This window comes from Brachypodium distachyon, chromosome 4, assembly GCF_000005505.3.
Source record: "Brachypodium distachyon strain Bd21 chromosome 4, Brachypodium_distachyon_v3.0, whole genome shotgun sequence".
Lineage (NCBI taxonomy): Eukaryota > Viridiplantae > Streptophyta > Magnoliopsida > Poales > Poaceae > Brachypodium > Brachypodium distachyon.
This window is the reverse complement of record NC_016134.3, coordinates 35,400,745-35,517,327: the sequence shown is the minus strand read 5'-3', so window position 1 is coordinate 35,517,327 and position 116,583 is coordinate 35,400,745. Positions and strand designations below refer to the sequence as shown.

General features: G+C 44.4%; 9 protein-coding genes and 2 long non-coding RNA genes across 18 annotated transcripts; 5 read left to right on the top strand and 6 right to left on the bottom strand.

Moving 5' to 3' along the window:
* Positions 1-4,124: 4,124 nt before the first annotated feature.
* LOC106866612 (protein FAR-RED ELONGATED HYPOCOTYL 3) lies at positions 4,125-8,313 on the bottom strand. Of its 4 annotated transcripts, XR_002960560.1 has the most exons (7): positions 8,175-8,313; positions 7,678-7,761; positions 7,508-7,573; positions 7,341-7,402; positions 7,135-7,249; positions 4,578-7,049; positions 4,125-4,451 (listed from the first exon to the last, which is right to left on the bottom strand). XR_002960560.1 is itself a non-coding variant. In XM_014902063.2 (6 exons), exons 5-6 carry the CDS (start codon positions 7,180-7,182, stop codon positions 5,949-5,951), a joined length of 1,149 nt encoding a protein of 382 aa, XP_014757549.1. In that variant the 5' UTR covers positions 7,183-7,249; positions 7,341-7,402; positions 7,508-7,573; positions 7,678-7,764; positions 8,175-8,313; the 3' UTR covers positions 4,125-5,948. The 4 variants fall into 4 exon arrangements, 3 of the variants coding, with proteins under 3 accessions (XP_014757549.1, XP_014757548.1, XP_024311138.1); XM_014902063.2 differs by having other exon boundaries at positions 4,125-7,049; positions 7,678-7,764; XM_014902062.2 differs by having other exon boundaries at positions 4,125-7,049.
* Positions 8,314-8,565: 252 nt separating this feature from the next.
* Positions 8,566-13,295, top strand: LOC104584674. Of its 2 annotated transcripts, XR_732556.3 has the most exons (6): positions 8,566-8,748; positions 9,731-9,792; positions 9,887-10,226; positions 11,480-11,646; positions 12,008-12,050; positions 12,954-13,295. It is a non-coding gene; the product is annotated as an uncharacterized LOC104584674 (long non-coding RNA). The 2 variants fall into 2 exon arrangements; XR_002966345.1 differs by lacking the exon at positions 12,954-13,295 and having other exon boundaries at positions 8,568-8,748; positions 12,008-12,605.
* Positions 13,296-15,013: 1,718 nt separating this feature from the next.
* LOC100831286 (cysteine-rich receptor-like protein kinase 10) lies at positions 15,014-19,361 on the bottom strand. The gene is made up of 3 exons (XM_003578050.4): positions 18,616-19,361; positions 15,816-16,240; positions 15,014-15,720 (listed from the first exon to the last, which is right to left on the bottom strand). The coding sequence occupies exons 1-3, from the start codon at positions 19,088-19,090 to the stop codon at positions 15,286-15,288; spliced, it is 1,335 nt and encodes a 444-aa protein (XP_003578098.1). The 5' UTR covers positions 19,091-19,361; the 3' UTR covers positions 15,014-15,285.
* Positions 19,362-22,844: 3,483 nt separating this feature from the next.
* On the top strand, positions 22,845-25,532 carry LOC100830979 (dihydrolipoyllysine-residue acetyltransferase component 4 of pyruvate dehydrogenase complex, chloroplastic). Its single transcript, XM_003578049.4, has 6 exons — positions 22,845-23,815; positions 23,904-24,095; positions 24,193-24,280; positions 24,360-24,430; positions 24,554-24,637; positions 25,233-25,532. The coding sequence occupies exons 1-6, from the start codon at positions 22,970-22,972 to the stop codon at positions 25,335-25,337; spliced, it is 1,386 nt and encodes a 461-aa protein (XP_003578097.1). The 5' UTR covers positions 22,845-22,969; the 3' UTR covers positions 25,338-25,532.
* Positions 25,533-25,671: 139 nt separating this feature from the next.
* On the bottom strand, positions 25,672-26,523 carry LOC100830669 (heavy metal-associated isoprenylated plant protein 9). 2 transcript variants are annotated; one of them, XM_003578048.4, is made up of 3 exons: positions 26,336-26,523; positions 26,187-26,271; positions 25,672-26,062 (listed from the first exon to the last, which is right to left on the bottom strand). In XM_003578048.4, exons 1-3 carry the CDS (start codon positions 26,345-26,347, stop codon positions 25,872-25,874), a joined length of 288 nt encoding a protein of 95 aa, XP_003578096.1. In that variant the 5' UTR covers positions 26,348-26,523; the 3' UTR covers positions 25,672-25,871. The 2 variants fall into 2 exon arrangements, with proteins under 2 accessions (XP_003578096.1, XP_014758450.1); XM_014902964.2 differs by lacking the exon at positions 26,336-26,523 and having other exon boundaries at positions 26,187-26,324.
* Positions 26,524-50,735: 24,212 nt separating this feature from the next.
* On the bottom strand, positions 50,736-62,731 carry LOC100821236 (DNA mismatch repair protein MSH6). The gene is made up of 21 exons (XM_003576466.4): positions 61,586-62,731; positions 61,414-61,510; positions 60,624-60,726; positions 60,468-60,521; positions 60,302-60,376; positions 60,118-60,186; positions 59,699-59,782; positions 59,261-59,458; positions 58,629-59,140; positions 58,413-58,542; positions 57,047-57,138; positions 56,762-56,940; positions 56,366-56,568; positions 56,178-56,279; positions 53,110-53,272; positions 52,367-52,656; positions 52,166-52,303; positions 52,001-52,080; positions 51,781-51,877; positions 51,570-51,699; positions 50,736-51,475 (listed from the first exon to the last, which is right to left on the bottom strand). The coding sequence occupies exons 1-21, from the start codon at positions 62,499-62,501 to the stop codon at positions 51,231-51,233; spliced, it is 3,957 nt and encodes a 1,318-aa protein (XP_003576514.1). The 5' UTR covers positions 62,502-62,731; the 3' UTR covers positions 50,736-51,230.
* A 6,278-nt stretch (positions 62,732-69,009) lies between these two features.
* Positions 69,010-75,323, top strand: LOC100820941. 3 transcript variants are annotated; one of them, XM_014902047.2, is made up of 10 exons: positions 69,010-69,412; positions 70,411-70,566; positions 70,669-70,735; positions 70,807-70,890; positions 70,992-71,113; positions 71,434-71,510; positions 71,795-73,926; positions 74,025-74,067; positions 74,141-74,208; positions 74,815-75,323. In XM_014902047.2, the coding sequence occupies exons 1-10, from the start codon at positions 69,261-69,263 to the stop codon at positions 74,827-74,829; spliced, it is 2,916 nt and encodes a 971-aa protein (XP_014757533.1). In that variant the 5' UTR covers positions 69,010-69,260; the 3' UTR covers positions 74,830-75,323. The 3 variants fall into 3 exon arrangements, with proteins under 3 accessions (XP_014757533.1, XP_024310567.1, XP_010238153.1); XM_024454799.1 differs by having other exon boundaries at positions 74,707-74,818; XM_010239851.3 differs by having other exon boundaries at positions 69,011-69,412; positions 74,812-75,323.
* Positions 75,324-77,245: 1,922 nt separating this feature from the next.
* Positions 77,246-83,612, bottom strand: LOC100830156 (probable ubiquitin receptor RAD23). Its single transcript, XM_003578046.4, has 11 exons — positions 83,419-83,612; positions 80,694-80,855; positions 80,327-80,380; positions 79,607-79,695; positions 79,188-79,250; positions 78,869-79,046; positions 78,431-78,568; positions 78,230-78,346; positions 78,026-78,138; positions 77,876-77,954; positions 77,246-77,759 (listed from the first exon to the last, which is right to left on the bottom strand). The coding sequence occupies exons 1-11, from the start codon at positions 83,482-83,484 to the stop codon at positions 77,631-77,633; spliced, it is 1,188 nt and encodes a 395-aa protein (XP_003578094.1). The 5' UTR covers positions 83,485-83,612; the 3' UTR covers positions 77,246-77,630.
* Positions 80,984-83,412, bottom strand: LOC112268742. Its single transcript, XR_002960145.1, has 2 exons — positions 82,091-83,412; positions 80,984-81,991 (listed from the first exon to the last, which is right to left on the bottom strand). It is a non-coding gene; the product is annotated as an uncharacterized LOC112268742 (long non-coding RNA).
* A 5,552-nt stretch (positions 83,613-89,164) lies between the features above and the next one.
* Positions 89,165-91,934, top strand: LOC100829850 (cytokinin hydroxylase). The gene is made up of 5 exons (XM_003578045.4): positions 89,165-89,558; positions 89,709-89,938; positions 90,029-90,270; positions 90,743-91,148; positions 91,234-91,934. The coding sequence occupies exons 1-5, from the start codon at positions 89,273-89,275 to the stop codon at positions 91,675-91,677; spliced, it is 1,608 nt and encodes a 535-aa protein (XP_003578093.1). The 5' UTR covers positions 89,165-89,272; the 3' UTR covers positions 91,678-91,934.
* Positions 91,935-112,526: 20,592 nt separating this feature from the next.
* On the top strand, positions 112,527-115,476 carry LOC100829542 (uncharacterized protein At1g66480). Its single transcript, XM_003578044.4, has 2 exons — positions 112,527-113,485; positions 115,101-115,476. Exons 1-2 carry the CDS (start codon positions 112,841-112,843, stop codon positions 115,143-115,145), a joined length of 690 nt encoding a protein of 229 aa, XP_003578092.1. The 5' UTR covers positions 112,527-112,840; the 3' UTR covers positions 115,146-115,476.
* The last annotated feature ends 1,107 nt before the right edge of the window (positions 115,477-116,583 follow it).

The following is a 116,583-nucleotide window of genomic DNA, read 5'->3' as shown; positions in this document are numbered from 1 at the left end:
CGTTGTTTTCTCCTCATCTTCGACTGCCATCTTGATCTGATGGTAGCCGGAGAAGGCGTCTAGGAAGCGCAAAGGCTCGCAACCTGCTGTAAAATCTACTATTTGATCGATACGGGGTACATGGAAGGGGTCCTTAGGACATGCACGGTTAAGATCAGTAAAATCTACACACATGCGCAATTTATTTCCAGCTTTAGGGACTACAACAGGGTTTGCTAACCAAGTAGGGTACAACACTTCTCTGATCGCCGCGGCATTCTTGAGCTTTTGCACTTCCTACTGGATGAAGTCCTTGCGTTCTTGTGCTTGCCGGCAAACCTTCTGCTTGACGGGCCACGCGTCCGGCAGCACCGCCAGCCGATGCTCGATCACCTCCCTAGGGACTCCGGGAAGATCTGACGGCTCCGAAGCGAACACGTCAGAGTTCTCCCGGAGGAAGGCGACGACGGTGCTTTCTTATTTGTCGCCGAGGCTCGCACCGATGGAGACGGTGCATGCCTCGTTGCCGGCATGTAGGGGCACCTTCTTGACCTTGGTGCCCTCCTCCTTCAGCTTCGTGCCCTTGCTTACGCGCGGGCTGGAGCTGGAGCTGCCCTCGGCATCCTGTTCGGGAGCAGCTCGCGCCTTCTTCTGTGCGGGTTGTTCACCTGCAAGTGGATCCTCGCTCCCGGCAACGTCGTAGTCGCCGGGATCCGCCACTGCGGAGGTCTTCACGACCTCGCCCACGCATCCTTCAGGTCGCACTTGATGGAGAGAACGCCGTATGTTGACGGCATCTTCATCACGCCGTAGGTGCAATGCGTTGACGCCATGAACTTGATCAGCGTTGGCCGACCAATGATCCCGTTGTACGGCAACGGGGTGTGAGCCACATCGAAAATGATGTGCTCAGTCCGGAACGCTTCCCGAGAACCGAAGGTCACCGGGAGCGTGATTCGCCCCATGGGCTGCACCACTCCGGGGTTGATCCCCCGGAACGGGTCAGTAGGCTTCATGTGCTCCAGGGGGAGCTGAAGCCTTTCCACCAGCTTGGAGGATAGCAGGTTGAGGCTTGCCCCGCTGTCCACAAGTACCTTGGTCATCGTCACATTGTTTATGATCGGCGACACTACGAGGGGAAGCACCCCTGAACCCAAGGGACGGATCGGGTGATCGTCTGAGTTGAAGGTGATCGGCACATGCGACCACCTCAACGGCTGCTGCACCTCCACGCTGGGGAGGAGGGCGCAGACCTCACTCGTGAGCCGCTTCACGGCGGCGTGAGACGTGAGAGCATACGCTCCCCCGTGGATGCAGGCGACGTCGCGAGGCTCCTGGAAGCTGGGCTTGTCGGCGTCGTCATCGCTGTGGACATCCCCGCGCTACTCAGTGCGAGGCTTGTCGCGTCCCCGGGGAGGCCGGTCCTTGCCGCCGCGGGCCTGACCGCGACCCCCAGCGGGTTCTCCTTTGCCGCCGCCGGCTGCGCCCCGGCCTGCTCCGCCGCGGGGGTTGTTCGGGCAGTCCCGGGAGAGGTACCCGATGTCCCTGCAGTTGAAGCAAGCCCTGGTAGCGCGGCGCTCCTCGGGGCGCTGCTCGCGCTTCTCCTTGATGGTCTGGAGAGGGCGGCAGTCTTGCGCGTCGTGGGTGGTGTTGGTGTGGATGGGGCAGCGCGCGTCCGATGCTCGCTTGCTGCCCGATGCTCCTGCCGATGCCGCCTTCTTGGCGAGCCTCTGGGGATCCCTAGACTCCGCGGCAAGCACTTGCTTCCCGCCGCATTTGCGGGAGCTCTTCTTTCTGGAGCCCTCTGGTGGGTTTGCCGCTGCTTTGGCGGCAAGCTCGGGCGCCAAGCGCCCTTCCTCGGCCAAAGCACACTTATGCGCGTGAGTGTAGAGATCCCTTGTGGTCCGGATCCGGTGCATGTTGAGCTTCTCATGCATCTTCGGGTCGCGGACGTTGATGGCGTACGTGTTGATGATGGCGGCCGCTTCCGCCTGAGGGATGGAGTAGGAGAGGTTGGAGAACCTGTTGGTGAAGTCCCGCAACGTCTCCCCCGGTTTCTGCACGATCGTGTGCAGTTCCGCCATGGTTCCCGGGCGCTTGTAGCCGCCCTGGAACACGTTCACGAACTGCTCGCATGGGTCAGCCCAGGAGGCTATGGACCCGGCGGACAGGTTGAGCAACCAAGTCCTCGCTGATCCTTTGAGGACCATCGGGAATCAGTTGGCCCTGACCTTGTCGTCGGTGCCAATGGCGTGCATGCCTAACGTGGAGGTCAGGAGAAAATCCTTGGGGTTCATGGTCCCGTCGAACGTCCCGAGCATCAGCGCTTGGAACTTGCGGGGCCACGTCCCCCTGTGCAGCTCGCGAGTAAACGCGGCGCAGCCGTCCTCGGCGCCCATGGGAGCATCCTCCTGCTCCTCTGGGTGCTGGCGTTCTGCCTCACGCCGGCGCCGGTGCTCCAAGCGCGGGCGGAGGTCTTCCTGCTGGCGGGCATTCAGGACGCCTCGCGCGTCACCCCGTGTAATGTTCGATGACGAATCCGAGGACCCCACGGGATCCTCGCCTCCTTGCCCTCCCAGCGGGGGAGGGTGTTCTCCGTGCCCCGAGACGCGGGGCGCGTCTTTGCGTCCCGGGTTCTGCCCCCGGCTTGAACCAGCCGGGGCGCCCTCGCCTTGCGGCTGCTGGGCGGCGAGTGCAAGGAGCGCGTCTAGCTCTACCCTCCATGCTTCGTGCGCCGGCGTGCCTTGTGGTGGCTCGTAGCGCACCATGACACACGCGGCTATGATGGTTTCCGCCAGGGTCTGGGCGGGAGGCTACCGATTCTCCGACCGGCTGCCCTCTGCCCTGTCACCCGATGCCCTCGGGTGAGTGGGGCGAGACTCCGTCGGCGTCGCGCACAACGCGCTGTGCTCATGGCGCAGCTGCCGCTGCGCGTCTTCGGCCCGCGAGTGGACTCGCTGGCTGGCGTGTGCGGCATTGTGGCCGCTCGGGCGGCTGGCTTCGGCGCTGGGAGCCGCAGGCCCCCTCGGCCGGTTGTCTACCGACGGCCGAGGAGGTGGAGGTCGCAGCTGCGACTGCTGCTGCTGGCGTGAAGGGGACCCCTGATCACCTTGTGCTTGTGACGCGCGCAGCGTCATGGGACCGAGTGCGCATGGCGAGAGTGTCGCGCAAGTCGACCCGGGGCTCACCTGCCTTCTTGGGCGGCATGGCGAGCTAGTCGGTAAAGATGTCGCGGTCCAAGAAGCCGGTGTTGACGATGATGACGCCGGCGGTCAACCGAAGCTTTCTGCACGCCCCCCCTACCTGGCGCGTCAGATGTCGGAGCACGGTCTCCGGCACCAGGGATGCTGGGAACCCCCTTTTTGGTTCGGTGGAGGGCGAGGTGATCGCTCCGGCGATCGCCGGTGTGGCGATAGATACGAAGTGTAGACACAAGAGTTTTACCCAGGTTCGGGCCACCCGGAGGTGTAATACCCTACGTCCTGCTTTGAGTTGTATTCACACGTTTGAGTGCGTACAGATCACCCGAGGAGTTCCCGGGTTGGCTACTTAGGTGAACGTTGTGCTATGTTCTACTCACTCGGGTTCTAACTGAGCTGAACCCTTTGACCGGTGGCATTGGCCCTCCTTTTATAGACAAGGGGATACCACAGGTGCCAATGCATGCAGCGTGACACGTTGCCTAGACGCGTGTCACGGCCACAAGGAATACACTTCCGCTCATGCACTGTACACGGTAGAAAAAATGGTTCTCAGGGTAGCCGCTCTAGTCTTGCTAAGCAAGACTAGGCCTGCTGATAAGACTCATGTCGGTGCATTAAATGCACTGCGCTCGCCGTCGTGTCCTGTCTTCACTGTTCTGCGGGTCCCGCCTGCATGCCCGAGCGCGGGTTGCTGGGGTGCACCTTCCCGGCTAGCGCACCGGCTAGTTGTCGGGAGGCGTTCCTTCGGCTTCCTGGACCGGGGTTCCCGGGAGCATTTTATACTCGGCCCTTAGCTTTAGCTTCACTAGGGGTCGTCTCCTCGAGGCAGGTTTCTCGGGAGTCCTTCCTGATGGGGCTTCGTCGCTGGCGACCCACGGGTCCCGTATCAGTGGGACCCCGTGGGCCACTGGTACGACAAAAACAGCGTGAGACACGGTGCAGTTTTGTTCTTCTATATCGTAGTACTAATTTCAATCAAAGTTATAGAATTACGGAGGGTTCAAACAAAACATCAACATGTGTACATATCAATGCCTATTACAAGTATGTTGTATGCACTTCCACCTTTCCTCTGGTTTGTTCTTTTCCTGTTCTTCCTCTTCTTCTTGCCCCCGTTTTCATTTTATTCTTGCTGCCTTTTGCTTCAGGGTTATCCGCGCGGTGCAGTATGATATGTTTGCTGCCTACTGTTTGCTGGCTCAGTTGTCCTTGCACCTTTCTTTGTCAATGAATCTCCATCCCCCGTTGCCCTCTTCAGCTTTCCCGGATCTGCAGCCACCGAGGTGGCAAAAACAAGGTGATATCAGCTGTATGTATTTTTTGGTTTTGTTCTTGTGTTTTCGTTTCTTGTGTTTTTTGGATTTTGTGTATGGTCCTTTATGTTTATCAGCCGACCTCCCTTTTGGTGTACCCACCAAAGGGTCCTTCAGCTGCACACTCTCACTTGTTTCTTGCTGCTGATTTGGCATTGTGTGACTCCCCTCACTATGCATGCTTGTTTCAGTTTCAGTTATCCCCACGAGTTGCATCTTTGAATTTATTTTCTCCATCTTCTTTAGCAGGTATGCATATTTATCCACATTCTTCACAGCTTTTGATGCCCTGTCATCTTTGTCATGATGATGTTGTATCTCATCTGGCTATTATCTCCAGTGAACTCTGCGGGTATGTCATTTGTGATATTTCGTTTAATTTTTTTGTCCTTTGGTCTCCATCTGTCAATGAAATATTTCTCAGGCAGTTCTGTGATGTTCAGATGTACAAGCACTCGGAGGACATGGGCACACAACAAGCCATCCTTCTGGAATTTGCAGCATATGCAGGAAAATTTTGAATTTGGTAAGTTCAGTGTAACTACATATCTTCTTGTTCTGAATTCTCTTGATGCGTGTGTTTCCGACTTATAAACTGAGTAGCTTCTATTAGGTATTGTTTCCTCAACATTGAACCTTGTCAAATAGATCACTTCCTTCTGAAATTTGAAAAATATGGCCCTGTTGTACAGCCTTGCTGCCTGCAGTTCAAAATGATATCCACTAGAAAGTGTTGCTTTTGTTCTTCTCGTCACGGAGTCATGATTCTTCTGATTCTCTTGTATTGCTTCTCCGATTCTATCGTATTCATCTAGGAAGCTGCTAACCGAGTATGTGCATGACACATTGTCTTTGAATACTGCATTAGTTCCCTCACTTCGCGCCGTTGTTTGCACAAATGGGTAGAAGCATTGTTTGAAATATACCGGAACAAATCTCCATCTGTTTGCCCACATTATTTTGAACTAAGCAATATCTTCCAACTTGTATCTGTGAATCATTTGAGGCCAAGGCCTCTCGAATTCCGGGATAGTTAGCGCGCTGTGCACTACATCCATGAAATCATCATGCAAAGTTGGATTAGTTGCAAATGTTCTCACTGCCTTCTCATGGGCTTTCTTCATTATGTGGAATAGACAATTTCTGTGATTTGTATTGGGGAGAACTTCCTTTATTGCCATCCTCATAGCTGCATCTTGGTCTGTTATTATACTTACTGGCTCTTTTCCATCCATACACTCAAGCAAGGTTTTGAACAACCATACGAATGTGTCTGCTGTCTCATTTTGGAGGAACTCACAGCCAAACAAACAGTTGTCCCCATGCGATGTGATTCCAACAATAGGTGCGAAAGGAAGATTGTACTTGTTAGTTCTATATGTTGTGTCGAAACTAACCAAATCTCCACAGTCCTTATACAACCTCCTGCTGTATCCATCTGACCAGAATATATTCAAAACTCTGCCCTCTTCATCCGAGTCAATTTTGTAAAAGAAAGTTGCATCTTTTCTTTCTTTTTCAAGAAGTACTCCAGCACTTTCATCATGTCACTTCTGCCTGATTCTGTTCTTATTGATGTCCTTATATTACTCACATCCTTCTTCGTGTATGGAAGTGATGACAGGCCCCCTCTCATGTAAGCCAATATTGCCATTATTTTCCTGGTTGGTAGTTTGCATGCGCTACATGTTCTGATCATCAACTTTTCTTCTAGCGTCATGTTCTTGTGCGATCTCAAAAACCTTGCCTCACCAGGGGGGTGCAGCTCATGATTATGAGTTAAGTCTAGTCTTGTTATCTTCCATACATCATCTATGTATGCTACAACCATTGTTGCGGGGCATGCAGTTAGCACCACCGTGTTTGTTCTCCTCATCAGTACATTTCTTTCGTCATTTGTTCCTTCCTTTGTTTTCCTCACCCTTCTCTTTGCTGGTTTATTTTTTCCCAGGCCTTCTCCCCTTTGTGCTGCCTCTTTGTTTGCTTCCATGTCCTCTTCAGTTGGCTTTCCAGCCTTGTTGCACGTAATTGTGACTCTTGTCACCTTGCCCATATGCGTTTTATTCCTTGAATGGTATTTGTGTGCAATAGCTGTCGAGAAACCAACTTTCATTGCATAGTTGTTGTAAAACTTGTGCCCCTCTTCCTCTGTTTTGAAAACCATCCCTAGCTCAGGCATGTGCATATGTTCTATCTCCTGGGCAGCCCCTCCCTGTCCTAGCTGCTGTGAGCTCTGTATGAACTCAATGACTTCTTCCTGTGTCAGCGGTTCTTTGTTTCCTTCAGGGTCTGTTTCTGGATTTCTTTCGTTATTGTTCTCTGCATTTTCAGTGTCCATGCTCGGAATATCTCCTGCTTCTGCTTCTAATTCATCTGGGTTCAAAATATTCTCAGGCTCATCGCTCTGCATCCAGTCACCGTGATCTTCCACATGCTTTTCCGCCAAAGTTTCTGGCACGCTAATCTGATTTTGCATGTTATACATATTCTCAAGCTCTTCCTGCTCCAGATGATTTATATTGATGTTTCTATCACTTGTGATGTAGAATGAATGCTGCAAGAGGAATAATATATGAGTTCTGAAAAAAAATTGGATATTTAATTTTCGACACAGCTTTTATTTTTTTGAGTTCTCTTACATCGTCAATATATTCTGAAAAATTGTGATCAGCCAATAGCCATGTCATCGTATTGACCAGTCAGCAACCTTGTGAATGCACCCATTCGTTCATTTTCAGCAGCACCAGCGTCGCCCTGCAATTTTTTTGTTGTAACTATCTTTAACAGAACTAGCTTTATTTTGAAATAACGAAGGGAAATTAATATTAACGATAGGAATACTTACATATTCCTCTGACTCATCTCTTGCATAATTTGTGTATATGTCTTCTCTTGTGACAGTGTCATCTGCATTAACTACCTTGTTACTAATCTTTTTTTGTTTCATTTGTAACAAGGGAACAAAGGTTGCTTATATCTATTCATATTTTTGCAATTAGATGTTGCACAAACCTGCAGGTGAGCCTCCTGATTTGACATTATGTGACCTCCCCCCGTTGTCCCCCAATGAATGATCCCCTTATGTTTTAATGCAACAGCAATTCAAATGTCAGATATCACTCTTAATTTCATGATCTATGTGCTTGAACATGATCTGTTTTTTGTCGTTTCTGATTTCTGACCTGACGCTGCCCACGGTGACTTTCTGGATTTTTCTGTGCTTCATTCATATTATCCAGCGCCGAATTCCTCTCTGGATTTATAACCTGCTGCATCGAAGAACTATTTGTTATCCATCCTGTCGATGCCATTTGGAAGTCTCCATTTGCAAGGTCCACCTCATATTGATCTATCTCGTCAGTGTACCTCAAATGAATTGGAAGGAATATATCATGGATTTCTTTTTTGTTCAATATCTTTTTTTTGCCATACATGCAACTGCCAACAATAGGTGGGGCTATAACATGTATAATCAACTTATATATCAGATGTGTGGTATCAGATTTCTTTTCTTGATGTAGCCATCCTAGGTGGAATAATATTCTCTACAAACCCCTCTTTTTATCTTAGTTAATTTCTCCAGATTTCACACACACACCCGAACACTAAACGATCTACCAGAGTGTATTTTCTATTTTGGATCCCGCCCCTTTTTGATTGTGTTCGTTGATAAACATACCTGGACGATCGAAGGTTAGTTTCCATCTGACTTCGGTAGATCAAACCAGGGGCCTTGCTTTTTGTGCCGCCGCCAGGAGCTTGTACAGGGGGTTGGTCGGGATCCCCTTTTCTTCCCCTGTGTTCTTTTTCTCTGTGTGTATCGTGTTTAGGTGAGGTGTTTAGCTTGCACACGGTAGGCTTTGTGGTCTGGGCTCTGGGGCTTTCATTTTTCTTTTTAGATGGGCCTTTTTGATCCATTGTTGGGCAGCCACTATTTCCCCCTATATTTTCCCTTGGCCCAGCTCTTTTGTTTCTGAGCAACAGCCCAAGAAAGCATTTTTTTTTCCTCTCTCTGCCCCCCCACGCGAATCCCCTTCTGCATGTGTCCCTTCACATTCACTTCCACCCACTCTCTCTCTCTCTCTCTCTCTTAATATCGCCGGATGTGAAGCACCCGTACTCACCCATCACCTTTTATCTGTGCCCTCAGAGCTGCGAAGCCACCCGACGGCTGGATCCCCTTCCCGCGCCCCCGCTTATTTTTTTTGTGGCGATTTGAAGCTTCAATCTCTGCTCGAGAGCTCCCATCGGGGGTAAGTTTTGCGGCATCATATGTTTTATTTCGATTTTGATCCCTTTGTCTGCTCTAGCCAACCATCTTCTATTTATGTTAGATACTCTCATTTTCTTTTATCCAGGGTCATTATCCCAGGCTCCCAAATCGAAATGTGTTTGCAATAGATTCCCTTATCTTTTTTGTAGTTTTGTTCTGATCTTTTAGCGTACCTCTCCCTTTTATATTTTCTTAGTTTAATGTTTGCTTCAAGGTCAAGTTCAGACAAGATGCACTAGGTTATTAGAGTTCAGGTTTTAGTCAATCCACCCTATAATTTTTCTTCCATTTGGTTTGAACATTTTAGGTCTTTTTTTTACTACCTCTATCCTTGTGTGTGTTATCCCTGGTGTGTGCCGCCTCAGCAGAACACACCATAAAATGCCTATTTTTGTTTCTTGTTCATATGACCTCTGGTATATCTTGCATGCACCCATGGACTGTTTTTGATGTGTTAAATATCTTCACTATTAAATCAATGGACAGAAACAAGTTCAGCATTTGCAAGTTTTTCAAGAAATAGTAGATGTTTGTCTGGAATAAGAATGCAACTGTTTTCAAGAAGTAGTCAATTTTCGCACATTTTGTAATTCGTAATTTTGGTTTGTTCCACTGAAATTCTCCCCTGAAATCGCACTTTTTTTTGTTATTTTTGCATTAAGGCTTTAGTGGTTGCTATCAAACACGGTCTTTTTGATTTATCTGTTTTTTGGTTACGCTGTCAAATGGAAACACAGCTTCACTGATGTCTTTTGTGACTAAAACACGCACGATTTATGTTTTTTAACTGTTTCATCCAATCTGTTCTTCTACTCAAATCATCAAAACTATAACAGGGGGTGGGGGCTAATGACAGCATAACTGGGTTAAAAAATGTGTTTAGATGCTATACAACCCACTCTTGTTGTATAATGAACAGGGGATACATTCTCATGTCAGTCAATGTTCCCTTTTTTTTGCAGGTTCCACCAGTTTTTTTTAAGGATATCCGCTGCAATGAATGTACACATAATTTTTGAACAAGGTCCACCTTATCAAGCCAAACCTATGCGCAATTTAATACAGCATTTTTTATGGTAACTCCTGTTTTTATTCCCTTTTTATTTGTTTTTGGCCAGGGCTCCTTGTGATGTATCTGGGAAGCCAAGTGGACCATGTAACATCAACCCAAGAGTAAAGAGCTTTTTTTTTCGAAAAGATAAGTCCATAACTGTGTCAGTAATTGGGTCCATAGTAATTTCACCCATCAATACTTATCTCGTATACAAGTAATAGCAAACACTTTTATTTTCTGATGGGCATTTTTTTTGTGAATTTGCAGACCATTCCTTGCTACGTCCGCGAGGAGTTCAACAAGATGACATCCAACATCGTAACCTTAATAAGTAATTATTGGTTTGATTACACCGTTCGTATCTCGTCCACCGTTTATCCAAGACCAACGTGAAGAAGTGCTTGGTTAGTACTGTCACCCCCTGCGTCCCTCCCCCCAATGTGTTGTGTTATCTTTTTGTCTATGTCCTTTTGCCTCTTTATTACTCTCAAAGATTCTTCGCCGTAGGCTTTATTTTTTTAAAATCTTACCTATGACGTAGTTTAGCTATGTTGTTCCTGTTTAACACAGGAGCTTTTGCATTATTCCACCAACCAGCTTTGCATATCTTTTGGGTGTAATTATAGCTTTTAGTCATTGCAGTCACGAGTTTTTGCACTCCCAAGCAGCTAGAATTGCATGATATGGGATGGTGCAATTTCTAACCCCAAGCTATTGCAATTTTTGTAATATCTGTATTTCGTTTCAACAGCTATTTTGTATGGTTTTTTCTTTCCAATTACGTTGGTTTGGACGGTGCATTTCCAGAACAAACTTACTGCAATCCCTAAGCTTATGCTAACCTGTCAAAATGTTGTATGTCTGTACTGTTGGCTGTTTGATAGAGATTAGCTTTTTGCTAATCTGCTAAGACAACCTTTATTTTAGTGTCATCATTTTTTTATTATGTGCAATTATAGCTTGTAGTTAGTGCAAATCGGGCTCTTTTGCACCACGCAGCCAGCTGAATCGCATGATTTTGGGTTTTTGAGTCCCCTTTGAGCTAGTGCATCTATAGCCTTTTTGTAGTTACTGCTATCAGCCTCTTTGCACCATGCGGTCACTAGAATTGCACGTAGTGCAATTTAATAAGTAAGATTTTTTGATCTCCCAATTTAATGTTGCAATTCTAGCTTCCATTCATTGCAATCTCGTAGTTTTTGAGCTAGGTTATTTACCTATTTTATTTGGAATTTTATTTTTGGGTGCATCTAGCCTTTTTGTAGTTACTGCTATCAGGCTCTTTGCACCATGCAGTCACTAGAATTGCACATTTTTAGATTGTGCAATTCTAGCTTGCACTTAGTGCAATTTAATAAGTAAGATAACCTTTTTTGAATTTCCCTAGATAACCCTTGGTTGTCTGCAATTATAGCTTCTAGTTATTGCAATCAAGAGCTTTTGCAAGATCCAGCCACCACAATTGCATGATCTGAGATGGTTAATTTTTTCCTTAATTATTATAGCTTGTAGTTAGTTGAAACTTTAGTAGTACATGCAACCTGTTCAAATGCCATTTTTCTTATGTTTGGCTATTTTATGTCATTTCTGGAGCTTTCCTTAGTGTCGCAACCCTCGACAACATGGTCTAGTAATGGGTTTTTTATTTAATTTTCAGAAATTTTCAGAACCAATCACCGCTCTTATATGTGACGGAGCCAGAGTGAAGAAGCATTTCAGTTTCGCATTGACACTGATGGTCGTATGGTGACAGTAGGGTCTACTAACTGGAAACATTTCACTTCCAAAGTTAATTTCAAGATAAAGAGCTCATTTTGATAAGCTGTAAGTTGTGTGATCTGAATGTTCCTTGCCTGCTGGCTGGAGAGTCCGGTCTTTTTGTTCATATGGGTACCCACTGCTTATGGTCTTGCTTTTATTGCTGTAGTAAAAACTGGTACTCTAAATTAACTGAGCATGTAAGCTTCTGGGTTTTTGCTCCCTAACGTTGAATGCTGTGTTTTTGCTAGTTGATTCTTTAACGTGTGTATATGAATGATGGTGTAGCTCTTATTTTTCTTCGGGGGGAATTACCGCTGAAATTGAATCCAGCATATAAAGATTGGCATATGTTTTACATTTCTTTACTGATGCATATAAGCTTTGCATATGTGTACATTCTCTTACCGATGCATGTTGTGTGCAGGTGGCCTTTTCTTTGTCAAAGATTAGGTTGTCCTGAACCTAAGGTACATTCTGGAACTGAAATTGAATCCAGCATCTAAGCTTTTGCATATGTCCTTTTTCAGCACAAAACTGAACTTTGGTATTGCCGCCAAAGCATATTTTCATGTTTTTAGGGCACAGAATGTGCACATTTTCATTGCTTGCTCAAAAGGCCGTCCAGAACAGATTTGACTGGTTTTAGCCACAAAACCAGGCAACTGATTCAGGCGCCTGTTTTGATGGCAAAAGGCAGGCGACTGCTATTTCAAACAAAAGCAGGCGACTGTTCAATAGACAGTCCCATCTATAGAGACATTTTTTGAGGCATTTAATAAATTGTCACAAGACTCATGTAGAGACATGGTTTTGAGATACCTTACGGTATGGTTAAAGACACTATTTGAGACACATTTTATGTTGTGTATAGACATTCTCAGTAAATTTGAGACATGTAGCAGACTACTCATAATAATTTCATTAGAAGTATAAGCAAGAATGGTATCAGGTTGAGATGGTTAGGTGAGTGTGTAGTTTTCCTTAAGGTCTTGAGTTCGAGGATTGGTTTAAACATGATTTTTTCAATGTATATTTTCTAGCACATGGGGATAGAGACACAATTTAATGTCTTTACAAAATGTCGCATTGAATGTAGAGACAATATAGTGTCTCTATGAAATGTCTAAAAAGTATAGAGACACGGTGCAATGTCTTTACGAAATGTCATATTGAACGTAGAGACGGTATAGTGTCTCTATACAATGTCTAAAACAATAGAGACGTTTTATTAGTCTCTCATCACACATAGCGACACTGTCCGTGATAGCAGTTTTGTGGCATTGTACCAAGTGTGCCTAAAGTTATGTAGAGACAATTATAGTGTCTTTACGAACCAAAAATAATGTCTCTACGGGCTATTTCTCTTGTAGTGCCAGCGACACGTCCGTCATGATCATGACTGCATTGCTCAACCTCTCGCTGCCATCCGTCTCCCCCGCAAGATGACCAAGAAAATAAAAATTCCCCTATACATTTAACTAGATGATACCCGCACGTTGTTGCGGGAATGTTCCGTTAACATGAGTGAAATTGATTAGCAACGTAAGAGTATTTAAAATTAAAAACATATAACAAAATTGTATGACATATTTTTTATTATTTCATAGCGTAAATGATGTATAAAAAGTCAAAAGTTATCCCAAAAAATATGTGATTGAATTGATGAGGTGACATGGTTTGAATTGATAGATCAATGCAAAAATTAAAACGAATACATGTATGCCTTGAAAGAACATGCATGACTTGACGGGAAAAAACAACGTGCATGACTTGATGAGGTGACGTGCATGACAAAATGATGTATGAAAAGAGAACTTTTCCAAAGGAACATATGATTTAATTGATGATATGACATGGTTTGAATTTATAGATTAATACAAAAATGTAAATGAATACATGCATGTGTTAAAAAAGGGCATGCATGATTTGATGAGGTGGCATGATTTGTATGGCATTATGGTGGGCCTAATGAGATGGCATGTTTGCAAGTTGAGAGAAATAGCTAGTGGGGATCTTCTATTTAGGTAGAGGACATGCATGATTTGATGAGGTGGCATGATTTTAATGGCATTATGGTGGACCTAATGAGGTGGCATATGCTTGCATGTTGAGAGGAATAGCTAGCGGAGATCTCCTATTTAGATATAGAAGATTCATGACGGATTCATGATGCATAGGCCAAAGAGTTCCCCCATTTCGAAAAAATATCATGAGAGATTCAGTGGAGCCATGCACCCATCGATTGTGGCAACGTTTTCACCTCATGTTTGTTCATGGTTCGTGCCAACGAGCTGATGAATCAGTGGATGAACACGACATCCACTATATATAGCAAGAGAGGAGGAGAGGCCATATCTTCTCCAATTTGAGCGTGTGTATTGTTTTCTGACCACGCGCGTGCGTTCCTGGTGATGACATCAGGGCATCCCAACAAAAGCTGGTACCTGATTCTACTCTCTCCTGAATCAATCCTTGATATCTTTTCAAAACGTACATTTTCAGTCGTGATCACTCACGTGACATATTTTTCTCTATCCACTTCTCTCTACATGTTCTTTGTTTTTGAGGAAAATCTCCTCCCATGTTTGGTCCTCTTGCCAAACCTATTACTTTGAAGAAAACTGTCTCATAAGTCAGAGCGACAAGAGTGTGCAAGCATTCTGGAAATGATGTTCTTGATGATGGCCTTATGAGGCAAAGTGGCATTTGAGTGTATTTCTGATGTGATGTGCGTCAGTTTGATTTTTTTTCTTGTGTGTATGATTTGTTGTTTTTCTTTTGAGAGATCACGGGAGGGATGAAAATCCCAACTGAATATATCCCAAAAAGAAACCCGAGGGGCAATGCACCTTGCCGGAATAAGGACCACATGAAAAGTACAAAAACCCAGTACATTGTTACAACACAAAAAAAAGAGAAAAACTCTTAAACATCTGCCACTGGGAGACTCCAATCGCAGCACGGGTCATGTTGTAGCCAACGACACCAGGCGACGAGCAGAGAAAGGAGACTGTCAATGGCCGCACAAACGCTTGAAGACAGCATAGAAACGAACTTTGAACCACACATTGAGCCGTTCCGAACAACTGCAACGGCCAGTAGGCAAAAATGATTTGTTGTTGTTGTCGTTGTGGTTATTGTTCGTCTGCCAGCGTCGTCGTTCAGACTTTTCCTTACTCTGTTGTTGAAGACAGCATGTACCCTATGGGGGCCAATGCCCCCACTCAATTTGATGTATCATTACAAATTTTAGATTTTCATCATTGATGCCCCCTCTGATTTAAGTTATATCTTCTTGAGAATGTTTATGTGCCCACTCTCAAGTTTTCTCCTGACTCTGCCCATGACGTCTTCAGCATCATGAAAATACTCGTGCACTCGGCAAAGTATGTGGAATCACGCATTATGTGCCATGTTTGTGCAACACAACTAGCAAAAAAGTTAATTTCAGTGAATGGCCAGGATTAATCGCTCTCCCATTTTCTATGCACATTACATTCTCTGTCATTCTGCAACAAATCGATCGGCCGATAGCTTTAGTGCTTTCACCCTGGTTTTGAACTAGCAGCACTCTAAAATAATCCAATAGACCCTTCCTACGGACTACAAAAACAATACTGCTATCTACTCATCTTGGATCACACACCAAAAGGGACAAAGAAGGAAGAGAATGGACATATATATATGTACAGTGAGCTTAATTCAGCTGCTGTTGGGCGGCAACTCCCGCTCTTCGCGATGCGAGGGGAGTCCCTGGCTCCGCAAGGTGTGCGTGCTCGACGTCGTCATCGCGTTCGAAGCCGAAGCCGATGCCGACGCGTGCGACGTCACGGAGGTCGAGGGGGTCGTGCCGGACGACGACCCATCGGAGTACTGCGAGCTGCGCAGGCTGTGGCCGTGGGCCCTCCTCCTGTACCTCGAGCCGGGCGCCCCCGGCCGCGTTGGCTCCTCCAGCGTGCTCTGCTTCTTGGAGAGGATGATGACCACGCGCTTCATGTCCGGCCGCAGCCGCGGGTCGGCCTGCACGCACAGCAGCCCGATGCGGATGCACAGCAGCACTTGCTCCGGCACCGCCGACGGCTTCACGGCCGGGTCCAGCAGCTCCAGGCTCCGCTCCTTCTTGTGCAGCTTCCACGCCTACACGCGCGCGCGCAGCAATACAACGAATGATTAATCCAGATCCTTTAGCGGCACGTCGATCTATATAGGCATCGGAGACATAGAGCACGTACGTAATCGAGGAGGTTGTCGGAGTCGGAGCCGGGGGGCGGGATGAAGGAGGAGTTCTTGCGGCCGGAGACGATCTCGAGGACGAGGACGCCGAAGCTGAAGACGTCGGCCTTGGCGGAGAGGTGGCCGTGCATGAGGTACTCGGGGGCCATGTAGCCGTTGGTGCCCGCGACTCGGGTCTGCACGTGGGAGCGGCCGTCGCCGGCCTCCGGGTAGAGGCGGGCCATGCCGAAGTCGGCGATCTTGGCAACCCACCGGTCGTCCAGGAGGATGTTGCTCGCCTTGATGTCGCGGTGGATGATGGGCGTGTGCGCGTCCTCGTGCAGGTACAGCAAGCCGCGCGCCACGCCCACCACCACCTCGTGCCGCCGCGGCCATGTCAGCTCCGCGCGCCGTGGCCTGTCGCCGTCGCTGCTGCTGCTGCCGGCTGCATCATTCGATGAAGAGAGATAAGAACACTTGCGTACAGTGCGGCGAATGCTCGGCTCAATCAAAACTCGTTCACTTCAGGTTTGCAAAAATCAGAGTTCTGTTTTTCAGCACATGCAATGCAATGCAAGAATCAGAAATCGCCGTAGCAGACTGAGCCATCCAAGGTAGGGAGTACTAGTTTCTTTCGGCCTGTTTTTCCTTGTTCCCACTTCGAAGCACAAGCACGGCAGCATCGGCAGCTAGCCAGCTAGCACCGCCGTGTGCCTTCCGGCTCTCTACAAGACTACGACACATCGGATCAGACAGCGACGTGACTGCTTCGTAACCTCATGGACCAGGCCAGCCAAAAGGGGAACGAATCAAACAAAAGGAGCTGGAAGAAACGTGCCCGCTTTTCTTATTAACTCGCGTCTCCGTTCTACACTAGTGCTAGCCAGGCAAGCACGCTAACAGCATCAAGTAATCCAGGTCGCATGCGTGGTAGTACTACTCCAATTCCAATCCTGGTGTGCAGTTGTACACTGCACCTGAGCTGAGACCCACGTAAGGAGGAAAACCAAGGCATTCAATGCTAAACGAGTGGAGGACTTTGACTCGATCAGAAAAGTTTTGCAGGAAAAGGTGGACCTGGTCAAAGAAACAAAAAATAAACATGTTAAAAGCAAAACTTCGTTATTGTTCGGTACCAGTTGACGTACAGATAAGATCGATTGTGACACCCCCCCCCCCCCCCCCCCCCCCGGTTTCATCCACAGCATGCAAATCACAAAATTCACAGCCGAAGCGCACACACGCACGCAGTGAAAACTACCTCCTCCTCCTCCCGATCGAACGCATGGTTGGGGGGTGTCAGAAGTGAACTCTATGCATCAAGTCAGCTATAGCTAAAAGCGACCGATTGGAAGAGAACGATTGGTCATGGATTCTGTTTTCGTGGACAGAGTCGGTTCAAATCGTCTCTCGCCCTCGGTTGGGTTAACGAATCTTCCACACGGCCAAGTTAACCATGCACGGGCGAGACTTTCGCGCATTGCGATTTCAGGAAAGGCCCTTCTCGTAAATGCGGTTGCTGATTACAGCAACGAGCATAGACCATGCACGGTCATGCTGGGTTTGCGATCACACGGTTGTTGACTGCAGCTGTCGTGCGTGCTACCCAAAGGGGTAGCAGCGACAACAACACCGTGTACTCCTACAGCAGTGGACCGTTATTACTACTCTCGTCGACCGTATCGACGTCATGGATGACCAACGAGCTGCTGCTAGGAGGAGTAGTCTGTGTGAAAGTTTTGTCTGAAGACTCGTTATTCGCTTATTCGTGTGTCAGGATCCTTCGAGGATGGATCTAAGAGCAACTCCACCGGAGATCCATTTTGTGTCCTTTCGGTCAAACGGATTGTCGAATTCAAGCCACTGTCCCAACGAGACCATCCATTTGGTCCGCTTTATTACTCATGGACATGCGGGTCAGGAAGGAAAAACGTGACAGGTGCGGACGAGCTCAGTGCAAAAACAACCATCCGTCACAACCCAAACCCGGCACAAATTTGGATCAGAAATGGATCGTGTCCAACCCAAAAAGCAGATTTTGGTGTCCGTTTTGCCCAAACGGACAAAATGGATCGTCTCGCTGGATATGGCCTAAATGTCTAAATGCGATTGTGTATACATCATTCTTTTAGTTTAACTATCGCATTCCAATTTCAAACTGTATCCCGAAACAAAGCCCTCGTTCCCAAATACTACTCCACAATGCTGCCGATTCCATAAAAGATGGATGTATAATTGTGTATGCGGTGCGGCCATGATATACGGTGATGCGGCATTTCCTCAGGCAAAACTGTCTGCACTCACGCACTCGCTCACTCGATGTGATTACCTACGATATTTTAGCAGCAACCTAGGACTTGTAAGATAAAATGGGACCTTATTAATAACGTGTCCCGGTCTTTTAGTATTCGTATTTGATACTACGCTATCTATGAGGGCAATACTCTTTCTTTATTTTTGTTGCTTGGTACTCCCTCCGTAACGTGCGTATGCTGGCCCGAAATGCATCGGCAGCACTGACGCGAGCAGTGAACGGATTTGTCCCTATGTGTGAAATCGCTGACGCGACTTTCCTCCGGTGCATTAATATCCTACGGAATATCACCAACAACCGCGATGAGTGATTGAGTTGTACAGAAATCGTACTAAGCTGGTCTACCATCTCCGACCGCTCGGGGTTGGAATTTATGGCTTGAAATGCACCGTAAAAATTTAGAAATTCACGCAGAAACTCAACCTATGCGTCCAGCCGATTAACAAAAAACGAAGGGAATGGCCAAGAGAAATCAGCTAGGCCAAGCGGAAGGGGGTGAGACTCACAGTGGGTGTGGTTGTTGGCTGGCGGTGGGGCGGCGCCGGCGGCTGAGAAGAGGATCTTGTCGAGGCTCTCGTTGGGGACGTACTCGTAGACGAGGAGCTTCTCGTCGGCGCCGTGCGCGCAGTAGCCGAGGAGGTTGACGACGTTGCGGTGCTGGACGCGGGAGAGGAGCGTGGCCTCGTTCCGGAACTCCCGGGACCCTTGCCTGGACCCGGCGCCGAGCCGCTTAACGGCCACCTCCCGCCCGTCGGCGAGGCTGCCGCGGTACACGGGGCCGAACCCGCCCTGCCCCAGCTTCTGCTTGGCGCTGAAGTTGCGGGTCGCCGCCGCCAGCGTCTCGTACCGGAACGAGCGCTGCTCCCGCGCCGCGATCGCCTCCAGGTCCTCCTCCTCCCGCCTCGACGCTGCGGCGTCGGCGCTGCGGGAGGAGGAGAAGAAGGGCCGCCTGATCCGGTCCAGGAAGTCGCGGGGCTTCATGGCCTCTTCTGCCAGCAGGCCCTCCTGGGAAGAGGAGAAGACGAAGTCGTCCGTCTGCCCCGGGCCGGCCGGCGGGCGCGTGAGGGCAGGGGAAATTTTTGGAAGCGTGGACGGCTGGACGCGGAGCGTTGGTTTTGGTTCGTGGGTGCTATCAGGCGAGCAGAGCAGAGCAAGGCTGTTCTGTTTCGTTTGAGTCTTTGAGAGCCGTCCCTCGCTCGCTGGCGCGGGAGGAGAGCCAGGAAAGTCGAGGCGACTGCGCGTTGACCAAACCTGCCGTGACCGTGCGGACCGTCGGATTTGCGTTTAGGAAGGAGGTGGAGCGTAGAAGGCTGAGGCAGGTATGACTGTAGCAAGTAGCGCCGCGCGGCCAGGAGCCATGTGCTGTGGCACGTACGTACTGGGCCAGTGCCGTTCTATCCAAATTTCGTACGTACGCGACAAGCGATGACGATGTGCCTTCTTCTTCGTGGTTTCGTCAGGCTCCGGGAAACAGCCAGGAAAACGGTGGCCGTCGAGATTGACCCACACGTTTTTCTTTTCCTGCTATCATCGCAAAGCCATGCTGCATCATTTGGTACTCAGTGGTTACCGGGGGGGAAGGAAGATCTGGCGATGCATGTCATGTCGTACGTATAATCAGGTGACCGCCTGACCGGTGGTAGTCAGCATGATTATACATGCATAATGCGGTGAGGAATAATGCAATTATACAACACTAAACCATGACAATTATTTAGGAACGGGGAGTACTGTCAGGTGATCTGGTCTTGGAGGTAAGGTCGCTGGAGAGATCCGGCTCAAAAAAAAATTTGCTGGAGAGATTATGCATGCACCTGTCTGTTCAGATGGGGATTGCACGAAAGACGTGTCCTTTAGCCAGCTCAGCAAGGCACGACTCTGGCCTTTTTTCAACGGAAAGAAGAGTCAAGGGACGAGCATTCGCATTTATATAAGCACAAGGTAGACTTTGACCTTGCCTGGAGATAACTGGGCAGCCACGTGGATTCGCCACCGTGGCTTGTTTCGGTGCCAGCCACGCCGGTTATTGCCTCAAGGTTGGGAAAATTGCTCAAACTTCTTCTTCCTATTCTCTTGTCGATCGTGATGCCTTGTTTGTTACACATGAGAGGTTCTTGTCATCCATCTTCAAGTATGGTGGCATCTGCGGCAACGTTAACGATCGTCTCCAATTCTACAGTCATTTCAACAGTTCGTTTACTGATAGTATCGCCCCAGAAACACTCGGAGAGCTAATCTAAAAGTATATAAAAATATAAAATAAACACTCCACGCTTTTCTACTAAGGAAACCCTCTAGATATACTTTTGACTTGAATACTTGGACAAGACTTTTTACTTCTTAAATGGAAGAGGGCATCAAGGTATCTTTGAAATTTACCACTGAGATCATAGATGAAATATGACCATTTCATAATAAACAACTTCACCGACAACAAACTGTGTCATGTTCGTATGTGTCTTTTAGCACAGAAGTAGGAGTAGATGAAGACCAAATATTTAATTCACAAACATTCGCAAGCAATCAAGACACAACAGTTGATTGCCAATCTTATTCTTATTCCAACTACGGTCATGTTACCGTTGCCAAAAAGACAAGGACCACCCTTTTTTTAGGGGGCAGGCATGGATCACCTGAGATACAACTTATAGCTCACACACAGTGAAAATATCCAGCGATTCATATTTGTACGGCAACAAATGATATTCTTCCTTGATTAGTGAAATGATACAACAGTCAGGAATGACGAGATTTTGACCACAACACAAACTGGCAAACTGCAGCTCATGCAAATATGCAACCGCATCCTCATTTGTTTGGCTTCAATATATGCAAATCAGAGCAATCCATAATGAAACATCAGAAGCACTTTGGACACCCTTCTTAACTAATTAATCATAAGAAAATGTTAATCCTAGAATCTACATGACATCTAGACTAATTCTGCACACAATTCACCGAGGCATTTGCATCTATTCGACTATTCTTGTTCTTTTTTAAACAACATCTTGTTCTTTTTTATCAGGGAAGTTCAGCATTGAACCTGCCATCAGGCCATTAACAAATAGCTACCACTCCCTCTGTTCCTAAATAAGAAAGTATTAGTTTTGTTCTAAGTCAAACATTTCAATTTTGATCAAGTTTATAGAAAAAATCTACTCAGACCTACAATATCAAATAAGTATACTAAGAAAATAACAACAGATTTGATAAAAACCAATTTAAAGTTGTAGATGTTGGTAGATTTTACTATAAACTTGGTCACATTTGAAGAAGTTTGACTTAGAACAAAAGTGGGACTTCCTAAATATAAGAAGTCTCACCTTTCTCCTAAGTCAAACCTTTTAAAGTTTGACCAATTCTATAGGAAAAATGCATCAACATCTAGAACGTCAAATTATACGTTTATCAACCATGATGTATGCATGTGAAAATAGATCTCATGCACATGTTTGCTTATTGTTTGTCACAAGTCTTCTTAATCATTAGCATAAAATACTTCGTTTTCAATACATTGATGCTCTTTGATTTCTTTCTTTTAAATCTAAAATCACTCTTTCAACAAGCTTTAATCGGTATTGCAAAATCTAGTAATACCGTTGCGACTGACAACCACAATTCTACCTTTGGGAAAAACAAGACTCTTTACGGGGCGCTTGACTGAGAAGGAGGGTAAAAACACACACTTTCGTAGGGTTTCAACAAACCTTGATCACTCAAGGGAAAATGTTTGTTGCTATAAAAATCCATGATAGGAAGCCGAACAATATTGATAGTTAAGAGTCAGCAGCAACGAAGGTTTTGACATTGTTCACTTCACCTTGTTTTCTGGCGCCGTCACTCTGTCATCCCCTATAACTCATGGATAAAAAATAGCAGCGAGGCAATGACATAATACAGTAATACACTCCATGAAATTCTTTGACCAAAGTCCAATTCGACATACCAATATGAATAGCAGTTCAACGGGGCAAATTATTGTTAGAGAAAACTAATTAATGCCTTCAACCTGTCATGGTAATATCTTTATGAGATTGTTTTAGTAAATAAAGTTCAAATATATCAGTAATTAAATTGAACAACACTTTATGGAAACCAAATAACTGTAAAAGCCAAAATAATACAAATAATTGTTCATTGAATTATTTAAGAAGAGTTCCATATATGCTGGAGAGTTAAATTGGTCAGCTGTTCTTAGTGCGGGTCAAATAGCCGCAAGCTACAATAATACCAAATAAGTTTTTGTACGGAGTACTCCCTCCGTTTCATAATTCTTGTCTCAAATTTATTCAAAAATGGATGTATCTATTTCTAAAAAGCGTCTAGATACATGTAAGATTTCGACAAGAATTATGGAACGGAGAGAGTAGTATATAATTTGGCCACACCATTTTATATAATCTTAAAATGTCTATCTGAGATCACCAACATCTCAGAGTAATTTGACAAATATGAAAAGAAACAAAACATAAAGAATACAACAAATCTTAAATTCAGGGATCACTATGCTAGTCTTAGGTAATTAGAGCATCTTCATGTAAAAATCTGTCGACGACCCCCCACTTGATCCATGACTCCATGAGAGCCGTGAATGATCGATCCTACGGCCGACCAAAAAGACATGTTTTACCGTGCCACGTGTCTCCTTCTGGATGGGCAGATCTCAATCGGACGGTTCGTAGAGACCCCATGTCTTGCGGAACTAACTCAGTCGCACTCTATGGTGGTGAGTGGTCGCCTTCGCTAAATGACATTTCTTTCCCCCACACCGCCGCCGCCGGGCTCGCCGGATTCCGCCACATCTGGCCGCCTACGTCCACCTCGAGCTGAATCGCTGGTGAGTGACCCCACCCGTTTGCCATGGCGTCGCTGGCTTCTCTCTCCCTCTCCATCTACACTGCGACGGGGCGCGCAGGTCGTGCGGCGTTCGTCCAAGCGCCTCGACGGCGGCGTCTGGCGGTGGTGCGGGCCAAGGTTCGGGAAATCTTCATGCCGGCGCTGAGCTCGACGATGACGGAGGGCAGGATCGTCTCCTGGACGACCTCCGAGGGAGACCGCGTCTCCAAGGGCGACCCCGTGGTGGTCGTCGAGTCCGACAAGGCCGATATGGATGTGGAGACCTTCCACGACGGCATCATCGCCGCCGTCCTCGTCCCTGCCGGCGGGACCGCCCCCGTTGGCGCCCCCATCGCCCTCCTCGCCGAGTCCGAGGAGGAGGTCGCGGTCGCGCAGGCGCGTGCTCAAGTCCTATCCAAAGCTCAGGGCCAAGAACCCTCTCCTCTCCATGCCGCCCCCGAGGCTCCACCTACCCCAGCTCCTTCCCCGGTACCAATGGCCGCGCGGACAAAGGGCATCGCCACGCCTCATGCCAAGAAGCTTGCGAAGCAGCACAGAGTGGACATCTCCAAGGTTGTCGGCACCGGGCCAAACGGACGCATCATGGCGGCTGACGTCGAGTCAGTCGCTGGCATCAAGCCAAAGGTCACTTCTCCTCCACCCCCTGTGGCACCTCCAGCGGCCGGCCCGGCAGCAGCGGGTGCTGTCCGGCAAGCAGCAGTGCTGCCTCCGGTGTCTGGTGGGACGGTTGTGCCATTCACTTCGATGCAAGCAGCTGTTAGCAGGAACATGGTAGAGAGCTTGTCAGTGCCGACGTTTCGTGTCGGGTATGCCATGACGATTGATAAGCTCGATGCACTCTATGAAAAGGTGTTATTTGTACAAATTTGGCACAATGTTGAGATACTGCTCAGATTTTGATGTGTTTGTGATGGTCTGTTTGAACTGAATTGGATAGGTTAAGTCGAAAGGGGTTACAAAGACATTGTTGCTGGTGAAAGCTGCAGCCATGGCACTCACTCACCACCCAGTTGTTAACGCCAGCTGCAGGGATGGAAAGAGCTTCAGTTACAACAGTAGTATCAACATTGCTGTGGCGGTTGCAATTGAGGGCGGCCTTCTCACACCGGTCTTGGAGGATGTTGATAAGGTATATGCTTATTGCAATAGTTGCATTTTTTGTTAAGAAATGCAACATTTTGGCATGTGAGTTCGCAGCTAAATAGCTCTAAAAATTAATATGGCAGTCGGATATATATCTGCTTGCGCAAAAGTGGAGAGGCTTGCTCAGGAAGACTCACATGAAGCAGCTCCAACCAAATGAATACAACTCAGGTATGGAACATGTTGTGTCATGTTTTGTTATTTGGTCTTCATGGAAATTGTGGTTACATGTAGATATGCTGATGTGTAGGGACGTTTTCCTTGTCCAATCTGGGTATGTTTGGGGTGGATAGATTTGATGCCATCCTTCCACCTGGGCAGGTGAGTTTATTTTCCTGATGGACCTGATCGCTGCCCAGTCATTACAAAATGCAGATAGAATTTCATGTCTGAAACATAAGAAATAACGACTAATAGTCACTGTATGTAAATTGCTCAAAGCAGGGGGCTATCATGGCTGTTGGAGCGTCAAGACCTACTGTTATAGCTGACAAGGATGGATTCTTTAGTATCAAGAACGAAATGCTGGTTAGTTTACTTTTCACATAGTCCATAATTTGGATATGTAGAAGCTCTGACTGTTCTGTACTACGTTGTGCTCACCCAACTGAAATCAAGAAGCGTGATTCCTAGCCATGTTGACGTTCTATCGAATATGCAAGCACGATCAGTGTCTGTAAATTTGATTGAATATATGTCTGCAATGGCCTAGAGTTATTTCAGGTTCATGCTACTATGCTAGGCTGCATCCTGGAGGTGCTAGCTAGATCTTCCTTTTGCCTGAGCTGGTTTCTCTGACAATTTGATCAAGTATGGTTGGTGCTATAACTGAAAGGGCACTTCAGTTTGTGACATCATTATTGAGTTATATCATCAAGTGTGCTTATTGGCAGTTACCAAAATTCTATCTCCTGATTCTTTCCAGGCCGGCTAAGTGCTAACCTATAAATGATGTTTTTATCGTGAAATTTTCCCATGATCAATACTTCATAGTATCATACCATGTCACAGCTAGACAGCCTTCAATTACAGCACCGCACCATCTCATTTTGATGGTAGTAACAGTCTTTTCTTGAAGAAATGCAGCTCAGGAAATTAACTAAGTTGCTCACAACCTTTTCAGATCAACGTTACTGCTGATCACAGGATTATATATGGTGCTGATTTGGCAGCATTTGTGCAAACATTTGCAAAGATTGTCGAAGACCCTGAGAGCTTAACGTTGTAACGAAAAGTTCTTCACAAGTGTTTCCTATAAGTCCATGATTTATCTGATTCCGATTGGAACTTGGTACTAATAATGGCAAGGAGAGCTGCTAAGGGGTCGAAAAATGTAGAGTAGGCACAGAGAACTCTGTTTATAGTTTATACACACTTCAAAAATGTACATTCTCATGATGAATTTCCATGTTTTCTTTTTTCATGGATGTAGATACCCGGGTTCAGCAAGCCATGAATAATTCTACATTCTTTGGGGCATTCTCTCATAATAATAATAATGCAAAAGACTACGTTCATAATAGCTTGTTCTTAGCTTGGGTGATGCTTGTTAGGAAGAAATCAAGGTAAAAAGCAGGTCGTAGCTGATGAAATTACTGAGCGACGAAGTTCAGTCAAGCAAGCCATAGAGTTCTACAGAACAAAATGATGGACTTGAATCCGACAGAGAAAGAGGTAGTTTCAGGTACAGAGGGCGACACCAGCAGCATCCGAGTGCTCTTAGAAGCCAGCCACACAAGGCGGGGGCTTCAGCTTCAGGAGTTCAGGGCATATGTTGGCCCGCGTTCTCCTCGTTGCCGGCCACCGGGGGCGCAGGGGCGGCCTCCCTGACCTCCAGTATCTCGACGCGTCGGTTCGTCCGCTTCCTGATCTTGATCGCCACGTCCTGCGGGCTGAAGATGCCGCAGATGCTCACCCGCCCGTGCTTCCGGTCGATAAGGTGACTCTCCAGCTCTGCAATTTTTGTTTCAGAAAACAGACACACACACACAGGCAAGGGACAGACAGCGATTGTTAACTTGAGGTCAGTGTAATTGAAGAGGACATGCCGTGCTTCAGAGAGTCTAGGACTTGGTACCTTGCATCTGGAGCAGAGCCCTCCTGATCTTGTGGTAGCAGCCGTTGCAGTCTATGCTTGTCCTGAGGGTCATGTAGTAGAATTGCTGCAGAGCACAGCGGTTAGAGAGATGATGCATACGAGGATGGATCATGGATTATGGCAATTACTCTGTAATCCATGGAGACGGGGCGGCGGTGTCGACTGACCGGAGAAAGCTTCGGTTCTGGAAAAAAGTTGCAAGAACCTTAGGTGTAGAAAGTGGGGAATGGGCGTGGTTGAGGAGGCTCTTTATGGCCTCTCGGTTCTTCATTCCCTTGTGTGCTTGCAGTGCGTCGTGGGAATCAGATTCTGTTTCGCACATTTGCTTTGCCTTCTGTTCTTCTCCTCTTTAAAATTTTGGTAGGGCCTGCAAACATGCTCTCAGCATTAATTTATTACTACTAATTTTGAAGAAAATGAAAGTGTTTGCGTCGGAGATAAGTGAGATACCGATATGCATCTCAATCTTAATCTTCTTAGAGATTCCTTATTTACAGAGCCACGTTTGTTTGGGCTTCAGCTTCAGCTTTTAGTGCTTCCATCTCTCTAAAATGCACTTCTTTCATTTACATATGAAGCTGAGAAGGTGCTTTCCCAGAAGCTGCGGGAAGCACCTCCGGACGTGTTTTTCAACTTCATGTGTAAACGGCAGAAGTGCTTTTTAGAAGGATAGAAACATCAAAAGCTGAAGCAGAAACCCAAACAAACAGGGCTTAGACGCTACATAAATTTGAAGAAGTCAGGCAAAAAAATATAACCATATGAGTTACCACGAATTGCAACAAATCATATGAGTCAATTGGTGGCGATGGTCTTTCAACTCCTTTTCTTCTAAAAAAAACCCTCCTCACCTGCTGCTGTTAAAAAGGCTGCTGTTAAAAAGTATAAAAGAAAATCCTCATCCCGGCGAACAATTAAATTTATTGCAAAAGACTAACATGGTGATGATGTCTCTTAACAAAGATAAATAAAATTAGACAGTGCTACTAATATATATAATAGTGAATTCTTAGTCTAATTTTGGGAGTGGACTAATTGTTTTATCCATAGCAGCGCATGGAATTTTTTTTTAGAGAAAGCTGTAGTGCATGGGTATTTAGCTAGCATCTATCTGAAAAGACTCTTTCATGGGAACCACCGGACGAAGAGATGCAGGCGCAGACGGATGCAGGCTCCATCAAAATACCAAGCAAACAAGCCCAGTAATTTAGAATAAAAAGCAAATCATATTTGGGCAAATTTATCAAAATGTATCTAGACGCTTTTTAAACATGTTACTTGTCGAAATATTACATGTATCTAGACGCTTTTTAAACATAGATACATCCATACTTGGGCTAATTTGAGACATGTAATATGAGTCGGAGGGAGTACATTTTTCGTCCCTCAACCTGTCAAAATGTACGGAAATGGTCCCTCCAATTTTTTCCGTAAACTTTTCCTCCCCCAACTATCGATACCGGACACCAATAGTCCCCTGAACCTGTCTGAAACGGTTTTTGTGGCAATGTGGCATGGTTTTTTTTTCTCGATTTGCCACATGTGCATTACATATTGGCGTTTTGGTGGACTATCTCTGGTTAGACCTGAAATGTGGACAACTTACTGATCAATTGTAGATTTAGCAGTAAAAATAAAGTTCTCCACAGGAATTTGAGTTAATTTTGCTTTCTAAATATAAAGCTAAACTCACAAATATTTGAGGTTTTTGACTGAAATTTAAAAGGGCCACATAATTTCACATATCTTTTTGGGGTTTTCTTTAACTGTAGCAAATCTTGACAAAACTACACTGAATTTAACTGAATTAACTGAAGAAACAAGCACCTAACTAGCCGATCTAGATGAAGAAAACCGCAAGTTTGAGACAAGGGAAGGGACTTAGGTTCAGGGAGAATCAAGTTTATAATCTAAAGCGAACAATTAAAATGACTGAAAAGTAACAACACACATGAACAATCACTAGACAAAAATATATAGAACAAACATCACAGTGCATCAACACAATAATCTCAGAGTTTCAAGCAGTAGAACAAGGTTTACAACTTGAGATTCAGCAACAGGTTACAAGAACAACAAGAGAATTAAGGGAGAAGGAAGAGTTGAACTAGCTTTTAAAGTGTTTCCTTCTAGAGAGATGAAGATTTAGACAAAGAAGAAGATGATCTAGCACAAAAGCACTTCGAATTTGAGGTTGATGAAGCCCAATCATGTGGAAAATCTGGCCCTGTTTGTTTGGGCTTCTGTTACAGCCCACAGGCGGGAAGCACCTCCGGACGTGCTTCTCAGCTTCATGTGTAAACGGGAAAAGTGCTTTTTAGAGCGCTAGAAGCACCAAAAGCTGAAACCCAAACAAACATGGAAGATACACTTTCCCCATTTTCTTCCTCTCCTCTCCTTTCCTAGATCTCAAGTGCTCCCTCTCCTCCTCTCTCTGTGTCCTCATGTAGGGGCAGTGCAACCCCTTTTATGCTCTCCTCCCTCACATGGAGCTGTCAACATCATCACAACAACACCTTTTGGGTTTAAGCACTAAGGCCCTTGCTTTTGTTAGCTTGACATTGAAGCAGAGATCCCTCCTTTTTGGTCTCCTTTTGCTTGATCACTGCTTTTGCTCTCCTCTTAAGACTGCTTTATGCTTCTTTTCGGAGTTTTTGGTGCCTTTCACACCAAATCTACAGAAGTAGAAGCTCAAACTGTAAAATGCCAAAAGAAAGCATTTTTCTAATAATTTCATTTCATTTGTAAGTTTAAAAGCACAGACTTGACATGATCAACACCAAAGGTTAATGAAAAACTGTTGTAAAATGGGTACAAATCACTTAAATGAGGTGTTCACGAGACATTATCACATTTCCTCCTGACGGTGTGGATCTACTTGATCCTTTTCTTAGTTTTTGAGGAGAAAACATATGAACTTGGGGCTAAAAAAGAATCAAATGCCAACATGGCAAGTCTGCGGGAAAAACCATACCACGTTGGCATCAAAAACCACTTTTGAGGGGTGGGGGCCAAAATGTATTAAAAAAATGGAGGGACCATTTGCATACTTTTTGATAAGTTGAGCGACAAAAAAAAATACTTTTCTCCGATTTAAAGGTTAATTGTTCTTAAAAGAAATTATATTTCAAATTTTTTGTGAAAACTTAGATCCATCTCGAGAATTTATGTTAGGACATTTTAGGCGGTTTCTTATTTTAGAAGAATCACAAAAGCGGAAAGAGGAAGACCCAAATAGGCCCGATATAAGGGATGGGCTCAGCTCAAGAGGGTTAGGAAAATGAGACGCAGTCGCTGCTTTGCATTGCCAGGGAGAAAAACTGCTTGGGAGAGTCTGGTCAGAATATGACCGTAGGATTGCAACCACGAAGAGCTCCGTAAAGTAGTCCCTGTCTAGGCAAAATTTCAGGTGAAATCATCCTTATAGTGCAAACTCCATGGAAACCATGTTAGTAGTTTTAAAGAAATCCTAGAAAATAACATATGTTGGAGGTGTCATGTTTTACGAACATGCAAAATTTCAAGTCGAAACTCGAAACATCGGAAAGGAATTAGCAAGAAAATTACAAACGAATAGTGTCAAATGGTTGAAAACCACTATTCATGCTCAACTTGGTTTTCATGCTACTAAACAGGATTGAGTCCGGACTTCAAATTTTGCATGTATATAAAAAACACTTCTCTAACCTATGATTTTTTTTTACAATTTATTAAACTTTTGACATCAGTTTTCAGGGTGTTCTCAACGGATACACCGCCTCTATCTGTTGATTATATGTTAATGCATGACACATTAAAAAGATATAGCCATGCTAGAAAATCTCATAAAAATATCTAACCGTTAATTTGGTGGACCCTCGTTCTATTATTAGATCACAAACATACATTAGATCTTTATAACTGTACCCCAAACATATCGCAACCAATAGTTTTACCATAATTGTACATCTCCATATACACATTAGCCCATCCAAAGGCTTGTACAACATACATTTGATCTATATGGTCAATGGTCCAAATAGCTACTAATCTGTATCCCCCTTGTGATGTTCCTCGTATGTCTGGGTCTTGGTTATGACACGGGGTTAATAATAAATTGAGGACTCTTATTTTGGTTGTTCTGCAACTTTATGTTGGGTTGTTTGGCTATGAACATGTCTTTAATTGCAAGATTTTAACTTCTCTTATGCAGGTCTTTTATTCTTGCACATTTTGACTCCGTACTTGGTCTTCTCTCCTCAAGCCAGCTGGATTTGATGGCGTGCAACAAAGAAGAGCAAGTGGTCAGGGACATTTTCAGCCATCACGAGTGACGGTCTAGTCGACTAATTGAGTCTGCTTAGAGTTGCTATTTTCCTTTGGATGTAATAAAAAAATTGTGTTACTTTTGGCTGTGTGCATTTCAACGTAGAGGCCGGGGTTGTGATACTAGGATAAATTGTACTATATGTTGAGGTACGCAGTATGGTACAATAGCATAAGATTAAAAAAAAATCTACCGCACACCATTAAGATCACATGTTTTGTAATAGATCACGAGAGACCATTAGATGTTTAGGTGTACTCGTAGTAGAAGTAGATTTGAGGTAGCGTTTCGATGCACTGCAGTCACGATTTACACTCGAGTGTCATGAGTGCAACACCCCCAAGGTATCCACACGTAAAGGGTGAAACAACGTGTGGCGGATTACTATAACCCGCTCGCACATACGACGTTGGCGTGGCTGTGATGATGGCTAGGTCGTGTTCCGTCGAGTAGCCCTTTCCAGGTCAAGCTTCTCCACTTATATATACACATCCCATTAGGATTCTTTTCTCGAAATCCACTTGGACCCAATCCGATCCATGTGGGTTCCTTACCCCTTAATTAAGTGTGTTTAACCGTATAGGTTCACAACTATACTTAAAACTGTTCAAAAAATAAGAAGCGTCGTTATCCTCATAGCAAAAGATGTTTTTGGTTGTTGTTGTTGTATGATACCTATTATCTATTAATTTCCTCCACAATTTCTGGTCCTACTCAAAATACCTTCTAATCCAAGAACCTACTAAACAAATGTTTAAATCTTGGATATTCAGAACCCCTAGTCATCCACCAAAATCTTTCTTCATGCACATAGACTTCCAGTGAGCTAGACGCATCTTATGGTGCCCCTCATAGTCATTCCACATACAATTTGCCATTTGATTAATTATTTAAAAGTTCTAAAGCCCATTTGGGGAACTTCAGGAAATACATAAGGTAAACAGGTATACTGGCAAGACAAGACTTAACTAAAACTACCCTAACCTCAGCTTGAAGATCTCCCTTTCAGTTTTTCATAGTGCAGAGGAATGCCTAAATATTTAACAGGGAATTTCCCTTGGACATATTCGAAAACTAGTGCAGATGAATCCTAAAGTTTGCAATTCTATGAATCAAACGATCGGCACATAGGAAAAATTTCATCAGATTAGAATCCTCCAAAAATCATGTGAATAAAAGAGACCCTGACTTTCTCAACCTTTAGACGAGGCAGGGAAAAAGATTGGCTAGAAATACAACCCCATCCGACCCATATTACTTGTCTCAAATTTGTCCAAATATGGGTGTATCTAAGTTTAAAAAGCGTCTAGATACATGTAATATTTCGACAAGTAATTCCGACCGGAGGGGGTATTTTAGAGTGTTGTTGATAGGCTGGGGCAGAATTTGGACATTTGGTGGTGCCCTGGGATTGGAAAAGGTTATAAAGGGCGAAGACATGGAATAGAATTTGGCGGTACCCGCCGACTATTAATTAAAGATAAAAAAAACTACACCTACATGTTACATGACAAAACAATTCTTGTGAACGGAATTGTAGAACGACTGGATTGAAGATCAGTGGGAGATAGCAAGAGAGGGTTACTGTAAATAAAAAAAAACTATTCCATGTTTAAGAATAGATCAAAATCATCAGATCGTGGTGGCAAGGTGTGGCGGTCGCCACACCTTAACCCTGCCGCGAGAAACTCAGCCTGCTTTATTTAATGAATCACCTGACTCGCTACTTCACACCAAATGAACAGCTCAGCTACAGGGGCTTTATTTCTCTCTGTTATTTCTCACAGTAGGAAGACTTAGTTCGAATCTTACGTGCTTTTGTGGGCCTGTGGCCATGGAACTTTTTCCTTGTAGAATCATTAGAAGGATAAGTGTGGTTCTGATTTTTTTTTGCCATAAAATAATACAATACCATACTTGTTGATTTACATTTTGCAACACACCAAAATTTTATTCCCCCCCCCCCCCCCCCGGCACACACACAATACCACATCACACAGCAGCAAACGAACGACATGGGCACCTCTGAGGAAGACTAGCAAGTAGCTAAAGGCTGGGGGACAATGGCTGAAAGCTAAGACAGCAGGAGATTAAGAAAATTAAAAGATGAGACTTGCAGATTTAGTTTGTTAAAAATTGTTTGACTTTTACTGTAATTATATACTCCTTGAGGGTTCTAGCTATGTTTTATTGATTCATGTGGTATTTTTATTTTCCATATACTAATTGGAATTGCCCTAAGATAACCCACACCAAAAATTGAGTTTGTCCTCCATCTTACTACTAATTAAGTAATTATACTCTCACGGGTGTTTTACTTGATACTACATGAAGCCATGATACTAGATCTTTATAAACTACCCCAAGGCAAGTCGATTAGAGAAATTGAGTACATCGTTCTCTTGAGACTTGTCATAAGAGATTAAGAAAACAAAAGGACGAGACTTGCCGATTTAATTCGTGAGAAAAAATCATTGATTTTTTTTCTGGACTGTAGTTATATATAAAATCCTTGAGGGTTGTTTCTTTTGTTGGTTCATGTAGTACATTTTATTTTCCATATACTAATTGCTCTAGACACTACCAAAAAATTTAGTTCGTCCTCGATCCACCGGAGTACTAATTAATTGTACCTGCGTCTGTGTTTTATTTAATAGTACATGGAACTATGATCACTGGATCGTCCTTATAGAGCCATGTTGATTAGAGATATTGAGTTGCTGGATTGAGATCGGATGATGTACATTCACATCAACCCCCTATCTCCCGCACCCTAAGCTGTCTAGATGGAGTTCGCGAGGATCGACATATACAACTTTCGTTGAGGATATTGACGTACGTGTCACAACCGAATTAATTTGGCACCCAAATCTACGACACATATATAAATTGGCATTACACACGGGGAGTCTTAATGCAAGACCCTTGCTGATGGCTTGGCTTCAAACAATTATCAATGGTCTAGGGTTCAACAAATAAACATATACCACATGCATGAATATATATGCAAAGCTCGGTACATACAATCTATTAAGAGGGAGAGCGAGTAAATGGATCCTCCGAAGCCAGAATACGTACATATGTTAAATGACAGCTAAATTAAGTTTACTAGTTGAGTTCAACATTGAATTTCCCCGAATTACTGAAAAAACTAAATCATATGAGGCCATAATTAAAGATGATAAAGCTGAAATTTGAATGAATAGTTTAAATAGATTTAAAGTAGCGATAGATATTTCCTGCAGAACTGTGCGGGACACCTTGCTAAACATAAATGAGAATCATATGATCATGGTGTAAAGTTCGACCTTTTGCCAGTTTCATTTTAACATTACGAATTAAAAACACCTCTGTCTAGAATGGATGTTAAGACGAGCATATAAATCAACAGGAAAATGCACGAGAAAAAGGAAATCCATGAATCAAAAGATCATCTCGGGTAGACATTTACTTTATGAATACCCCTTTCCCTTTGTGATCAGGCACTGAATTCACCGGCCCGGCAACATCTCCATCGCAGGCAGAAGGATTGATGTCTTCCTGGCCCTGCAACTTGCTTCCGCCTGAATGCCCCAGGCCACCGCTAGATCCTCTATTTCTAGGTCTAGCCTTACGTGCAGCCCAGTTGAGTTTGTCAGACTTGAGAAAATCTGAAAGACAAACTTGGGAACCTTCAGGTGACATGTCATCAACAGATATACCATGTCCCTCCTTCTTTGCAGCTGGTTTTTCAGCTTTACCAGGAACCTTCCGGCTAGAGTCCGTCATTGATTCCAGGATCGTGATTCCCGGCGGCACTGAGAACTGCTCATCACCCTTGCTTGACTGAAGGCGGACTTTCTTCTTCCCAGCTTGTTTTGCATCTCTCTTACCACTCACCTTCGATTGCATTAATAAACCTTTTTTCTTCGGCGTCGTCCCAGCTGGTTTTGCACCTTGTCCAGACAGTTGTGATGGCCCGACTTCAATTCTGCGATTCATTTGACGTGCGACATCATCTCTTGCCGATAAACTCATCCATACGTTGCCCATCCACTCAAACGAACGTCTCAAATCGCTCTTATGCAACACCATGACTTTCTTCTCTCCTGCAAATTTTGGCAAGCGCATGAGAAACATATACAAGCTAGTCCCAGTCTGGTTCCAGTGTGCTGCTAACAATAAGCTGAATACAAGAGCACAAATTAAAGGTGTCGTCAGGTCAGACGACATAGAAAATATAGTCACCTGGGAAATATACTTTCACGCGGTCATCAAGTTCATGCTTCAACAGGATCCCCTCCCACCATCCGTTATTCCACCGTGCATCCACCATCGTCCCGATAAGGGCTTCGGATGTGATTGCCTTTGGTTGCCTAACGTGTGGGCGAACCATCGGTCTTTCAGCAAGGCGTATGCCCAGCGGGTCAAGTCCGGCAATTCTTTTCAGCTCAATCCATTCCTGCAAAAGAAAATAAGGTCCATCAGGTTAAAATTTCCAACTCATACTGCATCAGCATTACCAAAGTAAAGGACGGCGGCTAAAAAAAAGGAAAGGACTGCAATAATAAGTACATCAAACTAACCGTGAGTTTCCCTGTGCCTTCAGCATTTGGAACGTCTTCGTAAATCACCTGGATGCAATCTTTCTTAGGCGTCGTCTTTTTTATATTGCATACAAACCAACAGCCCCTGAGGCCGCTATCTTGGGACAGAGCTTCGACATAGCCACCGGGTTGGAACAACTCCTGAACATTAAGACCACTCGCGACCAAACCAGAACCAGATGCTCCTGATGGATCCTTCACCACGGTCAAAGCATTGGTTGCATTATCAGGGATGATGCGGTTCTCCGAAGTCGTCTGACCACTGGTTGCACTTGCATTATGAGGACGATTGCTTTTTACGGTCTGATGATCATTCTCCACAGTCTGACTGATGATTTCTTTACCAGTAGTAGCACTGTTTACTGCAAGCTGCTGACTGGCTGCAAAACGGAGGAGCATTGCTTTACGCGGAGGAAGAAGGGTTGCTCCGGTGCTACCATTATTGGCTGCATTACACGGAGCAGGGAGCCTCTGCATGGTGTTCTCATCTGCTGTAGCAATATGGAGAGCATGGTTTCCAACGGTCCGATCATTGGCTACATTACGTGAAGCTTGGTATTCGACGATCTGGTCACTGATCTCGTCGCTCTTCCTCTTCTGCCCACGTTCTTCAGTTTTATTTTTGTCACGTGCATTGGCATCTGTGTTAAAAAGTGTCCGAACTATTTCCTGGCTTGAATATCCTTGCAGTTGTGTAACATCAAAAGGCTTCATAATCCCATTCTCGACCTGCCGACAGCATAAATATGGCTTCCAGTTGATATGGTTTTCCATTTTCTTGAACTCCTCAAAGTGCTGAGAACTCAGGACTGCAGCCAATCCAACTACCCATTCTACTCTAATGTCTTGCAGCCCATATGTTAAGAAAATCTCCCTGTCATCAACATTTGGGGGCAATGTAACAGCACCATGGTCATCATCAACTTTGTCAAGCCATCGTGCCAGCACCATGTTATTTGCTTCGACATCTTCATACATATCTTCCACATAACCAACATGATTCTCTTTGTCGTTCTTGCTATTCTTGATGTATATGAAATCATGAACCTACAAAGATAGCAGGAGAATCTATTATATATATACTAAAATTACTTGACAGACTAACCCAAAAAAAAAGATAGATGTGCTAGAAAATCTCATAACAAAACAAAACATCTGACCATTAATTTAAGAGATTAGAAAAAACGACAACCGTTAGATCTATGACAGTATTCTTTGCCTTTGAAGATATGAAAAATACCCACCGATACGATTAAAAATATTCCTCCCTAACTGGGCCATCTTTTCTCTCTCCCATGTTGCTCACAACACCGCACTAGCAACTAGCAACCCCTCTCAATCCTACAAGTGCACTCGCCCAAACGTGATTGCCAATGGTGATGAAGTTGCAGCGGCACGCAAGTGCATCAAAACCATGGTAAATTAATCGAAGCTGGCTGATGCCATCCATGCACGACCAGGCGGCATCAAGCAACAACATGGCACCAACCAAAATCTCCAATAGAACTCCATAGATACAGGCATAAGGTAAAATTGATGGTTGCTACTACTTATATAGACGATTGATGTTGTTCAAGTGTCTGTAATTTCATGTTCTCATTCAAGTGTCTGTAATTTCATGTTCTCATCTGTTCAAGATAATTGATGGTTTCTACTACTTATATAGACTGATGGTTGCTACTATTTATATAGACTGATGGTTGCTACTACTTATATAGATGGATATATGTATAGATTGATGTTGTTCAACATAAGTATCTAAATACGTCATGCTCTCATCTGTTAATTTTTGTTATGATGTACTACTCTCCTTTATAATCCATTGTCTGCATTTATTCATACCGCACGCAACCAAACCAACTCGGTAGATGACTACAATTAAATAACCTAGGAATACAAATGACTAGCTAGTCGTTTCATGCATGTACAAACCAATGGTTAGCTCAATATATGTCCATATATAGTTCTACGCGCGGTGGGCTCGATAAATTTTACATACTGGTATAACATCATTTACAAATGACACTAGTGGCTGTTAATATGTTACTACTGCGTTCCTAAATTCTTGTCGTGGTTTTAGTACAAATTTGAACTAAAATCACGACAAGAATTTAGGAACGGAGGTAGTATTTAATTTCTGCAGTAACACCAAAGACTAAATATGGCTAAAAATATGTGTCCATCACAAATATATTAGGCTCATTTTCTTTTACTAATCCAATAGCGAATACAAATAAAAAACGGGAGCCCCTATTATTACAATAATTCATATGGCTGTAGAAATTAGAAGGAGAGTTAGGCTATACATTTTTGCACAAAACATGTGGTACGATATTGGTGACCTTCTTTATATTATCGCATCACAGCCAATAGATAATCAAAACAGTACTTAATTAAGCAAAAAAAACTCAGGAAAATACAGAAGCACTTCCCAATAGATATATGTTATAACTATAACTATGCTTAAACAAATGACACCTGAGAGATCTTCATAATTTTCAACTAAACATATTCATATGGTTTGATATGGTAACTTTTTTAGCAAACTGCATCTCATTAGATTTCACAATTATACTAACATCATCCAACATTATTGTTCCTCAAAGAAGAATGACTAGAAGATATCCGGTGTCCAATCTATTCTTATCAGTGAACAATTAATTATGTTTAAGTATTGATCTAATGTTATGCCATATAAAAAGAACAGACATATCTGCTATCCATTTTTCAGTTTTCTGGTCTGATCAAATGTATTAATACGACATATAAATGATCAAGCTAGGCATACAATATAAGATTTACTCTGTTGTTCTTATTGATCTAATACTATGTGCGACTAACTATAGCAAGATCAGTACAACCCCCATTGATCAGACAGCTGGCAAAACGAGCAATTGTGTCATGCACAAAGCAACAATTGATTCAATATATGAGTCCATACATGTAGGTGTAGTTGGCTAAAGAAATTGTCTGTTGATCCAATTTCATGCACAAACAACATATCCAACTAATTGCTGATATGGTACTATTGCAATAATGTAGCATATCAAGTATAATAGTAGGCTAGAATACTTTTGTATAGTGATGTAGCATCGCATACAAACGAGAAATCTCATCTTTGATCCGGTGTTGTTGCACTAAAACATACCTAACCTAAACTCAATAAAATATGTGTGGAATTTTTTTTGACCATTTTGAAAAGTAGACGATGAAGGGCATGGCATATATTATTTCATCGTGATTATATATAAGTGTAGGCAGTGAGGTCGCTATATTTGTAAGTACCGAAACATATCGAGCTAGCTGATGGTTTATATGAGAGGAGGTGAACCATGCATTATAGATTGATAGGCCGAAATAGTTCCTTCTACGTACTGATGTAATGTCATGCACAACCAAAATGCCAGCTTATAATTAAGTACAAAAGACCAACAATCGACTTGCGATGATCTATACTTTAATTACACATACTAATATACTATACTCCGTATATAATAACACATAGATGTAAAATACTGGCTACACATAGTTTCGTGTTTCTAGATGTAATGATCATCATCTCAGTTAATTCCATACATTCTAATATCACATACAAACAATCTACATACTCAAAGATAAAAGTATATATTCATGGTCAAACTTTAGTTATGCATCTAATAATTGTTATTGTGTACAAACTACGAAAATTGAATAGTAATATGATGTTGTTCCCGTAATTAAAGATGAGAAAAGACGTTCCACACATGCGATTGCGCGGGACAACGTGCTAGTGTATGTAAAAGCGAAGCTCTTCCCAGCCCTTAGAAACAAAAGAAAAATAAATGCTTGTGTGCATGGTCGATGAACGTACTGAGATTCTAGTTCCCTTGAGGCAGAAGGATCTATAATGCTTCCTCCGTATATCGAAGTGTGGTACCGGAGCACTTAACCATGCAAAGCCTTCTTCTGGATTATTTCTAGCAAATGTTGAAGGAACAACCTGAATGAACAAAACAGAAATACCATCGACACAGGAAGCATTTCTCAAAAACACACAATAAACAACAAAAAATGATTGCTAAATGATACCTGCAATGCGAGGCTACCAGCAAATGTAGCATCACCATCATCATCATCATCATCATCATCATCATCATTATCATCATCATCATCATCATCATGGTTTCCAAGAGAAGATCCGTCCAATATATCAACAAACTCAGATAAGGAGTAAAACGGAGGATCTGCAAAAGAAACATTTAAGGAAAGCAAGTCAGTCTCCACAATATATTGGCGTCACTGTACCAACCATCAGACTAACTAGATAGTCATTATAATAACCAACACAAGAAGGAAAGAAAACAATAAACCAAATATAGCATAAGGGTTTGAGTTGTTTGATTGTTGTATTTATTTTGTCAGGCTTTGTTACTAAATTAATAAAATATGGTTGTATGCATCATTTTGATGCAAAGGCCAGGGGTTTCAACCTCCTTTTTGAAAAAAAAATAGCATATGGAAACTAAAAAAGGATAAGAACCCATGAATTTTGTTCCTTTTTTTTTGCTAAAAGAGGTTGCATGCATGATGTTTTAACCCGTGAACATCCTAACTTGTGGCTTAACTTATACGGTCATGAAAAGCAAAGCCCAAAAAGGCAAATAAAAAGGTGCTTTTTTTAGCTTAATAAGCCAAAAAGAAAAAGGCAAGCCTAACGTCCAAAGTCCAAACACCCTATTCATCTTGACATACAGTACTTAGGAGATGAGACAGAACATATCCCAAATAAAATTAAAGGGGACGCAAGGAGTATTCCGTCGCCCATAGTATTTCAGTACTGATGATGATGGAGTACACTCCTTGTCCTAAATCTTGATACGGAACAGGCCTACGATAGAGCCGATCAGAAGAAACGGACCTGCAGGGTGTAGGAGGCAGAATATATATTAGCACCAAAAACCTTATCTTGCAAGGAAATTACATGTAGCTCCATACGTTATTAGCAATAAAAAAATAGATATCTAATTAAACATGCTATAAATGATTACGAACACGAGATTCCCCACTTCGTCGCCTTCTGTTTCGGAATTAACAGCTGTTAAAAGGCTAGCGTGTATCGGCGGAGGATGGGGAATAATTCTCCGTCTCACCGGCCGCCCGATCGATCTTGACCCGAGATCCCTGCCCCAGCCCCGGGCTCTAACGCTAAAACCCCTAGAATTTTCACGACCCAGGAACGGGGAGATCGAGGAATTCTCCGTCTCACCGGCCCGATCCCGACCCGAGATCCCTGCCCCAGCCCTGGCCTAACGCTAAAGCCCCTAGAATTCTCACCACCGCCCAGGAATGGGACCGGAGAGGGATTGAAGAAGAAAGCTGCTAGATCTTGCAGATATAGCTAGCTTTGACGAACTACCTGTGACGAGCGAGGTGAGCCACTCCATGATCTCCTTCCTGGACTTGTTCGTCAGCTGGCTGGCCTCCGCCGCCACCGCCTTTGCCCTGGGCCATGCCCCGAACCGGCCTGCCGCCGCCTCGAGGAGCCGCAGGAAACGCCCGTGCGCCCTGTACGACATGATGGGCGCCGTCCCAGCCCCAGGTTCAGAAAGCTTGCCCACCCCCACCACCGCCAGATCTCTCTCCCTCCCGCCGAACGGATCGTCGGGTTCGGAAGGGTGGATGAGGTGGAAGCACACCACGCAAGAACGCCTGTCCTTGGCCACCGGAATCGCCGTCTCCTCCCACCCGGCCCACCTCTTGGGGTCGCCGATGGCGGCATTACTGCTGCCCTCGCCTGCGTGCCGCCAGGTTAGCGCGAAACGACGGAAGAACAGGGGAGGAGGAGAGGGCGGCGGCGAGCTGGAGCTCCTCTCCATGGAAGGAGCCGGGCCGGAGGAGCGCTTGAGGAGGGGAGGGACCACGCCACGCATACCACCTGACGGTGAAGAAGGGCCGGAACACGCTTCAAAACGAGAGTGTGGGTTTTTTTTTTTTTGCTCTCTGGGAGAAGTGCTGTTGCTGTCAATACAATGGACGGGGGCAGGTGGGGTTTCGGCGGTTTATATAGGAGGGAATGGCCGGTGGGTGTTTATGCAGGGAGTGTCCTGCACTTCTGAGGAATTTGGTTTCAAGGGCTGCCTCTTTAGGTAAGGGGGGAGGGAGTTTGCAGTTTGGCCCTGGTTGTACTAGGTAATTCTGTATCGCGGGTGTTCTTTCTCCTTGTGTCGTTGGGAAATGGCGATCAAGATATGAGCTAGGGGCGCCTGGCTAGTTGGATCGGAGGACGTGATTAAGACAAGGAATGTTCACCTGTTCGAGCGCGCGCGGGAAAAGAGAGGGGGCCGCCGTTGTTGCTTGGCTGCACCAATGCACAACACCACACCATCATATCACCGTCTCCTCGACCTTGACGCCCCGTTGACACCGACAACCGGCCGGCATCTCCCGCCTCGCTAATCTTGCTTTTTATTTCCTTGCAAATCACAGTAAAAAGATTATAATTGAAGAAAATTATGCCTACTTTACCGCATTGATTCCCCTTCTCCTCAGTGACAAGGACATGAGAGCAAGATCTCTTGTATGTTCAATCTCCATGTTTGGGGAGCCATCTAGTCAAATTAAGAATACCCTCTAGAGTAACCAAGTTCCCCCGTCATGTCTTTGATCTGGATGGTATCTCTAATAAGTTTCAGGGTTTAGATCTGCACAAACCAATGTACTTCCACAATAAATTTCAATGCTAGCACTAATCCCCGTTTGGTAGTGTTGTCTTCCCCGAGTTGCAGGGCATCGAAGATTCACCAACTGTACTATGCAACAGTCTAGTTCTACCTGAAGCGAGTCTCAATCGTTGTGGATCTCACTACATCTACAAATATTTATACGGTTTTGAGTGCCGGTTCCTGTAGTTTCATCTCATATCACCATCATTATACCTGGGAAGTGTTTATGTACTGGTACTCCAGCCATCCTCACGTGTCCCGAGTCATCGACATAAATAGGTAATTTTTCCCTTGTTTTCTTGTAATGCCATGCCGTGCACTTTCTTTCTTTCTTTCTGGTAATTAAACTAGCCTCACACTATTTAATATATATGATGTCGTTAACATGTACTCCCTCTGATACTAAATTCTTGACTCAAATTTGCCCAAATATGAACGTATCTATTCTTAAAAAGCGTCTAGATACATGTAATATTTCGACAATAATTTAGGATCGGAGGGAGTACAATTTTAGCTTCTTGCGACTGCACAATAGTGAAAGAAAAGAAAGTAAGAGGGATCATATTCAAAAGCATCAATAGACATCAATATATGCTTTGTGATAGGTTTTGATGCAAAGAGTTAGAAAACATATATGGTAATACATGGAGTCCCAATGTGCAAAATCAATGGAAGCACGTGTTAACAAGGCAAATAAAAAAAATACGAAGGGCTTTAACTAAATTTGGACTTATTTGGTCCAATATTATACTCTTCGTCATCAAAAGATGGCGTAGGGGGCTTGTGTTTATCACCTCTATCTTTTTCTTTAAGTTACTACCTTCAGTCACGAGCATAACGCTTGTCCTCACTACTACAAAAACGTTTATCAGTAACGGGTGGAACGCCCCTTACTAACTTCGTGTCACTGATGTGGGGTACATCAGTGACGGGCGGTCAGCCCATTGGTGATGATGTGCACATCAGTGGCGGGCACCGTAGCGACCGATACTTATGTCATTTTTGACATTTAAAAAAAATAGCAGACCACAGCCCGCATGCGATGCGATGAATCAACAAATCACAAACGCACAATTTAATCAAACCAATTGATTAACTGATCCACGTCGCATACAACAAATCACAAAAATAAATCACGCCGGGGCTGCAAGGGCCGGTTCTCGCGGCGGCAGCAGGAAGAGGGAGGGAGCCCGGGTCCGCGGGATCCGGCGGCGGTCACGACGGCGAAGTCCGTCTGTGAGAGAAAGAGACGGTGAGAGAGAGGGTGAGAGAGAGAACGAGAGTTGGAGATGGAGAGATAGAGAGGGAGGGAGAGAGAGAGGGAGAGAGAGAGCGAGGGAGAGAGAGAGGGAGGGAGAGGGAGAGAGGGAGAGAGAGGGAGAGAGAGAGAGAGAGAGAGAGAGGGAGAGAGAGAGAGAGAGAGAGAGCAAGCGAGAGAGAGAGACAGAGAGAGAGATGGTTACCTCAGTGGTGGCGGGGGCCGGGGCGGCGGGATCCAGAGGCGGCGGGGGTCGGGGTGGCCGGATCCAACCGCGTCATCCTCCATGGTAGCGTGGAGGCGGAGGAGGGCGCCGCCCTCCATGGCAGCTGCGGCTCCTTGGTTGAGGCCGGGGAACGCCGGATCTGCACGGTCGAGGCAGGGGAAGGCCAGATCCGGTGATGTCAAGGCCGGGGAACGCCGGATCCGGCGACGTTGAAGCCGCCGAAGCTTGCCGTCACAGGTCGTCGCCGCCGTTGCGTGCATCTCCGGTCGTAGTTACCTCGTTGCCGCAGCCTGCAACAAGAGAGAGGAGAGGGTAGGAAAGAGGAGGGAAGAGAGCTCACGCGGAGGCAGCGCCATGGGCTCTCGCGGACGGCGGCGGGGCGAGCTCACGCGGACAGCGGCGGCGTGGGCTCACGCGGAGGCGACACGGTGGGCTCGCCCGAAGTCAGCGAGGAGAGGAGATTGAGAGGGAGAAGGTGCCTCTGTGCCTGCACGGGGAAAAGAAGGGGAGAGGAGATTGAGAGGGAGGAGAGGAGTGTGTGTCGGTTGAGACTTGAGAGGAGATGGAGAGGGAGGAGAGGAGTCACGGGCGTGGATGGGAGGAGACAGGAGAGTGGAGAGAGATGGGTGATCGGTGCCTCCACCTCTAAGCCAATCAGGAACAACCACACGAATCATGTGCTTCTTGGTACTGAAAAGGCTCCATGGGTCATCAGTGGCGGGCTTTGCTTCTAGGCCGCCACTGATAGGTGTTCTGTCAATTTTGCAATTTTTCTCATGTGACCATTAGTGACGGGCACCACATGACCGCCAGTGACGATAGTATCATCAGTGTCGGTCCCCTTAGAAGAGCCCGCCACTGATACTTCCCGCCACGGATGTTACAACATCATGGCGGATGCAGGAGAGCGCCCGCCACTGATGTAAGTCGGGTCAAAAATTGGCTTCCCGGCTGCTGTATATCAGTGGCGGGCATGGCGCCGCCCGACAGTGATGTTGCACGTCAGTGACGGACCCGCTATGATCGACACTAATATCCCGTCACATATATGCGTTTTTGTAGTAGTGGCTAGCAACCGGTATGGTCACCGCTTTGGCTGCTCTACAACATGACACAGCGGGGATCAAGCATGGCGTGGATAGAACTCTCTGCCATTTTTGTCTCCTTTTGCTTTCTGTTTGATTTCATGATAATTATTATCTGCTAGGTAGAGTACTGCCTTTCTATCTCTCTTCCGTGTCTTTTTCATGCATGCTCAGCTATCACAAAAAAAGTAAGCTTCTTTTGCTCCCCAAATTTGTATCTAGGCCTACCTCAAACAATCTTGCACTGGATCGACCTGGTTTCATTTCTCTTTGCCATTTCCCGGTGTACTTGGCTCTACTTTTACTTTGGTCACTGCCATGACACTAGTGTCATAGCAACTAATATGGATACCCTTTGGCTGCTATACGTTATGATTCCTGTCTTTTTTTTTTGTCTCTTCCCGCTTTCTGTTTGATTTCATTCTCTTCCAAAAAAAATCCTGCATGCTTACCTACTACAAGAAACATATGCTTCTTCTTGCTCCTATATTTTGCATCTAGGCCTACCCTAAATAATCTTGCATCAGATACTTCTTCCTAGTTGTGTACTTACAGTATTCTAGAAAAAAAAAAGCTGTGTACTTACAAATTAAACTCATTACTACACCATGTTTAATTATTGTGTGTCCTAGTTGTTCATTTTTTAATTTTCTACCTCACTATATATTCCCCGGCCCCCTCCTTGTGCTTTGGTTCCGTTGATGGTCTAATCCTTAATTGCTAATGTATTTACATTTCATTTCCAGATCATGTATATTGGCTGGATGTTTTGGCACCAGGTGCCCATTTCACACGAGTCAAACCATTTTTTAATATTATACCCCCTCTGTTCCATAATTCTTGTCTCAAATTTGCCCAAAAATAGGTGTATCTGTTCCTAAAAAGCGTCTAGATACATGTAATGTTTCGACAAGAATTATGGAACAAAGTGAGTATCTTACAATATCTTCCGCTCTGCACCTTACTCCTTGGTTGGTATCTGCATACCTTTCATTTCTAGATCATACATATATTTGGGTTGGATAACTAAAATGAGTTAGATTGAGAGGGTATAGTTCTTTAGTTCTTTATTGTGTTTTGGTCAAGCAAGGACCGAGATTCGTACAACGTTGATCCAAGCCACGTATGTGTGGCCTCACATTATCTCCTCCCGACCTCTACATAGCTCCGCCAGTGTAGTTGAGTCGTCTCCATCGCATGGTGTTGCGAGACTGCTCCGAGTTGAGTTCTGAGATGCGACTTGATGAGTGGACTATGAGCTTTTTTTTTTACCCGAACTTCGGCGGGCGAAAGCCAGCCTGCACAACTTTTATTAAAAAACACCGAGCTTTACAAGTTGAAAGAGGAGGAAGAAGAAGAAATTACAAGGGAGGTTAGGAGATTACAGCCATCTTGCTAAATGAGTTAACATAATAGACCAGTCATTCATGAGAGCTTTTGGAGCCGAGGAGCCGCATTTGTGAGACCAGAGGGCGATGTCATTGGAGCACCGTTCGATAACCAAGTGCGGAAGTTTGATCAGATTGTTGAAGACCATCGCATTTCTTCTCTTCCAAATATTGCAGATAATCGCCAATAGCACAGTAGAGTGGACCTTGTCTGGGGGATGTCGGGCAGTGAGAAGCTCTTCGAGGCTCTCACAAGAAGACGCATCATAATGTAGGGCCTGAAGGGCAGACCAAATTGGTTGAACCGAGTGGCAGTGAAGCAGCATGTGAGAAGTGGTTTCAGTCCTAACGCAGAACGGACACCTGCCATCGCCTATCAACCCACGACAAAACCGGCGATCGTTGGTGAAGAGCCGATTCTTGCGAGCTAACCAAGTAGAGATCCTGCAGCGGTTGGGAACAAAGTTTGCCCAAAGCACGGGAGCAACAGGGTCGTCCCGTCTGTCCAGAAAGGAGGCCGAGTATGCAGATTTCGTGGTGAGGCCCTTGCCATCCAATCTTCCCACGCGTGTGTCGTTGACCTGTAAATTCAAGACCACAGGATCGAGCAATAATTGCAGGTCGCCAAGTTCGACAAGCGCGGCATGGGAAAGCCTAGGCCGAAAAGTCGTAAGACTGTCCAAAGAGAGCATCGCCGAGTCAACTGAGATGTTTGGCCGAAGGGAATGAGAGAATAACGCTGGGAAGCGTGAAGCAAGAGTGTCATCGCCCAACCAAAGGTCCAACAAGAAGGATGTAGAGAGACCATCACCGATTTTAACCTTGGTGATGCGACAAAAAAATCTAGACCGGCCATAAGATCCTTCCAAACAAAAGAATCAAGAGAGTGAGAGTCGCCGAGGTCACGATTATGGGACCAGCCATAAGAAGCCACAAATCGCTGCTCCCAAGGTGGTGCACCCGGTGAGTGGACCTTAGCCAAATGTTTGAGAAGGAGGCAGGTGTTCTGAGTGCGAAAGCACCTGAACCCTAGCCCCCCCTTATCCGTCGGAGCGCAAACCTCATCCCAAGCCACCTTGCAGTTCCCCCCGTTAGCATGGTCCTCACCGGTCCAAAAGAAGGCCCTACAGCGTTTGTCGATATCATGAATCGTGCCCGCCGGAAGAAGAATGGCCCCCATCACGTAGGAAGGGAGCGCCCGGAGGACCGCACGAACCAAGATCGCCCGACCACCTATGGACAATAATTTTCCTTTCCAGCCGGCAAGCCTACGGTCAACCTTGTCAATGATCAGTCGGAAAGCGGATAGCCTAAGCTTGTGTGTGGACAGCGGAAGACCGAGATAGGTTTGAGGGAAGGAGGAAATTGGGCAGCCGAGGATGTTAGCCATAGCGGTGGCGTCATTGGGGGGAACATGGATGGGAGCGAAAGTGCTTTTATGGTAATTAATTTGTAGACCAGTGGCGATAGAAATTTTTTCCAGGATCTCACGAAGGTTAATGAGTTGGGATTAATCAGCGCGAAGGATAATGAGAGTGTCGTCGGCGTATTGTAGTACCGGACAAGGCAATGAGTCGTCAACCGGGTGACAGATGAGCCCATCGTTGTTTGCCGCTTGTAAGAGACGTTGAAGCACATCCGCAACTAAAATGAAGAGGAAGGGGGATAGAGGATCACCCTGGCGCAGACCACGACGACACTGGATCCAAGGGCCTGGAACGCCATTTAGAAGAACAGCGGATTGACTAGAAGAGTTTAGGTCTGCGATCCAGGTGCACCACTTGGCCGGGAACCCCTTTGCAAGGAGGATTTTTTGAAGGGCAACCCAAGAGACCGAGTCGAAGACTTTTTGAAAGTCCAGCTTAATAGCGATCGACGGAAGTTTCCTTTTATGACAGGTTTGGACAATGTCGGCAGCATAGATGAAGTTTTCCGAAATGTTTCTTCCTTAAATGAAACTAGTTTGGTCAAGGTGTATGAGGGAAGGGATAAGGGGGCGAAGGCGCAGAGCCATACATTTGGAAGCAACAATTTTGCAAGGAAACCAGCCTAAAGTGGTCAGGGGAAGAAACTCCTTGCTTTTGGGGAGAAGCACGATATAAACCTTGTTGATGCAGCGTAGGTCCGCCGAGTGATCAAAGAAATTGGCGAGCAGGCAGAGGAGATCGTCTTTGATTAGGTGCCAATACTTTTTATAAAAAGCAGGCCCGAAGCCGTCAGGTCCCGGGCTGGAGTTATCGTTCATGGAAAGTAGGCAATGTTTGATCTCGGAAAGGGAAAACGGGGTGACGAGGGATTGAGCTTGGGAGGCCGGAAGCCGAGAGGAGCTAAGGAGATTAACAAGGTCAAACTCGAAGGAAGAAGCCCCTGGGACCCCAAAAATTGAAGAGAAAAAATCTTTAAGAACAGACTGTTTAGCATCATGAGAGAAAATTTGAGATCCTTGAACATCCAGCATCTTAATTTGGTTTTTGCGGAGACGGATAGAGGCACACGTGTGAAAATAGGTTGTGTTTTCGTCTCCCAGAGCACAGTCCTTAATTTTTGCGTGTTGTCGCCAATAGCTCGCCTGCAAGACATTATGTCGGTGAAGAGATACCTTGACAGCCATGCGTAGTGAGAGTTTAGAAGGAAATAAAACCCTAGACTCTTCGATTGAGTCAAGAAAGGAGATAACGGTTAGACAGTTTTTTGCCAAAATAGCCAGAGATCGAGTATACCGCATCCATTTCTTCGTCTCACCCCGCACTCTTTTGATTCTTCGGCAAAGCAGCCCAGGCTGGCTGCGAGCGTCATGGCCCGAGTTGAAACTGTTCCACACCCGATTGACCAGCTGACCATAAGCGGTGTTAAGAAGCAGATGATAATCCAAACGGAAAACAGCCGGGATTGGGATATCGGAAGAGACTGGCAGGATAATTGGGACGTGATCGGATGTTGATCGCGGCAGGAAGGTAAGCGTAGAGTTTGGAAGGGCGGAGCTCCAAGCAAGGTTGACAAAAGCTCTGTCTAAACTAACAAGAATTGGGCAGGACTATTGGTTTGTCCACGTGAAACTCCTGCCCAAGAGAGGGATCTCAAGAAGATTAAGGGAGTTAATACAATCGGCAAAACGGGCAGCTTCTGATGCGTTGAAATTTAGATTCGATCGATCGGAGGGCCGCAAAATGAGGTTGAAATCTCCGATCAAGGCCCAATGCCCGGTGGCTAGCTGGGCGACCGAGGCCAGCTCGTCGAAGAAGGCCTGTTTCTCCCCGGCGTCGCACGGCCCATAAACATTTGTAAGAGAAAACTGAAAGGACTTGTGAGACTAAGACATGGAGTCGTGATTGATGATTGATGTAAGGAAGACATGTGGCCTACCTATGAAACTATAGATATTGTGATGATTACAACTAAAATCATGAAGGAATTTCTAAAATGTGATTAGCAACAATGTATTGTTTTTTTCACCGAAAACAATGTATTGTTAGAGATATCCTCCATTATTGTTTTAGAGAATGAATTTTAGATAGAATAACCTAGGAGATAATCATGGACCTATCTGACTCCGACGTTGCATCACCTCACCTTGGTCTGCTACTTCAACTAATTAAACTTATAAAGTAAGTCTTCTCAAGAACCTTATATACTCACCCTTGTCTTCATTATCGAAATGCAGATATGGGTCCTCTCCAAGGAGATCTAGACCGGGAGATATACGACGACTTTCATTTGTATGTTTTACACACGTTGGATATAAGCCTTATGGTGTGTGTTTTGTTTAGTCACCGATGATTTCAATCTAAGCCATCTTGTGGCGATTTTTATCTTAATTCCGTTGCTACTTTATGATGTGATACCAACTGTATATCACATACGTTAAAACCTGTTTTATCATTTGTTGTTTGTGATGTGATACCAACTGCATATGCATACATACTTGCTTGATCCTAGGAAAGTACATGAGTATATCCCAGTCTGGAGTGATAAATCCGTATTATCTTAGAACTGAATTTGTGTTTGACCTTAAGGAACAATTGTACAATTAAGTTTAAGATAAGTCAAGGTATAGTCCGGTTCCATGACATTATGCATCTCATGCATTGTTTCCCGGAAAACAGCCACCCCGTCTAGGATGTTCTGCTGCTCCTCCTTTATATGAAGGTCGTTTGTGTAAGCTGAATGAAATGATTGGCCAGCTCGTTTATGAGATTGTTCGCAACTTTGATAAAAATAATTAAAGTTGGCATTTAGCGGCAGATGGGGTGATACTCCGACTAGCTCCCTTAAAAAAAACTTATGGTATGAGTGTGATCTCCCCAAAAATTAAGGCTGCATAATGGAAATGAACCATTGTGAAAATCATGGAACATAGCCATCAGATCGTTCTTGTGCGCCTCTGTTTAAATGGAAAAGAGTAGGCATTGGATTGGAATAAAAATTCTGAAATGAACCTGAACCTGATGGTAGGGACGTGGGTATAGATCACTTCCCAGATACCACCAAGTAGGCTGTCTGTCTACTCCAATCTTTTGTTGGTTACCTCCCAGTGATTTACTTTTAAACATGGTTTGTTTCTAAGTTATGTTTCTCTTCATCTCTACTCAAGGTTAAATTCCTCCTTTCTAATTGTTTCATTTTTCTCCTATCTTGTTTCATTTACACATCACATGTATGAAATAATAAGGTACTGTCCCTTATCCCGCCATAAAATCGTAGAACAGGGGGAATTGTTGAATGGCTAAATTTATACTCCTATTACTGGACTGTATTTTGTACAATACACACATGATTATTATTTTCATGAATTTTTCAGCTTGTGCTTCAACTAACACTTCGTTACATTTTGAATTTGCAGTCTTTTTTTAATGCACAATTTTACGAACTGACGAAGGATCTTGACAATACTTTGCATGGTTTTGTTCCTCTATCAGCAAGATGTGTAGGCGAATAAGACAGGTGTGACAAGTGTAACAGCTTATGGGCAATCTGAGTATTAGAGTGAAATGCTTGAGTGAATGGCAAAACAATAGATTAGCTGGCAGAAGTAGTTAGATTTCGAGTAACCATATATGCACCACCGTGGCCATCTAACCTATAATTAATAACTGGGAAAGTATTCGCACAACTCACGTTACAATGAAATTTCTTCCCCTCTAGTGGTTCAGTTGGTCATTGCTAAACTAAGCACTCTCCTGGGCTTCAACATTATGCAGGATAGATGAACATCCTTGGCCTTTGGTACCTGAATTTGAGGGCGCGGGCAACTTTTGAAGGGATACTAAGCTCGATGTATGTCCTGGCACATCTGAATCCATGGTACAACCATGACCTGCCCCAGTTCTTTATATGGGCTTGCAAATCAGAAGATTCAAGAAACTTCCATGAGCCCAAGACAACACGGCATCCTCAAAATGATGACAATCCAAAAAGGCCAGCAATTTGGCAAAAAATTGGGTAAATCTCTTGATTAAACGGACCATGTAATTGATTATCCTTTTATAGCCTGCACCCTGGCAAGCTTCTGTATTTCACGAAGCATACTTAAGCTTGCCACCTGACCTTCTTGATGATTCCCTGCCTTCACAACACGGAACAAATCCTTAATGGTAGCGAAATTGTCCTCCCTCAGTGCACATACAAACTTATCTTTAGTCGCGAAGTGTTGCTTCCCATAATTGGCCTCAAATTCATTTGATTTCTGATTTGCCCTTTGAAGCACTGATGCAGGTATTCCTGGATAAAAATAATATGAAGACGCATCATGTACTGTTTGCCTAACTTTGAGTAAATGTATCAAGCAAACAAAATATATTGGCTTAGAAATAACCTGCTAATCGAGCAACATTTACGCCGTAGCTTTTAGGACATGAACCAGCTGTTAACCTATAAAGGAAAGTCACTTCTTCCAAACCTCCTTCTCCCATACCTACTTCGCATGCCATATGACAAAGTGATACCTGCAATGTGAGGTATTCAAATACGTAGGTTAAAACCTGGATGTGATTGAATTCAAAGCACGATATATATAAACAAATTACCTTGATATCCTGTTGTTCCACTGCTAATCTATGGTAGTGCGTAGAAAACAAGCCTAGACATTGCACATGATGAACTAGATATTCTAGAACAGATGCCCTGTTTTAGTCCAAAAGGTGGCAAATCAATAATCTCATAGAGAACACAGTTGAAAATGAAAAAACAAAATAATACACAATATCGGGAATTCATAACTCAGTTATGATCTTTAATTTAACTTACGCAATAGCTTGTCCATCAGAAGTTGATGTGCCCCGCCCAAGCTCATCTAAAGCCACAAGAGAATTCTTGGTAGCTGACGACTGAAGCAAAAGTTGAACAAAAAGTAATAGATAAGCAAGAATGAAAATTGCTGACAGACATTCATATTTGAAAGGGAAATCTTACAAGCACAGAAGCAGTCTCCATGAGCTCCACCAAGAATGTACTTTGGCCAGCCATAATATGGTCCCTTGCTCCCATGCGAACAAAGATGCGGTCAACAAGAGAAAACTCAAAGTTTTCTGCCGGAACATTTGCTCCAATCTGTCAAATAACTTGAAGTAAGTGTCTAAACAAGCAATGTTGACAGATAAGATGACGGATTACCTGTGCCAATATTATGGTAAGACAAACTTGACGCAGAAGAGTTGATTTACCACCCATATTTGGACCTGTAAGAACAATAAAGCTGGCATTGCCAGGCCCACCCATCTTGATGTCATTGGGCACAAAAGAACCCTTGCCTAATGAATCACTTCGAATAATTGGGTGTCCAAGATTTCTTGCATAGAAAGTAGGAGTATCATCTGAACCATATGATTCTCTGATAGTTGGACGGCAAGTTGGCCCCTCAAAATAATCACTCGCGATAGCAAGACTAATCAAAACATCAATCTCTGCATGATAAGCCAAACATAATATTTGATGAATTTCTGTGAAACCATCATGTGTAGTTATAAGTGCTTGTGCCCATACAGATTTAACACTACAATTCACACATAAGCATACACCTTTCCTATGTTGAGGAAAACATGCTAAGAAATCCATGTGAAAAAAGTTGATCAGTTTATCCAGAGTATGCACAGTTAGTGATCTTCTTTCAATAAATCTCTCCATCCCTTAAAATGTGATATCACCCTTGTTGCTGCCTACTATTAACTAGCAGTATACAAAAAACATACAACTACAATCAACTTTAGTAGATTTTCAAATACCATGGCATGTCAGGGGTACAGTAAAAAGAACAAGGAGCAAGAAGGAACAAGCATGGGACATGACGAGTTCAGCTTTACTAAATTGCTAAAATTGGTGTACAGCAATGAAACAAAATAACTTCAGAGGAAGTGTACCAGCAACTACAGAAACTAACTGTCTCCACTTGCTGTGATGCTCAACAAAGAGATGAATTAGCTTCTGAAGAATGCCTTTCAATATTGATTCTTTGCCTGCTGCAGCCTTAGAAAGTTCTGATATTAGCTCTTTTACTTCTGGTGTCCAGTACCGGTAGAAGCCCTGGGCCAGAAAGTTGAAATCATGTTATAAACTTCAATTTTTAACATAAATTTAAGTTTGATTAAAACATCCCAACCTTTTTACACTCAGTGTTATCCAGCCAAAGTAAAATAAATGCATGAGTGCTCTAATACAGAGAGATAATACAAAGCTAGCAACCCAGAAAAAGGCAAAACTGGGAAACAAAGCCCAGAAGAGAAAATAGAAGAAAGCAACTTTTTAATTCATGCCTAGAGCTCAAGACTAGAGGTAGCATTGGACTTGTACTATCCGATGGAAGTTGGACCCCTATAGTACTGGATCGTGTTGGACTGGACAAACAACAGATGTGGACACCGATTGAACTGACATCCAATAAACATAGGACCTTGTTGGACCAAGGTTGGATGGTCCAACATCCATTGGACATGAGCAGCCAAACTATACCTAGGGTAATCACTGTAGAACTGCCACTCTGCTAGTAGGTATTGGCAGCAGCCACCAGAAATGACGATGTCGGCGAGCCCAACCGCTCCGCCGAGTTGGCTGCGAATGCCATGCCATGGCTGATACGAGCTCAATGCCGGGGCTGTCATGGACCTTCGCTTTGACCAGTGCGAGTCCCAGCATGAGCAGCATCCTCATGGACAGGCTCAAGAATGCTGATGCCACAGCAGACTCGCCAGCTAAGAAGCTGGGAAAGCCGGACCGTTAGTCTCCTGCCAGGGTCCTCCCCATGGCCATGTCGTCACCCAAGATGTCATCGCGAAGAAGAGGAAGATGCTGGCCAATGAGAATAGCTTGCTGCAGTGGCGCTCCAGGAACAGCAAGCCTAGCGATGTCGCCTATAAGGGCATCTCCAATGGCAGTCGATACTAATTTTCTTCTCTTTTCAATATGTTTTCTCTTTTCTTATTCCTTTCTCTTTCTTGATGGACCCACATGTCATCTTCTCTTCTTTCTTGGTACCCGTGTAGTAGCGGTTACTTAAACAAGTAAGTTTTCAGAAGCACCTCCACAATGCTAAATTATCAACAAGATCAAAGATTAGGCGTCTCATTGAAGCATAGCAGGAGCCACATGATTGGGGTTGCTTATGCCAGGAGAGTAGGCTCTGTTTCTCCTATTGGGGTTTGCGGTGTTTCGTTTTGAGCTGCCTTCTTGTATATCACCCTTCGCCTTAATCAAAGAAAAGAGGCAAATATTTTGCCTCCATTTCAAAAAAATAAATTAGAGACATGTAAAAACTTTTGCACATCTTATCACTAGGAGGGGAAGCAGGTTCAAAACAGAAGAGTTTTATTCAACTGCAAACATAAAGCTTGCACTCGATACCATTAGCCTCTGAGGCAGGCCATGCAGCTCCCCTTGAAAAGCCCTGCTGTTTCTTTCCTTCTACACAGACCATATTTGGAGTGCCACTAACAAAGTTGAAATCCCTGTGCCAGTCCTTCAACACCAGCTTGCACCTATCCTGCACCAAATCCTGCATAGAACCAGAGGGAGATGGGATGCTAATCATGAAAAGATGCTCAACTGTTTCATCTTCTGGCAGAGACGGCAATTGGTGATTTGGCAGACAATGGCACTTGAGACAGTTGGCTGGCCAGCAGCAGTACAGCAGGGTGATCCAGAGGAAAAAACAACACTTGAGTGGCACCTAAACCTTCTAAAGAATCTTATGGCAAGGATATAGCCTCCTGCTGAAGAATAATGCCTTGTAGGCAGTCAGGCGACCAATGCCAGAGAATAACATCTTCCTCAAGAGCTGATAGCGACATGTTGCTAATTTGATCGACAGCACAAGGTAATCCATCAAAGCCTGAACACAGGGTGCACCATGTGATGTACGGACCCAATTATTGTCAGACAGGCCTAGTGCAACAGTCCTCGCCTTTCTGATCCGAGGCCGAAGCATCTCCCAAGTGGGTCGGAGTGATGGACTACCGGTAGACGATCAACCCAACAGTCGAGCCAACAAAGGGGTTAATTGGCTACTGAGAGTAACCACCTTCACCAAAGCCTATATGATCTACCGAACGGCGAACGTATTGCTCATATCACAAAGGCAGACCTGCTCAGGTCCTCGATGTGTCTATCTTTTGAAGCCGCATCCATCATGTGCAGCATGTATCCTAGGAATCTGGGATCTAGAAAAGGGTTTTCAGATCACTGTTCTGACAAAACACAAATATCAAAAGCAATCCAATGATATTGTCAAACAAATGTCAAAAATGGTTCGACCGAAAGGTTATGCACAAACAGTGTTGGGACTAATTACTGAGGCATGATATGGTATACTGTTTGACCACACCTAAACTCCCCCTCTTTTCCTTTTTCTGATAGTTTTCTACTTTTCTTACCACGGTTAAAAAAACGCAGGCAAACCTGCGGTCGGACCAGAGAAAATCTGAACTGGTGCCTTGTCCAGTACAGTCCACTTGAAGTTTCATTTTGGCAAAAAGGCGTAAACACAAGTTGAGAGAAGGCGCAAGGCTGGTATCAAACCAAGGACTTCAGGCAACCTGGTCACACATGGGGGAAAGTCCGATACCAACCAGGCTGGCTTCATGATGTGCCTAATATGGCAAGTGCATCTTTTGTACAAATTCTTAACTCAAACTCAGTACAATTTGCCTTAAAAAACTATATTAGATATTGACGTGCATCGAACCAGCTGAGCCAGCGGCTAGACCGGTCAACCAGTCTCCTCACTGATCCGGGCTTTTTTTAACTATGGCTTCTATCCCAGGCTATGATCACAACAATGTAACAACTATAATTCACTAACAATATGTCACAATTACGAACCAAGCATTTAGGCATCATGCATCTACAGGTAACCAGCAACACACCAAACAACATGTTCGTTCTGTACTCACTTAGTTACTTATGTTCAAATAGAAGAAAAATCATCTGTCATTACCTTTTTTGTAGACTGCAACTCATAGTTCCTAGGAACAGAACCTCCCAGGCTCTCAGACACTTCAATAAGGTATGTATCTTTTCCAACATCCACATACTTCACCTGCCCATTGTTGACAAGTCATTAGTGATTGCTAAAGAAACTAATAAATGATGGGCAGTTTAAACAGAAGTGAAATATAGCACTACCGATGAGTCTGCCAGTAGCTCCCTTTGCTCTTTCAGGTATTCTTTTAGACTGGATTCAATCTCCTCTATGGCAGAGCAAGTGGCGTCATATTCAGGATCACAACCTTCATGGGGTATGATCCGACCATTATGATCAGCTTCTGACCAATCAAATGCATCCCTGAAGTGATCTAAAATAGACGATACATCTGGTAATCCTTTGCCTGTAAACAGTTAGTGCTTGCAAGGTTACCTTACACATTAAAGGCAGTTGAACAACCCAACAACCTAACAAAACCAAGGAAAACAATAAATGAAAAGCAGAAGAGACACATGTGAGCACACCAAGAAAAAAGAATGATGAAACACCCCTGTTGATGTAGATGCTTAGCTAGTGAAGAAAATTGTTGTTCTTACCTGGTGAAAGCAAATCATTTAGTAGACATGACCCCTCTGTGCCTGTCAACATCCTGACAGAAGAACATGCTTGGAACATTTGCTGGCAACCACGAAGAGCAGAAGTGAACTGCTGAAGCAGTCTTTTTGATACATCTTCATAAAGAACAACTGACTTTGAACTTCTCCCATTTTCATCACTGTGAAGAACAAGTAGCACGAGTCGGTCAGAATAAGAAGGTTTAGACAAATCCAGCTTGTTGCACAAATCTCTACTAATAAGAATATCATATGATATTGAATTACCAGCTAGAGAAAAGGCGTGCAAGCAGACGCTCCATGTCTGGGAGCCTAGATAAATCCTTACGGAACTGGATAGCGCATTCATGCCCAACACCCTGGAAAGAAGAATAAAGCATTAAAAATGACAACGTAAAATGATGAGGTACAAGCATGGGGAACCTGTCAAAAAAAGCATGGGAAACACAAAAGTAAATTTCAGCACTGTAATGCTTTCCATATACAGTAAAAACAGATGTACAATCAGAATACAAAATTATTTTGTAATCATCAGCATGGAACCACGTAATTTCATTTTACCACTCATAATTATGTCACGGATTAATTCAAATTTGAAGACCATCATACTCTGTAAGGCTCAAAGAACAGTGATTACTCAAAGGATAAAAGATAGGATCCATGTTGTGGACACATTCCATTTCCTCCTCACCTCCTCGGTGCTTGCAGATGATCAACTTACCATAGCAGTGTTTTCTTTAAGCCACACAAGGAAAAAGAATGGCACATGAAGGTTGTGTAAGTACACAATAATCTGATGCCTTTATCATAGTTATAACTGGATGGCAATGGTCAAGTTCAAACAAAAATGATGTACTGAGACATAAAAGGAACCTCAGCAAAATAGACTGCTTTTATTTACTTGCATATGAGTAACTATGTACGATCTTTTAAGAAAAGAACAGTAAACATGGAGATATTTTAAAGTTTCCATGCATGTATGTAGATATTGAAAGATAAAACAGATGCAAGTGTATCATTGTTGCCTGCGTCCCCACACTAGCCAATTTTTTTCTTCTATAGTGAAAAATACGGAGCTTCTGAAATAAAATTGCAAGCACTTGATTATTTCACGCTGTGAACACTTAAAAGAAAAAAGGAGAGAAGGTATAGGTTTACAATGATGTTATCATTTATCTACCAGGGATTCGTGAACTCCACCCTATGAAGCAAGAAAAACTTATTGCATCTTTACACGTCGTCGCTTCTTACTAACTACTCAGCGTTAGTGAAACCAAGGTGCATCCACTGTTTTCCATCCCATCTTTCAGACTTATTTCCATCTCATCTAATCCAGACTCATTGTTCTCACTATCCCCTGGTAGACAAACTAATGCTACAAACAGTACTCATTCTCTGCTCAAGTAGAGAACAAGATTCCATCTTTGAGCAAGACGTTATTTCCATGTATCTGAAGCATTGCTCTTGCATGCAAATAATGTTTTGGCCAAGAAAAACGCACCGACCCAAACTTTGCTAGGTCTACATTGCTGATCTGTTGCTATAACTACGCTAAAATCATTTTCAAAAAATCCTTCTCAAATGACAAAACAAGCTTCTGCTGTTCAGAAAATTATTGGTATAAAACACAAACCTTGAAAATAGCGATAGCACCTTGACGCTGTAGTATTGCTTTGCTGTCATACAAAGGCCTTACAATCCACCGTTTGAGCAACCTTTTCCCAAATCCCGTAACACAATGATTCAATTGTGCATACAAAGTCCTGAAAGAATACACAAAAGTATGCTGTGTTGCTTACAATAGCGTACAACTTCTAGAGAAAACTAAACAGATTGAAGTAGGTAGTACCCTGAGAGGCCACCAGTTGCATTCTCTAAAATCTCCAAATTTTCAAGTGCTGCTGCATCGAATATCATATGCTTCCGCGTATTGTTGAGGAGCCCCGAGCATGTAAGGGGCTCAAACTCAGCACATGGAATCAATTTCTTATCCAGAAGGACTTGCCTTAAATAAAATAAGGAACCTCCCAGAGCAGAAAGTGCATATGCTCTGTCACCAGCTCCAATTAGCTCACTTAACAGGGCAGGCAGACAGCCCACATTGTTTTGTACACCAGGAGTGTTTTGTGATGTAGTAAGCTTATCCGATGAGCTGTAGTACTGCTCTATCTCATGAATAGTCTTCTCTGCATCCCAAAATTCCGTAGATGGAAGCAAATCATTTATCAAAGGATCTCTAGTATTGTTTTTCAGTGCCCTCTCAGTTTCTGGACTCAACATCTTAGCTGGCTTTATGATTTCCACGGGTCTTATTTCAGACAAAATAGAACACAACACATGGCGTTCAGCGTCATCTTGGAACTGAAAAACAACAATTGCATAATGATGAGGCTACACAATTAACAATGCAGCTCTTGAGAAATCCTTCTAGTTTGATTAATGTTTTTTGCACATAAGTAGTAGTACCATCAAACCACCAACCTGTCCAACAACAAATTTGCTTGTAGAAACATCAACTATGCAAACACCGATTGTATGACCATCTTGACTCTTCTTTGAACTATGTTGATAACTTTCAGCCACAGATAATATATATGACGGATCTGGGTTTGCCAGAAGGAATTCTCCTTCTGTTAGTGTTCCCTTTGTGACCATTGCACATATTTCACGCCTCACAACCTTCAGAGAGAAAGCATGACAACCACAAGAATAAATATGACCATGTTCCCAACATATAGGTAATAAGATTAGATTTACAGGGCTATAAAAGAACAGGGGGTTGCTAAAAAATTCCCACAATTCACTGTCATATTTGTTCTCAAAAGGGAAAAACATCACTGACATATTTGGACACTTTGATAAGTGTATATCAAAATATTAAAAGCGGCAGCTCTTGTTAACCATGGGGTCTAAGCAAACCTTGTCTTTTGTGCCCGTCTCTTTACGGCGGAGTTCAAGCTGGTTCGGTGTTTCGGTCTGCTCTACAACTAGAACGCGGTAACCCTGTGATGCAATGAACAATTTTTATTATTAAATGACAAGTTATCTACTACTCCCTCTGTTCCTAATTAATTGTTGCCGGCTGTTTTGCAAAAAAAACCTGTAAATTTCCGAAATAAACCTACAGTCCACGTTCTATCGGAAGTTTTGCCAAAAAAACCAGTTGTTTTTTGAAAATCAACGCGCAGTCCACGTTTAATTGAAGATATGGACTGCAGGTTTATTTCGGAAATTTACAAGGGTTTCTTTGCAAAATAGCTGGCGCCAATTAATTAGGAACGGAGGGAGTATTCATCAATAAAATTACATCAAATATGTCCTGACTCCTGAATCCTGACCTTCTGAGCTAGTTTCTCCAAATTCACTGATAAGTTCTTCTCTGGGAAGCCACAATGAGGTTGGTCACCCTAAGATGATAGGATGCAAGACAAATAAACTGAGAGTTTGGATCATATGAAACAATAAATACTGGACTACAGAGTAATAGCAACAAAGCAAATAAGCAGAAGGAAGTATCCATACCTTCATGTACTGAAGATCAAGCTCCCTTGCCCCAACATGGGCATCCATCTCATACAGTTCATAGAATTTGCCCATCTGTTTCAAATTCAAAGAATAATGAATAACCATTAAAGTAGACAGTCTTGATTGTAAGTACTCAATGAGCACTGTACAGATATAAATGTACCTTGAAGAACAGAACCTTATCCATATGCTGTGATTTAAATTCCCACCATTGTCTCTATTAACAATAATTAGGAGTTAGAGTTTGATTTCCGCAAAATAAAAATAAAAAATAGATGTTAGAGTTTGAGACAAGTTACATGGTACAAGTTAGAATTACCTGTCCGCCTGTCAAGTTCGCCAAGAACTGGGGAGGCAAGGAGAGAGTTCTTGGATCATAGGCTGGGTGTCCAGGCCGTCTCCCTTTTGCATCTTTGCGCCCACTACAGTTGAAAACCCGTTATAACTAGTAAGTAAATTGATAATGGCCGTTGAGAAAAGAGAAGTAAATTAGTAAAGCGAAGTGTAAGCCAAGAATAAATTCCATTAATTCTGGAGTGGATTCAATTTTTACTCTACTTTTCACTTTGGTGGCACAATCTGCCCCATTTAACAGAATTTCTACAACTTACCCCATTTAAGCAAACCTGTGACACAAATTACCCCATCTAGTGCACAAGGCACAACTATCGCCCAACCAGAGCCGGCCAAGTTCTAGGGCATCGATCTGTACGACTGATTCCGCTGCATAATTCCTGGACAACACCAACAATAATCCAGGAACCTGTCGTTCTCATCACATCCTGTCATCATTGGCATGACTTTGGCAGCAATGGATGTGCAAGATTTGCAGTGGAGCACAGGATAAGTGCCTGAGTAGACGTAGAAACACTAGATGCAGTAATTTGTGTCACAAGTTTGCTTAAATAGGGTAAATTTGTAGAAATTCATTTAAATAAGGTAGATTGTCTCACAAATGTGAAATTAGGGGGTAAAAAATGGTATTCACTCTTAATTCTGAAATGCATGTTTTGCCAGACATACAACGAAATGCTCTGAACAATACTATAAATGATTACTCCATCTGTCAAAATTTGAAATGATCAAAATAGCACCCAGAAAGTACTCACTCCCCAAGGAATTTGAACTTTTCCGCCTGGCGCTGACCAAAGCGCTCAGCCAGCTCTCCAGTAAGAACAGTGTGAGCATTCTCTAAAATTTTCTCCCCTGCAAAAACGGTAACAAAAATCACAGACCAGACAAGCAATCAAACTTATCAATAATTCAGATTCCATTACTCACTCCCGTCACAGCTCATTGGCACTTTTAATTCAACTTTTTCAGGGGTGCTAGCTAGTTGAAAGCTGAACTTTTTAGCGCAATCCAATGTACCCACATCCACTTTTTTCCTCTTCTTTAACACCGTTGACCCTGATGATGTGGAGGCCAGGCCAGACGTTGACCGTGGTGTTGACGCTGACATAGACAAGGAGTTCCTTGACTTCCCCTTTCGCGAACTGACCGCCTCGTCCTCTTCATCATCCAACTCCACTTCCTCGGCGTCCTTCTTCCAGTCCCCGTCCTCAGGGGAATCCCCAATCTCCTCGTCTTCCAGCCCAGCCAGCGACTTCGCGTTTGCGGTATCAGACATCCGCCTGAGACGTCGCAGCTTCCTCGCTGGCGGTGGTGTTGCCTCCTCCGCGGCCCACTCGAATTTTTCCTTCCTGAGGTCGACCTCCTCGTCCTCCCCATCGTCGTACTTCACGCGGTGCCGCCGCGAGCCTTCGTCGTAATCATCCACTCTGCCCTCATACCAGGCGTCGTCCAGCGGCCAGTACACCCTCAGCCGCCTCCCCACGGCCTCTCCCGCAGGCGCCGCCGAAGCATTCTGCTCCTTCTTCTCCTCATCCTGCCCCTGCTGCTGCGGTGCTGGCGGCGCCGACTTGGGAGGGGAAGGGGAAGGCACCACGAGAGGGGGCTTCCTCGCCTTAGGGTTCAGGGGCGACGGCGATGGTTTTGCAGCGGGCTTCGGGGCGGAGGAGGAGGGCGACGGCGAGGGCTTTGCATCGGACTTCGGGGTGGAGGAGGGCGACGGCGTAGGTTTTGCGGCGGACTTCGAGGCGGAGGAGGAGGGCGAGGGGGTGGAGAAGAAGGAGGTGATCTGGCTCTGCTTCCGCACGAGAGGGGAGCGGCCGTTGCTCAGGCGGCGCGACGCCATTGGAGGGCTGGCGGAGAAGGGAGGATGGTTGCTCGTTTTCCTCCGGGGTTTAGGGTTTTGCGGAGGGATTTCTGGGGTAGGGGATCAAATAGTGGAGGTGGGTGGCGGGAAATGGCGCGGGGAAGTGGCGGGAGATGGAGGGAGGGGAGGGAACGCGACACGTCAGCCACTGCCGAAGCTGGCTAGGTGCTCCGGCCGAGTGCGGGGAGGATGCGGGGTCGGTCGGGTAATTTTCGGGGTCGCTCATCGCCGAAAGCCCGAAAGGGAGGGGCTGCTGTGCCGCATTGGCTTCGTGCGGTCGTCCAAGATTTTTTTTCATCGCCTTTTCAAGCTTTTTTGGATCAAGGGAATGGTAAAACAAGGAATAGAAAAATATAAAAAAGATGCCATGAGATATTGAATCTTATGAAAATTCAAGGCATGAAAATCAGTATTACAAGTATGTGATGGGAAATAAACGTGAAAATTGACAAGGGAAATCAGTTCATCTATTTGACTGTCGGAATTCGGAGTTAGATTGGAAAGGATATCATAAGTTACGAACTTACAATGAATGGATGAGGTTGTCTCGAGCAAATAATTCCCATGCCCTTGTTAATAAAATGTTGTGAATTGGTCTTTTAAGTGTTGTGATCAATTTCTCCTAAATTCCTTACGTTTGTTTTGGTTGGGAAGTTAGAAGAGAGGATGGGAGTTGAAGGGTCTACTCTATTAAAACATTTGTTTGGTTGGTGACAATAGGAGCTAAGAGACATTGTCGTGGGAGGGAGGCGGTGAGTTGAGAGACCAGCTTCTGCAATCTTAATAACAATGAGAGATGTGAGAATTTGAATTGGTTTGTTTGTTACAAATGACCTGAGATGTTCACTTGTGTTATCATTCCTAAGCTAATTCTTCGTGAACCCACGCCAACCAAGCAAGCGAATTGACTTTTCTTGTTAATTTGCACGTGTATTTTTTTTATCACATACTTAATAAGGATTGAGACTAGAAATACATATTTCATGTCTAATCTCCTACGAACTCCCACCTCTAAACTCCCGTCTCCTTACGTGATATTACACAAACACATTGTTATTAATAGACCACACCCATTAAATTCACACCACTCTATCTAGTTTATTCCAACCAAACATATTTTTCTCCTATAAATGAAAACGGGGAAAGTAAATACCAACCGGTGAAAGATTAATTTCAACGTGTGAAAACGTTCAGCGGCCACCAATGTGGCAAAGGGGCTGAGGAGAAAGGAGAGTGTGTAGAAAAATGTGTACAACGGATAAGGTTGGGGGAATGAGAGAACAGGAGTGGTGGAGAGGCAACACCCCCTTCACAAAGTGATTAACTAGCAGTCGAACGGGTAACATTGGCTCACCCAAACATGGATGAAACGTCGGTCAAGGTGTTGTTGCCAAGGAGGATGGCATCAGATCTAGTTGTGGAGACAAAGAGGAAGAGAAAGGAGGGATATACATGGAGTGACGAGGCTACCGTGAGGTAGGGGTGTGACATCATAGGGGGGTATAAGGAGTCTAGACGGTAGACTAGGGAGCTGTGAAGAAGCTCTATATGTGAACAAAACAACCCTTCCAAGAAAACCATCTCAATCCTCTGAGACATGTGTGTACGTAGCTGATGACTCATGGCATTTTTGCATGTGGTATGAACCTCAATCAAACATGTAAAAATGTAAAAGATGGCGGATCGTTGCCAACTTCGCGAGCAATAAAAGCGGTTATGTCATCTCTATCGCTCATGCAAGTAAACAATCAAATGTTGTCTCACCTATATATAATTGTTCATATACGGAGGAACGACTCGTCAAGGAAATGACTGACGTGGGTATGACCCACCGGGTTCTCATCCTTGGTGTACCCGCTGCGGCCCAGCATGAAGCCCATTCGAAGGCTCAATACGGTCGATGAAGCCCGAGTACCTAGAATTGCGGCTCAAGATAAGGAACACAATCTAGAGATTCTTTATTCTGTTGTAACCAACCCAGACGCCACACCCCGAGACCTAGCCTCCTACATATAAAGTACTAGGAGGGGCAGCCAGGAAGGACAATCCATCCCATATGCACTCGCTAGATCCGATCTACGCACCATAACCTCATTGGCATCTCTGTAATCATCCATCAATACAACATCTAGAGCAGTAAGTAGGGTATTACCTCCCGGAGGACCCCGAATCTAGGTAAATTCGTGTTCCCTTGTCCTTGTTAGTCGACGAGATCACCGGTACACATTCGTGCTCTCACAACATACAAGCCCTAAACTTGGGCATTGCCGAGGTCCAACCTCGTCAATGACTTTTATATGGAAATGAAAAAAATGCAATTGATAGAAAACAACACCGAAGACTCAAAGGTAGATTTGACCTATATGCAAATGAGTGTACCCGACGAGTTCATGAGATAGTTGGCAGGGGTGGAGATGGAGATCAAGTCAACCTGTTGATGCACCATTTTTACATAGCATTATTTTTTCAAGCAATGATCTATTTAAATACAAGCGTGTTTCATTGGACATAATCAATATAACCTATAAAGTTGATCCTCACTAAGTGCAATTAATGTTTGCAACCTTGACATGCAAGATGTCCACATCATCATCCACATCATGCACATCATGGGCATTGAAAGACTCCACATCACCCATCCACATTAGGTATTGTTGCACACTAGGAATCCATTTTGATGGTCCATTCGAATTTAATATGTTGATACCTAAGATTTTTCATCTTCACGTTGCATATAAATATTTCACCAAACACACATATTTTCATGATATGTATATCAATTTTTCTAAGATCTGCAAATATTCAGGTTGACGAAACTTCACTTTTCGGTTTCTTCGAAAATGTTAATGGTCATGCACATCAAAATTACAGCTATTGTTTTGTTGCATAGGTGTTATAAATGATAAAATCTTTTTGTCCTTATGAATGAGAAAATCATTTTGTCCTACAATATTCATATTTATTTTACATTGAATCATACTATTATCATTTGTTTCTAAAATCATGTTCAGACGTGCATATAGAATTTTCCGCGGCAACGCGCGGGTAATCACCTAGTAGAAGACACTGTATAAACACAGATAAGTTAGCAACCAATAATCAAAATGCTTATAAAATGATGAAACATATCACGGGATTACTTGGAAAATATGTGTCGCATGTCCAAATTCCAAAATACAACATCAAACACCACGGTGCGACACCTACAAGATAGAAGTTTGACTTCAATTTTCAAGTCGATCATAGTACAACGGCCAACTGAAAGTACTCAAGTAGATGCATATTTGAATTGATGTCTTATGAAACATCTCATGACTGTGCTTTTCTTTATAGAGACTGGTCATAGTGCTTTCCAAACCTAATACCTGCATCTGATAAATATAAATACACATAGGAACTTAATATTTTCGCCTAAGCCCTAGGAGAACGAACTATTTAACTACATAAACCTGGTCAATGTCCCACGTTTTGCCGGAACATGTATCCTTAAATGTGATTTCATTTATTACCCACAATTATGCTAAAGTACATATACTCCAAATATCTCAGGAAAATTACCGTGGGCTGCGTTTGGTGCTACTCCCTTCATTTCACAAAACAACCCATATAATTTTTTTCTCACTTGTTTCACAATACATCTCACTTTTCTCTTGGCTCCCGCACCTAACCAAAAGTACTCACACCCATTTAATTTTGATCCAATAGGAATTGTCAGGCACTAGAAACGAGACCTTCCTTGGTCCAGGTGCACAAATCTATATAAAGTGTATTGTGGAGCGGAGGGAGTCGTAGTTCAGTGTACTTTTCTCATGCTTCCTATTTAGTTCTTGGTATTTGATCTATTTTGTAAGAGAATTTTCTTGAACATATTAATTGTCTAGCTAGTTTGCTTTATTAATTCAAAGCCTAGCTTCGTTAAAAATACTCCTTTTGTCTAAAAAGAGTGAGTGAATCAGGGTCTGGCTGATTGATACAGACACTCTTTTTAGACAAAAGCATACCAATAGTTTTTTGATATACTCGGATGCTTTAGACTGGAGTATATCAAAACTGGTTTGCAAAACCTTTTGTCTAAAAGGAGTGATGGTGTGCACTGCTAAAAATGAAGGAAAAGACAACTGATTGCTTTCACCGTGTGATGGTTATCAAAATTGAACGTCATCTCGGACTCGGATGCTTAAAAGCTGCGATGTATAAATCAGGGCCTTCACAATGATCCAAAACGTACCGTATCTTAAGCATGTCATCTAAACAAAAAATATGATGTGGCATCCTATTTCATGAAGAAAGAGAGAGATAGATGTGATATCTTAATCTAGATACAACTCTTAGCGTTAAACCCAAGAAAATTCATAATTGCTCTCTCACAAAACATAATAAGAGCAAGATTAATAGTATAGCCAACCGTTGGCTATAAGCTGCTGCCATGTCATCTACAGTTTGTGCAATAACTAGCATGTATAGTAGTTGACTATAAGATTATACTCCCTCCGTCCAACAAATGATGTCTCAACTTTGACCAAATTTGAATGCATATATACTTTAAGTCATGTCTAGATACATCCAAATTTTGACAAACTTGAGACATCTTTTGTTGGACGGAGAAAGTGCTACTTTATCAACGCATGGCCCACGCTGCATTCTCACATGGTTCCTAGGAGCACGTGCTACAACTGGTTATTAGCTAAGGCCACTCCCAATGCTAGTCTTTTAGCGCGTCATCTTCGACATTTTGCTGACATGGCACCCTCTTAACGATGAGACTGTATCTTCTGCTAGCGACCGTCTCTTCACGCAAACCAACATAAAATCATTAATTCTCTCTCACAAAGTTATTAGGGCATCTTCAACAATGGGTACTACACGGGTACTAAGAAAATAGAGAATATGACATGTGGGTCCATCAAAGAAGAGAAAGATATAAGACAATAAAGAACGTATTAAAAAAAGAGAAAAAAATTAGTATCAACCACCATTGGAGATGTCCTTAAATATCTACTACTTTAGATACCACCCGAAGAGACAATGCATTGGGGATATGATTTCTTAGCATTTATTATGGACTATGTAACGGCACCTAAGGGACGATGCATTGGGAGTGCTCTAATAGCCCACTTCTCTTCTCTCTCTTATTCTCTCTCCTCCAACTAAACAAAAATAACATATTTAAATCCTTATAGTCTGTTTGCATCACCTTATTATTCTTGCTCTAAGTGAAAGCATGTTTACATACAACACTAAAATACATAAAGCATTTGAAGAGATGTGTATTTAATGCATAAGATACAATACACACGTCGTTAATGTGGATGGCAACGTAGACATGTCCACGCTCACACAACAATGTTCGGAGAACTTCATGACATGATTGAGGTGTGACCGGCCGCATGGCGCCACGCGGCGCATCGTCGTTAACGTGGGTGGCAGCATTCACGTTTTTAGGGGCTGTTTGATTTGAGCCCATAAATGTCTTACCAAAAATTTGGTTGAGGATTCGCTTGAGTTGGCCAAAAAAAAATGAAATAGAATTGATAGTGGAGCTTTGGATTGCCAAATAATTGGCTCTCATCCAAAAAATAGCCAAATTTTGATCAAGACCAACAAAATTGGTAAGGTAAGATTTGGTCTCAATCCAAAGAGACCCTTAAGCTCTCCAAATAAACACCCGTACTGTTTGATTCGAGACTCACAAGCTCCGACCCTGAACATTTGGCGCTCCAAAGAAATGAGGAGTGACACGTTCTGGAGTTCCCCCTCCGTTCCAGGAGCAGTCATGTCGTTGGACAGCATTGGTTCCTTCATCAAATCAGATCAAATCGAATCACATCAAAATCTTTGCTTCAGGTTCGCAGAGAGCTGCATCAGCTCTGCACCCAGCCGAGCGTAGGGCCTGTCAATCCTTCATGTGACGCCTACCCTGGTAGGCCGCGCTTTGAAACCAACTTTGAAACTTGAAAGCACACAACATAGACAGACGTGGTAGTCGTAGGAGTACCTACCAGCAAGGCAAAGATCTCTTCAGATGATGCGTGTAGAGACAACAAGCATTCGCAAGACAAACTTAAACACGACGAGAAACAAAACAAGAAAGCCTTGCACAAGCAAACAACACTAGTTGCAACGTTAGAATAGATACAGTACTTGATTTCACACAAAAATTGTCGTCCATCCGACTCTGCCATCCGTGCTGGTTCCGATCACTCCACAGTCCACAGAAGACAGAACCATCTCCTCGATCCCCACGCTCCTTCCCGTCTGTCTGCCCGACACGCAAACACAAATTCAAAGGACCGACCGAGTCCGCGTGACTTGTCATCCGGCGGCTCAGGTCGCGCCCGCCACTTCATCTCGGCCGTCCATCCCGACAAAAGCCGAAGCTCGAGCCCAAGCCTCCTCTCTCTCTCTCCCCACGGAAGAACCGACGTCTCCTTTCCCTCCACGCGAGCCCACAGTCAGCCTCACTGACACACCCACCCACCCACATTTGCGCGCACACACAACCCTCCCTCCCTCTCTACTCTCCTTCTCTCTCTTGCCATTTTCATGCACCGGACTTGACACCGGAGAGGACTAGACTAGGAGGGAGGGAGGGAGAGAGAGAGAAAGGGGGCCCTTTCCTTCTCCAGTAAGGATCAAAATCCCCTTCTTCCTTCGAGTCCTCGCCGATTCCTGCTGCAGCTTCGTCCAGGCAGCATTGGTGGGTGGGTGCGTGTAGTGAGTGGGGGGAGGAGGGAGGCAATGGCGCTGGTGCTGGCGGATCCGGACGCCGTGGAGGAGAACCCGGACGTGTGGGAGCTCTTCCGGCACTACGACAAGCTCTACTTCCGCGGCGCGCTCGACGCCGCCGCCTTCTCCGTCAGGTGGACCTCCCCGCACACCAAAAGGATCAGGTGCGTGCTACTGCGTAGGTCTCTCCTCTCCGTCTTGTTGCTGCTGCTGCTGCTGCTTGGCCTCCCCGTCTCTTTGAATTTGGGGCCAAGTTGTTGTTGTTGCTGTTGGAATCCTCCGCAGGGGATGGCTACATACATCACCAATGTTTGTTTTTAAAATATTCGCAGCAACAGTCCATACCTAGGATCATGGAGCTTTAGATTATCCGTCATCTTCGCAAAGATGCTCCAGTCTTCAGCATTAGGCGCTTCGATTCACATAAAAGATGCCTCCTTTTTTCTTTCTTGACCTGCGCACCAGTCATGGAGCCTTCCCTTCCCTTTCCTAGTAGTTGGGAGGTGCTCGGTGCTTCCGAAGAAATCATGCAAAAATCTCAACTCTTTCTTGCCGCTCCCACATTCATATGATGCAGGTGCAGCTCTAAGATTATTTCCCGCCTTGGTTAGGGACATACGGATTAGGTCTACGGGAGTACTTTCAAGTGTTGTGTATATTGAACACAAGCATATTTTTCAGGTTTATGGCTTCAGAGCAACGTCCCTTGAAGACTGATCATTCAGTGACAGATTGAACTGTACGAAGTCTTTGTGACATGATTACGAAAACTCCGATTTATATGAGAAAGCATATGTCGCAACCATGTTTCAAGTTTCTATTAAGAGATATAATACATGTACATTACAAGCTCTGCTTAATATTTTGGTGTGTGTATATATATTTGCATTGCAAAATTGACTACTAAAGAACATAAAAAACGAATTCCCCCATTGAATTGCTTGCTTAAGCTAAGTACAACATCCGTTTTATTAGAATGCATCACATCCTTCATTAGTTCATTATCGCATTAGCTGTATTTCAGCAACAGATTTTCTTACCATACGTTGATTCTGGTTTGCAAAATGTGTATTATATAGTGTTTTGCTCAGTTATTAAACTTTCTTCTTTCGAATTTTATATTGAAAACTTAAAAATAGAGCACTCATAAGTCTATAAGCAGATGTTTTGGATCATGTTCCTTTGGAGAAGGCAACAATATCATAACACTCTATGAGCCCATGCTGAAATATCGCACAAATGATGATCTGAAGAACACCCTGCTGCATCTGATGATTCATGCAATCATATTTGTAAAGCATGGTGGGAAGTGCATTTGGTAAATGCCCGTATCCTTATAACTAAGATTGTATGTTCAATTTTATTCAGCTCCCAGACTGCCTGCTGCTTAAATTTTCTGTGAATTCACTAATTTACGCAGGAATCATGGTCCTCTTTTCCGTGATTGGATGGATGCTATCAACGCTTGCTCCATTGAGGATGACCTGGTTAGTATTTTCTGGCCGTTAAGTTCTAAGCCATTATGCTCAACTGATGATTTCGCTCTTTGGCCACCTAGAGACCAAGTAGTGGCTACTGTATCACAACCACCCATGATTTCAGTCCGGAAACGTTCTGCGGTATCGACGGCTTTTTGTGGAAGGTATTAGTTCCCGTAGTTCTCTGCTTTTATGTCTCCTTTATGTTGTTAAATTTATTTCTAGTTTTAACTCTTACTGGCATGTTCAATTTTCTACATTTCAGTGTGAATCATGTAGCAGTACACTTATGAGGGCGAAGAAGCTGAGCCCTCCATCTGATTCCTGCTGTATTGAGAATTTTAGCGAAGATGGAACCTGTGGCAACATGCTTTGCTACTGGCACAAGTAAGACTGTATAATTTTACCCTGACATATAACTCCTCACATTTAGTGGATAGTGTTGTAAAATCTGCACTTTATATTCTCAATTGTTGTTTTATCCCACAAAGTCAACAAGATATGCTCTTGGAATGTTTTTGAAATTACCTGTCAAACATTTTGATGCAAAATGACCTCTCAAACTGATCGCTAGATGCATATTCCATCTGCTTGTTATCTAATACTCTCAGTGACTTCTATAGAGTATTCTAGATAAGATTTACTTTCAGCCAATGCTTGCATAGTAAAATTCAACGGTCTTCATTGACTGATGCTATTTTCTGCAGCCACAAAATGGATTGTGGTGGTACATATGTTCTGAACAAAGCACGAGATACACCAGGTCAAAAGAAGGTTCCCAAAGGTATATGTCTAAATTCAGCTATCTAATATAGTGTTTATTATAAGCTCTGAACTAACCAATAAGGAGTATGGAGGTCAAACTTGGCTCCTGTGCTTCATAGTTGTCCTAGTATGCAGTTCACCTAAATTAGTTTGGACTACAATCAATATTTTTTTGTTATTGTGTCTGCAATTGAAGCATCAAATACTTCCATGCTAAGTAAGAATTTTTGTTATAGCTCTCATTATTGTAGTAATTTCATGTTCATGTTATAACCATATCAACTTACAACATAGCTTCTTCAGGTGGGAGGAGGCTTATGACTGGAAAATCTGAAATGTCTGAGTCACAAGGAACTGTACAAGAATCATATTCAGATGAATTGCAGGAGAATGGTACTGTCGCAAAACCAAATGCACAAGTTAAGCTCCCTTCTCTAACAGGCGGCACGAACACAAAATCACTGGGTAGTAGCTCCTCAAAGAAGGCAGGCAAGAGGAATATGCCTGAAGACTTCCAGAAAGCAATTGTTTTGCATGCTGCCTCTTTAAGAAAACTGAAGCCGCTGCAAGAGTTTGCTGAAACAGAGAAACGTGAGCTTTTACGTGTAGTGGGTTGCAATGATGCAAAATCACGGGGTAGTATCTCCTCAAAAAAGGCAGGCAAGAGTAATATTCCTGATGACTTGCAGAGAGCAGATGTTTTGCCTGCCTCTTCATGTAAAAAATTGAAGTCGAAGCACGAGGCAACGGAGATGCATGAGCTTTTCTCTACAAGGAGTCGCAGCAATGCAAAATCACTGGATAATAGCTCCTTAAAGAAGGCAGACCAGAGGAATATACCTGAAAACTTTCAGAAAGTAATTGTTTCACCTGCTCCCACTCTGGGAATACTGAAGCCAGAGCAAACATTGGTTGCATCGCAGAAGCACAAGATTTTATCTTTAGGAAGTTGGAACAATGAAAAATCAGCGCGAAGTAGCATCTCCAGAAAGGCAGATAAGTGGCATAATCCTTCTAATACAGAAGATGTTCGGAAACCCAGTGCCCGGCCTGCTGCATCTCAGAAAAAACTGAAGGTAGAGCAAGACTCGGTTGCGTTGGAGAGACGTGATTTTTTCTCTCTAGGAAGTTACAGCAATGCAAAACAACCAGGAAGTAGCATGCCCAGGAAGGCAAACAAGTGGCATAAGCCTGAGCATGTGGAGAAATCCAGTGTCCCACTTGCCGCATCCCCAAAACAACTGAAGCCAGAGAAAGACGTGACTGCATCAGAGAAACACAGGGTTGTCTCTCAAGGGGGTTACAACAATGCAAAATCACCAGGAAGTAGCACCTCCATGAATGCAGGAAAGTTGCATAAGCCGGATGAAGTTGAGAAATCCAGTGTCCCACTAAACGCTCCTTCAAAAAAACTGGAGCTAGAGCAAGACTTGGTTGCATCGGAGAAACACATGGTTCTCCCTCTAAGGGGGTGCGGCAATGTGAAACCACCAGGAAGTAGCACCTCCAGGAAGGCGGGGAAGCTGCATAACCCACAGGACACTGAGAAAACAAGTGCCCTGCCTGCTGCACCTCAGAAAAAACTGGAGCTAGTGCAAGACTCGGTTGCATTGAAGAAACATGGGATTACACAACCACCAGTAAGTAGCACCTCCAGGAAGGCAGAGAAGCTGCATAAGCCGGAGGACACCAAGAAAACAAGTGTCCTGTCTGCTGCACCTCAGAAAAAACAGAAGCTAGTGCAAAACTCGGTCGCATCAGAGAAACATGGGGTTGCAAAACTGCCAGGAGGTAGCACAACGAACCAAGCAGGCAAGATGCCTGAAGCCTTTCAGAAATCCTGTGCCGTGTATGCTACTAGAAAACGGAAGCGTGAATTGGGTGCATCGGAGAAGAATGGGCTTTCCTCTTTTGTGTGTTGCAACAATGCAAAAGTACTGGGTAAGATCTCCTTAAAAACCAGGGGTTCTGCTAGGAAAAAGGAGTATGCGTGTGTCAGTGTGTGGCAGAACATCTATGAATCAGAAGGGTCAAGTGGATCAGCCGAGCCGCTTGTAAACAAGAGAACAGAGCGAAGGAAAAGAGAGAGAGAACGCTTATCTCAGATAACTTGTGCACGTTCAAGGAAGCGATATACCAGTGAAGCCTCCATCAAGGCCCAACCTCCCGAAGAAGTCTCATCTCAACAAGCCAAACCACTGTCTGAATGCTTGGAGATTGTTGTTATCGATCCTGCTGTCCAGGTGGTGACTGAAGCCCCTAGAGATCTGTCCCAGCCACCAGCTCAATGCTTGGATATTGTTGTAAACCCTCCTTCAGACCAGGTGATTACTCAAGCGCCTAGAGATCAGAGCCAACCACCCGTTCCATGCTTGGACATTGTTGTTGCCCCTCCTGTGGGCCAGGCGAGGACTCAAGCCCCTGGAGCTCCTCAGGTGTGTGCTTGTGTTGTTAACCCTGTTACACACTTGCCATATATGCTCATGCTTTGAATTCTTCTCCTATTTCTGAGACCTACTTTGCTCTTTTGTAGCAACTTAATATGTATGGCGTGCCAAACAGTGACTTCAGCTCAGGCCAGTATCTTTTGTTAAGCTCTTACTTGCTTCCATGTTTCTTGTTACTTATCTCGGAGTGTTACTTGAGCAGGGAGGCCTTCATTTGTGGCAGCACCTACTGAACCTACGTCTGGATCATTACGGCGAACTTATGTTGAGGTAAGCAACCTATCAGGTTATAATTAACATACATCTTGCTTTTGCTGGATTGACTCTTTGAGACGCAATTTGGTGTTGTATGATGCCTATTTTATTGGATGGAATCTGTAGCTGGCTGGAGCATACCCTCTGCCCAGCTTTTGGAAGTTTCACGTTTGATTGTTAATCTGAGCCCAGTATTTTGTTTATTGATCAGATATGCTTTGCTAGTGTGTACATAGCTGATGCTCTTTTTTTGATATACAAAATCTCACTACTCCCATTGTTGGCTGTTTGAGATATCTACGTCTAAGCTATTGTGATATTTGTTCATTTATCTTATCTATACCACGCATATATTGACACCTTGTTGATAGTATATATTTCCAGTAGACTTTTAGCTGAAATACAGGATAGGATTGGATATGCCATTTTAGCTGTTTAACATGCCACGTACAGAATGCCCCCTGGGGGAGCTTGCGCTGCCATACTGATTAATTATGTTTATGCTTTCGACAGACAGTACAGCTAGGGAGCAGCGTGTGATGCTGAACCTTTTTTTGCTGCAAACAAAAGTCTTCCCTTTTACTTGTAACTGACAGTTGTATTTACTGCTAAAAACAGCAGCCACGGGGGATGTAACAACATACACAGCCAAGGATAGGTTATCGATCTGAGCCAGCATCGTGCCTGGACATTGTTGACCAGGTGATTACTCCACCAACTACATGCTCCATTGTCGGTAATCAAGTGGCTCCACCTCTGCCAGCTGAGACAAGCAGTAGCCCTGACATAATAGACATTTCTGATGATGACTGAGCTTACTTCTGTTACATCACTCTTCTCTGCTCATTGTGGACTAATTGCAATGTGTTCTGTGGATGGACAACCAGCTCTCCGGACTTCAACAGTAGTTTAGATCTGGTTAGTGCTTGCTATATAGAGAGGGCACAGTCATTTAAGCATTAAATGTTTAATCTGGGCATGCATGAGTAATTTGATGTGGAGGCAGAGAGCATTTGGACTATCTGGAGCGTGTAAACATCCTACGTTTTCAGACGAAGGTTAACTGGAGTATAATACTGAAACATGGGCGTATCCTGGGACAATTGTTTTAGTTGTTATGACATTTTTCACATTGTTGTGTTGGCTCCAGTTTGTGGTCAGCTGTGCTGTTCCATTTGAGTTATTCTAAACAAGGGAACGGGGTACAAGGAATTGAAGGGTAAAGACTAAGAGAGCGGAGAGAATCCGGATTGTAGTAGCTGGTAGTTTTGGTTAGTGACTTAGGCTGGGAGACGAAAGGAAAATGATTTACTCACGGGCTGGGCAAAGCTGTAGAAACAACTCCCTTCTAAAAAAAGGAAGAGTAACAACTCCCTGTATGCTTTTATTTGCTTATGACCACACTGTAATGAAAGGTCCAGCTGTAGATGCCTTTCTTCAGATTTAGCATAAACCCTAGCCTCAAAAGATTGACAAGATAATAGGAATCAGATACTGTGATGCACAACAAATAGGGAAATTCTTCCCTCCGGTGTCCGACGGGATGTTCCGATCAGACCATTCGATCCCCGCTCATTCAGTGTTCTTCCGAACATATGTGCAAGTGTTTCCATCTAATTCTCACAAATTGCCACCGGTCGACTTCCTGGTCGTGTAATAAATACGTCTCCCCCTAGATACCGGCGACTTTCTTGACAGTCCATACCGGCTTCACTCAGCTTTCTCCATCTGCTAGACCAAGAGCATCCTCCTTATCAACGAAGGAAGGACAAGAGAAAGAGAGCCTCCTCAATGGCTCAAAGTGTAGAGCAGCCTGCTAAGAGAAGAAAAAGGCCTGGCCTCTAGTGCTCAAGTTCCTGCTTCTGCTAGTGATCTTCCACAATCCTCTGCTCATGATATAGAAGAAGAAATGTCAGAAGAAAGCAGCAGTTCTGATGACTCCACCACGGCGGCTCCCTAGCTCCCTGCACACGGTGGTGATCTATAACCGAAATACCCAGTAGTTACTTTTGAAGCAATATTGATACAGCTAGGAAAGCAACTAATATATTTGTTGGTCATTGTAGAACCAGGGAACATCACATAAATAAGCAAAAAAAATATAAAAAATGTGCCGAAGCATACAATAGAAAGTTATTATTAAGCTTTCTTGAATTATGGACAAAGTAAATGCTAGTAAGCAAAAAAAGAAAAGAAAAAACGCGAGTACAACATATAGAAGCATATCTTATAAGTACTCCTATAAAAACTCAATTTGTGAACAAATGTGAATTATATGTTTCAAGATAATACATGGTAGCACAACATTCTCTTTAATTATTAGCTCTAGTACATGAAACAAAGGAAGCAAATAATGACACTGATTTCAACAATAACACGAAGCATCAGAAGTGACAGTTGATCCAGATGGAAGCTGAGTAAAAACAAATCAGGAGCGATTTACTAGGATTAATTTTGAAATCATTCTTTGCTAGGTTAAGTAGTTCAAAATAATTTGAACTTTGCCTAATTTGTCTCGTAAAATATTGCATGTAAACCGTTGCTTAATTTGCTTTTCGGACAAACTTCATAGGTACAAAGAAATTGTGTCACATAAACACGTGCTTCAGTAACAGGTCCGATCCAAAGCAAGAATCGGAGTACAGATGCCTAGCACACTCGCCCAACAAAGTACGCCCAGATTCTCACAGCACTACGCTGGTAACCGAAGGCTGCTCCACAGATCAATGATCTACCCCGGTCCTCGGCCTTGAAAACCCCCGCTGCGTGACTCAGTTGTTCTCCTCAGCCCAGCTCACCCCACCGAAGAGATTAGCCAGAGCTGGCGAGGGACTGAAATACTAAGCATGTTTTGTCCCAGTGGACTCCATGTTACGCTCAAGATATAGATAGTTATGCTCTGCCGTTTTTGTTTTTGGGTCCGTATGTACAATTGTACACTGCCCATGTTTCATCATTATTACATTCATGTAAGTGTAAGGAAACCATAGAGCTTTCACTCCCCGATGACCTGAAAGCCGTAAAGGGCAATTACAAGATCAGAGGCTCCATATTGACCACAAAATAATTATTCAATTCGCACAGTAGGCAATGGCAATAAGAATGGTGACACACGGTAATATAGGTCAGGCAGCTAGGTTACTGCAGTTGTTCAGAAGCAAAGAGCTCGCTGAAGAAACAGCCTAGATCAGCATGATCCAGTAACACCGACTGAGAACTTTTATACCCTGCCGTCAAGTCTGTAATTAACGTTTAAAGATGATCTAGAGAATGTACTGATAGTAAGGCAGAAAAGAATTACAAACTAAAGAAAAGACAGATCACAAAAAAGATATCCTAAGGCCTGCCATGCGAGTGCAGCAGTATAAGCCTCCCCACACAGTTGCTCCAATGAGCTTGTGGCATTTGCATGTAGTTTGGCAACAACCCAGCTTGTCTTACTGCGGTGCGCCATCATCAAACTCATTCATATGGTCTAAGAGATAGTTCGCGGCCAAGGTCTCGTCCTTGTTGCAGGCAAAGTACACCTCCAGAACAAGCGCCCGGTCAAAACCCATTCCTTCAAGCTGTGTATGCAAAATTTGTATCGTGGTGTGACAAATAAGTATTAAACCACCATGACAGGGTACATAAAATGTGGGTGCGAAGAGAGTACAAACTTTCTCAAGATCTATGAACTTACACGAAGTATAGCTTCATTCTCCTCAGGAGTAACCGCTATGGTCTGAGGCACTCCCTCTGCAAATTGGTCTAGGAGATTCCTGGTTAAGGAAGTACGAGATTGTCAAATAACGTGCAAAGCAAGTGTAAAGAAGAGGGAAAAGATTCATACTCGTCTTCATCACCCTCAGCTGGTTCATTGATTAAACGAAGGAACTCGGCTTGGTTGTCCTGAATCAGCTGCAAAATCTGAGGATTTTGTTTTCCCAGCTCTTGAAGCAATGGCTGTAAAGTGTAAACAAATAATCCATCAGTCAATTGTAACAAGAAGCAGACTGCTTAACACAGGAAAAAGAGCAGCAGCATGAAAAAGAACCTGTAGGATTTGGGGGTTAGCCTGCACTAAAGACAGTAAGCTTCGGAACTGTGCATTATTACGCAAAACATCCAGATTTCCCTCACCAGCGGCATTTGCAGAAGCATTTGGAAGGGCCTGCAAGTTAAAAAAGGCAAGAGTTAGGACTATGCAAACAAGGAAACTGCACATCAAAAGGGGGTGGGGGTGGGGTCGTAGTACTTGAGGGAAGAGGTCCAAGGGACTAGCATTTGGTCCAGAAGAGGCAACTGCAGGTTGAGTTGCCTGTAAAGCCTGGACAGGATCAGCTGGCTGGGCACTTGGTGGTGGTGCAGGAATCTCCATCGGCTCAGGAATTCCCTACATGAAAGATCAAAGGCTATTAATTTTGTTGCCAAAAAATCTGCAACCTAAAGTGCGTCAACATGTATTTCCTGTACAATGCCACATGGATTGAAGATAGCTAAACTTCCAAAGGATATGAAATCACCAAGAAGAGATTCCAATTAAACATATTTTCAGGTCTGTAGCTTCATGCAGTCTACTGTAAGCAAGAGACATGATGCCTTCACTGGCTCTAGTAATTTGTGTAAATTGTGGAACATCGAGAGCCATAATCAAGGAAGACCTGCCAATTACTAAGAGAGGACATCTCCTTACAGAATATAAATACTCAACAGCCCGCTCCGGATTGTTGAATGCAGCCCGTAGAGCACGGAGCACTGTGTCTCTGTCCCACGTTCCACCACCCATTTCAAGAATTGACTGAATAGTTGCCTCTAGGTTGCCCCCAGCAACAAGGTTTGAGGCAGCCTGACCATAAGTTTCTGCTTCGGTGCTGTACAAATGATAGCATGTAACGATATGTCAAATGGGCTCCCGAACAAACAGGAATTAATATATCCATCTTCAAGCGGGAATGTGTTTTATGAGGTTACAAATGAAAATAAGATAAAATGAAGAAAAAAGATCAACTCACGAGACAGCCACAGCAGAAGCTGGCGAGGCCGTGGCAGTTGGAGTAGGAGCACTGATAGGTACACTATTTCAGTAAACATCAGGATAGTGTTAGCTGGCAGTAACCGCTAGCTAAATCAATGATCGAACAGACACCATTTACCAACTTTTCGAAACTTTCCTATTTAAGTTAAAAAAGAACTATGGGCAAGATAAAAAGTAACATGTTTTCTGTGTTTAACCAATAAAAAAGATCCAGATATAGGCTTGTGCATCTTATTGCATGTCAAATTAAAATGCTAAAGCAGTACTAGAATTGCATTTTCTATCTATACTATTATCTTACTTAAAAGAAAACAAAAGAAACCTTGAACGCAACAGGATACAACTGAAAAGGGTCAAATATGGTTTAATTATTTATCTAATATGAGGAAAACTCACATAGGTGCTGGTGCAGCAGCTGCTGGAGGTGCTGGCACCACCGGTGCTTGAGATGGAGGGTTAGCAGGTACTGTCTGAGTAGGGGGTGCCTGCAAAATAAATGCAAGTTAAAAGTAGAGTCTCAACAATTGAAGAGCATAAGATTAGGAGGCACTATAACATTACACACAGGGCATAAATTTGTGGTGAGGAAAGAGAAAAAGTGATGTCTTTGTAAGAAGAAAAACACGAGCACATGAGAAAAATGCATCAACTCAACACCACGTAGTTGAAAAATCTGTCATCCTCACACCAGACTTAAACTGTGCCATCGTTTCGGTGAGACATTGACTATATACAGCAAAAGATACTATTTGCAAATAAACTAAAAAGAATCATGACAGTTTCAGATATATGGTACTCCCTCCGATCCATAATAAGTGTCTCAAATTTTCTACTTAGTACAAAGTTGTACTAGCTCTGAGACACTTACAAAGTTGTACTAGCTCTGAGACACTTATTATGGATCGGAGGGTGTATGAATGAAGGAAATTCATTTACTCCCTCCGTCCCATATTAAGTGACTTCCATTTGCCCAAATATGGCTGTATCTATACCCAAAAAGTGTCTAGATACATGTAATATTTCGTCACTTAATATGGGACGGAGGGAGTACCAAAAGAGGATAAAAACATAGTAGTGACCAGTAACCAGTATCGGTGTGATCAGGTTCCATCTAACCTGATTTGAAGGTTCCTTAGATTTAGCTGGAGCTGCACTTGATGAGCCCTTATTCTGTGAAAGGTCAATTGTCAGAAAGTGACGATAACAATTTGCCTTCTTATGAAAATTAATATGAAGCAGTCCTGAAGCAACTGTAGGCTGTAATTTATAAAAAAACTAGTCACAGTAATAGAAATACCTATATCTTTCAAGGCAATTCTTATACATACTGAAGTTGAAGTTCATTAAGTTAAGGGAGTTCAAGACCTTGATATCCAAAACAAATACTTATGATGCACAAGAGAAGGTGTTGTAATGAAATTCCTTGTCATCCTATGCATTATAATGCTACCGACGATTTTATGCAATGTACTAAGCAGTATACCTGTCTAAGCATTATCACAAGGAAGTTGTTTTCAAGAACTTTGCTTTCCTCCAACGTAGTGTCATCCTTGAGCACCGTCCCTTGGTGTATAAGCATTTGTTGATCAGCTGGGTAGACATTCTGCCCTTGTGAACTCTCAATGAGCTTCTTCACATCAGAAACCTGCTTGAATCAATTATACAAGTTGTAACGTTCCCATTACACATAATTCAAAGAATCTAATTCACATGCTTGTCCAATGTAAGTTACATAGGCTCATGCCATGTCAACATAGTGAAGACCCCAATATCTTTACTCCTAAAGAAATCAGCACCTTAAAATATGTATTGCAAAAACACCCAGAAATGCCATCAATTTGTGGATACATAGGTCAGCACATCAATGTAGTGATTTTTTTAATACGTAGCAACACACAGTTTCTTGCTGGTACTCTCTCGAAAGAGATGTTACAGTGCATGGACGGCTGGACAAACCACAAACCTCATATTGGCCATGCAAAACCAACACAATTACCAATACACAGTTTGACAACAAAAGGCTGAGCTGGAAGCCTGGAACGTGATAATCAGTGCAGCAGCTTGAAAAACTGGGAGTAGGGTGAGACAATGGTCTCCTGCACCATCTTCCTGGGGTCACCAGGGTCACGTGCCCACCTCACCTCGTGCATGTTGGACGTCTCAACTAACAACATTGTGAACTCCGACCTTCTCCGCATGGCCTCTCCTGCTGGCACGCAGAATGAGATTGTTGCCCCTGTGGCAGGACAAGATGCCACCCATGAGCCGCAAAACATCACTGGGCTCAAAGGCCTCACACTTGGCACCCCTCAGCAAGAAGTGCACCGCCAGCATCATGTCAGAAACGAGCGACAGGCACAACCCTTCCTGGCTTGTTGAGCATGATGAATGTAGTGTTCACGGTGTCCTGCCGCCACCAGCAGGCGTGTCAGCCTACAATAGGTAACTGTTTGCATCGCTAAAATCCAATCCCACTTCAGCTCTCCACTCCATTCTCCCCTTGCTCTCGCCGATCACCTCACACCCGACCTGCACCGCAGCCTTAGCTCTCCCAGTTTCTCCCTTCTAGCCAGACTCTCATGCCCTCAGAGTATTTGGAGTCCATCAGTTCGACCATGTTGGGATTGTGGCAGAGTCCGAACCTATTTCATCCAACTGGACACGGTATATCAGACGATGTGTTCCACTTCCACCACTTTCAATGCAAGCGGCCACAGCCACAATCCGTCAGAGATCTGGGCGTCACTGTTAAGCATGCTTGACCTCTCCCTTAGACCTGGGCTGATCCATGCGAGGAAACAAAACCGAAAACAGACAGTGGAGTTCAAGATTTTGACCACAGATGAATTTCGCATAGTTGCAGATGATTAAATTGCTAACCTGCCAACTGAATTTTGCAGATCGAGTGCATTGATTATAAGAATGTGTGGACTGTATACAGTGCCTGCACACGTGTATGTTTCTATGCCATTAGTTTTCATTTTTAAAACTTGATGGAGATTTTCTTTCAATATATATTGTAATATCACTAAATTCATTATAAAAACTAACAAGAGGACAGCCAGGCGGCGAAGGTTTCTTTAGGGGGAGAGACATAGAAGAGGATGAAGTGAACTTGTTTACTCTTGCTTAATGCCAACTATTACAATAGGCTTTCTTATATAGAGGGCTCTCCTGGCAATTATAGATGAGATCAGTGTTACTCTCAAGGATAACTTACCTAACTCATACTTAAAGCTAACCAACTAATGAGATACTCCACATTATAGACAATTTTTGGGCCAGCCAAAACCGTGTCTCCGAAGTCCAAACAACGATCCTTTAACTCTATTCACAATATTGTGTTTTTCTCTGCCAGCTGCCAGCATAATGTTCCTTCAGCTTGATACAAAAATATGCTAGAAACGATGATCATATAGTCACAACATATTTTGGCAACAAAACGAAAGGTGCTAACTGACAGGTTGACATATTCTGAAGAAATTCTTTTAACCAGACAACAAACATATGCCTTTCTAAATCCTCAATTATTCCCTCCGAATTCGACCACATTTGAAGATAGGCAGAATCCAGCATTACATTTTACATGTTTCAAAAAATAAATATCTGCAATTAATCAATTATCAAGACAATAATAATAAGACCTCCAGCCGCCGCTAAAATACCGCAACTAAGGGCTATCAGCTCCAGATGTTTCATCAATGTAAACCCCCTAAATGAAAAGTTTCATCAATAGGTGCTACCTGTAGCCTGTAGCGAGAACGTCCCAGCAGAACGACCCTTAGCTTCTGCAGACTGGTTTATGCTCAGGATTCAAGTTTTGTTGTGCATCTAGTAACACACCAATCAGTCTAACCCAAGAGAATATCCACCCATGTACTCGCCAAACAACCATCACCTATGTGACAAAACAACCATAACCTAGACGAACTCCACATCTGCTCTCTGCTCCACCCGCAGCAGAACCCAACCAACAAACCACAGATTGGATTCACAATAGCATCGTTCAGACTTCAGACTTCACACAAACTCACCAGTTCCGCTTCCGCACACACTGTACCAGCGCAGGAGCCCCTCGGCGCAAAACCCGTACCCAGTAACCTAACCAGGCAATCAACTCAATAATCTACACCCCTAAATCTCGCCCAAATACGCGAACCCTCGCGACGACAGACAGACAGATCGGGAGGCGTAGGGAGCGGCGATACCTTGTCGGCGGGGTTCACTTCGATCTGGAAGCTGGAGCCCTTGAGCGTCTTCACGGAGACCTTCATCTCGCCGCCGCGCTCGCGTGCGTCCTCCTCGCGGCGTTCGCCTTCGCGTCGAGGTCGAGACGAGGGCGGAGGGGAAGGAGGCGGCGAGTTTTCTCGGTTTTTTTTTTTTTTGGTCCCTAGAAGGCTAGAAGCAGCGTGGACGGGTGGTTTTGTGAGTTGGCCCTCTGGTTTTGTTCGATTTCTAGATAACTTACGTCGGAGACGGCTGAGAACATAGCTGGCAATGGGGGGCCGGGCCTGAGATGGGCTCGGCCCGCCAATTGTACTAATTGAGCCGGGCCGACCTGTGGCCTGCCTCTGGGGCCTGGACCTCTAGCCCGCGTGTCGGGTGACCCGTTTGCCTTAAAAAGTTTTTTTTTACATTTGACTCATCATCTCTTTTCTTTCTGGCCCAACCCAACTCTTCTCTTCCTTTGGCCCATCTTCTCTCCTCTCCTCCTTCTGGCTCAACACCCAGCACCAAAAAAACCTAATCCAGTCGGTCATACAGCTCTAGCTCCACCATGCCACCGCCACTGAGAAGAGAGAGCTTCACCATGCCGGCTCCGACCTGGCCGACGTCTCTGTCGCGCGACCATGAGCCCCCGACCTCCCGTACCCACCCCTGGCAGCGTGTAGTCAGCCGCAGCTGGGTTGTTGCCAAGGGAGCACCGGTTAGGAAGAGGGAGAGCCCATGCCCGAGAGCTGCGGAGGGCTTCTTTGGGCCCGTCGGGCTTAACGGGCCAGAGCTGGCCAGCCCTGAGCCCATGTGTCGTGCCTGAGCCGGCCTGAAAGCCACGTTGAGGGGCCCAAGCCGGGTATAAAGGGGCTTTATTGGCTAGACCGGGCTAAGCCTGTTTAATCGAGGGCCGGGCCGATGACCAGCTATGGCAAGGACAGTGATCAGATCCATCGGCGGCGGCAGGAGAGGATACAAAAGGGTTTTGACTTAGATCTCAAGAAATTTCCAGGTTCCCCTCATCTCCTGCACCATCTTGGTGCTGTGAGGTGGGGGTGGTGTCCTTGGATTCTGTTATACGCATCTAGAAGTGTTTGGTATTATGAGTTGTGTGGTCTTCGTAGGCAGCGCTATGGCGGAAGGTGTGATGCGGTCAAGAATAAAGGTATTCTAATTCTTCTTCTGTTGTGGCGTCGCCTTACTGGGCGGTGACACGGGGCTAGAGAGTTCTACTCACCGTAGGTTCAATATTGCGGATTTTGAGTTTCTGTCCTCGCAGATCCGTTCATATGGATTTGATTGGTTTTGTCGGCGTGTCATGGTGCTTTCATTGATAAGATGTTGTGATTCGACGACTTGTACTTTTAGGAGATCATCCCTTGTCCAAGTACGTTCAACGCTCATGTATTCCTATCTTTTTTTATGGGCGACTCAAGGGGCTTTTTGAAACCTTTGAAGGTAGCCAACCCGCTCAAGATGTCTTTAAGATATTCCATTGTAATTCTAGATCCAAAGCATTGTATCTGTAACGATTATGAAGTTTGAATAAAGTTACAGGTTATTCTAAAAAAAATGGTGCTTCTGTTTTGTGGAGTATATCATAGAAATTAATTGTAATTTCATCAAACCATGTGATGAGTTAGTAGATAAAAAAATCTCTATCTTCTTAAACAATACTACTATATGTCACTTATATACAAACGGTTTACTTAGAATGTATAATTGCAATACCTGGGTAATAGAAGCAGTTCAGAGCAATCAGTAGAAACAATTTGCAGTGTTCAACAGAGATAATTGAGTGAATAAATTGTATGATAAAAGCCAGACACAAGGTGAAATTAATGAGACGTTGAAAAGATGATATCAAACATGTAATGATGAAGAAATAATAAGTACAGGTATATAGATTTAGCTCTAGTTCCAACAGTAATGTCCTACATACCCCCGTGCCCAAAGAGAACCAAATATCATATTGTACCACTCTCGCATTCCACCATGATCATAACGAAATTACGGATGATTAAGGTTTTTCTTTTCGAGACAAACAAAACAACACATCAAGAATGACGGACACATGTGAATCCTCAAATCACAACTCTCCCAATTGATATCCCGGGTTGTCACCCTAGGGGTTGCAGGCTGAAACTATGTCGACTGATAAAACCCAAAGGTACAAACCAAAAAGAAATATAAAATAAGATTCTAATTTGAATTCATATTAGTCGGCCCCAAGTAAAAAACTTCAAGCATAACAAAGTTGCATCAACAATCCAATAGGTGTCATCCTGTGTGATCTTAACGAGGACTGACATCGCCTATTGTAAATGCCCTAACAGCTTATGATACATTTCCATTTCCATTTAGGCTACAGCTGCTCGACACACTGACACAGACAGAGACAGCAAGTGGAACTCTAATCTACGTTGAAGCTCAATAACCTATACAAAGTTAGTGGCCAAGTTGGAGGACAGACTAATGGTGCGACTAATCTACCAAAGTCCTATTCAAGTTTATGCACTTTTTTTTCAAATTTGTTTAAAAAGTTGATAGGAACCAACCGACGATATACTCTAGCAGGTAGTTGCTTGCTGAATATGACGAGTTCAGCTAAAACCTGTCAAAAAATTCCAGAAAGCAACTCTACTGCGTAGGCCTGAGATTCTCGTATCCATCCGACGTACTAGTTACACTATATATACACGGACACACCACAGATCATGTTGTTTTACTTCTTCAGAATAACTGGATAACACAGATCTTGTTAATTAGTATGGATATGTGCTTCCTAAATATAACCAACTAATTAGTTCATGACCATTTCTCTGTCTTTTCTTAAGGGAAACCATTTCTGTGTCTTAGCTTGCCGTTAGCTGACGAAATTTAATTCCTGAGACTGAGTCTGAGACGGGAGATATACACCAGTCAGTATCATGTGATAAGCAAGGAAACCTTTAAAATTTTGGCGCATGGATGGATTAATTTCTTGCCCATAATCGACGCGTGCGCGGCGTGCTGGATCTTCCCGTATCGGAATCATGGAGGGGGAACTGCTCCAAGATACGACATTGCTTACGTTTGAATTAGTTCCCTGTTACACAATATGTTTAGCGCTCTATTTGCATTGTGTCTAATAGTCAGCGTCCACATCGGGTGAATCGAAGACAAGAAAGAGAGTGACCGAGTGAATGATGGTCTGAATGTCTGATGCAGTAAGGGCCAGTGAGTGAATAGTATCATACCTTGAGAACATTATGGTTTTACTTGAAAAAACATTGATGGAGAGTTAGAGGTCTCTCTGACGAGGTTGGTCAAAATTAGAGAGGTCCGTATGTATGTGAAGGCGAATTTTCGGAAGCTTTTGGCTTGAAACTTTTCGCTGTAACGCATCTAAGCTTACCTCCCTCGTGAGCCTCGTGTCGTCGGTAGCATTCGAAGAAGTGTCATTCCACACGTAAGACGCTGACGCCAGCTGCTTGTTACGTGTACGGTAGTACTGTAAATATCGGCACTGTTGCTTTCTGAAGAGGAGCTGATTGCTGAACAATAAGCGCACAAAGTACAGCTTATGCGGTTGTTGGCATCCTCCAAGAATGTGCAAAACAGATGCACAGTATATAACTTCCTCGCGAATTACGGAGGACCAGAAACCACTACTTTGGCTTGAGACGTAAGGTGACCATGTACTTAGTTAACTTTGCTGAGTCTGACTGAAACTGAAAGCCACACGATTTGTCCTGAACGTCACCCATCTGCTTTTCAGGTGGATGCCATCCAGACAAAGTAGGATTCAGGAGTTCCAGGACATCCCGCTACCATGCTTCAAGTCATCCAAATTACGAAAAGGAAGAGCGTACAATGCCAAGAATTGCCACAAACGCCATGACAACGGTTCCAGATTTGTCCTACGCAATGAAGGACAATGGTAGATTAATTCCAGTGACTGTAATGAAGGATTTTCAGAAACAAAAGGAACACTGCTGCTAGTACAACTTTTAGCTCTTAGTTCTGAACCTCCCCCGAGCTCTTGTTTTTTTTGTTTGTGTTTCCCTATGACTCTCCGAGCAAACCTCGTTCATTTAAGTATTGGCAATACATGGCACGCTATTTTCGTTTCACTGGAAAAGAAGAACTGGCAGAATCTCTCTGTATTTTATGACTAGCAGAAAAAAAACCCTGAAAATTTAGAATTTGCTATTCGTAGAAGTCAGATTGTTTCATTACCGGCAAACTGACAAATGTTCTTAATAAACTGTACTAACAACCAGCGAACAGTTCTAAGTAGAGTATGAGTATTTGCCGGTGCACCGACTTGCTTCGATCGGCTACAGCTCATCCACGCTGTTTCTGCTCCTACTGAACCCTGATCTTCCACTTTTCTCCACATATAAATGTTAGAGCTCAGCACTACTTAAACAACGGTTTCTGTGAGGCTAGGGTTTTGTACTCATGCCTAAAAGCTCGCAGCACAAAGCTTTTCTTTCTCCAAGTTGCACAAGGTGCAGAGAACTAGGCTTGCTGCTCAAAAACAAAAATGGCCTCCTTTTATTTGCCTCTCCGTGTTCCGTTTGCCGCACTACTTTGTTTATGTCTCATATCAGAGAGCTTTGTTCCAGAATCGTCTACGATTTGTATCTCTTATCAGAAGAAGAAGAAAAAAAAAACTTTGTTTCAGAACCATCTGTGGTTTATGTATCTTATCAGGAACCTTTGTTTCAGAATCATCTATGGTGAAAGTGCAGCCAGCTGACAGAATATATAAAGCCATCGATCCTGAAAGAGATTTGCCATTTGTTTAAGGGATTGACTGGTCTTATGCATACTCTGTGATAATGATACAGTGATACTCTAAATTAAGCATGATTCAGACAAGAATTCCCGGGGGTGGACGCCTAATGCTGCTGTCTTAAGCCTTAAATTAGAGCAGCATTCGGTGCCATCCTCATGGTGCTGTCCTGGAGTGCTTCAGCTTTGGAATTTCTCTGCGTACTTATATAGTTGTCCCTTCTGTGCTACGGAAGCTATGCGTACGAAGGGAACAATTTGCATAAATAAACCGAGTCAAATTTAATTTTTGTCTTGAGTAACTCAAATTTAATTTTTTTAGTGGTCACATACTCCAATCCCTTGGAGCCCGTTGGACCCACCAGTCAGCCAGTGGTACTGACGTATATGAAACTCTTGCATAAGAATTCCCTAGGATCTTTGTACCTGATCTCTACCAATCCTGAAATGAACGCAGACCATGTGTACATTCGAGGAATATAATTAGCAGCTACTAGTACAAATTAATTAAGAATTGAATAGATCCTTTATGTTTCAAATCTGTAAGTAAACAACTTCCCTATATAGCTGATACACTCCTACTTTTTCCTAGTGGGAACATACATTGACCACATCAATTGCTACTAAAGAAAATGCAGGATTACTTCTCAATCCGATTGATTAGATTAGTCTTCCAAATTAAGGCACTAATAACCACTTGACAGCAAGGAAATCACTCACGGCAATACAACTTCTATTTACCAAAAATTAAATTAAAAAAAGGCACATGTCTGTACTTATGATCGAGGGCAGTAAAAGGAAGGGGCGCACCGCAGCTAATGAAAGATCTTTATCAAAAAGGTACGCAATTAGGCAATTATTTAGTGGCATGCCAAATCTGCCCCTCCATGTCGATCATCAGACCGTGCAGTGTGTATATATATCCAAGATGGGGGGACGCAGAGAAAGCCTGCATTGCAGGCAGGCAGGAAAGCTACTAGCAAAGAAGAATCAAATTACTTGCTCCTAACGCCCCTAATCGCGGCTAAATCTCGCCTTCAGTTCCTGTTTCTAGGTCTCTATTCTCTAATGGGTTTCGTGGAGGCCATGGCCATGGCCACCGCGTCGGCCACGTTGGCGTTGCTCCTGGGGGCGGCGTGGGTGACCCTGTCCTGCTACCTGCTGACGCCAATGAGGATCCGCAGGGCCATGGCGGCGCAGGGCGTCCACGGGCCCCCGCCGCGGCCGCTCGTCGGCAACCTCCGCGAGGTGTCGGCCCTCGTGGCCGAGGCCACCGCCGGCGACATGCCGTCCCTGAGCCACGACATCGTCGGCCGCCTCATGCCCCATTACGTGCTCTGGTCCAGGACTTACGGTACGGTCAGAATAAATAGATTAAGATCGATCTATAAGCCCGGCCGCATTACGGCGGACATCGCGGGAACTGATCCCCCGGCGCGGCCCTTGTGTGTTGTGTGTGTTTTGACTGACGTGTGGGGGCGGGGCGTGGGCGTTTTTCTTTCAGGGAAGCTGTTCGTGTACTGGTACGGGAGCGAGCCGCGGCTGTGCCTGACGGACACGGGCATGATCAAGGAGTTCCTGTCGTCGAAATACGCGCACGCGACGGGCAAGTCGTGGCTGCAGCGGCAGGGGACGAAGCACTTCATCGGGCGTGGCCTGCTCATGGCCAACGGCGCCAGGTGGTCGCACCAGCGCCACGTCGTCGCGCCGGCCTTCATGCCCGACAAGCTCAAGGTACGCTACGCACGCGTCCAACATGTACATTCACTGGCATTGTAAACTGGTTCCGTGGCCTCACCGATGCGCGCACGTGCTGACGTGCAGGGGCGGGTCGGGCACATGGTGGAGTGCACGAAGCAGACGATGGTGTCGCTGCGGGACGCGGCGGCGCGCGGGCGCGGCGAGGTGGAGATCGGCGCCCACATGACACGGCTCGCCGGCGACATCATCTCCCGGACCGAGTTCGACACCAGCTACGAGACCGGCAAGCGCATCTTCCACCTCCTTGAGGACCTGCAGCGCCTCACCGCCCGCTCCGGCCGTTACCTCTGGATCCCTGGCAGCCAGTGAGTCATACTCATACTCGTACTCATGCATCATCTTCCCCGGGCCTCCCTTAATTCCCCTCCCGGCCGGCTAACTTATACAACTAATTCCACTGCCGGCGCCCTTCTCTTGTCTTGCCTCGCGCCAACACTCCCTTGCCTGGCCTTTGTCGCTACGGCTGTTCACTTGCGCGCGCATTTGCAGTTTCGACACACATATATAGCTGGCTGCCTTGCGATAAGCTAATCTAATTAAGCTCGTCGATCGTCGCTGCATGCTCTGGGTAGGAGCTAGAGCGTGCCACCCCATATATCAGTGTCCGGCTAGTTTTGGACACTGGCACAGACTTTCAATTTGTCTGGAGCTTTGGATTGAGTCCCATCATCCACTGGCGCATCCATCCATCCGTGCGCACACGACTAAACTCCTAAATTAATTAAACAACTGCGCACAACATGTGCCTGACGACAGCTTTCGATCATCCGTACGCAGGTACTTCCCGAGCAAGTACAGGCGGGAGATCGGGCGGCTGAACGGCGAGCTGGAGTGCGTTGTGATGGAGTCCATCCGCCGCAGCGGCGAGATCGCCGACGAGGGCCGCACCACGTCCACCTACGGCCGCGGCCTCCTCGCCATGCTGCTCGCAGAGATGGAGAAGAAGAAGGAGAAAGCAGGGTCGACGGCCGACGATGGCAAGTTCAGCTACGACACGCGGCTGGTGATCGACGAGTGCAAGACCTTCTTCTTCGCCGGCCACGAGACGTCGGCGCTGCTGCTCACCTGGACCCTCATGCTGCTGGCCACGCACCCGGAGTGGCAGGACAAGGCCCGCGCCGAGGTCGCCACCGTCTGCGGCGACCAGCCGCCCTCTGCCGACCACCTCCCCAAGCTCACCGTCGTACGCCGCACCTAAATCAAAATACTCCGTAATTACCAAATCGTCATCAGCGGAAACATAATCGATTTTGTTTACGATCATGCAGCTGCAGATGATCATCCACGAGACGCTGCGGCTGTACCCGCCGGCGACGCTGCTGCCGCGGATGGCGTTCGAGGACATGACGCTCGGCGAAGGGCGGCTCCGGCTGCCGCGGGGGCTGTCGGTGTGGATCCCCGTGCTGGCCATCCACCACGACGAGTTCATCTGGGGCGCCGACGCGCACGAGTTCCGGCCCGAGCGGTTCGCCCCGGGAGCGCGCCGCGGCTCGTCGTCGTCCGGCGCGGCCCGGTTCCTGCCGTTCGCGGCGGGCCCGCGCAACTGCGTCGGCCAGACGTACGCGCTCTTCGAGGCCAAGGTCGTCCTCGCCATGCTGCTCGCCGAGTTCCGCTTCGCCATCTCCGACGACTACCGCCACGCGCCGGTCAACGTGCTCACCCTCCGCCCCAAGCACGGCGTGCCCGTCCACCTCCGGCCGCTCAGGCCGTAGGCGCGCGTCTCGTTTTATTTTTATTTTTTGTTTTTTGCGGAGATTGGCGCGCGCGCGCGTGCGCTCCTCCGGCTATAGAGAAAGAACGGTTTTGTGTTCGCTCATTGGTTGCCTGCCTACCGCTCGCCGGTCTGTCAGTGGGCCCGGCTGGGCTGGATGCCGCTGCTTCTGTCCTATGCCGTCTAGAGAAAAATATAGAGTGGAGTTGTTGTATTCCATTTAGAGACCATATATAATATAAAACAAAATATAGATCACATATAATGTATGCAAATGACATGATAATGTTTACAAAGATGAATATTAGCATATGCATCTTTAATTAGTGGCTCTTTTGAGGTGCACCTGAAATGGTACGTTAGCAAAACGATATCTGCGTGATTGGACATTTATTTTGTAGCTATTTTTACAACAAATTAAATCGTATCTTTGTGTGAGAGGCATTATGGAAACAACACTTTCACAAGTACTACCATTGTGTCGCTCCCTATGTGACGAAATTAGTAACCTACTAAATAACCATGTGATCTTGCTCTAATTCAATTACCTACTAAATTGTCTTATCCTATATTTTGCAACAATTTGATAAGCTATCTATCTGAGTCATGGACTTTGTGACCTCCTTCCACATGCATGGTAGAGAGGAAGTTGGTCGGGTCTCGGGATTGGTGTTCGACAATAAGTTTTGCAATGTTTCCTCAGGTACAATGACCCATTCTATGTTTGACTTATGAATAATCTACCGAATGTGATAGTCTTAGATTGCAATTAGGTCGGAGCAGGGCATGTGTAATTTTTGTGATATAAGACTCACGTCACATTAGGAAAATCTTCAACCTAAGGATGTGTGGGGGCCTCATATACCAGAAAAGAGTACTTCTCTATAACAAATGCCACTGATTTAATACAAAATTGTATTAAAGTTGTACTATATCACAAAAATTATGGATCGGATGGAGTATTTTTTTTTTATAAGATGCTTTGACAAACCAATTGACTTTCCAAAACGTCACGTAAGAAAAAGAAAGAATGGAGTATCATGTACGGTGCACGAAATTCATCACTTCGTCCTTGCGCGGGATGACTAGCAAATGTTGCGCCCTATGGACGTTTCGTCACTTTCATTCAATCAACCCGTTGGATGGTCCTAAGGTCAAGGGGCCGAACAGGTGTTGGCAAAGGGAGAGGCCGAAGACGACCTCCAAAAGGCAGGTCCGTCGCGACGCGCGCCGCCTGGTGGCCTGGCCGCACGTGTGTGCTCCCATGTTTGTTAGCGAATGCTAGCGAAGCAGCGAGCAAAAGCCACACCCAAAAAACGGGAGGCAGGTGGGTTAGATCATTAGATGCTGCGGCACATTAGGCAGTGCGTGAGCCGATTTGATTAACATATCGGCAAGCTAGGGGATGGCATACAATTAACTAATCAAGGCCAATTAAGCACCCATCAGTAGAGAACCTTATCTCTCGCTCCAGCTTAACCAAACCCCCGGCCCTCTCCCGGTCCGGCCCCTAGCTTATCTTGCTCCTCTCTGTCCCGGCTAAGCTAGCTGTGGAGCATTACATTGGACAGAAGGGGAACTTTGCTTTGTGGAAAGTGAGTGATCTTTAACTGATTCTTGATTTAGCAGCAGTATAACCTCAAACCGCTCGGATGAGGTTGTACCCAAACATTGACCCCCAATCGGAGATAGAAACCGTTGCAGCCACACATATCCAGTACTCCCTGTTATCTCCACGTCAAAGTAAAAATGACCATATCAATACCCAGAACGACAGATGTTTGCAAATTGCAGTTGTACAAGTGTACCCTGTACGTATATAGGTTGAAGTAGAGACAACGTATGAAGTCCATGTATAAGTAGATACTCTCTCTGATCCATAAAAGGTGTTGTCCATTTTGTATTGTTTTAATTTTTTAATTTTATACTAAGCGTATGACATTTTTTTATGGATCAGAGAGAGTAATGTTTTAGATCGACCTTATGTTAGGTTCAAGAAAGAAAAATTATATGAACTCTCTTTTTAGGAACATTAATTTTTTTTGAGAGAGAGAACATTAGTTGAAGAGATGCTTTACCGTAATTCAGGTGTGTCTTTTCTACCGCTCTTCCTCATGTCACTATCATCACACATGCAGATAAAAAAAATCCGTATTGTGAGCCTGTACTCGAGATCGAATAGGAAGTCGGAGCGCCACCGGAAACAGCCCACAATCTCTGAAAATTTAGACTTTTCGGTAGTTTTACTTTGGGCAATACCATACCTAATGATCTGTTTCATCCAAACAGTGTAACACCCAAAGGCAGTTTAGACTTTTAGGTACAGTAAAATTTATCTCTTCTACAATACCCAAAATGAATATGGCCCAGTCATTTTCTTTGATATAACAGTTTGTACGTCTGGATCGAGTATCATCTAAAAAAAAGGAAGTTACACCCATACTTGCTATACACTGGGATGGCATTTGTCGAGGCAAATTTCACTCGTATAACATTAATTCAGCTTTCTAATCAAGATATTTATAATGATATTACCAGTATAAGACCGGAGGAGGAGTGCGTAAAACTAGCAAAAGCATTCCTAGGTGCGGAAACTAAACTCGTAGGCGTCGCGGTTTATCCTAAGTAGCCACATGCGCGTGGTTTGATCGGCAAGCTGCTAGTTTAGATGCGACAGGTAAACGCTTGACACGCTGTGCATTTGGCGCCAAGTGCTCAACTTGCGCATATCTTGTTTTATTTTTAGTTAGCCGCAGCCTTGTGGATCCAGCTTAATCAGGCGCGTAGTGCACCGAGCTGAGCCCTTTCACGTCAACTTTGTGTGTAATGCGGAATTATTAGCACACTTTGGCCTTGCAGGGTATCCGATCGATCGAGACTTTTGCACCTAGCTATAGCTTAATGTGGGCGATCGATCGTTTCGGGAAAAAACGTGGGCAAACTGAGCTAACCAGATCGATCTATCCGTGCAATCGTGGGACACGGTCGATTGTACTACTGGCTTTAAGCTAGCTTTTGGAATGCCACACGGAGGATCGACAATTGTAGTGAAATGGTGGGAGTAGCCAATTCCAACAGAACCTGAGAGAACCTGAAGTGAGAAGCTAGCTAGGGCCGAGGGTGCATCCTTCGATCCTCTGTGCTCCTGTTCTCGGTGAGTTTTTCATAGGATGTATAAACAGGACCCCCCAAATAGTACTTCCTCCGACTTATTATGGATCGGAGAACCTATTTTATAGTTCAATTTTTAAATCTCCTACTCCGTATTTAAGTTTTAAGGTAGAATTTAAATAGAATATTAGAAATCTTATAAATCTAAATAGGAGCTCCTCCATGGGCGGATCCACCATGTAGTCCATGGGGCTAATGCCCCCACTCAATTTTGTTATACCATTGTAAATGTCAGATTTCCACCCCTCTCTAATTGAAATTATAGCTCCTTAAAAATGTCTAAAGTGCGCCCTCTTAATTATTCCCCTGGCTCCGCCCCTGAGCTCCTCTCGCTGCCTATTTTTCTTAATATTCAAGCATGCCACCTCACCGAACACAAAGATGTATAATTTGTCTCAATTTTGCATGTTGACAGCAATGTATCCACGAACTTTTTCGTAATTTTGAAGTACTTAAGCTTCTAAGTTTTAATTTATAAATCCAGTCTCGAGCTGCGACAGGTTCTAGCTTGCTTTATGCCCTGTTCACTTCTTTTGAAATATCGGGTCCTGTTTTAAAAAGTAGCCCAACATTCTGCTGACAGGCTGTGCCAGAAATGCGGGGCCTGGAAAGATCTCAAGCAGAAAGAAATTAGGCTTATAATTAATTGAAAGTTAGAAGTGGCAAAGTCATACAAATCAGTGGTATAGCGAAGTAGTATCATCTGGGCGTAAAAAGGCATGCATGCAGACCTACCGGCCGCAACCAGCGCTCTAGCTAGGCTGCTAGCTTCTCCACCAGAATACTTCTCCTCCTCCTTTTCATGCGAGAGCCTAGCCTAGCTATCGGCGGCATCAAATCTTAGGCGATTCCGATTCCATGGAGCACCCACGGTTGTGCAGATCCAGATCAGATCGAGGTAGTAACTAAGCGATCGACTATGAGTACTGAATGCGGTTGCCTCCTGACTAGACGGCTAAAAGGATAGATTTTTGTTTCTGCAGCTTATGGCTAATTAGATTGATCGTCGATCTCCATCTATGGATTAGTTAAGTTTCTATTGTCTTTACACTCCTGTACACCTCCCTTTCTTTCAAATTCAAGCACACGGACGGCCCAGATTGCACGATAGCTCTTCATTAAGAAGGATATGATGGTCAGTTCAGAATTTATAAGTCTACAGAGAGGATGAGAGCTAACTTGTTCAAGTACGTTATCAGTGCTTTCTATCTATCTCTCCAGTTTAATTGGTGCTCATTCTATTCCTACCTAATATATACTGCTCCAAGAAACCTTGCTAGTTGGGACAGATTTGCTTTGAGCCCACGAGGAAGACAACCGGTGCTGGAGAGATCCACCGGAGTGCAGCATTTGAGGTCCAAAAGAAAAGAGGTGCAAAGACATGGGAATGCGTAACAAATTTAAAGAGATAGGAGCCACACTCTTGTACAGCAACTACTCCTGCATCACAGATAGCTAGGTGCCTAGGTTCATATATGTCAAGTCATGCAACTTATAAAGGGTGCAAATACAACAACAAAATTTATAATGAAATGCAGTATATATGTGGTCTACTGAATGTTATTAATAAGTATAAAAAGAGAATATCCATATTTATCTAATTACTGCATATTGCTGCATGATCGATGTATTTGTATGAAATTCCTTTGTTGTAACTACTCCCTTCATTCCTTTTTATATAGGACATTATTGTTTAAATTTTGTCTTGAATTGTTAGAGTAAATTTCAGAAAAACAACACTCTTTGCGTCAAGTTTCTCGCAGGACCATAGTTATGACTAATTGTCTCAAGGAACCACAACTTCTGGCGCGAAACTTCTCGTAACACCCTAATCTCTTAGATTAATCAATTTGACACGATTACAGACGTGGACCAATGTCAGGTGGCACATGTCAACCCTGACCTATTTAATTTGCCACGTACGCTTTCAACATGACCCGACCCGACCCGACCCGCTAAATTGAAAGCCTGCGTGGCAAATGAAACGGGTCAAGGTTAGGATCGATTGCACTTAGAAGATTTGGTTCCTCGCTATATCCAAGTAATCATGAAGCCATTGACTGAAATGATTACGCCATATATATACGGCACCACAGCTAGCTTGTGGACAAGGCATCCATGTATGCACGTACGCAGTCGATGGATCGATGCCGAAGCGAGACGGAAAAGGAGGGGTGAAAAGAGGCGTACGTCGATCGATCCATCGAGGGGTGAATTGAATCGAAACGCGGGTGGAGCGCCCAACATTGGCGATCCGGTGAATGGGCGTTGGACAGCGTCGAGAGAGAAAGCGGGGGAGACCCCGGCCCCGTGAAAAAGGCCGGCAGACAGGACGAGATGTGTACACCCCTCTGTCGTACCGCCGGGTGCGTGGCCGTGGCACGCTCGGTCGATCCTCGATCGGCGCCGGCCGATGCATCATGCGATCCAGTGGCCGGCCGGTGCGGTGTACGTACGCGTCCATGGAGACAAGATAGATAGCACAAGCCACGTAGTACAGTGGTAACACTAGCTGTAACAACCTGTAAGTTAATGCATGCGGAGTAAGGTCGCATTGCGTGCCGTTTGAAAAAGAAAAAACAACAACAACAGGAGAAGTGTATATCTTTCACGCTTTCGAGTTTCGACTCCGGCAGTCCGGCCGCACTCACGCCGTAGGAAAGAACGTAGTGACGGGAAGCACTGGAGATGTCACTGAGACGATCTCGGTTGCAAATGCAGATTTAACGCTGATTGGCACTAGCTGGAGCTCTGTTTCCTATCGGCAACACGACACCACCTCGATCCGCTCCTAGCGGCATCTAGACGCGGCCCGAATGCCCGATGTACCCAGTACGCGCGGCGCGTCCGCTTGGTTAGAGCCCGGTGGGCGGTGGCGTAGCGCAACTGCTTCTGGGCTGCTCTTTTGGAGCTCCTGGGCTGTTCCACCCAGGCGGCGGCGCGGGACAACATTTGCTGTCGGGCTTTAACTGGTTGCTGGTGTTTTTTACTGGGCTCAACTTTCTAAGGGAAATACTGGGCTCAGTTTGTACCACGACGAACAATCTTTGTCACGGATTAACGGGATGACCGATGGTTATGGGTTGTTCCAAAAAGAAAGAATGGTTGACTGATGGCTGTTGCCTGTAGGACAGTAGGAGTACCAGCTATGGCCACGACATCCACTAAAAAAAAACTGAGACCGCAACAAATCTACTCTTTCTCTCTATAAAATAGTCTATTTCCCGGGTATTACTTACACCTGTTGTTTAAGTCGGCTGTTAAGCACGGAAATAGGGTGGTCTTTGATTATGCATGTCCCGGTTAATGCCATTGACCTGCGCAGGTTTATCCGTTTATAGGTGTCCAGGCGGAGGCATGGGGTCGGGCAGGGCTGCTTAGTGGGCAGAGCTTTGCTAGGTTGATGATAGAGTGGAGAGACGACGGCTGGCCCTCTTGCATCCGCCCTTTAGAGCTCGCAGCTGCATCGCATCAATTTTTTTTTAAATCAATGATACATCTGTTTGGGTGTATTTTAGAAAAAAAAACTTACTATTTTCTTCGATTCATAATAAGTGTCGGAAATTTAGTACTCTCTTCGATTCTTAATATAAAGCGTGTAAGCTTGAGCGTGAATATCAACGCAAACCTTCGCGTTACAAACTGCCGAGAATGGAAACTGCCCCTCCAGGCAACAATCACGGAAAAAAATTAACTGCCCTGCATGCAACAATCAGGAAGCTGCCTGACTTTTCTGTAGACAGCGATTTTTTTCTCTGCATGCAGTTCACGTGGGCTCGCGTGGACTGCCAAAACCGCTGCGCGTCTTACATTTCGCAGGATCGGATGAAAAATTTACACGGCTTATATAAGAAAGCAGAGGGAGTACAATGCTCATTTTTTATAAATCGGATGGAGTATCTTGTTTGGAACGGAGGAACTCCGGAGGAGTTACAGTGTTTTTAGGAATGGAAGAATCGTCTGGAAAGTTTCCATGGAAATTAAGGCAGACAAACCTGTACTTTTGGAGGAAACTAAAAACGAGCTGGGAGCAAATGGCAAAACTCGGTGCTGCTTCCATCTTGTGAGTCACTAGCTGCCTCGAACTGCTGTTGCCTGCCCAAGTCTGCTTAGTGCTGATGCCTATGATATCGGAAATTTTGGTGTTCATGTGTCATATATAATAAACAAACTCACGTGTACCGTTCCTTGCAGCTCCAAGTTTTTTTTTTTAGGAATGTACAGTTGGCAAAATGCCTACTGCAATATAAAGTACATGGTGGTTACAGCATTGCAGCTGCAAGTGGTGTTCTGATTCCTACGTTCCAAACAACTCTCCCTTTTGAATTCCAGAGTGCTTCTAATCCTGTGCTTTTCAGTTGCATTTATATTCTATTTCTATATTTTGGAATCCGGTAACGAGGCGAAGGAAAGAAAAAAAAAACAGTTCCCACAGATTCGTTCCTTGCCAGTTCTTCTCGTCTTGTCAACTTGGCATCACGGAGTGGGAGGAAACGTGGATCAACATTTCAATATTAGTTTATTTACCTTCTTCTTTCGTGAGGTTTTGTGTTTTTGACGATGACACGGTGGAGACGCCAGCGTATGAAACAAATGTCTCCTAGCTAGCTACCATCCTGACGGAGTCATCACAATCTGCTTTATGAAGGTGACCTTTTCTTTCTAGTTGTCTTCCATGTCAGTTTAATGACGAAGCAGATTCAATAGTCATGGATTCTCACTGTTTGGGGTGCACGCTTCATGTAGCTGGTTCTTACATGGTGAACAAAAAGAGAAATTCTGTGTTTACAGAATTTTAATGTAATTTGTAGTTAAATCAAAATCTTTATATCGTTCGATATTAAATACTTTTATTATTAAATCGATAAAACCAGATGATTGTTTAAAAAAAAACTTTGCCCGGAGTGGTAGCTCTTCTCCCAAAGAAATGCTATTTTTTCTTTGATGGATTGTCCAGCCTTTCTCCTCTCAGAATAGAAGGATAAACCAAATGGTCTTTCTTCGGTCATATTTTCTAGCAAAAAATTTGGGTCATATGCTCTAGCAAAAATCATACTCTTTGATCAAACGATACGTACATGGTCGCACCAACGTGCACAGCATTTTTTTTTTGCCCTACATACAGAAAAGACTGGATCAGTTCATGCCTTCTCCGTGCCCGCGGTACAGAATCTTGACAATTGACTAGCATTAGCACGGGCATTCACATCCTAGAAGTCTTATTTCACCATCTTTATACTCGACCCTTTCTTTGGTAGTGACAGCAAGATTTCTGTTGACTACACAGCCTACGTCCCGACGATGAGAAATTCAGATGGAACGGGCCGGACACCGTAAAGACATATGTACTACTCTCTCCGTTACATATTAAGTGTTAAAATATTATATAAATCTAGACGTTTTTTTAGGATGCATCCATATTTGAGTAATTTTGGGACACTTAGTATGGGACGGATGGAGTATACAGTTAGCTTTCCCACGTTATAACGTGAGCACGAGCACAAGCCGCCAAACACGCACACATGAGATCGCTCTTCTAGGAGCGAATGATGAAAAGAAAAAAAGAGTTCTCGATCGGCGAAGTTCCGTTAAATGCATGCAGTAGCTCTCCATAGTCTTATCAAAGTTCAGTGCCTTGATGCATGTCTGCTTTAGTATGCATCAAGAAAGTTCAAGGCACTCTCTCCTGACTGCCTCTTTGGTACTAGATCTCTCCGTTCATTTTTTTATAAGATCTCTTATCTTTGTTCTAGCTTGAAAAGTTTAAAATTTAACTAAGTTTATAGGAAATTTATCAACATCTACAACTCTACCAAATTAGTTTACCAAAGCCATCATCATATATAGTGTCCTTATAGTATACTTATTTGATATTATAGATATACCTATATTTTTTTTAAATTGATCAAATTTTAATTATTTTGACTTAACCTGATTGCAGCGACCGACTAGAACGATTTCTGGTCAGTATCACGAGGTTTCAAACGATTTGCTCCATCAGGTTTGGTGCAATCAATGGTACAGCATCAACAATTCCGATCATATATATGGTTGGTGTACGTTGATCGGTGTTGAAGATTTCCAACCCTGCATGGTTAGGTGACACTCGTGCAATAAAATCCTGCTCCTACAATATTAAAGATGGTCGTTGGTGTGTGCCGCTCTTGTTCCCGCTTCGCGTGTACTTGGCTGACTGTTGCGGTGGAGTCCACGATAACGATCGCGTACTACTACGCAGCGTTGTCCGTTGATGGATCGACGTTGGGGATTGAAATTGACGACAACGAAGTGAAGAGAAAAGGGGCAGCAGCTAGAGATGCGTCATCCTGTTGACGAATTACATGATCGGCTAGCCCTGTTTTCCGGTTAGGACGATTGTATCGGCCACTCGACCATCCACACCATGGCACAGATTAGCTTTCTCATTTTAGTCCGGGATGCAAAAGTGTGTTGTTCAGTTTCCCAAATAGAAATCCCGAACAATTTATTTATTTATTTCGTTTTTGGCAAAGGTTTGAATTTGGCTCGAATTCACTCTCGCCGAAACAGTGCGAACTTTTGGTATCTACCAAAATCATTGAAATTTCATTGAAAATGAAAACCCGTAAAGATCACGCACAGTAATGCTTTGGATGGATTTTTATTTTAGGTAGATATAGATCCCAATTTCACCCTCTCTACGGCTGGCTTTGATGCGTTTGTTTTTCCTCTTTAGTCACTCTGTTACTGAACTCTCTCTATATATATCCGTTGATCAACACGCTTTTGTCTCTGTTCAGACACCATCCACTCTTTTCAGAGCGCCAGCATTCATGCATGTAGACACAACCAGAGCTGATGATTATCAGGGACTAAGTTAATCCTCTATCGATGACAGAAATAAAATACAGTACAAACGATCAAACTTTACCACCATACCTGGACTCTAGTCAAAAGTTGTTTGGTTTAGTTTGGTGCGTAAGCTAGCTTAGTTCGCAGAAAAGGCGCAGCCTTTTCCTCGTGGGCGGATAAGACTACGTAGTATTTAGCTGCCGAGTTCGTTGCCTCTGAAGTCTTAATTAGCATCCCTGCCTGTCCGAATCTGATGACGCACTCTCGGTCCCCAACAAACACCAGCAGCATCCTCTTACGTCCTCTGATCAGCATCCATGTTAAACTTGTCTTTTCTCACATAAAAATGGCCACATCAAGGGACTTCCTATGCCAAAGTCTTGCCGGCAACGCACAAATCATGCAACCCTGTCTCAGAATAGTTAAAGCTGCTGGGGGCGAAAGGTTTAAAGGCCAGGACTAAGCAAGGACAAGTTGCAATCTTTTGACGTGCCGTGGTTAGGTAGGTGGCGCGGGGTTCATCGAGCAGCACGTTTATGGTCCTTAAGCAGATAACTAATCTTGGTCACCAAATTCGTCTGGGCTTCCGTCTGAGTTGACTATACATATATATTCTGCTGAAGCCTGAAGCTTTAAGCGGACTCCTCCGACCATTTTATTGATCATGGTGCATGCATGTGTATCCCTTGACCTTGTATTGTGTCCAATCTACGTATTCTGCGTAGAATCTGTCTGTCATACACTGCCGATGAGTAGAAAGCAATGCTTCTTTCTTAGGTAAAAATAATAATAATACGCGGCTAGCCGTAGTAAGAAAGAACAACAGGATGGTCATATCAAACACCACAAAAACCACGCAGAAAACATGGAAGGTAGGAAGAGATCAAGTCCTCCATCAGCAAAGGTAACTAGGCAAATTGTTCTGGTTTTCCCCGTGACTCGGTACCCCTCCTCCGCCGTCAGGTTTATGTTTCTCTACCTGGCTTGATCACGCTGCTGTTGCTGAAATCAAATCCGTCAGCCTCAGCAGAAACCAAAAGGCACACTTAAGTACTATACTAACAATAAAATCAGGAAAGGACATTGGGTTACTGCGTGAAGCCGTGAAGAGCCCAAGCACTGACAGAACCTGCACTGCATATATATCTGCATCACCAGGATCCTGGATACATCCTACGACTGTCGCAAAACGGCAAGATCGGGCTGGCGTGCCAGTCCATCCCACAAACCGATGAAACAGAAGCTTCCAAGCTGACTTGGCAACTGGCGCTTCCCCTGTCATAGCGGATGAGATAATGCAACTAACAGTATCTATCCGCGACGAGGATCCTGGAAACGGGCAGGAAGCTAACGAAGCAGAGCTGTTCGATCGCCTCCTCCGTGGACACGGACGGATGGGTGGCAAGGCAATTTGGATTGTCACGGGTTTAGCGCTCCCGTGACTCCTGGGGATCCTGTCTCTGCCGTGTCATCTGGCTAAGCGTCCATTTTAACATGAATTATTTAGATTTGGAAGCTACCTATAATTGCAGATATATACAATGCGAGATTCCCCGTACGTGTCTGACTGATTAGTGCGTGAGCACGACGTGCTGTGTATGTCACCTCCACAGGCGGATCATGATGGCTCGTCTCAACCGTACGTCCAGCTCATTTTAAAACTGTAATGGCAAAACTTTCATTCATAGAAAAAAGATCCCACTTTTTTTTTATTAGGACCATTTAACAAAGCGATAGATTTTAACGACAGCTTATTTAAAAAAGTAAACTACTTAAAAAGAAGATAACCGACCAGATTTGAAGAATATATATGAACAAACTCTGACATGATGCCCCTCTTGTTAGGTGATGTGGCACCGACTTGGCATCTCGCACGTGATCCGATGTGTCAGGCATGTTTGTGGAATATTATACGATTGTTTTCTTATGAAATTATTTCCATGTTTTCAATTATACTTCGATAGTGTATGGCGAAGTATCTAAGGAAAGGAGCACACAGTTTGCTAGATCCATTTCCCTTTGAGATCTTGCAAGGCATTTTCAAAGTGAAGAATAATACTCGTACTAAAGACTGGAGTGTGAATTATTATTCTTCACTTTGAAAAGTCTGGCCAATAAAAAAGATTCAACCTTTTTGCAATCTCTTCACTACTTTTTTCTGATGGAACGCCATCATGGCTATGCAATCTCCAGCTTTACTTCTGGAAGCACGTCCATTCGGGCGATGATCGAGAGACGACAATAAAAATGTTTGAAGTGCTTTGTATTTTCAGTGAACCTTTATGATAATTCTGTATCCTTTTCATAAAAAAAAGACATACTAAAGGGGTCACCCGAAATACACGTTGAGTACGTCCCAATTAAGCGTGTCTATTTCAGTGCCATAATTAAGCGTGTCAATGCATATATATGCAAGTTGCAGATTTAATTTGTGAGGGCACCGCACCGGCAAGATCCCATGAAACCGCGCGATGTGCTTCAAACCCGTCTTTGCCTTTTGTCCTTTCTTTATCCCTCCTTTTTGTTTGACCATGCATGGAACCAGCACTAAGTTTTCTTTAATCCATACATATACTAGTATCTCTTTTGCTAATGCATTGGTAATCGCATTATCATAGGATGGCTGCTAGCCTGCTATGGTGGTCTGGTGCTCCATCTTGGTCCTCACTTTTCGTTAATTAATAACTCTGGAAGAGAAACGAATATTGTTGTCGTTTCTCATACTATAACTCTGGACTTTGAGTAGTATACTACTCCGGTAGATTTTGTTTAATCAATTTTTTTTAGATGAACAGGGGCTCGCTCCCGGTCCCAACTTTTCATTGAGACCCATTGTGGGGCCAAAATCGCAGCTGTAGCAGAACAAGTTTGTGTCACAAAAACTCAAAAGCTATTCCTTCTCTAAACCTATCTTTCTAGCAAAAGCAGCTATGGAGTTTCATTACAGCCGACCTTTCGGCGATTCAGCGTGCCTCATAGGGCAGTGAGGAACAACGGTGGAGAGGCGAGCAGCCACGCGCGGGAGAGCCTGGTGCGTGTCGGAGATCTTCAGCTTGGCGTAGTCTCCCAGGAGTGTGTCTTCAGGTCTTGACGCCAGCGAGCAAACTCTACCTCCAGTAGAGCTGAAAGCTGCTAGCGCTAGCCCAAGAGAGGGGGTGCCTTCAGCACCGAGCGGAAGAGGGAACAGAAACCCTCGACCTGTCCCAAAATCTCCTGCTTGTAGATAATCTTCCATTTCTGGAGAGTTCGGAGTATAAGCCACCATAATTGGTTAGAGCTAATCCAAACAGCATTATAAAAAGTAAAGCTATTTCTAAATTTCCAGATACACCAAAGGATAGCAGCACAAATAGAATTCAAAGCTCCATGCTTTTTGTGAGAAATCCATAATCTGGCAATGGATTCTAGATCAGCCCCCAGTTGTTTATTGAAATGGAGGGAAACTGTTTGCCACATGATTTTAGCAACTGCACATTCAAAAAAGAGATGATAAACAGTTTCATTTTCAGCACAAAAAACACAGCTCTCTGGTTTCTCTATATGTCTTTTTTTCATGTTATCTTTGGTCATGATCTTATTATGGGAGACCAGCCACAGAAAAACCTGAACCCTGGGTGGAGTAGGGATTGACCAAAGAGAGGGTATGAAGATCTGTTTGACACCTCTAAAGTTGATGATGCTATAGAGAGAGCTAGAAGAATACTGCCCTGAAGCAGTATATTGCTAGATAAGTGAATCTGTGTCATCTCTAAGCACTATGCTACAAGCAACCTGTTCTAAGGCATACCAGGATTCCATCATGGTTTGGGAAAAGGTTCTTCTAAAAGTAAATTTCAGGTTTTGCCCATCCCAAACATCAGCAATGGTGGCATTACATTCATTGAAGATAATATAGAGGGGCCAAAATTGAACTGCAAGAGCGGAGAAACCAAACCAACTATCTTCCCAGAACTTGATTTTGGTACCATCTCTCACAATCCACCTATAGCCAAATCTGGCAGCTTTTGGCAGCCCACATCACTCCTTTCCAGAAGTGTAAGACACCAGAAGTATTGCTACAAAAGATATTAGGGGTGGTCACATATTCGTTATCAACTATTGTTCTCTAGATCTTTCCCTCGCTACAGATGTATCTTTTGACCCAGGAAGCTAGGAGGGAAAGGTTAAGGTTTTGGAGGTTAGGACCCCCAGTCCAGCAAACTCCTCTTTCATACTAACTAGTGACCAGTTGGCCAGGTGGAGTTTCCTGTGCCCCTCAAAATCATTCCAGAGGCAGTGGGGCATTTGGGTGTTTATCAGGTGCAGGGCCCATTTGAGAAATTTAAAGAAGGAAAGTAAGCAAATGGGGATGCTACCTAGGCAGGATTTGATCAACACTAGTCTGTCTGCATAAGAGAGAAGATTCCCTCTCTAGCCAGCAATCCTCTTAATAATCTTATCTACTAAAGGTTGTATATCCTCTTTCTTGAGCTTGTCATAGTGAAGGGGAATTCGTAGGTATTTGATGGGGAAAGCACCTTCAGTGCAATCAAAAGAGGTGAGAAAGGGGAAGTCTGTGTTGCATCCAGGCCAATGGGTATTAGCTCACTCTTAGGGTAGTTAATTTTCATCCCAGAGACTTGTTGGAAGCAGGTTAGGACCCATTTTAAGTTAGTGGCTTTCTCAATGTTACTGGAGGAAAAAAGGATGGTGTCATCAGCATACTGCAGACTGATGACACCTCCAGGGCAGATGTTCTCACCAAGTCCACTTATCATGCTCTGGGAAGCAGCTTTACACAGGAGCTTGGTGAGCACATCAACAACAAGATTGAAAAGCAAAGGGGACAAAGGGTCCCCTTGTCTCAGCCCCTTGCCAGTGGTAAAGAAGTTACCCCCAACATTGTTAATCTTAACCCCTACAGAGCCTTGATGGGTGATCTGGTAAATCCAGGTTCTCCATTTTTGGCCAAAGCCACGAAGAGCTAAAAGATCACCTAAAAATTCCAGGTTCACTTTATCAAAAGCCTTTTCATAGTCTAATTTGAGGATTAGCCCACTTTCACCTGAACTATGAACAGAGTGGAGCACCTCATGTGCAGCTACTACACTTTCTAGGATGTATCTGACTTTAATGAAAGCAGATTGGTTACTAAAAATGGGAGAGTTCATGATCAGAGCAAGTCTATTTGTAAGTACTTTAGTGAAAATCTTGAAGCTACACTTAAGAAAACTCATGGGTCTGAATTTCTTCATGGAAGAGGCATCAGGTTCCTTAGGGATTAAAGTGAGGATGGCAAAGTTCAATCTAAAGATGTCTAAAGTTCCACTATGGAAATCTGTAAATAGTGTTATTAAATCAGAATTAATTGTGTCCCAATAGTGCTGATAAAACATAAAGGAAAGCCCATCAGGGCCTGGTGCTCCATCAGTGTAGGAATTAAAAACAGCTTTCTTAATCTCCTGTTCACTGAAAGGAGCCTGTAAGACAGAGTTATCAGCCTCAGTGGCCTTTTCTCCTTCAGAGAAAAAATCATGGGCAAGAGAGAAGCCTGTTCTGTCCTCCAGGCAGAAGAGCTCCTTATAGAAATTAGTAGCTACTTCTATCATATCCTTAGTGTCTGTCACTGTTCCCTGTGGGCCATCCAAAGCATGGATGAGGGTTTCCGCCTCCTTTGATTGGCTACTGCATTAAAGTAAGAGGTATTTCTATCTCCTTCTTTACTGCTCCTATCTCTAGATCTTTGTCTGGCTTTTGTTTCTTCCATGAGCCAGATTTTTTGCATTTCTAAATAAATGTCTTTCATCCTAGTTTGTTCCTGTTCAGCCAGGGGAGTAGTTTCAGATTTAATGTGTGACATCCCAAAATTCCAAAACCTTTCATATGCATTGCATCCATGAGCATCATGCCACATTTGCATGTTGAATTCAAATTTGAATCTCAAAAGGCTTTAAAAAGGTTTTTATTTCATTTTAAACCCTAGGGTTTCACCCATTTGAGCTTTGGATCTTTAAAACCAATAAGGTTTATCTATAAAAGGGGTTTATTGCATAAATAAGCTATCCCATAATTTTTGGATATTTGTTTGGAGTTAAAAAACTATTTTATTTAAATAGTTATATAGCCCTAAAGGCATTTATAGGGAAAATGTATTTTTATATATTTTATTTTGAGGGGAATTTTGTCCCCAAATTTGAATCATGATAAAACATGATTTTACAAATTTTCTGGAATTTATTTGGACCAATTTGGAGTTCAAAATCAAAAGATATCAAAGAAATCAGAAAAAGGAAAAAAAGAAAAGAAAAAAAGGGGGAAACCGGACCGGCCCGGCCAAATGGGCCGAACCGGCCCAGTTCCGACCGCGCCCGAGCCGGCCCAGCCCGCCACGCGCGCGCGAGCCACTGACAAGTGGGACCCACCTGTCAGGGTCTTCGTCTCCCCGAAGGAAACCCAGCGCGTCACGCCGTCGCGTCCGCGCCGCCATCCCCGGCCGAATCTCCGCCGCCCCGTCACTGCCATGACCGCCGCGCCCTGCCGCCCGCGTCCCTTTAAAGCCCGAGCCCTGCGCATCCATTTTCCCCTTTCCTCTTCGTCGATTACGCGCCCACGCCGCCCTAATTTCTCGTCGCCGCTTGCCTCTCCGTCTTCCCCTCTCTCACACGCACCTTGTGACGCGCTCCGTTTGGTCCCTGGTGCCCCGCGGCTCGCCATCATCGTCAACCCGAAGCTCCGCCGCCGCCGCCGCTTCTCCGCCGTCCTAGGCGTCATCTCCGGCCACCCCGAGCCTCGCCGACCCCGTCCCCATCTCCGTCTCGACGTGCCGCGTCTTCCCCGCGCTTCCCCGACCCGAAAACCTCGCCGGAACCGCTTGCCGCTGCGTCCCCGCGTCGCCGGAATCTTCGCCGGAACCCTAGCGCTGCCGGTAATCTCCCATGTTCAATCTCAGCCATCCATTCTTCATCAACGATTAGGATTAGATCCTGTGAATTCTTTTAAGTGAACCGGTTACCGGCCAATCACGACGTGACACGTGGCACTGCTTAATAAAAACGAAAATATAATTTTAATCCTGGAATTGATTTAATTGGCACTTTTGCAGAAAACCCCCTAGAATTTCAAATGCTTATAACTTTTAAACCCTTTGGCCAAATTTGACAAATTTTACCTTTCTGGAAAGCTTTTGACCTGTAGAATCTTTTGGCACTGTTTAAATTTAAATTTGAATATTTGAATCACATTCAATTTACAGAATAAGGTTTAATGCCATTTAATTCATAACTAATTATTTTGAAATCATTTTTAATTGAAACCGGTGCCCAAAATTTTGTTTTATTATCCTCACCACCAATTGCCAACGTAGTAGTAAATGCTATGCTATGTTAGTATACGAGGGTTGGTATTATTACAATGTGATGTTATTGAATTAAAGTATGGTTTTCCTAGTGTATGGCAAAACAAGTAATTCAATGAACCGTCCTGGGTGGGCTGCTTTGAGTATTTGAGATGTATGTGGCGTCAGGTCCATTTTTATGGGTCCATTTCTACGAGTCGTCTCGTCATTTCTATGGGAGCGCCTGCGTCGCAAATGTGGGATGCCACCCGGGGTAACCAGAGACTGGACTAGTTTCCTGTTTAGTAGCTTCCAGTACAACCACATGGTATTATGGGCTCTGCCAGGATGGATGTAAGAAATATGAACCCGAATCCGAGGTGACATCGGTATGTAGCAGTGTAGGTGGGGGCGCGTCCCTCAGGTGGTCTGGGGAATTATGTTCTGAAAATTCCTGTAGTCGATGCCATTGCTACTCTACCCTGAGGACAGTAAGGGATTAACACGTCGATTTCTTATGGGTAAAGTGTACCACCTCTCGAGAGTGTCAAACTAAGTACTTAGCCGTGTCCCCGGTTACGGACAATTATGAGCAACTAGATTTGGGGGCTGTAAGGAAGGTCTCACTCATTCCTATTTCCTAATAAAATGAATGAATTGAACTGGGCAGGAGCATTGATGTGTCTACTCAATGTGCCTAGGTTAATAGGAGGATGGGTGTTTCTACCCCGTGTCCAATAGAATTAAAACTATTTGTTTAAAAATGATAGAATTGAACAATGATGCTTTTATGCAAATAGCCAAACCTCTTTAGCCAAATTATGCATATACTTGGTAGGTCCTTTATAACTCTGGTGAACTTGCCAATACATTCAATGTATTGACCACGTAGTGGCTGCAATTAATAATGCAGGTGAATCCGACGATGCGTGAGGTTCGTCGTTGTCTTGTGGGTCATGTGCTTACATTTCAACATGCTCTCACCTTGGAGTAGTTGTGGCCCATTTGCTTCACCTTTTTCCGCTGCCGTTTGTGAAACAATATTTTTGTTATCTTGAAACTCTTGTTGTTATGCTAGCCCAAGGGGTTATGCAAGGTTGTAAGTACTATTAAATTCTGGATGATGCGATGTAATAAAGTATTTTGATCTTTGTTTTTGGATATTTCATCATGAAACTGTGTGTGCTAGTGAGTCGATTCAGGGACTAGCACAGTAAGCACAAAGATCGAACCTTGTACGGGGGCGGTCGCTTCATAATGTCTAACAGGTCATATTCCTCCATCATATCTTTTTTCAGATTTCTAAAACCAGTTTCAATGTTTCTACTCCAACCTTTAGAAGTTTTCATAAATCGTCTGGCCTTCTCCTGCCAGATATCAATGGCAGTAGTGCCCTTAGTGGGGCAGTCCAGGATTTAACCACTACATCTTTAAAATCAGTTCTGGGGATCCACCATTTTTCAAACTTATAGCTAGAGGATTTTGGGATCAGACCAACTCCAGATTCCCACAGAATGGGAATATGATTTTTGTTTAATCAATAAAACCAGATTGATGTTCTCGTTTGAATAAGAGAAAATAAAACGGAAAACATATAGTATGCGTGTATATTGGTCAAGAGGCAACTACCAAATGTTTACAAGCAGTCAGCAGCACTGTCATTCTGATCAACTCCATCGTGTGGACCACGTACTGTTTCGCGTACGTTACAAACTGCCAACCGATCGACCGATGACGGATCTGAACTAGCCATTCCATAGTACTCCGTTTCAAAAATAGTACTCCAGTACAGTAGTACTCAAAGTCTCAATTCATGAAAGCAGGGGAGGAGATCGGAGGGGATCAGAATCTGCGACTCCTGGGCTCGTACACACCGGCCCCTTGACACGGTCGGGTCATCTGCACAAGCAGGCTCGTAAACCATGCGACCGGACTCATTTCTGAGCGCCAACCACGTTACCACGCAAATGCTTCCAGGTGATGCAGCAGTATGCATCCGCCGTGAGGAAATGGCAAGATGAATGGCCGATCACAACAAATCCGCGCTCATTCTGTAACGTGTACGTGCCAATGTTTTCGCAGTGATCATAGACGTCCGGCAAATCTGGTGGCGTTGTGGGATAGTACAGACTATGGCCGAACACTATGGCATAAGCATGTGTTCCAGCAAAGTGCAAACTAACACGGAATCATCGTCTCCTGCAGTCCTATGTTTGGTCAGGGCTTCTATTCTTTGGCTCTCTGCCGATAACCCGGAGCAAGAAAAGGTTAGATTTGAAGAATGGGTATGTGGTACGTGACGGATCACACGAAGCGACGACGCTTGTTACGCGACCGAGATTGTGGTCAGACTATTTAGTTACCTGCATATCAGGGTACTCCGGCGTTTACGGATTGTTTCATGCACAAGGTTTGACCCATCATTTTTGTACAAGTTGGACGTGCACATGCAACCAACGACCAAGTTTAGATGCAACACGCGAGGCCGGGATGCATGGGTCAGCCTGGATTACGGGACTAATCATCAGGCTCTTGACACCGACTATTAATTTTACCCGCAAAAAAAAAGACACCGACTATTAATTTCGGATTTTGCACACATGAAGAGGTAATCATGAAAAAAACATATTTTCCGGATACGGTAACGTATAGCCATAGAGTATTTTTCTCACAAGACCACAACTGTCAGGGTAATATGTAAGAATTAAGATTCTTAGCAGAAGATGGCAGATGATGCCCACCGTCAGCCGCTTACCTGCTGCACCCTCAACAACACTACAGCCCTACTTATTTTGATTTGATCCAATGGTCGCCACTTACTTGGAGTTTGTATTTTTTTTTCCCCCGGTTTCATACTTACCCAAGAAAAAACTTATTGGCATATTCGGTTTGTACTCAAAACTGCAAGAATTTGATTGTAACTCATGAACTCAACCTTGGTTGGGCTTGGGAATCATGCATGGCAGTATGATTTTTCTTGCAGTTGACTTAACTTAGCATCTCAAAAGTAAATAGCAATCCCAATGCCTGCTTTCCCATCATTTGCTTCAACAAGATTGCACCACCAGCTAGACAAAATGCTAGATTACGACGCAATCTTGAGATAAAAGGCTAATAATAAAGCAGACCATCATCATCATCACCATTAGTACTGCCGCAGTGGGGAGCACATCAGCACAGCAGTTGTATCATGTGCGGCTGCGCCAACACATAACAGGCCGCTTTTGCACTAATCAGCGTACACACAGACTTGCACTAGTGGTTTGATATCACACATGCACAGTAACATGTTTAAAGCAAAAAAGGCAGTGTGATCCATACATCATATGGAAAGGTTCCCATTCTCAAAAAAAATTCCTCTTTCTAAAAGCTGTGTATATATAAGGGAAAAGGTTTGCATGAGATTTTACAACAGAGCCGTTACATTTTCAGCTAGCTAGGAAGATCATGGAAACACCTTCAAATTAACGTACTACTCCTAGTATATGTCTGTCTTTCTTTTTGGTTGTACGAGTAACTAGCAGTAGTATCTAATACATGGATGACAATATATATTAACCCAGGAAATGTGGACCAATTTGAATATTTGACCGGGAGCCAGGCCCCCGATCGAGCAAGGTAGACACGAGCACACCAGACCAGACAACCTTTATAACTCCCGCCCCCGTCTTCTTCTCGCTCTCGCTCTTCCAACCTCACGTACGGCCACCAAACCTCCCAAGTTCCCAATTCCTAGCCCACTCATCATATTACATCCCAGCGCGCGCGCGCACACACACAGCCGCGTACCGTCCACGGTCCACCTAGGCTAAGCCAAGCCAAGGCAAGGCGCACGCAGTGCCAGGCATCCATGGGCAACGCTCTGGCGGGCCGCCGGCGCGCGGCCAAGGTGATGACGGTGGACGGCGCCACGTTCCGCTACAAGACCCCCGCCACGGCCGGCGCCGCGCTGCGCGGCCACCCGGGCCACCAGCTCCTCGAGTCCGACGAGGTCCGCCGCCTGGGCGTCCGCGCGCGCCCGCTTGACCGCGACGCGGCGCTCAAGCCAGGGAAGCTCTACTTCCTCGTCCAGCTCCCCCGCGGCCCGGCGCGCTTCGATGCCGATGCCGGCGCCGAGGACGACGCGCGCGCGCCGCGCAAGACGTGGTCCGGCGCGCTGCACGTGGGCGCCAGGGAGCGGCTGGAGAGCCTGATGCTGTCCCGCCGCACCGTGTCCGACGTGGCGTCCATGATGCCGCGCGGCGCCGTGCCCGGGTCCGGTGGCGGAAGGGCATCGTCCGTGGAGGCCGGCGGCGGGGACGACGGGGCCCCCGTGAGGCTGCGGATGCGGCTGCCCAAGGCGGAGGTGGCGCGGCTGATGAAGGAGAGCAAGGACCCCGCCGAGGCCGCCGAGAGGATCATGCAGCTCTGCGTCGCCAGAGACCAGGGCGCGCACCACGCCGCGCCCATGCCGTCCGCCACCGCAGCCAATAGGAACACGGCCGTCAAGAAAGAGGTGAGAGCATCTTCTTCCCCCAACCCACAACCTCCGGGACGACCTTTCGTGCGTGGACGGGATTTGCCATGTTACGTTTTTTTCCATACTTGTTTGAAATGATAGTAACAATTTTGGCACTATATGCTAACCAACTTCTAGGAGCTCTGTCTCGATTAGGATTGCCGATAAGGACGTACGCTACGTCCCTGTAGGCTGTAATAATTCCACTTGTGGCACATGGAAGTCGAAACCACCTGTTCTCCACCCGGATCGACATGCTCTGTTTTCGCCACTTCTGTCTAGCAGAAGCGATCTTGAAGCAACCATGCCGGAAACCCCAACAAACACAGTAAAATAGATACTACCCCTTGGAGCCAGTACAGCAGCAGCAATGTGGTAGGCTAGCTCTCTCCAGACTCCAGATTCCTTTTATCAACAAGAAAGGAAAGGAAAAACACCAACGGAATGGGAATGGATCTAGACCATAGATATTTTTTCTTCTTCACGGGTTCTCTCTCAATTCTGAAAGCAGAGGTGTCCTTTCGGGCGTGTGATCCGTGGCAATTTCGTTCACGGCGCGCAGGTGCAGTACGTGCACCCTATCCGCGCTTTTGGAGATCGGACGTATTGTTCCTTTTCCACTCCCTTTTTTGACCCTCCTCCTTCTTCCGTTCGTGGGCGCTCCACTTCGCCTTGTTGCATCATCGATCACGTGGTCTTTGCAGCGCAACAGCCGGCCGGTTCCGGTGAAGCTTCTCCTCTCGCTCCTTCCATCCCAGCCGTCGCACGGCGCGTGTCCTGGCAGCCATGTGAGCTTGTGGTTAACTTAATTATTGGTTCAGAAGAGGCTAAACTCGCATCTTATCAAGAAGATCAGCTAGCCAGGTCAAGTCAATTTCGGTTTAATAGTTGGCTCCCGGGGGTTTCGGCGGCGGTAGGTGACGGGGGTAAGCTTGGCTAGGTTTTGCCACGTCGCACGAGCAAGGACGCGACAGTCTCGTCCTGCATGTGCTTAAAAGATTCCGGTACTGCTTTGTTTGTTGGACTAAATTACCACGCGAGTACAGTACTGGCACTGCGTGTTGATTAGGATTAGTACTACTAATGATAAGTTTGATAACGAACGATTTTGTGAATAGTATAGTGTATTTGATCACTACGTGTCTCCGTTTCAAAGGTAGTAGTAGATCTCTAGCTAATTTCACTTTCTTTAGTGTATTTTACAACTTCAAGGTAGAATTCGGAGCATTTGCTACTTGCAAAGAGAAGGAATCGACCATCGCGTGCGTGTGTTCAATTTTCTATGACAGATAAACATCATCATCATCATCATCACGTACGTAAATCGTTAGCCAAGTGGTCGTTAATCAGTCCCCGACTAGGCAATCATGAAGCCATTGCTTTTACATCCAGTACAAAACAAAAGCGCGTTTCTAGTGCGTCACAGTTGATGCTTACCTTTCACGGGAAAGCGCTCGATTGTCAAAGCTAGGATCAATGTTTGCAAAATGCCGTGCTCTGTCACAGAATCGATGGGAATTCATTTTAGTGAAATCTGAAGCATCAGTTGTATATATCAAATATGTGTGTTTGCTGTGAATTTACGCACCATCTTGTTCTTTTTTTATTGCAGAAGCGGACGAGGTTTATGACCGTGCCGGACGAGATCATCGGATGACGAAACGGGACGGCGTCTCGTCGTCGTTTCTTTCAGTTTGTTTTTGTTTTTGGGGGGCGAAAATTAGTTGCTGGGTTTGGAACACGAGAAGCTGCCGAGATACATATATGGCTTCCTATCTCCCCAGCAATTCTGAGCTAGGATATGCCCATGAACGATGTTTGTTTCTCTTTCTCCATCTCAAGACTCAGATAGGTACTGTACGTACAACTAGCCTATATCATAGTAGTAACTACGAAAAAAAAAAGTTTATTACTGTACCTATAACCAGTTCCTGTAAATATTCCGCTGCTTAATTATCGGTGCAGTGCGGCGTGCTTTCAGTCGTTTACCTGCTGTTGTCTTGTGTGTGTGTGTGTGTCACTGGCACTGTTTTTGAGCAGTGATTTGATTTCGCACGAGCTTAACAGCGACTTGATTGCGTTCATGAGCTTCTGCCGCCGCCTATACGACTGCAGGCAGGCATGTGAACGAGAAGCACGGCCGCCGTTTTCCACCGCCGCCTGTGCTTTTGATCGTAATCTCTTTCGAAAGAAACTGCTGCATGGATGCGTCGGCCTCACTTAGCCAGTGGGCGATAAAGTTTCGGATAAGACTGAGAAAGCTTAGCTTGTCGATTTGTGATCGGCCGTCATCCTCTGTATCTCATTCTCCGGATGCCGGGTGCGGACGGAAATGAACATAATTTATACTCTGCCAGTTTCTGAATATGAACACTTGACATGCAACTGTAGCTAAGTCTCCCGCGATCGATCTCTTGTTGATCATATAAAATTCTAAAGATAATCAGAAGTGCCTAATAAGGACGCCCATGGGCTTGCGCAACTGCGTGCTAGCGTGTTGTGCTGCGGGATTATCACGAGTTCATGACTTGTTTGTCTCTTAACTGCTCACTCTTTTTCACAAGGCTTGATGTACTCCGTATTTAGTTTCGTTAAGATGATATGTTAACCAATAACTATATTGATACATAATTTATATGATAGGAAGCTTCAATTATAGAGGCCTTTTAAAGATGAATATACTGACATAACTTTCATGTCGTAAAAAAACATATGCTTCCTCTGATTCTAAATTTTTGACTCAAATTTGTCCAAATATGAATGTATCTATTCTTAAAAAGCGTCTAGATACATGTAATATTTTGACAAAAAATTAAAATGGGAGGGAGTATTATATAAGTAATTGTTGGTCAAAGTTTTTTTTCTTAACGAAACCAAATATACCAATTTTTATGAGGAGAGAGTAATACACAATCATTGCAAAAAATAAGTCACTAAACAGTAGTATTTGGAATAAAATACTTAGAGTGGTAACTATTTGGAGAACAAAGTCTACTGACATGTGCTATTTTTTGTCCACCGAAAAAAAATACAAGTAGGTATTGTTGGGAAAATGAACGGGGTAATCCGAAAGCCACTAGGTGAAGCCCATAAAG

Coding starts and splice junctions, on each gene's coding strand:
- LOC100820941 (XM_024454799.1), top strand. CDS start 69,261: ATGGCGCTGGTGCTGGCGGATCCGGACGCCGTGGAGGAGAACCCGGAC. Junction 69,413..70,410: donor CCGCACACCAAAAGGATCAG/GTGCGTGCTACT, acceptor GTCTATAAGCAG/ATGTTTTGGATCATGTTCCT. Junction 74,209..74,706: donor TACGGCGAACTTATGTTGAG/GTAAGCAACCTA, acceptor TGCTTTCGACAG/ACAGTACAGCTAGGGAGCAG.
- LOC100829542 (XM_003578044.4), top strand. CDS start 112,841: ATGGGCAACGCTCTGGCGGGCCGCCGGCGCGCGGCCAAGGTGATGACG. Junction 113,486..115,100: donor ACACGGCCGTCAAGAAAGAG/GTGAGAGCATCT, acceptor TTTTTATTGCAG/AAGCGGACGAGGTTTATGAC.
- LOC100821236 (XM_003576466.4), bottom strand. CDS start 62,501: ATGGCGTCGCGCCGCCTGAGCAACGGCCGCTCCCCTCTCGTGCGGAAG. Junction 60,377..60,467: donor ATAAGGTTCTGTTCTTCAAG/GTACATTTATAT, acceptor AATTTGAAACAG/ATGGGCAAATTCTATGAACT. Junction 59,141..59,260: donor GCAAATTTGTTGTTGGACAG/GTTGGTGGTTTG, acceptor GTTGTTTTTCAG/TTCCAAGATGACGCTGAACG.
- LOC100830979 (XM_003578049.4), top strand. CDS start 22,970: ATGGCGTCGCTGGCTTCTCTCTCCCTCTCCATCTACACTGCGACGGGG. Junction 24,096..24,192: donor TCTTGGAGGATGTTGATAAG/GTATATGCTTAT, acceptor TTAATATGGCAG/TCGGATATATATCTGCTTGC. Junction 24,281..24,359: donor ACCAAATGAATACAACTCAG/GTATGGAACATG, acceptor GCTGATGTGTAG/GGACGTTTTCCTTGTCCAAT.
- LOC100830669 (XM_014902964.2), bottom strand. CDS start 26,319: ATGATCCATCCTCGTATGCATCATCTCTCTAACCGCTGTGCTCTGCAG. Junction 26,063..26,186: donor GGCTCTGCTCCAGATGCAAG/GTACCAAGTCCT, acceptor CAAAAATTGCAG/AGCTGGAGAGTCACCTTATC.
- LOC100830156 (XM_003578046.4), bottom strand. CDS start 83,484: ATGAAGGTCTCCGTGAAGACGCTCAAGGGCTCCAGCTTCCAGATCGAA. Junction 79,047..79,187: donor GCTTCTGCTGTGGCTGTCTC/GTGAGTTGATCT, acceptor TCATTTGTACAG/CACCGAAGCAGAAACTTATG. Junction 78,569..78,868: donor CTGTTGAGTATTTATATTCT/GTAAGGAGATGT, acceptor TCTTTCATGTAG/GGAATTCCTGAGCCGATGGA.
- LOC100831286 (XM_003578050.4), bottom strand. CDS start 19,090: ATGAAGCCCCGCGACTTCCTGGACCGGATCAGGCGGCCCTTCTTCTCC. Junction 16,241..18,615: donor AGCCAACAACCACACCCACT/GTGAGTCTCACC, acceptor CGAATGATGCAG/CCGGCAGCAGCAGCAGCGAC. Junction 15,721..15,815: donor CCGACAACCTCCTCGATTAC/GTACGTGCTCTA, acceptor GCGCGCGTGTAG/GCGTGGAAGCTGCACAAGAA.
- LOC106866612 (XM_014902063.2), bottom strand. CDS start 7,182: ATGACATGGCTATTGGCTGATCACAATTTTTCAGAATATATTGACGAT. Junction 7,050..7,134: donor TTTCAGAATATATTGACGAT/GTAAGAGAACTC, acceptor TTCCTCTTGCAG/CATTCATTCTACATCACAAG.
- LOC100829850 (XM_003578045.4), top strand. CDS start 89,273: ATGGGTTTCGTGGAGGCCATGGCCATGGCCACCGCGTCGGCCACGTTG. Junction 89,559..89,708: donor GCTCTGGTCCAGGACTTACG/GTACGGTCAGAA, acceptor TTTTTCTTTCAG/GGAAGCTGTTCGTGTACTGG. Junction 90,271..90,742: donor CTCTGGATCCCTGGCAGCCA/GTGAGTCATACT, acceptor ATCCGTACGCAG/GTACTTCCCGAGCAAGTACA.